This window comes from Diabrotica virgifera, chromosome 9 (assembly GCF_917563875.1).
Source record: "Diabrotica virgifera virgifera chromosome 9, PGI_DIABVI_V3a".
Lineage (NCBI taxonomy): Eukaryota > Metazoa > Arthropoda > Insecta > Coleoptera > Chrysomelidae > Diabrotica > Diabrotica virgifera.
The window spans coordinates 190,168,938-190,313,116 of NC_065451.1; the positions used below are offsets into that span (position 1 = coordinate 190,168,938).

The window sequence follows — 144,179 nt, forward strand, 5'->3', positions numbered from 1 at the left end:
AGTTCGTTCTGAACAGAATTATTACTATTTTTTTTTTAATTTCTAAACAGCAATACAAGAAGAATCAAAATTTGATAGAACATTTTTTATACCAATATAATTATTTGCAAGAAATATGGCACTTACAGTCATCGGATGAACAGCTTAAAACTCCAATAATTAAATTCGAGATTTCGATTCGAGATTCGTCAGTAGCCTCGTCGATAGATATCCACAGATATTCATCTCTTCTTTTAATATCTTTCATAACGTCTTTGTAACATATTTCTTGCGAAGAAAAAAATATGTGAATTACAGAAAGCACTTTCATTGTCGATAATCTTCATTCCAATGTTATCACCAATCCAGCTCCATAAAAGACTTGATTTTTGTTTCGCTATTTCGGAATATTTTTAAGAAAGAAATTATTTTTATTTTATACGCAAAATATTCACAAATTGTGCTTTGTTGCTTTGCTAACTGGTAAAGAGTATTTAAAAACGAATTTACTGTTACGTTTTGTAAGTGCTGTATTACCAGCGCCGGTTTAACCAGGGGTCTTTTCGGGGCTGTGGCTGTAGCACCGGGCGGTTGAAGATTCCGGTGCGGTACGCGCGAAGCGGTTTTCAAATGTCAAAATTTGATTTTATGTAGCTTTTACTTAGCTACCTCTTGGTCCTATTCTTCTAATAAGTAATTCCAAGAACCTATTATTTAAATGTGTATAGAGAACTATTTTATTAATGTGATATTTCAAATACATCAAAATATGCCGCAATATGATCTTAAGGCCCATCCTTGAATAATGTAACTGTAAAATATCTCTATTTCAAAATTTTCTTTCAATACAAAACAAAATCTATTCATGAAGTAATACTCTTTACGTCAATCTGATGTTTCCTCAACCCCAGTTCAAAAATTCTATTATACAATACACCCCCTGGAGTGAAAGGTTCGGACCTAGACAATGAAGGATTAACGTGATTATGTGTAAATTTTTAAATAAAACAAATTTAACAAAATAACGTATAGCGATATATTTTGAGATCATTTATCTTATCCTATTTTAGTATTTGCATATAGGTATATAAGTAGTGTGTATTTATCTTACTGTAAAAATCCATACGTTAAATACCTGAATAGCATATGCATTGTAATATGAACATGCATTTTGCATATAATCCAGACTCTAGTTATTATCTATAGCAGATTACTTTGATTTCTTACGTGATCGTTTTGATCATTACGAGGCCTTATAGGAATGTTGTTAACAAGGAACGAAAATTATGCTAAGAAGATTATCAAAAAAAATTGCAATTAGGAGAGAAGAATTCGGAATGCTAACACAATGTTATGTTTTTATAATAGACAATCTTAAGTCGGAGATTATTCGCCGATCTGATAGTTATAAATCTTGTTCAAGAGCATTTCAATTTTTGTTTAACCTAAAAACTACGGAAGATGAAGATATTTTCAGATCGGCAACCGAATTACAGCAAAAATACAAGAGGATTTGGACGAGTATTTTTCCCAAGAATGTGTTCATTTAAAGCATTTGTTAACATCTCTTCCCCAATTAAAAATAGACACTCCTTTAGAATTGGTACAGTACAGGATTTATACGAAAATAAATTAATATCTTCATTTCCAAACGTTAATATTTGCTTGCGTATTTTTTTCTTAAAGACCTACTTAAATTTCCCAAGAAAATTTGAACTCCTTAGCAGTTAACCAATTAACAGTTAATCAATTAACGAGGACCTGCTAAATGAATTAAATGTAAATAATATCATCAAAAACTTCGCTTCAGTAAAAGCAAGAAAACAAGCTTTTCAATATAGATGTGGATCCCGCGTATGAAAAGAAAGTTGATTAATAGCAAACTGAAAATTTGTTAATATCTAAAGTGTGTCTAGTCGGACAAACTTTGATATATGGGAACACTGGAACAGGGGAAGTTTTAATTGTGGAACAGGTTAAAAATTTGGAACGGTCAGACCACGAAAACGGCACATGTATTTTGTCCGACAGAACAGACTTAAACTCTCCGAACAGAGATTAAACTCTCATGCAAAAATCGGACTGCTATTTATCACCAAATGGACGTTTTAATGAGTGGAACATGTAGAATATGGCAATGACAGGAATTATGACAGTTGATAAATAGCAGTCTGATTTTTGCATGAGAGTTTAATCTATGTTAGGAGAGTTTAAGTCTATTCTGTCGGACAAAATAAATGTGCCGTTTTCGTGGTCTGACCGTTGCAAATTTTTTACCTGTTCCAAAATTAAAACTGCCCCTGTTCCAGTGTTCCCATATATCAAAGTTTTCCCGACTAGACACCCTTATAACAAATTTTCAGCTTGCTATTAATCAACTTTTTTTTCATACGCGGGATCCAGACCTAACAGTAAAGGTATTTGATTACTTACCTCATGTTATACCTGTTTGAATTTTATTATAGTTACATTTTTTTATTTTACTTTTTGAAGTTTACCCTTAAATTTTTTCTTGTATTTTGTTAGTATTCATTTAAGCTTGAAACAAAAAAAATTGTAATTGTTTTCCTTATTCTAATTAATAAACTTGTATTCAAAATATGTTTTGTTGAATTGAAATAAAGTTAAGAAATATTTTTGAGCCTGGGCGCGGCATCCGTATCAGCACCGGGAGGTAGACTGTGGGAAACCGGCACTGCTCATTACATGACCAAAATAATTTAATATTCTTTTCTGGATGGTAAATATTAATTAACTTTAGTAATTTATTTTAATTTTAAATACTTTCAAGATGCGGATCATAAGACTTATTTTTCTGTATTCAGAGCCGTTTACGGCCTGAATAAAATGTATGTAATTGTAACCGCGTGTAATTGTTATCAAAACGCGTGTTAAGCGCTTGTCGTGTGAACTTATGGCCTGTTTAATTTTTAATAGCATATTAGATTTCTCTCGTGATATCAGGCCCTTGAGGGCTATTCTCGTTCTCTCTCTATTGTCTCCTCTCTTCTCTTAGCGCTCTTGCGTTTCTTAGCCAAAAGTGAAAGATGGCTGGATTGGCCGGATTAGCGCATCCCCTTCTATTTTATTACTTCTAAATTTCCTCTACTTTTTTTCATTTCTCTCTATTTCTTTCTCTATGCTTGCCTCTCCCCAGCTCAGACCAATTCTTTCATGATTTTTTGTTGCACTTCTTCTGCAGCTATTATCCGGTTTTCCCCGGAGAAGGTATTCGGCAGTGGCGTACCGATAGATGATAGATCAGCGGGTCCTGGTTCCAGTTGAGATGCGGGCCTGCACACACATTGTATATCAAAAGTTTTTAATAAACATGAAATATAAATCATCATATATCATAAAATATATCATATACATATTTATAAAAACTCAAGCTAATTTATAGTTCATTTACTCAATGCTTTTGCTGTAATTTTTAAAAAACCGCTTGAATTAATATGAAATTTTGCATACACATAGCTAATATGTTAAAAAAAGTGATATTGTGCCGATTTGTGCTTTTGCCCTGGGGGTGAGCTTCACCCCTTCTCGGGGTGAAAAAAGATACGTTCAAGATAAGTCCGGAATTGAATAAACTGAGTAATACTAAGCAACTTTAGTTCTATAGCGTTTTTTCACTAAGTCAATACTTTTCGAGTTATTTGCGAGGGAATATGTTCATTTTTCCAACAAAAAACCACGTTTTTAGACTGTTTTTCTCAAATAATTCAAAAAGTAAGCATTTTATCGAAAAAAAATTTCTTAGTAGAAATATGGCTTATAAAAAAGTCAAAAAGGGTGTATATGTTATAGTCAAAGTCCGAATTTCAGGCACTCCTAGGTTTGACTAGGCAATCCTCAGGTCTGACTGATGGTCTTAGTCAAAGCCCGAAATAAATTACAGTTTCGGCCTGTGACTAGTCAAACCTAGGAGAGACTAAGTTGGTCAGGCCAAGGTCGAAATTTAATTTTATGAAATCGGGGTTTGACTAGTCAAACCCCGATCAGCTATTAAAATGTCGAAATTTGTTATATTAGGTTTAATAAAACGTCATTCTTTAATTTTAATGTTTATTATTTTTATATTGTTGTACTTAAAATAAAAAAATAGTGTTTATTCTCACATGTGAAGGCATTATGGTATTTAGATTTGCACAGTACGTTAGACCTTTTAAACTTATATAATTTTGAAGAGCATTTCTTATTGCAGTAGCATTTTATAAAGCCTTGTCCTCCAAATTTAGAATCTTTTGTACTAATTTCTCTTAGAGACAGCTTAACGTCTGGAACATCTTCGAAATTAAGCAAATTCTCTTTGCATTCTCTTATTTGATTTCTTGAAAAAAGTGTGTTTATTTTTCCTTATTTCGTACCAACTCTATATAAACCGTCAATTGTTTTATCGTCAACTGTGAAAGAAGATATTACAATCGGAGAAAAAACTAAGAATCACCATAATACTAACGAAGCCCCTGGATCGTCGTCACTAGGAGAGGAAAAAAAAGAATGTGTGTGTACTTTGTACGCACGTAAGAAGATATTCTTCTATTATATAGGTAATTTCAACAAAGTAAATATACTTAACAGGTTATTTGTATTTTATTTAAAAATTAAATTAACTTTCCTATCTACCACTTTCAAAAAATTTTTATTAAAACAACCAAAAATAAAAAAAAATGAATTGAAAAAATGAAAAAAAATGAAAAATGAAAAAATGGATTTGAACCCGCGTCATTCCAATCACGGAGCTAACGCCCTACCAACTACACCAGCGAGGTCCTTCTAATTGACATGTAAGTTTCGGATATAATTACACAACACGGCGACAAGTAGTGTAAAAATGTTATGTAGTGTAAAATAATTATTTTACTACAGAGAAACACAAATCCAAAAACACAAGAATTATAATAAATAATACATTTACTAAAAACACTAATATATTCTTTTAATGACTTATTTGCACGGATACAGATACATAAATACCTATCTTTAAAGATTAGCAAGGAACTACATACTGTCTGTTTGCGCAGGCGCGCAAATCTTTGTACAATTTTACCCTCAATCCGCGCCTAAAGAAGAATATCTTCAAAAATTGTCAAACAATTCAGATTACTTCTTCAGATGTGGTTTGTTGTATTTGCCAAAAAGAGAGCTCTGACGCACATACGTGCATAATTTGTAGTCAGGTGGTACATGTTGTATACGCTGACAGCACAGTTGGTGCATACTATGAAGGTTTTGAACGAAAACTTACATAGATACGTTGTGCACACACAGAAAAGATTAAAATAAATAAAGGAAAGGCGACTGAAGGTCTTTATGCCCAGGCTATAATGCTATGGAACAATTAAGTGAAAAAAAAATTCCTCCAATTTCGATCGGAAAAACTGTAACAATAGCTTTGATACAGCCAAAGGAGATGCTCGAAATAATTTGGGTATTATACAAGATAAAATAATTGACGGTTTATATAGAGTTGGTACGAAATACGGAACAATAATCACACTTTTTTCAAGAAATCAAATAATAGAATGCAAAAGGAATTTTCTTAATTTCGAAGATGTTTCAGACGTTAAGCTGTCTTTAAGACAAATTAGTACAAAATATTCTAAATTTGGATTACAAGGCTTTATAAAATGCTACTGCAATAAGAAATGCTCTTCAAAATTATGCAAGTGAAAAGATCTAACGTATTGTGCAACTCTAAATGCCATAATGTCTCAACATGTGAGAATAAACACTAAATTTTTTATTTTAATTACGACAACATAAAAAAAATAATGTGTGTGTACTTTGTACGCACGTAAGAAGTTATACTTCTATTATATGATTTCAACGAAATTAATATATTTAAACAGTTTATTTATATTTTATTTAAATATTAAACTAATTTTAAAATACTTACTACTTCTCAATTTTTTTTATTAAAACAGTGCCAAAAATTAAAATAATAAAAGAATAAAACACACACAAACAAGCACATTGAAAAATGCCACAAATGATTTCTGAACAATGTAGGAAAAAAGTTTAACTAAATACGTATTTTCTGAAAAAAAAATATATAATAAATAAACTTACAATCATAAAATGTATAAAAAAAATAAAAAAATAAAAGTTTACATTGGGTTTCGAACCCGCTTATCAGCGCAGTTAGTATTGAAATTCATTCACCTTAAACTTTTACCCACGGAGACCATGTGTCATCATGTGCGAAGATCAACTAACTAAACGGATTAAACTTTTGACGGTTCTGAATTTAACCAAATTATTTTGATTTTGAATTGAAATTATTTAGAATTGAAAGAAATATTAAAATACAACAAAACATAGAGTAAGGAAACAATATATTAGGTGAATATTAATAGAAATTTTGATGGTAATCAAATTATGTAAATCAAAGCATTACATACTATTTTGGTAGGTTCTTTTTAAATTTTCCAAATAGGTAGGTACCTATGAAATTTTTTATTAGGATATTGAAACATTTACAATTATTACGTACCTGTCGCTTTTAAAAACTATTTAAAAAGTCACTACAATATTATAAACTTACTTTTTTCTCTGCCATCACAACAATAAAAACTAATATACACAACATTAATTTGTTTATCCAAAATCTCCATATTGAACAATTATTGACAGATGATTTTAACACCCAATCAGATCCCGTATAACGTTTATACCATACTGTCGGTGTGCGCATGCGCCCAGTAAAACAAAAAATTTACCCTCGTGCCTAAAGAAGTATAACTTCAATAATAAACATTAAAATTAAAAAATGACGTTTTATTAAACCTAATCTAATAGATTACGACATTTTAAGCTAGATCGGGTTTGACTAGTCAAAGCCCGATTTCATAAAATTAAATTTCGACCTTTGCCTGACCAACTTAGTCTCTCCTAGGTTTGACTAGTCAAAGGCCGAAAGTGTAATTTATTTCGGGCTTTGACTAAGACCGTCAGTCAGACCTGAGGATTGCCTAGTCAAACCTAGGAGTGTCTGAAATTCGGGCTTTGACTATAACATATATACGAAGTCTGTAGACCCAGTAGAAGCAGAATTGTAGGTAATAAAAAGTAGGTTCTTATTCGTCAAATTTCAAATCGCCTATTTCAACTTGAAATAACCAAAAAATGAAGCACTTTTGGGGAAAAACTCATCACAACTTTTTTAATGTTTAAAAAGCTTTATTTTTGTTTTTTTCTTAAGTTTCTAGCATCAAAATTAAGTATGTAACGCTCAAAATAAAGTTGGTCCCTTTTAAGTCATTGGTGATACCAAAAATCTCAAGTAGTAAAAAAATTTAGGTTTTGCTATTGCGAGTATTTTGGACTTTTTGTTTTCTCGAAGACAAAAATTGGTTCAGATATGGCTGTTCAAAATTTGCATACACTCGTGATTAGTGACTCGTTTAAGCCCATTTAACTTCAGCGCTTTTTTAAAAATAAGCACTTTGAACCAATAAATCTTACAGATCTTATAAACAATAGATAAGTAAAGTAATTTGTGAAGCGGTAACGATTAATTTAATTTCAGATAGCAAAAATAACGCTTTTTTTAAATACTTTAAAAAAGTTGAGTCTTCCCCGAAAAGTGCTTGATTTTTTGGTTGTTTCTCGTTAAAATATTCGATTTGGAATTTTACTAGTAAGAACCCACTTTTCATTAGCTACAACACTGTTTCTACTGGGTCTACAGTCTTTATACATACACCATTTGTTTAACTTTGTTATAAGCTATATTTTTGCTAACACATCTTTTATGATAAAATACTTACTTTTTGAGTTACTTGCGAAAAGCCGCCTGCAACGTGTTTTTTTTCTGTTGAAAAATAAACATTTTCACTCGCAAATAACTCGAAAAGTATTGACTTAGTGAAAAAACGGTACTTGTAGAAAAAAGTTGCTTAGACTTAGTTAATTCATCCAATTCCGGACTTATCCAGTTCCCTGTGTTTCTTAATAGGTTTTGTTTTTAAATTTTTTGATTAATTGGTATTCTTGTTTTTATTTATAAGTACCCACACAAAAATTAAAATTCATTAATCAGTACCTACCATTTCCTAGTGTGTAGTTCAAAATCTCCCCATCAAATTAGAAACAAAAGAAGCAAAACACGCTACAGAGCGGGCCCCTGTGGGGCCCGTGCTCTGGTTTCACGGAACCCGCTGAACCATGCTCAGTAAGTCACTGGTATTCGGGGTGCCCATTGTTCAAAATTGCAAGATGTAGGTCCTCGACGCAGCTGACAATTTTGTACCCAACTGCATCATGTTGTAAAAAAGCTCTATAAGAAAAGTAGTTATGCCCATCCTTAACGCGATTAAACAAAACTCAGAAAGGCAGCACAATAAGTATGCGTTTGTTAAACTTCTGTTTGTTTATTTTTTCTCAAACTTGTTTTGAGAATGATTATTTTTATCTGTAGTCGTTTCTTTGGGGATTTGGGACACTCTCCCAATAAAATGTTAAATTTCATGGTGTTTTATTGGATATTGGAAACAATAACAATTCCTTCATTATACACGGTGTAACAAAAATACAGGTCATAAATTTAATCCCATATTCTGTGACCAAAAATAATTCGATTGAACTTAACTTGCCTTAGTACAAATGTGCACATAAAAAAGGTTACAGCCCTTTTAAGTTACAAAATGAAAATCGATTTTTTCGAATGTATCGAAAACTATTGGAGATTTTTTATTAAAAATGGACATGTGGCATTCTTATGGCAGTAGCATCTTAAGAAAAAATTATAGTGAAATTTGGACACCCCATACAAAATTTTATGGGGGTTTTATTCCTTTAAACCCCCACAATCTTTTGTGTACGTTTCAATTAAATTATTATTGTAGTACCATTAGTTAAAAACAATGTTTTTAAAACTTTTTTGCCTCTTAGTACTTTTTCGAAAAATCAGTTTTTATTGAGATATTTCGAATATTTGTCAAATCCACCACATATTTGTATATGGTTAAGTACGATTATGGAGACTTAGTAATAATATGAACATTTATTTATGATTTACATTTTTAGGGCCATTTTGAACCATATTAAAAAAGAAGTCACATCTCAATAAAAGGTGCCTTTTCGAAAAAATACCAAGAGGCAAAAAAGTTTTAAAAAAACTGTGTTTAACTAATGGTACCGCAGTAATATTTTAATTGGAACGTACACAAACATTTGGGGGGTTTAAACGAACAAAACCCCCATAAAATTTTTATGTAAACATATTGAAAAATAAGCCTCAACTCGATAAAAACTGCCTTATCGAAAAAATACTAAGAGGCAAAAAAGTTTGAATTATACTGAATTTAACTAATGGTACCACAATAATAATTTAATTGAGACGTACGCAAAAGTTTGGGGGGGTTTAAGGGAACAAAATCCCCATAAAATTTTTATGGGGTGCACAAATTTCAATTTTTGTTTAAGATGTTCCTGCCATAAGAATACCACATGTCCATTTTCAATAAAAAATCTCCAATAGTTTTCGATATACAGTAGAACGTCGATAATCCGGACGTCAAAAATCCGGACCGTCAATAATCCGGATTTGTATCTAGCAAAAATATCTGATTCTTTTAAAATAAATTAAGAACTTAGCTGCGAAAAACGAACCTCTACCGCAGTTCAAAAATATTTTACACATTTTTTTAAAAGCCCAAATAGTGTCTGGTGTTTTTACTGTACACAGTACACATGCTGCTATCTATTATAAATTAATTACAGTGTTTAAACATAAAAAAAAGGTTTTGATTAATTTCACCTCTAGACACTTTACTGTACAAGAGAAAACATATGTAAAATTGTAAAACGTTTGTTGAACTTTAATGTGTATACTGGCCTTTTTTTGAGGTAATTTCGATAATCCGGATAATTTGATAATCCGGATGAGGTCTGGTCCCAATTAATCCGGATTATTGATGTTCTACTGTATTCGAAAAAATCGATTTTCATTTTGTAACTTCAAAGGGCTGTAACTTTTTTATGTGCCTATTTGTACTAAGGTAAGTTAGGTTCATTCGAACTATTTTTGGTCTCATAATATGTGATTTCATTTACTTATGACCTGTATTTTTGTTACACCCTGTATTATTGCTGCAATACAATACAACCAATATCCGTCAATATATTTTTCATCAGGATATCTATGAATAACTGGAACAAACAATGAAGCAACTGACGTCTTTGTTCGGAATAATTTAGATCAGACAGGTGCACCAGACGTTAATATACCCACGAGCCAAGGAGCCCAGTCCTAGATGTACCTCAATCGTAGTATCCTTGACCGTTAAAGGTTAACGCCCCCCAAAAACACAGTTAAATCGCAGATATATTAGGTAGGTACACTGTCTTTGTGTCCCTTAAAAATCATATTTGTACTACTGACATCGTTTCTTACACTCAACTTTCAATATTTATAAAATCAATATAGAATACTGTTAAATAATGCTAGAATCAGTATTCACCATTTATTCCAATCAGAAAAGTTTATTTAAGCCAGTGGCGTAGCTAGCCTCACGCGGGCCCCGTAGCAAAGTTTATCACGGGCCCTTTTCCACGACTGATATGGAATACTGCTAAAAAAATGTTCAACAAAAGAAGCAAAAACAATAATTGTATTGAACAAAAGATTAATTAAATATAGTTATAAAGTTCTTAGTTCTTCTTCTTCTTTAGGTGCCATGTCCGTGTTCAGATATTGGCCGTCATCATGTTTACAAGTTTCTGAAACCTTTCTCTATCGGCTGCTAATTCTTCTGCTGTGGAACCACACCAAAGTCTAATATTACGCAACCATGAAAGTTTCTTTTGACCAATCCATCTCCTTCCATCCACTTTTTCTTGTATTATAAGGCGAAGTAGATGGTATTTAGGTCCTCTAATTATAAGGCCAAAGTATTCTGTTTTTCTCCTCTATACACGGGCGCCCATGCCCATAGGCAGGGAGCCGTGGCCCCCTAGCTTTTCGGGTGCTTTAAACTATATACGGATATCCAAAGTATACAAAATATAATGTGCAACATTTTCACGTCTGTCCCCCCCCCCTGAAAATTTTTATATAGGCGCCGGTGCCTCTATATAATATTTAATGTTTATGAGCAGTTATGAAGTATATAATACAAATATAATTACAAACACAAATGCTTCTGTGAGCCAAATGTTACCCAAACAATTAGGCCTGAATCCCACGTACCAAAAAAAGTTTATTAATAGCCGGCTGAAAATTTGTTAATAGCTTAACGGTGTCTAGTCGGACAAACTTTGATGTATGGGAACACTGGAACAGGGAAAGTTTTAATTGTGGAACGTGATTTTAATTGTGCAACGTGTCATCCTATGACAAGTTTATGATTGTGAAAACCAGCAGGTTGTTTTTAAGTTTATTCAATAGCAAACTTTATATATCTAATATATGAAAAAATGCTTATATATTCAGCATTTTAATAAATCCGACACGTAAAAGATGTCAAATGACAGGAATTATTATGTTTGTGGTAAATAGAAATCTGATTTTTGCATGAGAGTTTAATAAAATAGTCCATAGTATTTGGTTTAATGAAAGAGTAACAAATCAATTGGAAGTTCTGTACTGTAAAATACATGGGACGTTTTTGTAGTTTGACGTTTGAAAGCTCTAACCTGTTCCACAATTAAAACTTCCCTTGTTCCAGTGTTCCCGAACATCAAAGTTTGTCCAACTAAACACCATTAAGCTGTTAACAAACTTTCAGCTTGCTATTAATAAACTTTTTTTGGTACGCGGGATCCAGGCCTAAATTTAAAAATGAGCTTATCTCGTCTTTGGTTCGGCAAATTTATTTATTAAAGCGCCCAAAGGCAATGTTTAGTTGTCACATAAACTTTTTTTCTATTTTATGACAGCAGTAAAATGTATTTTTTGAATAAAAGATATGCATCATTCTTTTTTTGTCATTTTATTTAATTCAAAACATTTTTTGCGCTCCGTATAAATAATTATGTTAATGAATAACTAACTCTGACAAACTAATGAACGCTATTATTGAATAGAGAATTGAATAGCCTTTTAAATGAGCTAGCACACGACCCATATTCTCATTTAAAATAGTCATCGATTACGTCATCACGTCCAGATGGATGACGTCACTAGTATGATATATAATACCTATATATGTCAAAAAATCATAATTTACAAATAAAAATCGACCTGTTTCAGAATTTTTCCTTAAATTCGCCGGCTTACGAAACAACGAATTTATTCCTTTTATTTGCACGATACTGTATGTATGTTTTATTCATACTTATAGTTTATTCGCATGAGCTATGCACTAGATGTAAACATTAATTGACAGCGATGTCGTCGTCAGCAACGAACGAGATGACTATTTGGTTCAGATTATGGTTATGGAATATAGGGCTTTTCATTCACAGTCATTTGTTTCGAGCTTCTGTCATGTGTCACATAATATTAATATATCTACGTCATACGTTATTGGTATATACCAATGATACAAACCAAAGACGTATGACGTAGATATATTAATATTATGTGACACATGACAGAAGCTCGAAACAACTGACAATCGATGAAAAGCCCTATTGTTGGATAACAGTTACTTGTATAATCGCGTCAATTATCCATTAATTTATTTTTTCACTATCTATGTATTCAGTGATTACAATAATTTATATAATATACAATAAAAACTAGTAATCGATAAAAGAGAAAAAGTAATAAAGTTATTTTAATAATATACTGACTATGGAACGAGTAGATTTTTAAACACATTTAACAACTAAAATCGTTGTTTACATGCACTGTATGTCTTATTGAAATTTAGTATACATTTAAACACACCAACAAGCCGGACTGGTCAAAAACAATTAAAATACAATAGGTTCTCCGTGAATAGCATATTGCGACCGCTGACAAGTAGTTTATGTTAGAACGTCACTTACAGGGCGAGCACGGCCGGTAAACGGTGCCTGTTCCCGTTGTCGCCCCGTCCCGTTGTACTATGAACCCGATGTCTTCCATATAGGCAACATGATTCTCCAGCGTGTCCCGCAAGACAGTCGTTTCATACACGGCCCGTGTAGCTAACATAAATCAGCCTTTATTTTTTTGTTTCGACATGTCGCATGTCGAGATCCCCTGTATATCGGGGGCCCCTTTTAATTGATACGTCGGTAGCTACGCCTCTGCTCATACCAGACGGAAAAGTTGATTTAAGCGCTCCGTACCTATCTTGTTTAAAAGGTCAGTTAGTTCGTTACATAACCTCTCTACACTTTGTAGGCAGTTTAGTGAAACGCTACAAACCAACTTATTCAATGTTCAATCTGTTCTGTTTAGGAATACTTTCTAATTATGTTTGATAATCTTTTGCGCGGTATTGGCGGTATCGACAGTATGTGATTCATAAGTCAAAATAATTATGTTTATATCCTAAAAATAACATTACTATTATAAACAAAGATTCATTGTTTAGTTTTATTTGTTTGTTGTACGTAACGGTGACGCACAACAAGCGAGATTTGAAGTTTTGGTAAGTTTGCTAATTTTTTCGTGTTGTTTTACTTTTTTGTGTTAAAATTAAACTTAAGATGACATACTTTATTTACAAGTACATATAACATTTACATTTTTATTTCAGTTGGTATTTTAGTTTATTTACATTTTTAAACGATATTATAGTGCATAAGGTCAGAATTTTTATTTTCTGTTTATGATAGGCAGATATAATCTTGAAAGTATTTTATATCCATGTCAGAGTATAAGAGCCCGCTCACATCCTCACATGAGAGGCGCTTATACGCGCCTTTTGATAACGCGTGATTACAACTACATACAGTGGAACTTCGATAAGTCGGATTAATCGGGACCGCGGCTGATCCGGGATATCGAAAATTCGGGTTAGCCGGAGAATATAGTAAAATTTAATAAAATACGGTAAAATATTTACAGATAAACTCCATTATAATTGCACAAACACAAACATGAAATACATATTATGTACAGTACATTTAAATTACGTACAGTTGTATACAGTATTGTCTATTTCATGGTAAGAAACTCAAAGTGAAAAATGTTTGTTTTGTCTGATGAAAATCGGTCCGGGTTAGTCGGACTTCCGGGTTATCGGAGGCCGACTTACTGGGGTTCCACTGTACATACATTTTACTTGAGACCGTTCACATACCAATACGCGTTTTAATGACTTAACCCTTATCCGGGCAACACGTTTTACTTACGTAACCGGCAACTCGGGTCCGTTGGGCCCACCACTATTCGTGAATGTACTATTCATATTTACCCATATATTTCTAATATATTTTTTTTTATTATTTTTTATTAAAGTTAAAATTAAATTGTCTAGATTAAAAAGAAGTTCTACTATAGCATGCTGTCTACCTCAAGGGTGCGATCTACCTGAAGGACTTGCACAAAATAATGAAATGCAAAACTTTTGTAGAAAAAATATCTTTTCATAAGTAATAAACATTTGGTGTCATATAAAGACTTAATTAATAAAAAAGAATGTGTGTGTACTTTGTACGCACGTAAGAAGTTATACTTCTATTACATATTATGTGATTTTAACGAAATTGATATAATGTACTTTAAACAGTTTATTTATATTTTATTTAAATTTTAAACTAATTTTAATACTTACTACTTTCCAAAATTTTTTATTAAGACAATACCAAAAATTTAAAAAAATAAAAGAATAAAACGCACACAAACACATTGAAAAATGCAACAAAGAAAAAATGATTTCTGAACGATAATAATTGTTGGCAAAAATTTTAAATACGCATTTTCTGAAAAAAAAAAATATATAACAAATATACTTACAATCATAAAATGCATAAAAAAATAAAAACTTGCATCGGGATTCGAACCCGCGACTCACTCATCCAAGTACACATTATTTGTCATGTGGAAAAATAGGGCAACTGAACGTTTTACTGTTTGACAGTTGTTCTGAATTTAATCAAATTATGTAGATGTAGAGTTTGATTTTTGTGGAAGAAAATATTAAAATATAACAAAACAGTAAGAAAACAATATATTAGATGAAGATTGGTAGAAGTTTTGTTGGTAATCAAATTAAGTATGTAAATCAAAGCATTACATACCTACTAGATAAATAAATCTACGCCAAAAAATCATAATTTAAAAATAAAAATCGGACCTAATTTGGGATGTCTCTCTAAAATCCCCATTCTTGATAAAATAAATGTATGTATTCCAACCTAATCCAAATGTATAATTACAATATGATTATAATAAAAACTACTTACCAAATTAGAATGAGTTTTCCTTGTCCAAAATAGTCCAAAAGTCCAAAAATATATATGAAAACTATTTAAAAAGGCAGTATAACTATTAACTAACTTTTGTTTGTTGTTTCTTTTCCCACAAATTTTAAAACGCAACAACCATAAATAATCAAACCACAGCTGTGCCACAGCCGCCATATTGAATAATTTTTGACATGTCATTTGAACATCCAATGAGAACAAAGTTATAATGCGACTGCGCCCAGATTGAAGGTTTTAATCATATTAAAATTCACCCTCATATCGCGCCTAAGCAAGTATAACTTCAATAAATAAAAACTTTTGTAAATCTACCAGGCCATTTTATTTGAAAAGAGGGGTTGATGGTTACGCATAGCCTGGAAAAAGATTACGGTGTTGTTGCCTTTCATTATTGTGTGAAAACCCTTCTGAGAAAAGATTATGGTAATTAGCAGCTCATGTATAAAGTACCGACAAAAACAATCTTTACAAAATGAAAAAAAAAACGCATAAATCAGAAGAATATTATTATTTTACTTTTACAAATTATTACTTTGTCATATCAATTTATTATTTTAGTTGGGACTAAGCCACAAGATTAGCTTATTCCCAACTAGAATAAAAAAAAATAAATAGTTAAAAAAAATAATAAAAATAAAAAAACCATAGATTAGTCATTTATTTTTCTTTATTGCAATACTTACAAACTTTACAAACGACTGGTAGCAGATGCATTATTTATTTCAAAATATGTAGATATAGGTACCTACTTAAAAATATTATTGCATTCCAACAATGATTTTCAGTTTTTAAAATTCATTTAGAATATATATAACACCTATTGTAAGCATCTCTTTGATGTTGACATCAAAGAGATGTTTACATTGTTTGTTACACGTTTAGACTTTATTATTGGATTTCCGGAATCATAAAAGTCGTTTAGATAATCCACAAAAATATTACCTGACTGCCAGATTAACTTCTGTAATAAAGATTTAGACTTTAGGTATAAATACAAATAGGGTCCGACGGGCCCGTGTTGCTCCTTTACGTGAAACAATTCTTTCGACGCAATAATTTCAAAAATGATAATGAATATTTTGAATAGCTCATGACTATGTTGAAGGGAACATACTTCTAAACAAATTCAGTGATGCATAAAATTCAATAAATATTTTTTATCAGTTTATGATAAAATAATTGGCGTCTCGGGTCCGTTGGACCCACTTTGCCCAGATAAGCGAAAGGCCACACGGGCGAGAATTTACGGCGCCGTAAGAGCAGTAAACCTGACGAGGCATTGGTTGACTAATTATTTCATCTACAATTGGTTAGTCATCCAATGCCTAGTCAGGTTTACTGCTCTTAAAAATACGACTTTCTTGAAAACAGTTGCTTCTCTAAAAATGAGAACAAAAAAGTTATTGCAAATTAAACCAGAAAGTAAAATTTTTTTAATTGTTTATGATTTAAAATACATTACATATACAATGTGAGTTTCTATGTAATAGTAGGGGAGCCATGGGGACCTATTGGGTTGTAAAGAAAAGGTCCTAAAACCAAGAAATTTAAGTTAAATTTTCCATTTTGGTGAGGATTTTTCATTTTTTAATTGAATTTTCCATTTTCAAAAATTGTTTTTTGCGATTATAGCACCATCTATCCATAATTCGAAAAAATATCTCAAATAAGAGTCAGTTATTTTTACGTAAGGAATCCAAATCTGCAATAAAAAAAATGGAGGTTTCTATTTCAGATTTTAAAGTAAACCCCACCCACTCCCGTGGGGAGTCGTATTTGGTGTCATTCGATAAATTTTTGAAAAATATTGAACACGTATTTTTCAGTTTTTTGATCTGATGTTAATTTCGTGAAATATCGCAGGGTTCCTATTTAAAATTTTAAAGGGATCCCCCACTCCCTTCCGTGTGGGGTCGTGTTTGGTATTATTCGATAGATTTTTGAAAAATATTAAACACGTATTTCATTTTTCGATCTGATGTTCATCTCGCGATATATATTTGCTTTTTCTTTGTGAAACTTTGTGACTCACCCATTTCCTTGGGACCCGCTGTGTAGGTTTTACTTTTCTGAATATATTGGATGTTTTGTTTTTCTGTAAGACAAACATTGGTTAAGATACGGCTGTTCAAATTTAGCATCAACTCGTGATTAGTGACTCGTTCAAGCATTTTCGAATACAGCACTTTGAACCTACGAAACTTACAGATCATATAAACAATACATAAGTAAAGTAACTTGTGAAGTGATAACGATTAATTTCATTTGGGATGCTAATAAGGAAGTGATTTTAACGATTCTTTTTTACCAAAAAAAGGGACCAACTTTATTTTGAACGTAACTTGCTTACTTTTGAGGCTATAAACTTAAAAAAAAACAAAAGTAAAGCCACTTTTTAACACTTTAAAAAAAATGTGATAAGTTTTTCCCCTACTAGGCTTCATTTTTCGGTTATTTCACGTTGAAATGTTCGATTTGTAATTTGTCGAATTAGAACCTACTTTTCACTAGCTACAGCTCTGCTTCTACTATGTATTCTACACAATTTTTTTCACTTTTTTATCGGCTATATTTTTGCTAAGAATATTTTTTTCGATAAAATACTCACTTTTTGAGTTATTTGCGAAAAACCGTCTAAAATGTGATTTAAAATTTAACATATTCACTCGCAAATAACTCGAAGAGTATTGACTTAGTGGAAAAACTCTTTAGAACAAAAGTTGCTTATTAGTCAGTTTATCCACTTCCGGACTTAAGTATTTTGCACGTATGTTTGTTCCGAGAAGGGGTGAAACTCAACCCCAGGGCAAAAACACACATCGGCACCATATCACTTTTTTTCTTTGATAAGTTAGCTGTGTGTATGCCAAACTTTATGTGAATCCAAGCGGTTCTTTAGTCTCAAACCAGACGGGTCACTCTCAGTAGCGGATCCAGGGGTGGGGCACGGGGGCACGTGCGCCACCCCCCCCCCCCAGGCGGATCAAAAATACACTAGATAGAATATATTTTATTGGGGTATATTCCAGACTCCTTGAGTTTGTACCCTACGTGCCCCCCCCTAATCGATTTTTTGGATCCGCCCCTGGTCACTCTGTGGATCCACAAAGCAGCTTCCGATGATTTACCGTGGGTTCTTATGTAGAGTGGCCGTCGCACCCCAGACGAGCGAGTGTAGCCGGCCACAGTTAAGTCGCCGAGCGTCACTACTAGTATGTACATTATTTCACGGTTTTTGCTCTAAATTTTAAAGAACCGCTTGGATTGACATGAAATTTGGCATACGTATAGCTTACATATCAAAGAAAAAAGTGATATTGTGCCGATGTGTGCTTTTTCCCTGGGGGTGACTTTCACCCCCTTTTGGGGGTGAAAAAATATATGTCCAAAATAAGTCCGGAAATGGGTAAACTGACTAATTTTAAGTAACTTTTGTTGTATAGAGCTTTTTCGCCAAGTCAACACTTTTCGAGTTATTTGCGAGTGAATATGTTCATTTTTCAACAAAATAACCACTTTTTGGACGGTTTTTCGCAAATAACTGAAAAAGTAAGTATTTTGTCGAAAAAAAAAACATTCCTATCAAAAATATAGCCTATAAAAAAGTAAAAAAATTGGAGTACGCGTTAGGTCTCTGGATCTCACAGAACCAGAGTTATAGCCAATGAAAAATAGATTCATATTCACCAAATTTCAAATATAATATTTCGACTTGAAATATCCAAAAAATTAAGCACTTTTTCGGGAAAACCCATTATAACTTTTTTAAAGTGTTTAAAAAAACTTTATTTCTGTTTTTACAAAAAGTTTCTAGCATTAAATTTAAGCAAGTTACGCTTAAAATAAAGTTGGTCCCTTTTGTTTTTGGCAAAAAAAATTCGGGAAGGCCACCCCCTAATTAGCAACTTAAATGAAATTAATCGTTACCGCTCCACAAATTATTTTACTTATATTGTATTTATATGATCTGTAAGTTTCATCGATTCAAAGTGCTTATTTTTGAAAAAATTTGGTTTCAAAGTAAAATTTTTAAAAATTTTAACTTTGAAAAATATGGTCTTTTTCAAAATAACTTAAAAATTGTTAGAGATACCAAAAATTTCGAGAAACAAAAAAAGTCAGCATTGCTTTTCTGAATATCATGTATTTTTTTGTTTTTCTGTTAGACAAAAATTGATTAAGATTTGTTGTTTCTAAATTTGCATACATTCGTGATCAGTGACTCGTTCAACCCCTTTTAACTACAGCCCTTTCAATAATAAGGACTTTGAACCGATGAAACTCACAGATCACATAAACAATACATACACGAGTCAAGAAACTTGTGAAGTCGTAACGATTAAGTTCATTTAAGATACTAATTAAGGGGTGATTTTCTCGATTTTTTACCAAAAAAAAAAAGGGACTAACTTTATTTTGAGCGTAACTTGTTTACTTTTGATGCTAGAAATTTTTTTTATAAAACAAAAATGAAGCTTTTTTAAACACTTTAAATAAGTTGTAATGAGTTTTTCCCGAAATGTGCTTAATTTCTGGTTATTTCACGTTAAAATATTCCATCTGGAATTTGACGAATATGAACCTATTTTTCATTAGCTACAACTCTGCTTCTACTAGAATGTTTTTTCGACAAAATACTTACTATTTGAGTTATTTGCGAAAAACCGTCTAAAAGCGTGGTTATTTTGTTGAAAAAATGAACATATTAACTGCCAAATAACTCAAAAAGTATTGACTTAGTGAAAAAACTCTATAGAACAAAAGTTACTTAAAATTAGCCAGTTTATCTATTTCCTGACTTACTTTGGACGAATATTTTTTCACCCCCATGAAAACCACCCCCATGGCTAAAGCACATATCGGCACAATATCGCTTTTTTTCTTTGACTTGTTAGCTATGTGTATGCCAAATTTCATGTTAATCCAAGCGGTTCTTTAAAATTTAGAGGTTTTGCAATATTTTACCGTTAAAGAACGGACTATACTAAGTGGCGTCCACTAGTGGCAAACCCAATTCAGACGGACCACTTTTGTAGCTGCCGCAGATATTTACGAGAGGTTATAGGGTGAGCACTTAAAATGAATTTCGATTCGGAACGGTTTTTGATTGAAGTGCAAAACAGACCGGATATAATATGTGAGGCAAGAACCCGAGAGCATATTTATAGGGCATTAAATGGAAAACCGTGGGACGTCATCTTTGAATTATTTGTTTATGATTTTAAAGAAGGTAGCCCTATCGAAAAGAATAAATCTCATAAGCAATGCTTTCTCTATATATATTTACATTTTATTAAATGAATACATTGGATGCATTTGAACTGACCAAAACAAATACGTACTCACAATCTTGTTTGTTTATTTATGTTAAATAGTGGGGTCCCATTCTAGGTCAAAAAAGGTTTTATTATTTGTTGTTGAAAACAAATCGATAAGATGTCAGTCAAAAGGGGGTTGCAAGCTAACATGTTTTTCACTTTCACTCAGTTGTCAGGTTGTATCAAACTATTTTACGCCTGTAGGGTCCAGATGTACTGGTTGATTTTTATGTGCTTGTTTCTGTGATACAGCTGTTTTCTGGTTCTTCTTAATTCCTTTTATGGAGTTTATTGGTATTTTTTTAAAAGCGTTGAAATTTTGTAAAATATTTTGAAGCACGACAATATAGCTAAACATAATAATATACATAAACTTGACAAAATTCGTGCTACATTAGCACCTCGGTAGCTCAAGTCATCAAGAGATTTAAGGTGTGGGTTCTTACAACAATATTAAGGCCAAAGAAAAGAAATTATTAATTTTTTTTGGGCGCCATTAATAGATCAAAATCTATTGCTATATATCTATATAAAAATTACATAAATGTTACGTAAAATGGTATCCCTTTGAATAGTAATGGTACTTACCCTTGGTGTCTGTGGTCGTCTGTATTTCCTAATACAATAAGGAACATAGATGGATTGTGCGAACAGAAAAAGACGACATAAGTTTAAAACATAGTTATCATTTATTCAGATAGAAAATTGTTAAAAAAAAACTGAGTTGGTTAGAAAAGTAAAAAAAATAAGTCTCTCGCGTTTCATTTTAAAAGTTCGAAAAAAGAAAAAAGGAACGAAACAGTTTATTGCAAAATACCTGGTGATGATCTGTTGTTGATGAGCTGCTGGAATCTGGTTAGCTCGCAAGAGCTGTGGTGGATCTCACTTTCACTTTACAATTTTAGATTTAAAGCACTGTTACATAATTGTTATTATATTATACGAAAAATAAAAATTCCATAGTTTTTTTGTTTTATGAAAAGAAAATAACTGCGTTCATGATTATTAGTGATACTTCTCACTGACTTGATAATAAAACATACTTTATTTAGACCATTGTCTTTAAAAAAAAAAACGGAACCGCGTTCCACGAAGATTGAATTAAGTTCGGTCTGCACGAGACATATTAAACGGAAATCTTATCCGCAAAAGTTGAATTAAGTTCTGTTTGCACGAAACATATTACAAGCCGTACTAGGAAAAACTATTCCTTTATTGTACCGGACACAACACAGAGAATATACCGGTATGGTATTTAAGACAACATATCGCACTTGCGATTTTCACGACAGAATCTTTAAGATCCCATTTTGCCTATTTAGGCACAGACAAGAAAAAATGCATGTCTTCACTGCATGGCCGCTAGAACTTAATTAAATTCTTCTTGTCCTAATCTCGGACAAGATTCCTCTCTTCTCTAAATTCACCTCCCTTTTTCACAGCTATCACCTAATTTGACCAATAATCATCATTCCGAACATTTTCCTACCAATCACATAGTTGGAAAATAATACTTAGGCCATCCTTATTATGGTCATACGTTTCTTTTTCGGCCAATCACCATCGCTGTCCTGTTTGTAACCATTTAAGGATTTCCACGAAAGTTACTGCGTTGCAATTTTGTGGAGTTCTTAGATTTCTATCATTCAAACACTTAGCAATATTTCCTATTCTTATTTTTATGAGACTTATCCTGTTTCAAAGTAAATAACTCCTAGGAATTCTGTCTCCGAGCCCTAAAATCTCTTTGCAGTTTTACTGACTGCAATAGCTAAATTACCCACTTAGGCGTCTAGCATTTCTTAGAATGTTAATCATTCCGCTTTCACGGGTGATCTATGAGAAACGCCTCGGGTGCTATTTTACGTCAAATTTTCTATCGATACGACAGAGTCGGACTTTGCGATATTTAGGCTGTGGTTTTCAGCATGTTTCAATTTAAAACTATGGACATTACAAACACTGACTTTGACGAACACACTTTTTTAAAAGATTATTAGCCGGCAAGCTTTTAATAATTTCAACAAGCTTACTTTTTTTTCTCACTCATTACATTAAACGCCGCATCCTTCCAAACGACCCACTTAGCAGCGTAGTCGCCGGCGCTAGAAAATCGCCTGTTTCAGTCACTCTATGGATCCACAGAGTAGCGCTGCAGAGTGGCCCGTCTGGTTTGGACCTTAAAATCCGGAGGTTTTGCAATATTTTACCGTGAGTGAATGGACTATTCTTCAAACTAGAAATTGAAAAAAGGAATTTGTCGGGGTTTAAAAAGAACAAAAAGCCCGTTGTCCAACCATCACACAGACATTTACCCCTACTTTTCCACATATCTCATCAATAGAGGGCGAGTTTCAAAGGGCCCTTTATGCTCGCTACTTTTTCATCTTTTTGTATTATACAGACTGCGGGCTGTGTTGGAATGTGGTTGTTATATTTTTCGGTTAAAAATCTGTCCGGTCAAGGTGATATTAAGGGTAAGTTTAAAATGTCGTTAGTATTTCTGTAACATTGTATTCTAATAAGTGTTAAGAAATATATATGTATTTGTTGATTGCAGTATCTTTGTTTCTGTTTTATCTTTGACTGGTTTATCACAATTTTCTTAAATGTAGACTTATTTGGTGCTTTTCTTCTTCCTCTTTATAAGCCATTCTGCTACTTCCGCCAATTTGGTGATTAAATCAAAATAAATTTTATCTCTTGCTATAGTTGCTATTTTGACCACATGTGTCTCCCCCGTTCTGCTTATGTGGTTATTCCATTAATTTTTTCTATCGAGTGTCTATTCGTTCATAAACTGTACATTATATTTTCTTTTGTCTTGACTCCTCTTTCAATATCCCAGCGTATTTCCTGTAATTATTCTTATCAATACTCTCCTCTCTACCGTTTCCAGAAGTCCTCGTGTTATGTATGTATCAGATCTTGATTCCGAATAACATGTCATTATTGCTTTTACACTGGCTTTATAAATTCTTGACTTCATCGCACTATTAATATGTACATTTCCCCTTATATGATATTAAGGCATCCTGCCAGTCTATTTGTTTTTTGTACCTCTCACTTCACCTAGGGATTTGTGTCCAGGTCCCTCTACTATAGTCGAGTCCCTGAATCTTTGTACCCCAGGCTGTGGGTGAAAAAACGTGATATAATTCAGGAATTTTTGAAACCTACCAGGTGTTGTAAAGGACGATGCCAGGAATAACTTCTACTAAAATGTAACCAAAAATATTGTGCGCTTTTTTTATATTGCGATTTTCATTTGTTAAATTTGCAATTTTTAAAGATTTTTAATTTTGTAGCTTAGGATATTGATTTTAGAGAAAAACTTTTTAATAGAAAGTTGTAGTAAATTAAAAAACCTACAATTTGAGCTATAGTAAGTTTAATTTCGTTAATTGGTTATTGCAAAACAGCCTGCGAAAGGTCCAAAATGGCCGCTTATTACAATTGCATTATTTATTGTACAAATATTTTTTTTTATTTTTTAAAGCTTTAAAATGAAGATCTGTCAATTCCAAACATAAGAAAAAAATTGTAAAGCCAGATTAACGAATTTGTTGCTTAGATATTACAAATTGTTTATCCCAAGAGGTCAAATGTCGAAAGCTATAACTTTTTGAAAAAAAAAATCGTAGAGAGTTGGTGAAACATCCAATCTCCTTCTAAAGAGTTATATTTTCATATTATGATGTAAATAAATGCGTAAAACATTTTTAAACCTCTAATTTTTGGGTTTGAAAATAAGGGGGCAAATTTCATTATAAACATTTAGAGCTGAAGCGGCCCTGTACATTCTATGAGTTTTTAACTTACAGATTATTGTTGCTGAAGATGAAACGAAGATTTATAAAAAAATAAAAAATTTCTACGACCAATTGAAGCCGAGATAATTTTTGGGTTTGAAAATAAGGGGGCAAATTTCGTTATAAACATTTAGAGCTGAAGCGGCCCTGTATATCCTATGAGTTTCTAACTTACAGATTATTGTTGCTGAAGACGAAACGAAGATTTATAAAAAAACTAAAATTTTCTATAACCAACTGAAGCCGAGATAATTGTTTTTTTTTCTTAAATTTATAACAATTAAGAAATTATTTTACAGTCATTGACTAAAAAAGGACTTATATTATCTTAAAACAAAAATTATTATAAAATATAATTACATTTAATTATCAAAAATTATTTTTAAAATCGGTGCTTTTGCGAGCGGCCGAATTTTGCAAATCGCCCGGCTCGCTTCAAATCCGCGCGCTCGGAAAATATTTACGTAACTTGTATTAAATTTTGACAGAAAACAATTATAAATATTACCATTATAATATACAGTCTATTTACCACTGTATTTGTTTTTCTTGATAAACTTTTATAGGTGAAATCCAAAAAGAATAGTCACTACAAGAAGAAAAAGTTTTATATTGTATATTATAGTAAGAAGTAACATTATTATTATTATATTTATATAACAATGAAAAAATTAAAAATATAGTTATATATTTCATATATATATATGTATCATTTTTGTAATATTATTTCTTCAGAAATAAAATTTCACATATAAAAGTTTATCAAGAAAAACAAATACAGGTAAATAGACTGTATATTATAATGGTAATATTATTAAATTGTTTTCTGTCAAAATTTAATACAAGTTACGTAAAAATTTTCCGACGGCGCGGATTTGAAGCGAGCCGGGCGATTTGCAAAATTTGGCCGCTCGCAAAAGCACCGATTTTAAAAATAATTTTTAATAATTAAATGTAATTATATTTTATAATAATTTTTATTTTAAGATAATATAAGTCTTTCTTTAGTCAATGACTGTAAAATAATTTCTTAATTGTTATAAATAAAGGCACTACGACTTAAGAAAAAAAAAACAATTATCTCGGCTTCAGTTGGTTGTAGAAAATTTTTATTTTTTTATAAATCTTCGTTTTGTCTTCAGCAACAATAATATGTAAGTTAGAAACTCATAGGATGTACAGGGCCGCTTCAGCTCTAAATGTTTATAACGAAATTTGCCCCCTTATTTTCAAACCCAAAAATTATCTCGGCTTCAGTTGGTCGTAGAAATTTTTTATTTTTTTATAAATCTTCTTTTTATCTTCAGCAACAATAATCTGTAAGTTAAAACTCACAGGATATACAGGGCCGCTTCAGCTCTATATGTTTATAACGAAATTTGCCCCCTTATTTTCAAACCCAAAAATTAGAGGTTTAAACATGTTTATTTACATTTATTTACATTTATTTACATCAGAATATGAAAATATAACTCTTTAGAAGGAGATTAGATGTTTCACCAACTCTCTACGATTTTTTTTTTTTTCAAAAAGTTATAGCCTTCGACATTTGACCTCTTGAGAAAAACAATTTATAATATCTAAGCAACAAATTCGTTAATCTGGCTTTACAATTTTTTTTATGTTTGGAATTGAAAGATCTTCATTTTAAAGCTTTAAAAAATAAAAAAAATAATTTGTACAATAAATAATGCAATTGTAAAAAACGGCCATTTTGGACTTTTCGCAGGCTGTTTTGCAATAACCAATTAACCAAATTAAATTTACCGTACCTCAAATTGTAGGTTTTTTAATTTACTACAACTTTCTATTAAAAAGTTTTTCTCTAAAATCAATATCCGAAGCTGCAAAATTAAAAATCATTAAAAATTGCAAATTTAACAAATGAAAATCGCAATAAAAAAAAGCGCACAATATTTTTGGTTACATTTTAGTAGAAGTTATTCCTGCCATCGTCGTTTACAACACCTGATAGGTTTCAAAAATTCCTGAATTATATCCTGAAATCGACCTATTTTTCACCCACAGCCTGGGGTATTACCCGTGCGTCATCATTTAAAGCATACAAAATAAGTCGATGATAAGTCTGAAATTGAAATTTACTAAACGCAACAACAAGTGACAGTAAGTGACTTGCTCATAATGATGGATTACATCTTTGAGTCTTAGGGCCGGTACTTTATGTCCCGATTAAACCCCGGTTAGCTAATATTGTTATGTAATGCTAATGTTATAGGTACATTAACTACAGGGTGTAACAAAAATACAGGTCATAAATTCAATCACATATTCTGGGACCAAAAATAGTTCCAATTAACCTAACTTACCTTAGTACCAGGGGCGTGCAGTCCATGGAAGCAAGGGAAGCAATGTTTCCCTTGGTTTCCGTAGTAATGCCGTACCAACTGAGTAACTGAGATAATTTAAAAAAAAATTGAACAAACACATAATAAGCAGGATACTAAGTTGCATACGAGAATATTTAATCATGTAGTACAAGCAGCAAGTACCTACCTAATAAGAAAAGAAACGTACTATTTTACTCTATTTTTGTCATACAGTAAATAACAAAGCAATGAAATAGGTACTCATACCGTATAAGCAGCGCTGCATGCAGCATCCTTCCGTACTCGGACCATGATCGTATTTCTACGGTGGTATTCGGAGTTATATCGGCATAATAATCTGATTTTTAAGTTGCTTCTCTCCAGCGACTCCAGCCTATGTAAAAATCATCGGGGTTACACGGTGAGCGGTGAGTTCAAATTTGGGGTATATCTTTAGCTTATAAGCAGTTTTGTCAGTTGCATACGAAGATGTTTTTGGTGAATTTAAATGGGATTTACCAGCATTTGACAATGACGGGCTTCGTTGACTGATTTTTTGAAAGTATGAAGATGGATTTTATTGAATTATTTATATAAATAAATACATAGAATTATTTATATTATAAATACCAAATATAAATATTATTTATATAAATAAATTATAAAATATGTATTAGTGTTTTGGAAAATGGTGAAAATGTGAAAAGTGGGATACAGAAACCATAAATAGCTCGAGAGGATTTTTGGATGGTTTAGATTATTTGAATTTGAATTTTATTTTATAACTTAGCTTTTTTCAGAAATATTTCTATTCTCAGATAATTTATTTAATGTATTGCAATGCAAGATAAACGAGATTGGTTTCTGTGTAAAAAAATTAGCGTATTTAAAGATATTATTAACAAAAAGAGATGACTTTGAAAAATGCTCAAATAATATGATGGCAAGAAGTTTTGAGCCTAAAAGGAAACGACTAGGTACGCACTGATAATGTTTGAGATGTCGAATCGTGCTACCGCCGACTATACTATTTACCAGATTTTAGATCAAATATGCCAACGAATGGAAAATAGGTTTTAAGAATTTTGATGACCGAGACTTTCTTTAGCTGTGCAATTTTAATACATTAAGAAAAACATATTTTCTGAAAAACAAACAAAATCTTTGATGCGTCTTTATGGACAATATTTTGACTTGATTTCATTACCTTTAGAACTAACAGCTTTATATGAGACTGAGGATATTGAGTATTGACACAAAAAATATTGCCAGTGAGTTACTAATATTTTTTTCCACCTACCTCTACCGAAAGTATACATTTCCTGAACTGATTGTAGGGAGGAAAGTCTTACCTACTTTTCGTTCCTAGGGAGACAAAGTACTTTTACTCCCTAGGGAGAATACAGTATACCTAGTAGTATGTATACCTTTTATAAAGGATTTTTCTTGTTTTCTTTTTCAATTAAATATAATCTGATTAAAGAAATGTCACAATATCCACGTCTGTACAAGGAAGTTATAGACAAGTTTTCGAAAAATGGTAGGAGAATTGAATTACATTATAAATAGATGTTTTTACAATTTTTTTATAAATTGCTTTCCCCTGTTTCAAATTTCACCGCACGCCCCTGCTTAGTACAAATATGCACAGAAAAAAAGTTATAGCCCTTTGAAGTTACAAAATAAAAATCGATTTTTTCGAATATATCGAAAACTATTACAGATTTTTTATCGAAAATGGATATGTGGCATTCTTATGACAGGAGCATCTTAAAGAAAAATTATAGTGCAATTTGTGCTCCCCATAAAAATTTTATGGGGGTTTTGTTCCCTTAAACCCCCCCAAACTTTTCTGTACGTTCCATTTAAATTATTACTGTGATACCATTAGTAAAATTCAATATTTTTAAAACTTTTTTGGCTCTTAGTATTTTTTCGATAAGGCAGTTTTTATCGAGTTGCAGCTTCTTTTTTAATATGTTTACATAAAAATTTTATGGGGGTTTTGTTCCTTTAAACCCCCCAAATGTTTGTGTACGCTCCAATTAAACTTTCACTTCGATACCATTAGTTAAACAAAATGTTTTTAAAACTTTTTTGCCTCTTTGTATTTTTTCGAGAAGGCACCTTTTATCGAGATATGGCTTCTTTTTTAATACGGTTCAAAATATACCTAAAAATGTAAATCATACATAAATTTTCATATTATTATCAAGTCTCCATAATCGTACTTAACCATATACAAATATGTGGTGGATTTGACAAATATTCAAAATATCTCGATAAAAACTGACTTTTCGAAAAAGTACTAAGAGCCAAAATAGTTTTAGAAATATTGTGTTTAAGTAATGGTACTACAATAATAATTTAATTGGAACGTACACAAAAGTTTGGGGGGGTTTAAAGGAACTAAACCCCCATAAAATTTTTATAGGGTGTCCAAATTTCCCTATAATTTTTTCTTAAGATGCTACTGTCATAAGAATGTTATATGTCCATTTTCAATAAAAAAACTTTAATAGTTTTCGATATATTGAAAAAAATCGATTTTTGTTTTGTAACTTCAAAGGGTTGTAACTTTTTTTATATGCACATTTGTACTAAGGTAAGTTAGGTTCAATCAAACTATTTTTGGTCCCAGAATATGTGGTTAAATTTATGACCTGTATTTTCGTTACACCCTGTATAATATATTTAATAATAAACAGCAATAAAATATTTGAAAATATTACTTATTTATATATTTTTTAATATTCTATTGAATTCCTGACCTTAATCCCATGAAAAATATTTGGGAACTTTTAAAATGAGAACTTTCCAGTAAAAAGGTCACCAACAAATTTGTTTTGTTTAAAAAATTAATAATCATTGGAACCACAACGACAAATTGAAGCAGAATGAATTTAACTGCATTCAAAGTATGCTAAGACGGGTACTAGCAGTATTTAATCTTAGTGTTAAAGGGGACTCAACAAAATATTTAAAAAAAACTATAAAAATGTGATCTAAATGTTTTATTGCTGTTTATTATTAAATATATTATATATAGCAATAAAACATTTGAAAATATCTCATATTTATATATTTTTTAATATTTTGTTGAGTCCCCTTTAACTTTGATTACTGCTAGTACCCGTCTGGCATACTTTGAATGCAGTTAAATTCACTTTGCTTGAATTTGTCATTGTGCTTCCAATGATATACATTAGTTCTTCAATCAAAACAATTTTGTTTGTGACCTTTTCATTGGAAATTTCTGGTTTTAAAAGCTCCCAAATATTTTCTATGTGATTAAGGTCAGGAATTCAACAAAATATTAAAAAATATACAGGGTGTCCAGAAACTCTACCGACAAACGAAGACAGGAGATTCCTCAGATAATTTTAAGATAATTTAACCCAATTCACCTAGTCCGAAAATGCTTCCTAAGGGAGCTAGAGCTCTTTGAAGATGGCGTCATGTAATTAGTTTTTCTTAAATACCTCCAGAACGCTTCTATTTAGAAAAACGAAAATTGGTATACATATTTATTTTCCAGAAATGAATCGATTCCATCCATTGCTAATTTCTAGTACAGGTCATAGGCGTCCGTTTTGGGTAGGGCAACGGTTATTTTATCGCCTAACTTTTTTGTCTTTAATTTTTAAGAATTTTTAACTCTGAATTATTTAATTGTGAGTTATTATAGTACTAAAAGGTACTCTTAGTTTAAGTCGATAGGACACACCGTTTTCTAGAAAAATCGATTTGAAAATTTTTCGTTCCTTGAATTAAAAAAAAAAAGATTAAAAAAAAACTATTTAGAAAGATGAAAACTGGTACATTTATTTATATTCCAGAGATTAATCGATTTCATTAATGTCTAGTACCGGTCATAGGCGTCCGTTTTGGGTAGGTCAACAGTTATTTTATAGCATACCTTTATTGTCTTTAATTTTTAAGTATTTTTGACACGAGATTATTCAATTATGAGATATTCGAGTACTAAAAGTTACTCTTGCTTTAAGTTGGTAAAATACATCGGTTTTTTTTTTTAATTTTTTTAAACTTTTTTTTTCAAATTCCCAAAACTAAAAATTTTCAAATAGATTTTTCTAGAAAACGGTGTATCCTATCAACTTAAAGTAAGAGTACCTTTTAGTACTAGAATACCTTACAATTTAATAATCCAGTATCAAAAATGCTTAAAAGTTGAAGACAAAAAAGTTATGCAATAAAATAACCGTTGCCCTACCCAAAACGACGCCTATGACCGGTACTAGAAATTCGCAATAGATGGAATCGATTCATTTCAGGAAAGTAAATAAATATACCAATTTTCGTTTTTCTAAATTGAAGCGTTCTGGAGGTATTTAAGAAAAACTAATTACATGGCGCCATCTTCAAAGAGCTCTAGCTCCCTTAGGAAGCATTTTCGGACTAGGTGAATTGGGTTAAATTGTCACAAAATTATCTGAGGAATCTCCTGTCTTCGTTTGTCGGTAGAGTTTCTGGACACCCTGTATAAATAAGTAATATTTTCAAATATTTTATTGCTGTTTATTATATAGTTAATGTATAACAAACATTACATAACAATATTAAATTTAAAAATAATTTTTAAACAAAATGTACTTAGTGGAATAGTTGATTTTTATAAAAATTCATAGGTGGTCATAACAATACAGGGTGAGGCAGATAAAGGGCCTATTAGAAATATCTCGAGAACTAAAGGTAAGAAAATCATGAAAATTGGAATACAGGGGTTTTGAGGTGTGAACTATTTAATGAAAATATTTTGGTCTCTTTGCCACTTCCGGTTATACCGGAAGTTGATTGTAACTTCGTTTTTTTAAATGGGACACCCTATATATTTTTATATTTTTAGATTTTTATCGATTTCTTCTTTCTTTAAATATAAGGCTTTGTAATATTATACAGGGTAGGTTAAAAGATCATTACGTTTTCTTATTAATTTCGTAGCAACATTCACACCCTGTAGGATTGTAGTAGTTTGACATAATAAACTCTATTTATGTTCAAATGATTTTTAATATAGTCTACTATTGTTAGGAATTATTGGTATAGTTAAATTTTTCATTTTAGTATACAGGGTTGGTCGAAACTCGGAATGAGTATTTTCTGAGCTTTCTTAAATGGAACACCCTGTATTTTAGTATTGTAATGAAATGTTATTTTATGGTACTTTTTAATTTCTTAAGCATTCCCTATACCTAACTGTTTAAATTTGTGAGTTATTGGTGATTCAAGCCAAACATTAATTGCAACACAAAATATGTGAAATTGTATTAGGTTGGCCGTGAAAATATTCAATCACAAAAATTTTTTTTTAAGTAAATACATATTAATCTAGAATGATACTTAAAATTGCCAATAATGGTTGAGCTATCAAAATACCATCGTAGTTAAGATTGTTGGTGCGATTAACAATTAAGCACAAATTAAAGCAGTTAGCTATAGGGAAGGCTTAAGAAATAAAAAAGTACCGTGAAATATCATTTCATTACAATACTAAAATATAGGGTGTTCCATTTAAGAAAACTCAGAAAATACTCATTCCGAGTTTCGACCCACCCTGTATATTAAAATTAAAGTTTAGCTATACCAATAATTGTTAACAATAGTAGACTATATTAAAAATAATTTGAACATAAATAGAGTTTATTATGTCAAACTACTACAATCCTACAGGGTGTGAATATTGCTATGAAATTAATAAGAAAACGTAATTATCTTTTAACCTACCCTGTATATTGTTACAAAACCTTATATTTTAAGAAAGAAGAAATCGAGGAAAATCAAAAAATGTAAAAATATACAGGGTGTCCCATTTAAAAAAACGAAGTTATAAGCAACTTCCGGTATAACCGGAAGTACCAAGTAGATAAAAATATTTAATTAAATAGATCAGTCTTCAAAACCCCTTTGTTCCAATTTTCATAATTCAGTTGCCTTTAGTTCTAGAGATATTTCTAATAGGCCCTTTATCTGCCTCACCCTATATAGCCAGGGACTGTAGGTAGGTACATGATGTAGGTCATTCTTCAGTTTTGCGTGTATTACAGAATAATTGAAATACACCCTGGAAAATCTAGTTGTTACAAGAATTAAATGAACATCACTACACTACTATACGACCGCACATTACAGTTTAGTGGGAGATGATGAATAAAATTGTAACTGGCGAGGACTTCGTTAACAAGGTATATTTTTCCTACGAAACAATATTTATCTACACTGTGTTGGAATGTTAATCGCTAAAATATAAGGTATTGGAGTGAGTAAAATCCACACTAACTAGATATGAGAAAACCATATTCAAAGACCACAAAAAGTAAATGTATGGTCGGATATAGTGGGCACTCAGGTAATTAGGCCGTTTTTATAGAAAAAAAAATTTAACAAGAACTAATTATGATATGCTACTTAGAAATGAAATATGGTTTCAGTAAAATGGAGCTCCAGCTCATTTTGGTGTAAATGTTCGTCGTTATTTAGATCAGACATTTCCCCTACGATGGATTGGTAGATTAGATAGTATTGAATGACCTCCTCGTTCACCCGATTTGAATCCTAAGGATTATTTTTATTGGGGATACTTGAGAATGTATAAAACTAAACTAACAAGTGTTGCAGAGCTAAGACAAAGAATTGTCGATGAATCCTAATTAATTTCTATGTTTTTGTATGAATCGGATCATCCGTTTAAGAGATAATTGGGCATTTCCAGAATTTTGGTCTACTATGTATTTCTACTGTGTCTATTAATAAGTAACGCTTTCCATTTACCAACATAACTTTGGATCGCTATGCATCATGCATCATCAAATACTTTTATAATATATGTACTAACAATATCCTTATTTTACTGCATGGTTGACTCACCCTGTATATGCGAAGCGGGACCCGTTTCGTTCATTATCTGCCTATTTATAACCCTGTTGGCTCCTTTGACAGTATTTCTACATTTGTAAGGAACATACGACGTCGTCGTTTAAGTTTCTAATTTTAATTTCAGGGTGTGCAACAAAGTTTCGAAGCCACGGTAATCCGGAAATCACATATATCGAAGAACTTACGAAATTTGGCAACTATTACAACAGACAATTTGTTATTTCAAGTATAATGCAACATCGGAATCATTAATTTGTTGCTGTTCGTTTAGTAGTTTTTTATAAAAATGGTAAGATTACAAACGTCGCTTTTAGCTGTGGTTATTTTTTTAAGCCTTATGTATTTGTTTTAGGGTTTGGGAAGAAGAAATGGTAGTAGCTGTTGTAGAAAATGGCTTATAGGAACTTGTTTGTATATGTAAGTATACTGTTTGATCTTTTTTTACGTTTACTGTCCTAACAAAGTTTGACCCCCCTTCGCAATTATTTCTTTTTTTGATTTGAACCCATTAACCCCCAAACTGCTTTTTTTAGTTTCAAAATTTTACTTATACATAATTATCAGTATCATAATATTGTTCTTAATAAGGAAATATTCATAAAATTGTTTTAAATATTTGCATTTTTTAATTTTAACCCGTCCTATAAATAGGTCAATGAATTTAAAACAGTTAAGGGAATTAACTTTTTTATTTGTACCTATCTAATAAAAGTAAGTTTATGTTTTATGATATTCTGTGTTATGATGTTCCTGTTGCTCATCCAGCTACAGTATTTCATAATTATACAATACGATACTAAATACTAAAGGTGTGGTCTGTTTTCTCTAAACACGCAGTCACCAAAAAGATTTGTTTGTATTTGGTTTTGCATAATTCGGTAAGTGCTTTAACAAACTGTAATTAACTGTATTAATCTTTTAAGATGATCCAACTTCCACCAAATTTAGACCTCAAGCTTTCCTTGGAAAACCTCATCGTACCATTGAAACAACCTAAAATTCTGATTTGTAAGTAAGTCATTTTTTGCCAGATCCTTCATCACGGGAATATTAGATCCCACAGATTTGACAAAATATTGAAGTAATGATTCATCCGTCATTCAGATCTTATTTGGCACCTTTACTTTTTTTATTTCTAACCCAACCATCAAAAATTAAACTTCTGCGTCAAAATCTCTTGGTGTTACGTGAAAGAATGGCTGATACACCCAAAACCGATAATTCTGAATTACTCCGTTCAAAGTGGAAAAAGTGCAAGGGTTGGTTTAAATACATGTAAGAATAAATGAACTGCATGCAAAATATTTAGAAAAAAATAAATTATTTTGTAGGTATTTTTTGATAATTATTTGACTTTACTTGCGTTGCTCACAATATAGACCAGAACACACTATCCCGATAATATTTTTAACACTTCTGAAGATTTTAATATATTAGGGTCATCAAAAAATCTGGATTCACCTTGTGTTGAATCAAGGACCTTGAGAGAAGATAATATGTACAGAAGATTGGAAGCATTTGAGATGTGGCTATATAAGATAATACTTAAGATCCTGTGGACCGACCGACTCACAAATGAGGAGGTCCTCAGAAAAATGAATGAGTACCGCAAAGTACTGAATACCATCAAGTCTCTAAAATTACAATACTGCGGACACATTATGGGAAATTAATCTAGATATTCCCTACCACCACCCATCCTGCAAGGAAAATATTTGGAAAACGAGGTCCGTGAAGCAGAAGAACATCCTGATTAAAAAACCTTAGAACATTTTTCAACGCAACATCTGTGCAGCTTTTCCGGGCTGATACAGATAGGATAAAGATTGCCATGATGATCACCAATATTCGCCAAAGTAGGGACCTCAAAAAGAATTTCTTATCATAAAATTTGAAGTAAAATATTCTTTCTAACTTTCTAACGATATCTTTTCTAAGAAATATATCGATGAAACGAACTTACATGTGACTCTTTTCTGTAGAAGATTAACATCTGACCACCTCATCGGAGCGATCCAGTGGCGCACCCGGGGGGGGTTGGGGTTAAAACCCTTCCCATGACATATTATAAAGAATGATAGGAAAATGTAACTTGTCTTTATAATAAACTATACAAAAAAATTGATGGATTCGACCGTTACTTGATGGAAGTTCATTTTATCTACCATTTTATCTAGAAAACAAACGTTTTCAGTGTTTTATTGTTAGATATACAAAAAAAATTCTGTGCCCAAACCAAAGCCCCCGACGAAAATTCTAGGCGCGCCACTGGAGCGATCTAGTATACCTACACCTTTGTGGTTACCTAAATAAGGTTACGTTCACTACGGAGACCATCGCATGGTATCCTAGCCTAGAGCATAGAATCCTACTCTTAATATTCGTGAATTCGGACATTCAAAATATTGCATTTATTTTACATAGCGATCGATAATATTGTTTCGATCGCCAGGTAAAATAAATACATTATTTTATATGCGAGAATTCACGAATATGAAGAGTAACTCTAGGCTCTATGCTCTAGGCTAGGATACCATGCGATGGTCTCCATAGTGAACGTAACCTAAGAACTCTATGCTTTTATAATAAAACATTATTTATATATTTATATATTTTCTTTCTTTATTTACACGTACCACTTACACAGTGTTACTTTGTTTCAGATTTGTTTTATTACTATTAATATTTTTAATAGTATTTGTTGTAGTCCCAGTCGTTTTTAAATATAGTGTTGGAATCCAAAGAAGTATAATATTTCCGTCATGTAAGTACAAGTACATAGTTTATAAAAATAAATGTTATAGTGCGGCCGATATGTGAAACAATTGCACATTTAATGATACAAGCATATAATTTGGACCACATAAACTACACATATAAAGGTTCAAATTTAGATATGAGGCCATCTCAGATTTTGCCTTTTACAAAAATGGCGGCTATACATATGTGTTTAGTAGTACCATAACTTTTGAACGTAAAGTCCGATTTCAACCAAATTTGGTATATAGGTTCTTTTTTTGATTTACAAGATGGATGTGGTGAACCAGAAGAATCGGTTTATTAGAAGATGTGTTTTTACTGCTTGTTTATGGAAAAATATGTTTTTTTTTCCAATTTTTTCACTCTGTATATATTAATTTTTCAAAAAGATAATACCGCAAATGAAAAGAGCGTAAAAATATTTTGTAGAAAATATTTTGAACTTTTTAATGATATTAATTACCATTTAATAAATGCATAACGTATCTTGACATATACCTATGTGTGGCAGATTCGTGGAAATATTATGAGACTTATTGTGCATTTAATGGTAGAAGCATATAATTTGGACCACATATACTACACACATTAAGGTCCAAATTTAGATATAAGGCCATCTTAGATTTTACCTTTTACAAAAATGGCGGGCATTCAAAATGGCGACTATACATATGTGACTAATAGCACTATAACTTTTGAACGAAAAGTCCGATTTCAACCAAATTTGGTATATAGGTTCATTTTTTGATGTGTAAGACCAAGGTCTTGAACCGGAAGAATTTATTTACCAGAAGTTGTGTTTTTCCTGATTTTTATGTACAAACATGTTGTTTTTTACCAATTCTTTCACCCTGTATATATTAATTTTTCATAAAGTTAATACCGGTGTTGAAAAGAGCGTAAGAATATTTTTCAGGAAATATTTTGAACTCTTTAGTTATGTTAATTACCAATTAATAAATGCATAATATATCTTCACATGTACCTATGAAACTATGTGCGGCAGATTCGTGAAAATAATATAAGAATTATTGTGCATTTAATGGTAAAAGCATATAATTTGGACCACACACACTACACATACAAAGATTCAAATTTAGATATGAGGCCATCTCAGATTTTGTCTTTTACAAAAATGGCGGGATTCAAAATGAATCTGTCGCACATAGGTACATGTGAAGATACGTTGCATTTATTAAACGGTTATTAGCATAACTAAAAAGTTGAAAGTCTTTTCTAAAAAATATTTTTACACTCTTTTCAATGGCGGTATTATTTTTTTGAAAAATTAATATATACAGGGTGAAAGAATTGAAAAAAAAAACAACATATTTTTACATAAAAAACAGCAAAAACACAACTTCTGGTATACCGACTCTTCCGGTTCAAGACCTCGATCTTATTCATCAAAAAATAACATTGATGCCAAATTTGGCTGAAATTGGACTTTTCGTTCAAAAGTTATCGTACTATTAGTCACATATGTATAGCCGCCATTTTGAATGCTCGCCATTTTTGTAAAAGACAAAATCTGAGATGACCTCATATCTAAATTTGAACGTCTGTATGTGTAGAATATGTGGTCCAAATTATATGCTTCTACTGTTAAATGCACAATAATTCTTATAATATTTGCACGAATCTGTCACACATAGGTACATGTGAAGATACGTTATGCATTTATTAAATGGTAATTAACATAACTAAAAAGTTCAAAATATTCCTAAAACATATTCTTACGCTCTTTTTAATGGTGGTATTACCATTTTTAAAAATTACTACATACAGGGTGAAAAAATTTAAAATAAATTATTTACATAATATAAAACAGTTTTACATAAAAAACCAGGAAAAACACAACTTCTGGTAAACCGATTCTTCCAGTTCAGGACATCGATCTTGTAAATCGCAAAAAGAACCTATGTACCAAATTTGGTTGAAATCGGACTTTTCGTTCAAAAGATATCGTGCTATTAGTCACATATGTATAGTGGCCCATTTTGAATGACCGCCATTTTTGTAAAAGGCAAAATCTGAGATGGCCTCATATCTAAATTTGAACCTTTATATTTGCAGTATATGTGGACCAAATTATATGCTTGTATCAGTAAATGTGCAATTCTTTCAATATTTGCACGAATCTGCCGCACTATTAATAATAATCAAAAATGAATAACCATTTTCAATTTCGTTGCAAAACGAAAATACAGCCGCACCATATTCTAGTCCAATCAGAGAGTGCAGCAAGCACCTCTACCGGTTTCGAAACTTATTAGTCTCTCATCAGGAGGCGCATATGCTGCTCTCCCTGATCCAACCATAACAAACCCCGGGCGGCCTGCAGTCACGGATTGTTTTGGTTGGATCAGGGAGAGCAGCATATGTGCCTCCTGATGAGAGACTAATAAATTTCGAAACCGGTAGAGGTGCTTGCTGCACTCTCTGATTGGACTAGAATATGGTGCGGCTGTATTTTCGTTTTGCAACTAAACTGAAAATGGTTATTCATTTTTGATTTACATGTTTACTCTGATTGGAGTACGAAGGAAACCATTCTCGTTGGAACTTTACCGCACTGAGCAGATCGGACGTGAATTATAAATTGTAAAATTTCCTCATCTTCCTTAGTCTCAGCATCCGTGATGGCTTACAAATTGTAGAAGCCTCGGAGGTGTAACCAGAGAAGGTTCCCATTGTTTTCAGTCTGGTGGGATGTGGAGTAACATTATGTTGGTTTATATGCCAGTAGATTGAAAACTTAGTCTGTAAATAATATTTTTAGGATTGATAACACCGTAATCTTCTATAATTGGTTTGAAGTGGTGTTTGGTGTTTTTCATTTAATTTTTGGAGTTGTAACTGTGAGTTACCCATTGCAGAAATATCTTTCCATTCTGTACCATAAGTTACAGTTGGTCTTATGACGATTTTTTTTATATTTTTCTCCATATCGCAAACTGAAAGAACTTCTGACCCTACATCTCTAATTATCAGTTTCTCTCGTTGTAACATTATTTTTAGGTTTTTGCCTCTCCAAGGAATGTAATCAGAAGAATGTGATTATGTAATTATTTGATGTATTGAAAGATTTTCCCGTTGTAGTTAAGTCTAGGTTCAGTGTTGAAAATAGGTGTGTTTGAGGGTTTCTTTTTGTTGGAATCACGTGTTTGCCTTTGGCATTTTTCAGAGATAGGAAAATAGCAAAGGTTTGGGGGTAGAATTTACTATTTTTTTTATTAGGGGGAAGGTTTTCAGGCGTTTTTTGTAAATTATATTATTGTCGGAAACTGTTGTTTTTGTCTAACATACTCAGCTCCTTAATGGTGTATTCATTGGTAGGGACATTGATCGGTGAATCAGTGTTCAGTAGAAGAAATAGGATTATTGAGTATATTCCGGATCTGCATGACCTAGAGTGAATTTTTAATGTTTCGTTCATTTTTTTTATAGGAGACGATTTGATTGTTTATTAGAGGTTTTTATTAGAGGAATTAAGACTTTAAATTTATTCCAGATCCTTTATTTTAAACATTGACTCAGATTAGGTCTGTCGAAACTTTTTATGATGTTATGTTGTCTTTTTTTAGTAATGTATGTTTTTTGGAAAATCGTCTTAATATTGTGGAATTTAGCATAGGTATTTTACATCATTTTATTAAATTTATGAGTAATACACTAATAAAATTCGAAATAAATTAATATAAAAAATTATTTGAATTCCAATAATAAATATCTCTAAAATGAAACTATGTAGCTGTAAAAGGTTTACATCAATAACACATCCAATAATAAACAAGCAATATAATGTTTTAATAATAAAATTGTTGTATTGTATAATAGTTATTTGTGTAACAATTGAAAAAAGTAATGTTTATTGCAGGCGAAAGTAAATTATTGTTGGTTGCTGTCAGGCATAGTTGGCAATATGTTTATATTTAAATGTTAATATGTATGTAAAAAAAGACAAAAAAAGTTTTATTTTTATGGCACTATTGTAGGAAAATAAAACGCATAATTTAATAGCAAATATTTAATAATTCACTAGTACTATCGATTGGCATCGAGAATGGTAGAAACTAAAATGTCGCTTGATGTCTCGTCCTTGAAAAAGTGTGTTTTCATTGACTGGAAAGCGGTCAGGTTGTGGTGTCAGGAAATTCTGAATCATTGCAACGTAACGCTCAGTATTAACGGTAACGCATTTTTCAGCCTCATCCTCAAAAACATAATTATGATCAGCCCGTTTTAAGTCCACTGCAGGACATAGGCATCCCCTGTTTGTATCCAGAGCACGGACTTGTGCAATATGGATCCAATTTTTTGTCATCTTTTGAAGATCATCTTGCTTTCTGTAGGTAGTCTTCCTCTCTTTCGTTTAGCTGTTCTTGGTCTCCCATCTACAAGCTTTCTCCACATCATCCGTAACTCTGGTTCTGTTTCGTAGGTCTTCGTTTTTGATCTTGTCTTCTATTGTTGTTACTCCTTTCATTGAACGCTCCATTCGTCTTTGTGCTATTCTTAGTTTTGAAGCATTGTTTTTTGTAAAGGGACTGTGTTTCTGCACCGTAGGTCATTACTGACAGAACACACTAATAGAAGACTTTCAGCTTTAGATTAATCGGCATGTTCTTCTTCTTCTTCTTCCATTTTATAATCAATTCTGCTTGTCCATTGGCGCATTCATACCTCTATGGAAGGTGTTCATTCCAAGTGAGGATCCGGGACCGATTTTCGGGAGGGGCCAAGAACTTTTTTTGGGGGTACTGGAGGGTCTGGGGGTAATTTTTAAAAATTAGGGTTACAATGGTGAGTTTTAAGACACTTTTCACAACTTTTGATTACCATAAAGTCATTCGAAACTTATCATTATTAAAGTATTATTAAAGTCAATACCGATTCCTACACATTTCTTCAGATCCAAGTGCAGTTCTTTCAACAAGTTTAATACTATTTTTCCCTATGTTTCTCCCGTCAGGCCTTGTTCTTCCCCTCTTTCTTGTTTTTTACTAATTATTTTTATGTTCTCATAAGCGTCAATGGACTTTGACTTTGACAAATCTTCACGAATGTTGTTATTGTGTACCTATATATCTCAAATTTAGAGAAATCTGTTTCATGTAAGATACGTCGGTTGTTTCGTCAAATATGACGTAATAATTTGCACTTTGAACCTGATTCATTATTTGTTCAATTATTTCTTCACCACAACATGTTACCAATTCATTTTGACTGGTGTTACTAGTGTATGTTGCTCGGGAAGATGCTGTTGATAGGTATTGTTTAAGAGTCTTATCTCTTGATGCGATTTTAAACCTTCAAAATTCCCATCATTGCTAGATCCGGCATCTTCGTCCAGAAGTAGAAGGCCATTCTACACGATGGCCTCCTAGAGGGATATTTTGTCGGTCTATTCTTTATTCTAAGTGCTGGTGACCCAGGTAACGCTTCATTTCTTTTTTATTCTTTGTGTGTACAGAGTATAGAAACTGATACGATTTTGATGGTCGTCAAGGTCGTTTTAACCATGGCACTTTGTAAAAATATCAACATTTTGATTTACACAACATCCTATGTCATTCTTGAAGCTTCCGTTACTGCTTTTGTTGAATTCTAGTCCAGAAGAAATATTTATCCCCTTTTTATACATATATATGTGTTTGAAACTAAAAACATTTGAACTGCAAATATTTAAATTCATATTTTTTTTATTCTCAGAGGGGGCCATCCGCCCTTGTGTCACTCCATCTTTTGCGCGGTCGTCCGATACTTCTTCTACCGATTGGTGATTTGTCTCTTGCTATTTTGACCACCCGTGTCTTCCCCATTCTGGTTATGTGGTTATTCCATGGAATCGGTATGTTGCCGTCTTTAAATACGTTTTTAAGAGCTCCATATGCTGCCCATCCATGTACTATGCTTCCTGATATCCTTACCTGTTTGGTTATCTTTGCCGATTCTAATTTCGTATTCAAGGTTCGTAATGTATTTTGTTTTGGGGACGTTTATTTTTAACATGATTTCTCTGCAGGCTTTTTGCAGTTCTTCTAACATGGGGTTTATGTTGCCTAGGTCATTTCTAATCAAAACTATTTAATCAGTATAACTGAGGTGGTGCAGTCTTTCCTCGTCGACATTTACCCCTTTATGATCCCATCAAGGGTTTTAAAAGCTAGTTCTATGACAGTTATAAAAAGCTTTGATGATAGTATGTCACCCTCTCTAACACCTCTTTGAATTTTTATTTCGTTACTGTTTTCGTGTAACATTATTACATTTGTCGTATTTCTATAAAAATACTATATTATACTAATTTAGATTAACGGCTATCAATGAGACTATCATTTAATGTTTCAATTAGACTATCTAGTTCTGTGTGTCAAACGCTTTGTAGAAACCTATAAACAAGGCCGGCGATAACTGGCCTGCAAAGGATGCACTGCGGGCGGGCGCCCCTGTTTGAGGGGCGCCAAAATGAGCCCTTTTTGTGCTGGTGTTAAACAAAATATACTAATTTAATAAAACCGAAGGGCGCCTGTGCTAGTTTTGCAGGCGGGCACCTTATACCCTAGCACCGGTAGGTACTCTATAAACACTAATACCAGGGTTCTGTTGTATTCTATGGATTTCTCAATGAGTTGTTCTATTGTTTGCAGATGGTCGTTGGTGCCAAACTTTGATCGAAAGCCTGCTTGCTCTCTAGTTTGGTACAAGTCTAGTTTTTTTATCCAACCTCGTTGTTATGATTATTTTGAACAGTTTGTACATATTAGACCAGTAAGGATCAATTTTTAGGTGGATGTGAGAGGTGGCATTCAGATTTTTACGGATAAAGTTAGGTGATAGCTTCGTTAATAATAATTGAATTAAGCTCCTTCTCAAATATGCAAAAAAAAATATTTAAAAATTTCAAAAAATTTCGTTTTTTTTCTACTTTTTTTGCTTATAACGTAAATCTATTCATTTTAGAACAAAGTCCTATAGGAATTAAACAAAGATAATTAAATTTTCTATCAGATGCGATTGGTTAAAAATGTCTTAATTTATCACCCCTGCTTCAAAATAGCAATAAATATAAAATAAGGGGGCAAAACAAGCCTGTCCTTATTCAATGATTTTCCATCACTTAGGTTACACTTGGAACCTTCCTAATTCGCTTAGAAAATTTTTGTAATGTGCTAAAACCGTACACCAAATTTCATTAAAATTGACTTACTAGATTTTGCATAATAATTTTGCAATCTAAACTTTTTTTAAAAAATTAAAATTTTTTAAAATCTTGCACAACAAAAACTAGAACATACCAAGATTTGTCAATTTTTTTACATATAAAGAAGTACTCCACCTATCTAATGCACTTTACAGAATTGAAATCGGATTATTTAAGCAGCCTCAGCAATGTTTTAAAGTTATAAACAATTTTTTGGCTTATAAACAAATTAGTGCTGTGGCCAGGAGGTGGTGCTACGGGCTCCTTTATTTAGATGGACCCAAGTTTTTTTATGTATTTTGACCCGTAGAACACGAATTTTTTGGGTAACAGTTGATCGGGATGTCGATAAGATTGTTATAAACAAAGAACTTGAGGAATTACGTAACATCGATTTCTCGCAAAATAAAACATTTTTTTGGATTTCTTGGGTAATTCTAAGCAAAAAATGTTCTTACAAGTTTCTTCGTAGGATGCATAGTTTTCGAGATAAACGCGGTGGAACTTTCAAAAAATCGAGAAATTGCAATTTTTGAACGCGAATAACGTTTGATTAAAAAATAAAATAGCAATTCTGCTGACAGCATTTGAAAGTTTAAGTCAAATTATACTGGTTTTAATTATTTGCATTGCTAAAATAATTTTTTTATTATTAAACAAAGCTGTTTTTTATAAGCCAAAAAACTGTTTATAAATTTAAAACATTGCTGGGGCCCCCTAAATAATCCGATTTTAATTCTGTAAAGTGTATTAGATAGGTAGAGCACCTCTTTATATGTAAAAAAATTAGCCAACTTCTAAATGGTCTACTTTTTGTTCAGAAAGATTTTAAAAAATTTGAACTTTTTTAAAAACATTTAGATTGCAAATTTATTATGCAAAATTTATTACGTCGATTTTAATGAAATTTGGTACACGATTTAAGTATGTTATAAAGAATTTTCTAAGCGAATTACTAAGGTTCTAACTGCCACCAAAGTGGTTAAAAAATATTGAATAACAACAGACTTATTTTGTCCCCTTATTTTGTATTTATTGCTATATTGCAGAAAAGGTAATACCTTGAGACATTTTTTACCAGTCGTATATCATACAAAATTCAATTATCGTTATTTTATTTCTGTACGACTTTGTTCCAAGACGAATCGTTTTAAAGTTATAAGCAAAGAAAGCAGAAAAAAATCGATGTTTTTCGAAATTTTTAAATATTTTAATTTTTTTATTAATGTTCCGGGCATATTTGAGAAGGAACATAAGTCAATTATTATTATTATAGTTGTCACCTAACTTTATCTGCAAAAATCCGAATGCCACCTCTCACATCCAAAAATAGACGTTTTTTCGCAGATCCTTACTGGTCTAATATGGGTTAATAAGCTAATGGGCAGATAATTTTGTAGGTCAGTTATATCTCCTGTTTTATGTAGCAGAATTGTTTGTTGCAGCCGTATTCTTATCGACTTTTCTCATGTCATAAGCATAAATTAAAATGCTCTTGTACCTATTTTGAGAATCAGAGTCTTGCCCTGTTCTTGAGGGATTTGATAACTAGTCCATCATCTTCCGGTGATTTATTGTCTTTCATCTTATTAATTGCTTGCCTAATTTCATTAAGCTTTGTCTCGCATTAATTCAGAACTTTGATTTAATATGGTTTTTTCAGTTACCTTTTTTATCTTTATTTCTATGTCCCATGTACCTACTCCTTACTTCTTGAGCGAAAATCTCCACGTTTTACCTTATAAACCCTAGAGGATGGAATTTTTTTTTAATTTTCCATCCTCTAAGTTATAAACCCTAATCCTAACCCTAACGCCTTTCAAGTTACCAAGGAAAACAGGTAATAAGCGCTGCTAACCTCACTCTAAGAGCCCGGACATATGACAGTGCTTAACACCACGTTTTACCTGAACAAAAATGGTATCGTACACGACATGCGTTATACAGAGTTGTTTTATTTTTTATACAAAGTAAAGATATCTTACTTGTTTTCTATTCTCTATTTTCTATTCTATTTTAGTACATTTTTCTTTTTTTGTATGTACTTAATTTCTTAACTTTGTATTTTTTAGGGGTAATCGACCCGAAAAACTATTCAAACATCGACCAATTTGGGATCAAAGGGGTGAAAAACTTCTACGTGAACTTGCAAGAAGATGACAACTCGACGCTGAATAACGCTGAAAACATTACCTTGGGCGTGTGGCAAATTTTACCTCATGAAATGCTAAGTGAACTCATAGACAACAACGACTACAATTATGATGGTGTTTTAAGTAATGGAAACTACAGTGTTCTGTTGTACATGCACGGAAATGGACAAGACAGAACTGATTCAGTCGGAACGTATGAGGTGTTGAGGAAATTTTTCCATATTTTTTCAGTGGATTACAGAAGTAAGAATGAGTCTCCTATTTTTCTTGTGTATATGTTTGTATGATATTTTAGTGACATAATTCTTAAAAATGGCAGACGGGCGCAGTTTTATAAAATTTATTTTAAAAAAAGAGAGCAAATGCTACTCGCGAGCTGCTTGATGATAATAAGTGCATTCGCGGATACCCTGGACAATTTGTCGCCGACAACTCCTAACCTCACCTAATATAAATAATACCGTTAATAGATAGATATACAAGTTATATGTACTTTTAACTAATATTAGTAACAAAGTATTAAATTATTATACTAGGTAAATATACTCTTGTATATTTATCTATTAACGATATTATTTTTATTATTTTAAAGTGCGCATGCGATTTGCTGACAATTTGTCGCCGACTAGTCGCCGACAGGCACCCGCGAACGCACCTAATATCAAATGTAGAAAGATGGCCTATTTTGGACACGTAGTAAGGGGAGACCGATATAATATTCTTCGACGCAGAGGACGCAGGGTAATTGGTAGAAAACAGGCCTCTTGGTTAAAGAATATCAGAGAGTGGATATGCATAAAGAAAGCAGAGCAACTATTTAGAATAGCTCGAGACAGAGACAGGAGACAGTTAATCGCCAACGTCAAGAGGACTACTTGATAGGGCACTTTAAGAATAAGAAGTTCAAAATGTACCATCCTTCTCAATAAACTTCAAATAACGTTTTTCGGTGGAATCAATAATGCGAGCTAGCATTGAGAGATCTTCATTGATGATATCTAACTCGATTGTTATCCGATGTTTGAGATCTTCGACTTTTTCGATCTTCGCACAAAACCTCTGGTTTTAAGCATACCACAGATTCATAAATCCAAAGGAGTAATGTCTGGCGACCTTGGAGGCCACGGTTCGTTTCCACGTCTTTCTCTTCTGACTTATGTCCACCCCTCTACCCTGTACCTTTCATAAAATGTATGAAAAGCTGTTTAAATGCTTGGTGTTGCTACCAAGCAACAACATGCTACATGCTACATATTCATTGTTATTTTAGGTTATGGAGATTCAACAAAAGGTGAGCTAACCGAAGCTAACGTAGTCGATGATATGGTAAAATTCTACAAATGGCTGCAGTTGCGGACCAACTCAAAAATATACGTCTGGGGGCACTCTCTCGGTACGGGAGTCGGTACCCATTTATTAGCAAATTTGAAGAACGAAAATATAAGCACCACGAAGGGACTGGTCCTGGAAACGCCCTTCACTTCAGTGACGGATGTAATGTTGACTCATCCTATCATAAAGGTAAAATCATGTTATTTTTGTATAATGAATAGAAATGTTCTGACTTTCATTTTTCCTTTTTTATTTGTCCTTTTTGAAGTGAATAATTCTTATCGCTCCGTATGGAATTTTTACGGGACTAAAATCGTATTGGGCGTCATCCAAAAATCGTGACGCGAGTGGTAACTTCGCGGTATACCGTACCTAATATACAGGGTGTCCCGAAAAGATTGGTCATAAATTATACCACAGATTCTGGGGTCAAAAATAGGTTGATTGAACCTCACTTACCTATATACAATAGTGCACAAAAAAAAGTTACAGCCCTTTGAAGTTACAAACTGAAAATCGATTTTTTTTATATGTATATCGAAAACTCTTAGAGATTTTTTATTGAAAATGGACATGTGACATTCTTATAGTAGCAATATCTTAAAAAAAAATTAAAGTGAAATTTGTGCACCCCATAAAAATTTTATGGAGGTTTTGTTCCCTTAAACCCCCCAAACAATTAAATTATTATTGTTACAGTATTAGGTAAACACAATATTTTTAAAACTTTTTTGCCTCATAGTACTTTTTCGATAAGCCAGTGTTTATCGAGATATCTTGAATATATTGCATATTGTATATGGTTACGTACGATTATTTATAGAGAGCTGTTAATAATCTGAAAATTTATTTATAATTTACATTATTAGGTATATTTTGAAAACGAAGCCACATCTCGGTAAAAGGTGACTTATCAAAAAAAAAGACTACGAGGCAAAAATTTTACTGTGTTTACCTAATGGTATCACAATAATAGTTTAATTGGAACGTACACAAACATTTGGGGGGTTTAAAGGAACAAAACCGCCATTAAATTTTTATGTAAACATATTAAAAAAGAAGCCGCATCCCGATAAAAACTGGCTTATCTAAAAAATACTAAAAACACGTAAAATTTTTAGAAACGTTGTGTTTAACTCATGGTACCACAATAATGAATTAATTGGAACGTACACAACAGTTGGGGGGGGGGTTAAGGGAAAAAACCCTCATAAAACTTTTATGGGGTGGACAAATTTCACTATAATTTTGTTTTAAGATGTTCCTGCCATAAGAATGCCCCATGGCCATTGTCAATAAAAAATCTGTAATAGTTTTCGATATATTAAAAAAAATCGATTTTCATTTTGTAACTTCAAAGGGCTGTAACTTTTTTTATGAGCACATTTTTACAATGGTAAGTTAGGTTCAATCAAACTATTTTTGACCCCAGAATGTGTGGTATAATTTATGACCAATCTTTTCGGGACACCCTGTATAATAAATGTAAACAAATATATTTATTATAAAAGGATTTTTTTATTTTAAATCAGAAATTACTTGTTTTATATTTTCCTTAGTAGAGCAATTTACTTTCGTACGCCTTATGCCGTACCTATAGCAGAGTGGACCTCTGGCTGTTGAGTGTCTAGCGATAATCCAAAAGAGAGGCAAATTCGTGAAATACAGTATAGTTGATTTATTTTAAAAAAACGGAAATATTAATCATAATCATTAGGTATTATTCTAACTTTATAATAATTTTGTAAAACATTGTGTGAATGGGAAAATATATTAGGTACCAAGTATATCAGGAATGTAATGTTTATAATAGTGTTAATAATTGTTAATCCGGATACTATTAACAAAGTTGCCGACCTTGTTATAAATATCTGATTGAAGTTCATTCTGACGTAAACAGTGAAACTGTTTACTGTCTTTTCTCACACAGTATTATACGGATTTCCCTTTCCCGTGCATAAAAAGCAAATACCAGACCAAAATAATAGAACGTCTAATGAATTAAACACGGTTATCTCCAAAATAAACAATAACCGAACCGAATCTTAAAGTTACATTTATGATAAAGCAAATAAAGACATCCCCATCCCTCCTCTGGTCAGAGCGTTTTTGCGTCAATAACTACATGCGAAAAAGTAGAGGAAAGTCGCCAATTATGGAATACCATTTTGTTTTGGGGATATAAAATAATACCTTTATAGAAATGAAAACAATTTACTGTTATGACACATCAGTCATACATTTTATATAATAATTAAAAGCCTTCTATTAAATATCTTAATTAACAAAAAAAATTCGAACAAAAAAACCAAATCCCAAATGAATAACCAAATATGGAATAGGTACCCATATATGGAATATAGGCATATAAACCAACATCAGTAACAAAAATAGACATAAACATGTGAGATCAAATAAATTTAAATAAGAAAATTGTGAAAAATGAAAAAAGTAGCTTAATTCACTTGCAGACATCACAGATCCATGTATGAAACTCTGGACCAGCACAATCATAATGAGCCCACTTACACTTAATCCACTATTCCATAATTAAGCAAAAACGACTGTCCATATTTGGATTTGTACATTAGTTCAAACAAGTATCAATATTTTTTCAAGTCGTAATGTTTTAATTACAGAAGGTCATAAAATATCAAAATAAAGGTACTATTGATATAGGTAATAGCATAACAAGTCTGTATTCATGCATAATAAACAATAATACTCGTTGAATATATTTACCTTTGAAATTTTCTGCGAGACGATAAAACAAAACGCGCCTGTCAGACACGTATCGTTCGCGCATCTGACACAGAGGTGTGAATACGATAATAAAGAGAGCGACTGAAATAGAGGATGGTCTTGTAGTGCGCTTCCAACTTATGTTTTCGGAGAAATCAAGGAATTCCATATTTGGGCACTATTCCATATTTGGTTACTTTCCTCTACCTCTCGTGTTAAAGTGTCTCCCGTTTTCTTTTCATTCCTGTAACTAAAAACCGATAAATATTGGTGAAACTGGTACAAATAAAGCTGGGAATGAATTATTTAGATGAAAATAAAAGAGCGACGTACTCATAATCATTTATTGTATTACTCCGACGATCGGTTTCGCTGTCTATAATTTGGTCAGCATCATCAGGTCCCGATGCATGCTGTGCAAATTATAGACAGCGAAACCGGTCGTCGAAGAATACAATAAATGCATTGTGAGTACGTATCTCTTTTATTTTCATTCATTATGAACTCATATAATATGCAACCTATTCAACATTTGCATTGTTTAAAGTTAAAAATCTCAACAATTGAAGTGCAGAATGTCTCAATGTTATTAACATTGTGAGTTAAATAAATAGTACCTACATAGCTAGTAAATACAGGATGTTTGGTAAATATTTTAAAAACGGTGCCAACGAATCGTTTTCGGCCATTTTTCAATATTAAAATGTGAAAATCTTGAATTGTCTGGTCCATGTCCGTATATCCATCCGTAAACACAACTCATCCGTTATTAAACCAGATAGAATGATTAATAAGGTGTCGAATGAAAGCTTATAACTAGAGTTCGGATTTAAAAGCTTAAAGAAACGCAAAAAAGAGCATAACAATTTTACGAAAAAAAGCATTTTATTATACAAAAAAGCATAAAAATAAGCATATAAATTTTGACAAACCATTTTTTTAAGAAAATATATATAATTATCTCTAGGCTTAGCTTAAGAACTAGTACAGACCTATTATAAATTTAATAATAAAATAGAATAAACAAAAAAATAGATAACTGAAACAAAAATGCTTTAACCTAATTTTTATCGACACGTTTTAGATGAAAATATATCATTTTTGTTTAAAGCATGAAATAACTAATTACTCATTTAAATGTTCCATCGTAAAGTTTCGGCACCTATCAATCAAAACATTTTTGTATATCTAAAAGCTTCTTTCAACGTCCACATAGTTATACTTTGCCACTACTGCCGGATCCATGTTTATATCTTCAACGTGTGTTCTCAATTTAAAACTGAAAATATTTTCTTCGTCTTTTGAAATCCTTAGTTTTTTGTTAATACATCTTTGAATTTTGTTAATACTATCTGACCAATTTTTCCAGGGATACCTTCCATCTTTTTTTTTCAAAACTGTTTATTTTTTGGATCGACTAAACTAATGACATTTGCTGTTTCTCCAAATATTTTATTGTTTCACTCACAGAACAAAAGTTGCTATTTTATCGATTTGCTAGCAGTCTCTTTAAGTTCCAATACGAAGTTTTTAAAATTTTCCATTTACCCCACCGAGTTAACACTGGTTCCGGTGGTAATGGAATGTTAGGAAATCTGTCTCTAAAAAGTTGCACCCTTAAAGGAGCTTTATTGATTTTTTTTCCATTTTTTATCAATTCATTAACAAGTGGAAATTGCAGCCGTATTCGCAAAATTAAATTCCAACAGAGGGCGCTCAAAATTTCAAAGATGGACGACAACGCTAGGAAAACAATTCATTTTGTCATTTGAATTTACAGTTCTAAAACGTTAAATTAAAATCATTTACAGGAGTGTTTTGCCAAAGTAACCACTAAGTTTTGCAACTAAGACATCTTATAACTTAAAGACGACTCAAAATTATATTTAATCTGTATGCATTCATTAAAATTTGATGCTAACTACTGATTTGTTTTTACCTTTTTTTCATAAAAGAATCTGGCCCCCGATAATCACACAGCGTTCTAAAAATTATTAATCTATCTTAGGTTTTCTAATTTTGTTTTTAATTTAATTAATAGGTGCACTACAGCAAGGGCGGATCCAGGACCGATTTTCGGGAGGGGCCATGAACTTTTTTTTGGAGAGGGGTACCGGAGGGTCTTGGGATAATTTTTTAAAAAATTTGGGTTTCAATGGTGAGTTTTAAGGCACTTTTCACACACTTTTGAGTGCCATAAATACATTCAAAACTTATGGTTATTAAAGTATTATTAAAGTCAGTAAAAATTCCTACATATTTCTTCGGATCCAAGTGCAGTTCTTTCAACAAGTTTAATACTATTTTTCCCAATGCTTCTCCTGTCAGGCCTTGTTCTTTCCCTTTTTCTGTTTTTCAGTAATTACTTTTATGTTCTCATAAGCGTCAATGACCTTAACAAAGTCTTCACGAATGTTGTTATTGTGTATGTATGTATCTTAAATTTAGAGAAAGCTGTTCCACGTGGGATACGTCGGTTATTTCGTCAAAAATGACAGAGTAATAATTTGCACTTTGAACCTGATTCATTATTTGTGCAATTATGTCTTCATCACAACATGTTATCAATTGATTTTGACTGGTGCTACTAATGTATGTTGCTCGGGAAGATGCTGTGGATAGGTGTTGTTTAAGAGTCTTATCTCCTGATGCGATTTTAAACCTTAACAATTCCCCTCATTGTTAGGTCCAGCATCTTCGTCCAGAAGCAGAAGGCTATCATCACGATGGCCTCTTAGAGGGTATTTTGTCGACTTAAGAACACTATAGGTTTTACTATTATGGGTCATTCCACGAATATACGACTCTCTTGGATTATCGCGACAACGAATATTTTAGTGTACAACATAGGAAGTACGAAAGTAAATGGCTCTAATAATTAATTCCAATAAACAGCAATGTAATTTTCAATTTACTTTCATTCTTCTTATTTTACACAGCAAAATATTCGTTGTCGAGATAATCCAAGAGGGTCGTATATTCGTGGAATAGGTTATAGTCGTAGTCTTTCTCTATTTTCTTGTATCTATTTAGACCTCTAAGAGTCTATCTGGTTAATGACTTACTTTTGCGGGTTGCTATAACTTTGTAGAAAATTCAGTCCAACCTGAACGCACTCCTTGTGGTATGATGTTTTTTCATGGGTTTGTATGGCTTTGTCTTTGACCATGACTTTGGCGAAAGATGTTAAATGTTTCGTGACAAGACTTTGGACTATCATCCCTTTATTGTGATCATATTTTTCGTTAGAAAAATAAAACGCAATACTTGATAAACAATCCCTTTTGACTGTACGAAAGCACCAAGCAACTCCTCTGTTCTAAGTGCTGGTGACCCAAGTAATGCTTCATTTCTTTTCTATTCTTTGTGTGTACACAATATGGAAATTGCTACGATTTTGATGGCTGACAAGGTCGTTCTAAAAATTGGCACTTTGTAAAATTATTAACGTTTTGATTTGCAAAACATCATATGTGATTCTTCAAGAATTTTGTTAATGCTTTTGTTCGATTCTAGTCTAGACAACATATTTACCTCCTGTTTTGTACAAATACATGTGAAACTAACAACATTTGAACTGCAAATACTTATTTAAATTTATATTTTTTTAAATTCTCGGAGGGGGCCATGGCCCCCATGGCCCCCTCCCTGGATCCGTCCTTGCACTACAGTTTATTTTACACCGACAGATAACAATTTTTAATTAAATAGAAACTGGAAACTAAGTAGGTGAATTTATTTTATAATAATTGTGTTCTGGAAATTACAAAGTGGTCGGGATATTTTTCATAACAATGTACATTCTATGTACAGAATATATACTACATTTTATTCATTTATTTAATTTTGCAGTCGCTTAAACATTAAAAAATACTACGTTTAATACAAACGTTAAATTAACAAAATGTGTGATTTGGCATTGGTTAATTTAGGTCATTACGTAGAGTATAATAGGAATGAATACTGAGGAACACTGCAATAGTTTTTTTAAGTCGAAATTATTGTTAATTACAACATAAACTGACCGCAAATATGTACACAAGTTAATGGCAAAGTCAATATTTTCCTTGAGTTGATGCTTTTCAATTTCGCCACCAGGCGTCGCCCACTTTGCGGTTCCTCGCCAATAGTCTCAGCAACGCGATTCAGGCCGTGTGCTAGACACGTACAGTGATTTAGATTTGGATAAAACACTTTAAGATTTAATGCCGTTTTGATCATATTGATATTTGATGCGTCGAAAAGCATTAATACTATTTTGTTGGTGGGCACAGCCTCGGGAAGATAAAAATTTGCTAAAGCGTCATTTACGAATATTGGAACTGTATTGTTATTTATTGCTTCTAGTTCTTTTGAGCACACTAAATAACCCTTTGTCAAGATTTCTTCGTGAAGTACGCCTATGAAGTAATTAGCGACGTATCTTCCACAAATATATGTAGCCTCGTCCACAGTAAACCAGATGTAATTGTTTCCCACTAGTGTTTTTACTTTTTTTTTGGTTTTATTTTAAATGTAATTAACATATTTTTTCGCAGAGTATTTTCATCCGGCACATGTCTTCAATAGTAGGCACTTTTCCAAAAATGATTTAAAACTTTCATTTTGCAATTTATTTAAAGGGAGATCAGAGTCCAAAATTGCACTACATAGATCAAAATTAAATTTCTTCTGTTCGCAAATGCAAAAAATGATAATAGTATATAAAAAAGCACCAAATAAGCACAAAAATTCAAAAAAAGCATAATATGTAATTAAAAAAAAAGCATAAAAAAGGGCTGTCAAAATGACTTAATTTTGCGTATTTCGTTCGTATTTAAAAAGAAAATAGTCTGCTTGTATTATTTACCATAAGCATTATGCTTAGAAATCCGGACTCTACTTATAACCCAAAGATGGTAGTAAAGATCAGAACATTTGAGGTAGAACCTACAGTTCCTAGTTCCAGAATTGCAACCGGAAGTATTGTTTTAAAGTCCGTATTAAGTGCCGTAGCAATACGAGAAAAAATATATTCTTTCGGTATTATATCACTTCTGGTTGAAAAGTTGTAGCCGGAAGTGCCACAATAAGGTCGCGTCATATTATAATGCACGTCGCGTTTTCGGCACGTAGCGTTTCGTTTGCGAAAAATATAATTTAATGGTTTTTAAATTGAACAATTCATATTGTGCGTATAAGACACGTAACGTAGCGTATAAGACACGTTACGTCTGCGTTCGGTTCATTCGAAAACAATATTTTTCGGATGTTGACAGATACGGGTCGTTTACCCCTTGTTATTTATGTAGGTATTTCTTTGAATTTGATACCGAGTATTTAGACCGGTCAGTATCGTCGCCCTCGCTAGCGATATTATTCCGATTCGATTTTTTGCACAAATTTACTCAAAGAGAGGTTCTTATAACATATCCACAGGGTGCCAGGCGGTGCCGTGGTCGAAAAATTGTTTAAACAATCTTTTTTAAACAAATTCACAAAAATATTTTTTCATTCGAGCAATATTTTTTTTAGATAATTTGGGTAATTCTGAGCAAAAAGGTTTCTTGTCATTTTTCTCTAAAATTGCGAAAAATCAAGGCTTAATAACTCGATTAAAAATTATTATTATGAATTTCAATAAGTGACCAAATCAAGTTTCAAACAACTTCTTCAAGGTCCTGAAGAGATTTTTGTCATTATTTTATTACAAAGCTGTTATTTTTAACTATTAACTATTACCGCTATAGTCCAACTGTATCGTCGCCCCCGTTAGCGAAATTAGATTTTTTGCACAAACTTACTCAAAAAGAGGTCCTTATAACACATCAACAGGGTTCCGGGCGGTGCCGTGGTCTAAAAATTGTTTAAACAATTTTTGTTAAACAAATTCACAAAAAGAATTTTTTATTAATAATTTAATTAAACCCAAATTAATAATAATTTGAGTTATTCTGGGCAAAAAAGGTCTCTTGTGATTTTTCTCTAAAATTGATTGTTGTCGAGTTATATGGCCATTTCCGCATTTTTGCAAGATATGTTTTTTGCTAAGAATAACCCAAATTATCTAAAAAAAAATCGTTCGTAATGAAAAAATTATTTTTGTGAATTTGTTTAATAAGAATTGTTAAAACAATTTTTTGACAACGGCACCGCCCGGCACCCTGTGGAGGTGTTTGTTATAAGGACTCTTTTTGAGTAAGTTTGTGCAAAAAATCTAATCGAAATAGTTTCGCTAACGGGGGCGACGATACAGTTGGACTATAGCGCTAATTGTTAATAACTAAAAATAACAGCTTTGTAGTAAAATAATGACAAAAATCTCTTTGGGACCTTGAAGAAGGGGTTTGAAACTTGATTTGGTCACTTATTGAAATTCATAATAATACTTTTAATCGAGTTATTAAGCCTTGAAAATGGCCTTTTCACATTTTTCAAATTTTTAATCGCATGTAACTTGACAACAATCAATTTTAGAGAAAAATGACAAGAGACCTTTTTTGCCCAGAATGACCCAGTTTATCTAAAAAAATATTGCTCGAAATGAAAAAAATATTTTTGTGAATTTGTTTAAAAAAAATGTTTAAACAATTTTTCGACCACGGTACCGCCCGGCACCCTGTGGATATGTTATAAGGACTTCTTTTTGAGTAAGTTTGTTTAAAAATATCGAATCGGAATAATTTCGCTAGCCGGGGCGACGATACTGCCCGGTCTAATTTAAAAAGTAGTTTTCGAGGCAATTTGTCATGTAAGCATGTGTTGTGACAATAAACACATCTGCACCGCACCAAACTGAAACCAACGGAAACGTTCTATGTATGAAAATGTGAATGGGCAGTCCGATTGCCGGTCTGCAAACGCTACGTGCCGAAAACGCGACGTGCATTATAATATGACGCGACCTTTATAGTCGCAGAAATAGTAGGTACATGTGATATATCAATCGACGCGTATTGAAAGGTCGAGCTCGAATATCTAATTCAGGTTTTGATATCATTTCCGACTAAAAAGTTGTGGCCGAAAGTTTGTCAAAAATGATTCAGAATTAGTTAAATTTATCAGTCGACGAAAAGTTACTCGAAATCGAAAAGTTCAAATATCGACTTCTGGTTCTAATTCCAGTCCCGCTGACTAAAAACCTAGGACTTGCGAAGTCCAATTATTATTGCTCGTTTTATAATTCATGAGTATATTTTATAGCCCTTTTTAAATACACAGTAGAACCCCGCAAATCCGACGCCACTAATCCGAACGTTCGGTAAATCCGAACCAACTAACACTTAAAAAGATTTTTATTATAGAGAGTAAAACCAGAAAATTGAACAACGTAGGATTAATAGGACTTTGCCATTTTAAAATTTCTTAAAAATGAATACATACTTTCTATATGTATTGCTTATGTAAGTTAAACATAAACTTATGTACTTCGATTCTCTTGTAGTTAACTTGAATCCAAAAATATTGTCCACACTCTTGCGAGAACGTTTTGCAACTCAAAATCAACAACAATGATTGCTTTGAATTATTAGTTAGGCTAATTTTCGGATAATCCGAACTTTTCGGAATCCGAACAGGCTGTCCCCCCAATTAGTTCGGATTTGCGGGGTTCTACTGTAGTTTAGAGGCATATATACTGTACTATTTACTAAAATATGTTGGTTTTCAGATGTTCTCGTGGCTGCCTTGGTTCAGATCAACTTTGATACAACCTATGATAGACAACGATTTTAATTTCGATTCAGCAAAACATATTTTGGATGTAGACTGTCCCATTATGATTGTCCACGCCAAAGACGATGACATTATTCCGTATTCATTCGCTACGGAGGTAATAATTATGATTAGTACTTAATTCATTTTATCTTCTATGTTTATGTATCGTCCTCTGCTTCTTGTGCCCTCTGGGACCACGAAGAAGATGGATTGATGATGTGGAAGAAGACCTAAAGATTATAAGGGTCAGAAGATGGGGGGAAGTTGTCAGGAATCGACAGGAGTGGCGACTTCTTTGTGAGCAGGCCAAGATCCACAACGGATTTTAATACAATATAATAGGTATTAAATACCAATGTGTACTTCCAATCAGGCGCGGATAAAGGGGGGTCAACAGGTCCATGGACGCCCTATTGTATTTAGTCTATAAGTATTTTTTTATTATTTTTTTCTGTTAACTCTAAACTTTAAGCCATCAGTACAGCACTAAATTACACGACAACCGCTTCCAAAGAATTGAAAGAAGCCATAAAATTTAATAGAACACCCTTCTCTGAAAAATAATCTGCAGGCGCATTTGTTTGGATACCGGTGGAACCATAAACAACGGAAATATTTTTCTCAATTCAAAGAATAACAAAAATGATATTTTAAAATGCAAATACATTACACTGGGTATAAACCTTATCTCATGAAAAGTCACGATTCAAATTTGCGATACAATAAAGATATAAAAATTTGTATTTGACTAGATAATCCATGCTTACCTACCCATTGATGGTAGAAAGGTTCATCTTTATGGTAAAGAACGACCAGTGAGATTAATAGTCGTGAATTGTCTATCAATCCTATTGATACCGTAGGTATCTGGGATTATATAGTGTAGTTTATCCTTAAAGTAAGTGTAAGTCGTATAGCTAAATCTGGAATTGAGGTAAGTCTGGCCCCCCTATTATAAATTTCTAGATCCGCGCCTGCTTCCAGTTACCAGTATGACTAGATAGTCCACAGCAACTAAACTCAGAGTGGTCCAAAGAAGAATAGAACTTGGGCCATTGACTCTCAAAGACAGGGTTAGAAACGAAGAAATCAGAAAAAAGAACAGGCATCATAGTTCATAGATGTCATAGAGCGAATAGCATGGAATTGGACGGGCCATTTGGCTAGAATGAATGACGACCCAACAAATTACAGTGTGGGAACCACGAGGAGACAGAAGAAGCAGATGTATACCACCTACACGATGGACTGACGACTTCAAAAGGTTCGTTGAAATTTGGCTGCAGGAAGCTTAAGACCGACAGAACTGGAAGAAATTAGGAGAGGCCTTTGTTCAACTTTGGATACAGAAGGCATGATAATGATTTAGCCATACGGCTCACACTCCCTCTAAGGGGAAAATTGACTCATCCCAGATACCTACGGTATCAAAAGGATTGAGCTCTGGTGGGACTCTTTCCGTGTTATCGAGCCCTAGGTGACTTGGAATGCAGGTGTATCTCCCAAAAATTTTCGTACACTTCTGGCCGTCGCGAGTAGTACAGCTTTCTGCATGGTCTTATAAAGATGTTCATTCAGACCCAGCTTTTTTATGCTTTCGAGGAGGGTCTTCGGAATGACTCCAGTAGTAGACATGATAATCGGTATCGTCTGGGTACTTTGCATTCTCCATTGCCTTCGTATTTGAATTTCCAGATCTCTGTACTTGGCGATCTTTTCAGTAAATTTACTACGGATATTATTGTTGTTAGGTATCGCCACATCAATTAGTGTTGTTTGTTTTGTTAATTTATTAACTAGTATGAGATCTGGTCTATTATGTGCCACTGTTTGGTCTGTGAGCACAGTGCGGTCCCAGTATAGCTTGTAGTTGCCATCCTCAAGCATACTCTCAGGGACGTATTGATAATACGGGAGATGATCCGTTTGGAGAAGTCCCAGCTTGATAGCTATCTCCTGATGAAGGATTTTTCCCACTGCGTCATGCCGTTCCTTGTATTCAGTTGCAGCAAATGCCTGGCAGCCCCCTGTAATATGTTGGATGGTTTCTTGGGCTTGACATCCATATCGGCATCTGTCGTTTTGAACCTGAGGGTCTTTGACGATATATTTCAGGTAATTTCTGGTTGGTATAACCTGATCCTGAATGGCCAGTATTGATCCCTCCGTTTCAGGGAACATCTTTCCTGATGTCAACCAATAGTTCGACGCTGTATTGTCGACATAATCTTGGCTGACCTCATTGGGATGTCGCCCGTGTAGAGGTTTACCCATCCAGGTGCGCAGTTTTTCGTCTTTAGTGAGGTGGATTATGCGCATTTCTGGTTCCCTCAGTTTAATCGGTGTTGTGTCATCTACTGCGCAGATAGCGCGATGTAGAGTAGATGTCTCAGCCTGCATCTGAAAATAAGTTCTTAAGTTCGCAATTTGTTTGTCTAATTGCTCACCTATATCCATAAGTCCTCTTCCTCCTAAATTCCGTGGTAATGTCGTTCTTTCCACTGCACTTTTGGGATGGTGTTTTTGTGCCTTTGTAAGGTGCGTTCGTACTTTTCGCTGAAGATTTTCTATGTCCGTTTTTGTCCACTTAACAATGCCAAATGAGTAGCTAAGCGCGGAACATGCGTAGGTGTTTAGTGCCTTAAACAAATTTCTACTGTTAAGGTGTGAGCGAAGCAGCTGTTTTACCCTTCGTATAAACTCTGTAGTTATCTCTGTTTTCATTTGTTTATGGTCAATTTTCCGCGCTTGCTTTACTCCAAGATATTTATACATATCGTTTTCACCCATGGCCTCGATGTTCTGGCCATTTTGCATATCGAATCCTCCGGGCTGTACTTTTCCTCTGACTATATTTAAAATACGGCACTTGTCTAGCCCGAAGTGCATACTAATATCATTAGAAAAAGTTTCTACAGTTTTTAGCATCTCATCGAGTTGGTTGCGAGTGGAAGCCATTAATTTCAAATCATCCATGTACAATAAATGATTAAGCTTCGCCACCACATTGTTGTTATTTTTGATGCTAAAACCTGCGTCTGTGGAGTTTAATAGCTGAGATAGTGGGTTCATAGCTAGACAGAACCACAGAGGACTCAACGAATCTCCTTGAAACAGGCCCCGGCTGATTGCGATATTTTCAGTTTCGATGTTAATTTCACCAGGTATTTGAAGGTGAATTCTAGTTTTCCACTCTGTCATTATATGCTCTAAAAAGGTCACTATATTATCATCGACTTTATATATTCTCAATATATCTATAAGCCATTCATGCGGCACTGAATCAAAGGCCTTCTTGTAATCAATGAAGGCAGTAAAAAGATTCCTCTTTTTGGAATACGCCTGGTTAGAAATGACTGAGTCGATGATGAGTTGTTCTTTGCAACCCATGGAACCCTTAGCGCATCCTTTCTGTTGAGGCTCTATGATATTGTTCAGAGCACAGTGTTGGTAGATACGCCGGGCTACACAGGATGTGACCAATTTATACAAAGTTGGAAGACAAGTAATTGGGCGGTATTTGGCTGGATCTTGGGTGTTATTTTGATCCTTCGGTATTAAATAAGTGGTACCCTGAGTTAGGAATGCTGGTATATCCTGCGGATTAGAAATAACATGATTAATTAGTGTTGATAAGCACTCATGAACACTCCAAAACTTCTTGAGCCAAAAGTTTTGAACTCCATCTGGTCCAGGAGATTTCCAGTTATGAAGCTCTTTGATGATATTTGAGACTTCTTCAGTAGTGAAGGGTTCGTAAAGGGTAGTAATGTAGTGTTGGCAGTTCTGTGTCGTATCTTCTATCCACCCAGCATTGTTGTTAAGAGCAGCTGGTGTGGAAAGTTGATTTCCCCAAAACTCATGAATTTCTTCTTGGCTTGGGTAAGTCTTATCGACACGTTCTACAGTGGAATTGAGTTTTCGATAGAACGCCTTCTCAGAACTCTCAAAAAGAGCATTGTCGCTTTTGCGGTTGTTACTAACTTTGTACCTCCTTAGTCGCCCTGAATAAACGGAGAGTTTTTGTTTTAATGTATCCAGACACTGATGGGCTGTGTTGTTTTCTGGAGCATATCTTGAGTGTCTTGCGGTACTCAGCATTATTTCTTCAGCTCTCCTGATGACTTTTCTACTTGTTACACCTCGTATGTATTCTGTGACTATACCAATATCCTTACGTAGTAATTCAATCTTTCCGAGCAGTCTTTTTTCCCAGGGTGCAATTCTGTTACCAGTTCTTTCGTTATTAGTACCCCGTCGTGTTCTGATCTTAACGCCCATTACATTAGCAATTGCTGTTGCTGCACAGTAGATTACCATGTGCAAATATTCTAATGTGTGGGCTTCTACGATATAATTGGGTAGGACTTCAGTGTTCACAATTTGTAACAGCGCCCCTAGTTTTTTACAAGAGTTTATTCGTGGTAGCGGTGGTCTGCTAAGTGGGATTGTTCCATTAAACTCCTGTACCGCACGTGCCATTTCGCTTACTAGGTTATCACGTAACTCGTTGTTTTCCTGCTCTGTATTGCCAGGTTGCCTGTATTGCCATGATAATGATATTATTATTATTATTATTACATAACAAGTAAGGGCAGAGGAGCAAGCTCCTATTATGCCCAAAAACAAAGAAAAATAACAATGTAAAATAACTACTGACAGTTACATAAAATAAGAGATATTAGTAAAATATCCATAGAAAATTTAACATCGTGCAATTTTTATGTATGAAATATTGTCGTATCCAGTCTGTTTTTAAACGTATTCACTGTAGTTGCTGATATGGTGTCTCGATCTAAATTATTCCAAATATTAAATATCCTGTTAGGCAAGAAGTTTACTCTGGACCGTGCTATTGCCTGCTCCTTCTTTAATTTGTATTGGTGGCCTCTTAATCTATCATCTCGGTTTATGGTAAACATGGTATTTAGGTTTCCAAAGTTGTATTTCAGAATTCGGAAGCACAAAATTAGATCACCTCGAAGACGTCGACGCTCGAAAGTCGTTAGATGAGCCATGGTGAGTCTATCTTCATAACAAGGTCTTACGCAGCCGAATGCGAGTCTTGTAGCTTTACGCTGCACATTTTCGATTAATACCTTGTCACGAGCGAGATCTGGATTCCAAACCGGTCCTGCAAACTCAAGAGTAGGTCTGACGTATATTGAATAAAGTCTGCACATGGAATTTAAAGAAATACGTGTAAAACACTTACGTATCAGAAATAGTTTCGAGTTTGCACGTTTACACACCGACACAGTATGCTCCGACCAATTTAAGTCACTGTTAATTATCACTCCGAGGTCGTTGTGGGAGGTTACCGAGCTTAAGGGATGTCCATTTATAAAGTACGGTAGTGACGGGTTGTTCTTGCCAATGTGTAGTACAACGCATTTCTCAAGGTTTAGAGGAAGTAACCATTCCAAGGACCACTTCAATATTATATCGAGATCATGTTGAAGAACATGTTGGTTAACAATAGGATTAACGTACAACTTGGTATCATCAGCGTAAATGGAAACCTTACTAGATATAATGAGTGGAAGATCGCTTGTATAGACACAGAAGAGAAGTGGTCCAAGTACCGATCCTTGTGGAACTCCGCTCTTGACAGGTTTATCTGATGAATATGCTTCCCCAACACGAACTCGGAAATACCTATCAGATAAGAAATTCTGAATCCAAAGGTTTAACTTTCCGCGGATACCAAAGTGATCCAATTTAGCTAGTAGTCGACGCTTGGGAACACGGTCGAAAGCTTTGGAGAAGTCTAAGTAGACTACGTCAACAGGATGCCGATCGTTTAAAGATGACGACCAATCGTTAACACAATGGAGTAAATTCGTGATTGCTGAACGACCTTTAATAAAACCATGTTGTTGGTGAGGAATCACATTTTCGTGAAGGAGAAACTCAGACATAGCTTCGGAAATAATGGCTTCCATGATCTTGCTGACAATAGGTACTAGGCTGATTGGGCGATAATTATTGCAATCAAGTTTATTGCCTTTCTTAAAAATAGGAGTAACCGAAGCCAATTTCCACGATGAAGGGAGATAACCCTGATTAAAGGAAGTATTCATCATAAGGGATAGAGGGATTGCTACAGAATCTGCGCATTGTTTTAGGAAAAAGGAGGTTAGTCCGTCCAAACCAGGCGATGAATTGTTGCGTAGTTTCCGTAAATGTTGTTTAATTACCTCCGGTGTGAAAGAGATGTCATTAAGAGTTGCATGCAAACGTGGACACATTATTTGAGGAACGGCATCATTAGGTTCATCTGTAAAAACCTGAGTGAAAAACAGCGATAAAGCATCAGAGGATTCTTTATTCGAGGAACATAAAGACCCGTCGGCTTTTTGAAGCAATGGTATGGAGACTTTAGATGATAAAGATGTGCGAATGTACCGGAAAATTTTCTTACTATTATCACTTGCAATGATAGATTCTTCAAAATCTTTCCTTAGGTTTAGCAAAGATTGTTTACTCTATTGGAAAATCTACGGTGAACAAGAAAATCATCAAGGGAACCTGTGCGTTTATAAGATTGCCAAAGCTTCCGTTTATGTCGAATTAAGCGTGTAGCGGCAAGGTTGATCCAAGGTTTTAATTGATTTCTAAACAGCTGACGTTCAGTTGTATGAACTGAAATAGTTCTAGTTGTAGTGTCCAGAAAAGTGTCCCACATTGACGAGGGATCGATTAAGTTATGAAAAAGGTTATTCCAATTAAGTTGATGTAAAGCGGAATTAACTTTAAAGAAATCTGTAACTGTTATAGTCTTTGTATACATTTTGTTAAGACTTTTCGATAAGTTAAACTGAATGTGGAAAGTTATCACTGCGTGATCGGATTTTCCAATTGGAGAAGATATGTCTATCGTTGAAATTAATTGTTCTTCGTTTGTAATTACCAGGTCGACCGTTGATGGTTGATTATTAAGTCTAAATCTAGTAGGTTTGGTGATAAGTTGCGACAGGTTGGAATTTATAATAAAATTTTTAAATAAATTATGAGAGCTAACACCGTCAGATAACGAAATAGCTGGCCATGAGATATCGGTAAAGTTAAAGTCACCTACGATAACAAGATTGTCAAGAAGTGATATTTCCTCAAGTAATTCAATAAAAAGATTATCAGTTCCTGGTTGGGTATCAGGGGGACGATACAAGCAAATTAGATTCATGGTAAATGAATTTCTGGTGATAGTCAGGTGAAGAATATCTAATCTGGCAGTCTGAATATCTTTAGCACAAATAGAAAAGTTATTAGTAATTAACTCCGAAAGATAAATACAGACCCCACCTCCTACGCGATTTTGTCGGTCTTTACGATAAATAGTGTAACTAGGTATGGCAATTAAAGAGTCAGGAATATTATTATTCAACCAACTTTCAGCTATACAGATAATATGAGGTGTTATTAATTGAATATTACATACAAATTCAGTAAATTTAGCATTAAGTGAAGCAATGTTTGTATAAAGAAGTAGCCAATCGTTGAACATAGAGGAGTTTGGGTCAATGGCGAAATGTAGTAATTTTAGGAATGCCTTGGATGTACTTAATTGTCAAGTCCCGTTCACCATTGTTTTTTCTAGTTTCCAGTTCGCTTCGAAGGTCTTTAAACGTTGTTGTTGAATTGGAGTTTTGTCGTCAATTATGGAGAAGGATTCAGTGTCTTTATCTTCTAGAAGCTTGGATTTGTTGCGTAGAATTTGTTTAGCAAAATAGTCGGAAGACATAACCACTTTTAACATACGAGGGAAACGTTGATTAGGTTTGCCAACCCTGTAAAAACTCAGCGGAGTTTCTTGACACCCAACAGAACTCAATACCGATGTAATAACATTATTGTCATGATCTTTTTTAGCCTGAGATGTAGAACCCACTTCGGGGACGCCTCTGATTAACACATTTTTGGCTCTTGTAATACGATCAACAGCTTCGTTAGCTATATTATCCGCAAATTCTACTGATTTAAGAGAGTCAATCTGCTTTAATTTTTCATTTAATTCGGCCAGTTTATTATCAAATGCATCCATTTTACTGTTAATATCTAATTTGAGATCAGATAAAAGATCCTTAATTTGAGAAATGTTAGCAACGTTTGTGTTACAAGAGTTGCACAGAATACAAATACCACGAACTTTCTGTCTGGTTACCCGATCGTCAAGTGAAACCTCTGTGCAGCCCATGTGAATTTGTCGTTTACATCCATCGCACTGAAGTTTTCGATTATTGGCAGGTATCGGTTTTAAACAATTCCCACAATTAGGTGACGTAGGCATTGTAAAGTTTTTACTGTGAATATGCTGATAAGGTTTACGAATATGATAAAATGTACTCACAAAAACTGTTCCAAAAGGCACTTTAGATTGCAAATTTTACACTAACTAATTAGCACTTTTTGTAGAGTTTATTGCACTTAATAGGATAGTTTATGTCTAATGAATTAATAATTAGTATATTATACAAAATCAAACGATTTGTTCGGAGCTACGAAATACGTGGCGATTGACTTACCAGTGATGTTGATGATAATGACCCAGGCAACCAAATATCGTTTACAAAACGTTGAAAAAACGTCATAATTATTACCAAACCACGTCAGTTTGTCACGTTTTTTCGACGTCGAAAGTCACGTGAATATGTCCCGCCATAATTGACGTCATTTGTATTACGTTTTAAATACGTGATATAAAAAACGTAGTTATTATGTTGTTTTTTTAGATTATTTTTCATTTTATGGTTTTAAGAATACAGAATAATAATTATTCGTATGGGCAGTGTTGGTATTGCAATTTTTCATTTAACTTTTTTAAATTTAGCTTATAGGCTAAAAGTAAAACCAAATGGGAAACTATAAAATGCATAGAATTACAATAGGTACCCTCAATGCAACATTATAGAGTTTTCACTTTTTATATAGGTATACTTACTGTGTCAAAACTGAAACAACATATAAACTAATAAATAATTTGTTAACAAATTAATTTCTTTTATTTGTGAACACGTTTCTTCAACTAAATATCTAAATGAAAAGTCTTATTTTTATCACACAAAGCACGTAAACAATAAATGAAAAATTTCTTATGACAATTCAAGCTTGCAAACGTCAATATACAATACATTATAAGCATTAACTCGTTAAGCTCCTCCCATTTTTGTGACGTCAGATTTGGGCTGTCTGAAATGAAAACGTGTTTTTAAACGTATTTTAACGTCATTAATCTTACGTATTTAAAATCACATACAAAAGACGTTTATACGACGTAATGTTCAAACACGTGTATATATTGAACCAAAAGCTGACGTTTCCTCGACGTTATTGACGTCACTTAGTTGCCTGGGGATGATGATGATGATGATGGTGATGATGATTAAATATCAAAAGAATTTATATCTGACAAGCGTCTTGAGTGAAATTTATTTTAACAATCCACCTTTGTCGACTTTAAACAGGGGTGGGCAAAAGTCAGCTGACAAATTTTCAAAAAATAATTATATATTTACAATACGTATTCAAAGAGTTAACCATTCATCTCAATACGAATTAGTAATGCGACCAAACATCTCGAAATCTTCATTTATGATAACACTCAATTGTTATCTAATGTTTAAGATCTTCGACATTTTCGATCTTCGCGAAAGAACTCTGTTCCTAAGCATGCCCCAGATTAAGAAATCCATATGAGTAATGTCTGGTGAGTTTGGAGGCCACAAAAAACCAATATGCGTTCGTTTCGAGATCGACTAGCATACTGAGTTATGCCCAGCCGGACGTGTTGCTGGATAATGCACGCTGACCGCGGGAGAAAGCTGTGGAATTCACTCATGCGTCGTTTCCGAGGACTGATTTATGCCCACCCCTGTATTTTTGCATTTTTTTAAACGTAGTGTTTTTTAATTGAAATAATTTGTATTTTCAGCTTTACAACATTGCCATAAATAACAGAGATTATTCATATCAAGGAAATGTCACATACCATCTTCTTGAGGCACATGGCTATAGGCACATGTGGATTTATAAGTCACCAGATCTACCAATCTATACAGGGTAAGTATATTTTTAAAAGTTTATACTTAATTCCAACGTAAAATAATGCCTATAACACGAACTGCATTTGAAGAAGAAGAGCAAACTCTGTATGCACACCAACCATGGAAATGTTTATATGAGTATGTCTTTTAACATACACGCCTAAACCCTTCACAACGTCATTTTGCAGCAGTTCTTAACAATGTATTAAGACTGAAGGATCAAATTACCCTTATCATTTAAACCGTATTTCCTTAAGATTTTTTTGGAACATTTATATAGCAGTGTTTGATATGTTTGGTTTAATCTTAATGTTCTGAATTTTACTTTTACTTATAGATACTTTTATGTTTTAGGAACTTTATAGACGAATGTGAAGATTTCGATAACAAATTAGATTAAACACAATATTTATGATCGCATAGCGACAAGAACTCGAATGATGTGATAATTATGGGAGCAACTTTTCTAATTTTAAATTAAAGAAATAAAATCGAAAATTTTAGTACTTACTTTTGTGTTTTTTTACCTCGATGTTCAGTAAAATCAAATACAAATCCTATCAATTTTTCTTGAATTCTTCTTCCATAATACAGTCGAATCCGCTTATTAGAATCCCTGTTATATGAATATCTCGGTTTATGGAATATGAATTCGAGATCCCGAAACCTTTCCATTTACTCCTTAATAAATTTATCCGTTTATTGGAATATGTTCAAATTAAATAATACCGCTTATTAGAATATTTTTCAGGTCAGCGAATAAATTTTTTGTACAATTTACTAAAAAATTAAATTATGTTTGGTATTATGGTTTGTAGTCAAGGGCCTATAACATTTGTATTGCTGGTTTACATATTATTAGGGTTTCATAATAAGTAGATAATATATATTTATTACTTTTTTACGAGTACCAATTCGATCTTAAGCCGATAAATGCATAAGTCATAAAGTAATTTTTATTTGTCTACAAAGTTCTATACATATTGCCACCCACTTAGTTGCCTGTTATAAAATTTTTAGAAGCAGTTTACATATTTAGAATTTACCCAGAGAGTACCTACTTGTTTGCAAGAAGTGAATCATGGCTTGGTTAAATTTGAAAAGAAAAGATCTTTAACCAGACGTGAGGTTGAATAATGTAACAATCCATGTCTTGCCGAAAATACAACTTTGATTCAACCAATGGATTAAGGATGACCACGAGGATTAACAACAAAAAAGATATAATTACCGATGATTTCTCAAGAAAAAATAAGTAATTTTGTTATATATGCATTTTAATAAGAAAATATTTACATATCTATATGTATATTTAGTGTGACCAACTAGCCCGAAAAATCCGGGACATGGCTCGAATTACAAAGTTGTGTCCCGGCGTCCCGGACAAGGCTTGCGGGCCGCATATTTACAGATGCTTGCGTGTGTAGACACCAGGGTGTTGAAATCAGTTAGGGTTTGGAAAAACAGTACATTTACACATGCTAGCGCGTTTTGACACCACGGTGTTGAAATCAGTTAGGGTTTGGAAAAACAGTACGTTTACAGACGCTAGCGTGTGTTGACACTAGGGTGTTGAAATCAGTTAGGGTTTGGAAAAATAGTACAGTTACAAATACTAGCAGATTTGGACACCAGAGTGTTGAATCCAGCTAGCTTTTTTAGTAATTAATATACATGCATAAATGCTAACGGCTATTGACTTTGATTTTATATACCTACTGCTGTGGAAAAATATTTAAGTGATTTAGGTATTAGTAAATAATTAAACGTTGTTGGGATATAAACAATAATATATTAACACAAAATAACAACATAAAAAGTAATGTTGCTCTCAAGCTATTTGCTTGTGGAATTTTTATAATTAACTATTTAGATGGGAAATAAGCCACAATTAAATTGAAAAAAATAATTTTATTAACGTTTTGATGCCCAAATCCGGTGTCGTTGTCAAAATAAAAAATACTACTACAGGGTGTTTGGTAAAGAATTGGCCATAGCTTAACCTCAGGTTTCTGAGGTTAAAATAGGCCGATTTAAGCTAACTTATCTTAGTACAAAGTTTATAATAACCGAGATACAGGGTGTCAAAGTTAAACTTTTTTTTATTTATTATTGAATATTTCCTGACAGGCATGAGATATCAACACGAAATTTGGTATGTGGGGGTTTTTCGGGACGGGAAAACTAAATTCCCTACCAAAAGTTATGTGTTGCCCAGAGAGCGCCACATACGCCTTTCAGCACTCATTTAATACGTTCATTTTTTTTTTATCCGTCACTCCGTATAATTTTGACATTAAAATTTGTATTCCCCTATTAGTTTTAGTTAAAAAAGGTATACATACCTCTTTCATCTCCCTAAACTCAACCGTTTACGAGATAAAGCATTTTAAATCTGCGGTGCAACATAATTTTTAGCATAATATCATTGTAGTTACATCAGAAAAATAACTTAAAACCATAAAATTATCCAAAAATGTATCGCAAATTTCTTCAAATGGAATTTGCGATGCAATGCCATAAATTTGAGAACTGGCACAATTATTATGGTTTTAAGTTATTTTTCGGGTGTAACTACAATGATATTATGCTAAAAATGATGGTGTATCGCAGATTTAAAATGCGTTTATCTCGAAAACGGTTGAGTTTAGAGAGATGAAAGAAGTATAGCTTTTTTAAGTAAAACTAATAGGAGAATAAAAATTTTAATATCAAAATTATACAGAGTGAGGGATAAAAAAAATTTAACGTAATAAATAAGTGCTGAAAGGCGTATGTGGCGCCCTCTGGGCAATACATAATTTTTGGTAGAGAATTTAGTTTTCTCGACCCAAAAAAACACCACATACCAAATTTCATGTTGTTATCTCATATCTGTCAGGAAATATTCAATAATAAATAAATAAAAAGTTTAACTTTGACACCCTGTATCTTGGTTATTATAAACTTTGTACTAAGTTAAGTTAGCTTAAACCGGCCTATTTTAACCTCAGGAACCTGAGGTTAAGCTATGGCCCATTCTTTACCAAACACCCTGTATATTAAACAAAAATGTTGCTTAGTAAAAAATTCTACTAATAATTTTTTTAATCTGACTCATTTATATTGGCAATTCATACATATATTATACATTTTAAAGTATTTTTTACTAAACAACAACATTTTTGTTTAATTTAGTAGTACGTATTTTGTATTTTGACAACGACACCCGATTTGGGCGTCGAACCGTTAATAAAATTATTTTTTTTAAATTTAATTGTGGCTTATTTTCCATCTAAATAGGTAATTATAAAAATGCCACAAGCACATAGCTTCAGAACAACATTATTTTTTATGTTGTTTTTTGTGTTAATATATTATTGTTTATATCCCAACAACGTTTAATTATTTATTAATATCTAAATCACTTAAATATTTTTCCACAACAGTAGGTATATAAAATCAAAGTCAATAGCCGTTAGCATCTATGCGTGTATAACCACTAAAAAAGCTAGCTGGTTTCAACACTCTGGTGTCCAAATCTGTTAGTATTTGTAAGTGTACTGTTTTTACAAACCCTAACTGATTTCAACACCCTAGTGTCAACACACGCTAGCGTCTGTAAACGTACTGTTTTTCCAAACCCTAACTGGTTTCAACACCGTGGTGTCATCACGCGCTAGCATCTGTAAATGTACCGTTTCTCCAAACCCTAACTGATTTCAACACCTTGGTGTCTACACACGCAAGCATCTGTAAATATGCTTCCGGGCCATCCGAATTTTCAACTTTTTGGTAAAAATCTATATTTTCGTTTTTATTCTAAGAATTTACATCAAATTAAATTGTTGAGACGAAAACAAAATTTTTATCCTGGTATAAATTTTAATAGTTCTATGAAAGAAAACGAAAACTGTGGATTTTTTTTTATTTGTGTGTTTTAATTATCGTCTTCCGAAAAGACCCTTCAAAAACAATAATAATTCATGTCACAATGAATCATGCCTAGGCACGCATGCCGCATCGAACGATGTAATGTAATGATTGCTGATGCATCTTTTTTTTCGGTTTTGTCAACCACTTTAAGTAGATAAACCTCTTGAGTTCGTTCGCGAAATATGATTAATTTCCAAACCGTTGCATGCTTTGAGCCAAATTCAAATCTGCTGCGTTGCAATATGATTTTTTTATCTAAACATTTATTTTATTGTCAGTACAGTAATCAGAATCAGTTTGAATCCGAAAATCGATTAGTGACCATCTCGGAATTATTGTTTTTGACCTGACTTTTTCATTCCAATATATTATTATTGTTAATATGAATATGGAACCAACACAAGAAAGTAAAAACAGGAAACGATATTGCACTTTCAATAAAATATTGTAAGAAGAATTTCTATTTTTGAAAAAAAAGTAACTCTAACAGTGACATGAAGTTGTGGATCGGAATTTTCGATCGCCCACAGTGGTAGAGCGGATATACTAAGTCATCAAAAGTGAAAAACACCGAAGAGGTATCTGCTCCGCGTCCAGCAGCAAAAAATTGACTCAATTTTTCAAGCCAACAGCTTCATCGAGCATTGATTTAGAGACAGCAGCTCGGGAAGGTGTTTGGGCGTATCATTTGATTAAGCCCATCAAAAATATCATTGTCAACATAAAAATGTTAAATAACCAATAAAATGATGATATTAGAGTCCTATATTTTAAAAAATAATAAATGGCCCGATTTTCATTCAAAAGTCCCGGATTTTAGGTATTTTTTTCAGCATTGTCCCGGATTCGACTGAATTGGAGTTGGTCACACTATGTATATTGCATACATTTCATATTAATTATTTTTCATATTAATTACTGTATTCATTCACATACATATAATGTAATTTGGTATTTAATACATAGATAAGTAGTAGTTACACTACTCTATTAAAGACGTAAAACCATATACATTATACATATTGGCATAGTATATAAATACTATTATTACGTATATTCGGTACACTTATTTCGGCTAGCCACCAATGATCGGTTATTAGAATATCCCGGTTATAAGAATAATTTTGCCTGGCACGAAGGCTATTCCAATAAGCGGGTTCGACTGTATCCGCCTTCTTTCGTCCTTATCCTATTTAGTTATCCTTCAGGGATATACAAATACATATAGGTAACAAATACACAAGATAAGTAAGACAAAAATGGAATCACTATGAGCGACAAAATCCCGATAGAATAATATTGTTGAAGATTACTATAACGAATTATACCCATCTAGCGAACAAAACCAGAAAACCACGATGGGGAACGAAGAATACTAAATGACGGATCTCAAACACTACCGAAATTACTAACAAAGAGTTAAAAATGTCTTAAAACAGATAAAATATGAAAAGGCCCCTGGACATAGGCGTAACCAGGTTATAACCCCCAAACCCCCCATTGGGATGTACTTTGAGCTCTATACGCTTAACACCATACCCCCCAGAGACCTTGCAGTAGATGTAACCCCCCCCCCCCTTTAGGATCACCCTGGTTACGCCGTTGCCCCTGGAGTAGTAATGTTGAAAAAGTATCTATTCGTTACAAAGTACTCGTTACTTACGAATACCGAAAGTAACGATTACTATACAGAGAGGCAAGTCGTTACTTTGATTGATTACTTCGTATCAGAGCGAGTACCTATATGAGTATTGTACCGGTATCATGGACCGGTATTCCACGAGTGTTCGGTATCACTACAGTTACAGTTAACTAAAATTTTATCTATGAAGGGCGAAGGCTATGAAGAGTTTTACAGGATTACAGGGCGCTGAGAAGTAGCTGAAACAGAGAGAGGTACATATATCATTTAACAAAGCATGTACCCAGAAACAGATGTCCATACGATTTGTCGAGGTAAGCGGGCTACTCACATGCCTGCCCTCAGGGGCAACCTAGAACGCACGGCTCAGCCCTTGTTTTTTATAATTTTTAACGTAATAGATTACATATCATTTAATTTCTATCCATTAAGTAGATCGGTAAAGGTCGTTGTTATATCGGATCTTACACTTATACGAAATACTGAGATATGCGATTCTCGATATGATTACCGGTACTCAAATACAAAAGTAATCAAAGTAACGAATACTGTAAATGATTACTTTATACAAAAGTAACGATTTGTAACGAATACTCGAAAGTAACTATAACCGACATCACTATCCTGGAGACGACGGAATAACAAAAGAGATGATTACAGTAGGAAGTAAAACTACAAGTACAAAGTGGGGGGAGTTAAAATCTTAATGAAAAAGTGCCTCCTGGAGGTTCTATTCCAGATGAAGGTTCTATTGGCAAAATGCTTAGGTACTTTTACTATTCAAGAAAGAAGACAAGCACAAATTCGAAAATTACAAACCAATAAGCCTATACGACACCCATACAAACTGCTTATAAAAGTAATTACCAAGAGACTATCAAGTAAGTTCGATAGTTACCAACCTGTTGAAAAGCGGGATTTCGCAAACGTTATACCATACCATAAAACACCTACAGACACGTATTGAAAAGTATAACGAATACAATGAAACTTTTCATTTGGCATTTGTGGATTACAAAGGAGAAAGTACTTCGACAGCTTATTAAATGAAGAATTTGACAGACAGCTTGTAGAGTCAACGGAGACAGTAGCAGCAATGGTCACCAAAATAACAAACGGGGAAGTGGCTCAAACGCTTCAAAAAATAAAGAAAGGAAAAGCGGTAGGACCAAATGATATTCCTGGGAAAGTATGGAGAGCATTGGGAGAGACAGGAACAAGGTGGCTAGCAGGTCTATTTAATAGAATTATGGAAGTTGGACAAATGCCAGACGAATGGAGAAGCAGTATACTGGTACCTGTTTACAAAAACAAGGGAGATATACAGCAATATACAAACTACAGGGCTATAAAACTGCTTAGCCACAACATGAAAATATGGGAAAGAGTAATTGATAGACGGATACATGAAGAGACCGAAATATCCGAGAACCAATTTGGCTTTATGCAGGGTAGGTCAACAAGAGATGCAATTTTCATTATAAGGCAGTTGATGGAAAAATACAGGAGTAAATAAACAAACGCTCATTTGGTATTCATTGATCTTGAGAAAGCATATGATAGATTTCCTCGAGAGATTCTGTGGTGGGCACTCAATAAGAAAGGAGTCCCTGGTGAATATGTAAAGATTGTGAAGGATATGTATGAGGGAGTAACGACTAGTGTTCGGCCAGGTGTGGGAGAGACTGATAAATTTCATGTGAAAGTAGGATTGAACCAAGGCTTTGTGCTTAGTCCGTATTTATTCTCATTAGTTTTGGACCAGATAACAGCGAACCTACAGGGTAACATTTCATGGTGCTTAATGTATGCTGATGATGTCGTGTTAGTAGGAAATAGTGAAAGAGACTTGAACAAAAACTGGAACAGTGGAGACAAGCTCTGGAGGAAAAAGGTTTAAAACTTAGTAGGACAATGTGGAATGTTCATTTAAAGATGGAGTTACTACAAATAAAATGGTATCTTTGGATGGTGAAATGATTGTGAAAACCATTAGTTTTAAGTACCTAGAATCGGTATTACAGAGTAATGGAGAAATAGATGTAGATGCATGCAGTAGAATTGGGGCTGGATGGATGAAGTGGAAAGAAGCGAGTGGTGTGTTGTGTGACAGAAAAATTCCAATGAAGCTGAAGGGAAAATTCTATAAAACAGCCATATGACCGGCTATGATGTACGGAACTGAATGTTGGGCAGTGAAAAAGAAAGAGGAACAACGAATGCATGTGGCGGAAATGAGAATGCTTAGATGGATGAGTGAAGTGACAAAGAAGGATAAAATTAGAAATGAGTATATTGGGGGAAGTCTAGGTGTGGCATCAATTGATGCCAAAATGAGAGAGCATAGGTTGAGATGGTTTGGTCATGTTCAACGTCGAGACGTTAATCACCCAATACGAAGAATAGCTGAAGTGCAGATTCCTGGAAGGAGTAGGAGAGGAAGACCAAAGAAGACCTGGGAGGAGACGATAAGGCAGGGCATGTTGGTAAAGGGGATTAACATTGATATGACCCAAGATAGAATTGTGTGGAAAAATGCAATTAGGGAAGTGAACCCCGCATAGGGATAAGGCAAAGAGAATGATGAATGAGGTATTCGATTCCATAGAAGTCTGGGGCGTATTCGAAGGAAATAATAAAGCAAGGATTGATTCCAGATACAGAATACTCCTAAAATACGTATACGACAATGCAACTAAGCAAATAAACGTATAGAATGTCTAGCAACAAGCAAAATAAGAACGGAAAGAGGAGTTAGGCAGGGAGACAATAGCTCCCGAAAATTGCGTACGCTTACTCTTGCATTAGAAGATATGTTCAAGAAGTTAAGTTGGAAACAATGTGGAATTAAAATTGATTTCAGATTTTTAAGTAATCTAAGATTTGCAGATGACATTATGTATTACTTACTTACCCATAAGCAACAATGTAGACGAACTACTCAGTACTCTAGATGCAGGAACGTAAACAAGAATCTGCGAAAATCGGTTTAAAAATGAATTTAAATAAAACAAAAGTGATGATAAATCAAAATATCACCATAGACGAATGGAAGTAAGATCTAAAGTGTCGAAAAGTATATATAGGTACCTAGATCACACAATCATAATAGGCAAACAGAATCAAACGACAGATATAACTAGAAGAATCCGAATGACTTGGGCGAGAGTAGAAGACGCAGTGTTGTGTTGAAAAACAAAAAAATATTACCAATAAATCTAAAGAAAATGGTATTCTACCAGTTGTGGCCTGTGGAATGTAAACCGTGATACTTCAGAGTTATCAGCCAATAGATTATACAAAACAATACAGAAGACCATCGAACGAGATGTTAGGAGTTTCTCGTTTCTCTAAAGTCATAATATACGAAATGATTTCGTGCGAAGCAGGACAAAAGTGGAAGATATAATTGGATGAATTGCCCAAATGAAACGGAGCGGTGTAGTGTGTAGGACATGTGGCATGACAAGACAACGAAAAACGGAAGAGAAACATTGTACATTGGAGACCACGCGAACATAGTCGCAGTAGAGGAAGACCACAAAAACGGTGGCTAGACGACATCAAAGCAAAAGAGAGGAGAAGAGAAGAAGCAAACAGGCTGAATAAATGGAAGAAGCTTGATTTGGAATATCATAATCTATACCTATACTATAATATTAATTTAAGTCAAACAGAACATTTTCTAATAAATTGCTGAATCATTTTAACTTAACTGTGTATTCATAGTTGCCTATCCCTGGATACCTACATTTAAAAAAGTCATTGTCTAATCGATTCCTATTTGTCATTTAGTCACCAGCTGACATTAACAGGTCAGTATTGGCCCCAATGAGAAAGAAAAAATAGTTTTGTGATTAAGTACAAAAGCGTTAAGAAGGGGGAAAATATGAAAAATTCAATACAAAATTGACTTCAAAAATCAACATAAATAATTGATTAGGTATGATTTTATTTTATATCTACATACCTACAGTTGATCTTAAACTGCATGAGTCTTTCTCTTCTTGTACCTTTCTTTTACCACTAGTAGTTTGCTAGATGGTTAGAAATTATTATTTCTAACATGGTCAACATTTCTAACATCACTTCAACTTCAAAATCTTCCTCAGAATCGATATGTGACATAAAATAGCTGTCTTCTATGAAAAAAATTAAAGTATCCATATTTTTAAGATTAATTTGAAAAAAAAATTAATAATTATTTAAACGAAAATCAAGATTTACAGGTATTAATAGCGTGGATAGTGGATTATTCGTTTTGGATTATTCGGATTTCGATTACAGTTGATTGAGTTCGCGAAATTGAATCAACAGCTGATCTCATATAGCAGTGACCAGTAAAAATGAAAACAACCTAACTGCGCAAGACAGTATAAATAATTTCTGCTTGAAGGCATGTATCAAAAGGACCGTTCAGTTACCGATTTCGAAACGGTACATGGATCGGTTGGAACAACACAGTGTACGATACAAATCATCGTTCATATTCGCTTGGAACGTATTTTTATAAGGCGCATGACGAGGGCAGTACGAAGGACGGTTTTCATGTCACTTGGAACGTGCCTTATGTTTCCCATCATAGCAAACATGTATAAAACTTTTAAATTTAAAGGGTTATTAAATGTCAACACCATTTCCTTTCAGAGCTTTGGTTACTAGCATAGCTATTTATATTTGAGGCCTCTCATTGCATGTCCGAAATACTCCGGCTTTCTGTTCTTAATGGTTTTTATAATCTCGGTGGTCTTGCTTAGACTTTCTATTATTGTGTAGCATTGAATTTTAGATTACTTTTATTCACGTTTCAAAACTGAACACCACACAGAAAGATCGATAACACATAGCATATCGAACTAGGTGGATCCGCAAGGAAAATTTTAGGTCTGTGCTACATAATACCTTGGACATCCTTCTGAAAGCTACTCTAGCCTGCTCAATTCTGGCTCCAAATACGGATGGTTCTATAATCAGCACAGGCCTGTGCTGATATCTTTTAGGTAGAGCTATGGACAATGAACTATGACCAAGAATACGGTCGAACAATGAACATCGAGAAGACAACATTTATGAGAATATCTTCTTTTTCTCGAAACTCCTTATGCCCCTCAGGGGCGTCGTAGGTTTTATTCATCCTCTATCCATATCTTCCATTTCTTGCGGTCCTTTGCTAACTCTTTCATTTGTTGATGTGTTTTTCCTTTTTCCTGTCCAATTTCTATAATCTAATCGATCCATCTCTTCCTTGGCCTCCCTTTCTTTCTTTTACCATATCTTTGTGATTCCATCACCTGCTTTGGTAGTCTTCCCTGGTCCATTCTGTTAATGTGTCCATACCATTTTAATTTTCTTTTTTGTATCTTGGTTATTGTTATTATCCATTCCTGTTTCAGTTTTTGTCTAATGAAAATATGAGAATATCTAAAACGCAAATAACGAGAATCTCCACATAAACGGAACCAATGTCAAACGAGTAGACCAATATGCATATCTTGGAACAATGATCAACTCCACAGGTGATTACTTACTTCCAGGAAATCAAAATCAGAATAGAAAAGGCTGGAGCAAGTTTAAAGAAAATGAGAAAAGTGCTTTGCACAAGAAATCTGAAGTTAGGGCTAAAAGTAAGGTTGGCTAGGTGCTGCGTTTTTTTTTACTTTGTTTTACGGAATGGAAACTTGGACCTTGAATGCGGCATCAATGGGAAAACTGGAATCACTCAAATTGTGGGTGTATAAGAGGCGGCTCTAGCCCATGTAGCGCCCGTGTGCAGTCGATGCCCTGGCGCCCTTTGGTGGACGCGCAGTCAAACAAGAATAGTCGAATAAGTACCTACCTAGTACTAGTACATGGGGTATTAGGTACGCTTATTAGACAAGGCGAAAGCGGCGGGTTCGTTGGAAAAAATATTCCCATGAGATTTTTTGCATAATCACATTCGTGAGACATCCCAGAATAAGGTTCAAGAAGTCGCCCACGTAAAAAGTGGTCCAAATCTTTTTTAACAATTTTTTTAATCTAATTTCAAAAATCAATATTTTTGGCGCGAACAAATTTTTTTAAGGTTTTTTGTACCATTCTGGACAAAAAAGGTCTCTTATAATTTTTATCTAGAGTTGATCGTTTTCGAGTTATACGCAATTTAAAATTGAAAAAAACGAAAAATGGCGATTTTCAAACCTTAATAACTCGGTTAAAAGTTATTAATATGAAAGTTAGAAAGTGACTAAATCACAGTTTAAAGTCTCCCCTACAAGATCCTGAAGAAATTTTTGTCATTATTTTATTACTAAGCTGTTATTTTTAAGTAATAATAATGAGCGCCATGCACGTATTAGGTGGCCGTCAAAGGTGAGTGCGAGAGAGATGCCATTCCGGCAGTCAATGGTGCCATCTTACTCGCACTCACATTTACAGCCGCGTCAGTACGATGTTACCGCTTATTATTAATAATTAAAAATAACAGCTTAGTAATAAATTAATGACACAAATTTCTCTAGGATCACGTAGGGGTAGCTTTAAACTTTGATTTATTCACTTTCTGACTTTCATAATAATAATTTTTAACTGAATTATTACGTCTTAAAAATGGCAATATTCGCGTTTTTCAAATTTTAAATTGCTTATAACTCGAAAACGATCAACTTTAGAGAAAAATTACAAGAGACCTTTTTGTCCAGAATGGTCCAAAAAACCTAAAAAAAATTGACGACCAAAAATATTGATTTTTGCAATTTGATTAAAAAAAATTGTTAAAAAAAATTTGGACCACTTTTCACGTGGGCTTCTTGAACCTTATTCTGGGATGTCTCACGAATGTGATTATGCAAATATCTCATGGAAATATTTTTTTCAATGAACCCACCGCTTTCGCCTTGTCTAATCAGCGTACCTAATACCCCATGTACTAGTACTAGGTAGGTACCTATTCGACTACTCCTGTTTGACTGCGCGTCCACCAAAGAGCGCCAGGGCATCGACTGGAATATTTTTTCCAACGAACCCGCCGTTTTCGCCTTGTCTATATAATGTAAACAAAAATCCAGATGCAAATATAGCAATATTAAATGATGCCGGGAGCCAATAGTTATTCACGGCGTCAGAATAACCTACCCAAATCTGTTAAAAATATTTAATTAAAAATTAACTTTTTTATCTACAAGGTAAAGTTAAAAATTGGTTGAGGAAATTTGACAGGTTTGAGTATACGAGTAAATAGTACTTTTAGGAAGGAATTGGTTAGATGAATAAAAAAGAAGAACGTTGTGATTATTTAAAAAAATAATAATTTATTAACAAATTATCACTTTTCGTGCATTGGCATTAGCAAAATCTTGAATAATATCACTTACTTCAATTTTAATTTCATGTTCAATACTTACTAGTAATTTCAATCGACTTTGAGACAATGTGACGTTAGATAATTTTTAATTCTTCTTCTTCTTCTTCTTCAGTTTATTGGCCTATTTTTAATTCTTTTTATGTAATTTAGAAAATGATTTTTCACTGTGCACTACTGTCACTGGCAATGTGAGGTAAATTCTAAGAGCAGTGAACAAATTTGGAAACAATGAAAGTAATTTATTTATATTCAAGTAATTTAAAATATCCAAAGGTGTAGTAGAATTCAATGTACTTTCTCATTAATCGTTTTAAAGCATATTTTTTGTTGAAAAACAAAGTAAATGATCCTCTCTTTGGCGCTCGGCGCCCCCAACATCCCGGCGCCCGTGTGCACCGTACACCCTGCACAATAGGTAAAGCCGCCCCTGTGTATAGAAGAATTCTGAAAATATCATGGACAGAACACGTCACAAACAAAGAGGTTCTGAGAAAGATGAATAAAGAAATGGAAGTCTTAAAAATACAATCAAAACCAGAAAATTGGAATATCTCGGACATAGTACACGTGGAGTAAGATACAACTTGCTCTAACTCATTATACAGAGAAAGATTCAAGGAACAAGAAGCGTAGGGAGACGCAGAATATCGTGGCTGCGCAACTTGAGAGAATGGTAAGGATGTACATCAAATGAACCTTTCAGAGTAGCCCTATCTTAAGTCCGAATAGCTATGATGATTGCCGACCTCTATCGCGGAGATGGCACTTACTATTCAAATACTCTCTCATCAAACGGCACATATACATATGTAGCTGGTTGCGGAGAAAGCCCTTTCGGCCTATATGCTGGTCGGTTTAAAGTCATCAAAAATGATCGCCTTCCACTCCTTCGGTCACATAAACGGTCATTTCGTTTTTAAAAATCTTTTCGTGATCTTTTTGAGAATCAGCTTTTTTTGTTATAAAAGTTTTCTTTCACTCGTTTCAGTTCAATCTCAAGCTAGTCCTTCTTCTACTTCCATCATGTCCTGTTGGATTGCAATGTTTCCACAATCACTTGTTTCTTTATAGGACTGAACAAATTTTTCATCTCTTGTTGCCTTGCATTCTTTTTCGGCATGGAGAAATAACCAGGAAATGGCAAGTTGCCGCCTCACGGCTTTGAATAAAGACATGAGATAACTTATTTCGAATTTGACACGTTTGATTTGATCCTCAAACGTGTCAAATTCGAAATAAGTTACCTCATGTCTTTATTGACATGAGCTGATCCAGCACAGTTTGCTGGATCCAGTATGTAAAAAAAGGCTGCATCCAGCTGGGTCCAGCAATTGCAATCTCTAGCGGAGATATTTTAAATTGAGGGGGTTAGATGCTAAGGGGTACAAGTGACAAAATATTGTAAACTGAGTTAAGTGCACAAAATAATACTAGACAGTACTAAAAATTTAGTGGCAAAGACAGGGCCCCCGCTACCATATGTGCAAAGTTTGCAATGCACACGGGCGCCATCCTTTAGGGGCGCCAAAACCCGGGGTCCAAAATTGCAAAATAATTTGAAAAAAAAACAAACAAAAAAAAACAAAAGTTAATTTTAAAATAAAAGTTGAGAAATTAAATAGCATTAGGTATAAATAGGAGAAAAAGAGGAGAAAATCAGAATACTTCGGACATATAATTAGAGGAACTAAATACCATCTAATTCGCCTTTAATACAAGGATATATGGAGGGAAAGAGATGGATTGGTCGAAAGAAACTTTCATGGTTGGGGAATATTAGACAAAAGTGTGTGGAACCACATTAGAAAAATTATTTCGCGCAGAAGCCGATAGAGAAAGGTTCTGAAGTCTCGTATTTTCTAAACATGTCGTCCGATTTTAGTGATTTTTTTTAGTATGTCATAGCTTTATTCTTCAAGAATATCGCTGTAATAATATTGTTGCTAAACAGGTAAGTGTCATTGTATACCGCGTGTAACAATGATAGTGTGTTTGTTCCTCAAAGTTCGGAACACCCTGTGGAATATTCTAGCGTATATAAAATATTGAAATTAAAACTAAACTGTAGCCTAAGGCTTTCTTAACATTTTGCTTTTTGATTCATTCGCTTATGTTGCGCAATAAAAAAGTTAGGTACTTTAACAACTAGTAACGTTCTTCATCAATACAGGGTGTTTCTAGATAAGTGCGACAAACTTTAAGGGGTAATTCTGCATAAAAAATAATGACCGTTTGATTTATAAACATATGTCAGCAAATGCTTCGTTTCCGAGATACGGGATGTTGCATTTTTTCTTACAAACTGACAAAAAAAATTTACCTGTTTAGCAACAATATAATTGCAGCGATATTCTTGAAGAATAAAGCTATGGCATACTAAAAGAATCACTAAAATCGGACGACATACATATGTTTAAAAAATACGAGACTTCAAAAATATCCCATTTTTAAGGTGATGCGATACTTTTTTGGCGGAGTGAATATCATCCAGTTACTACTGATTTCTATGTAAAACAACATATCAGAAGTCAGGCATTTTAATTTATCTTATTATGATTTTATTCTGTTTGTATCATTTTGATAGTTTAGTGTACAAAATAATAATCCATTTACTCACGGTTTTTGTTGTGAATGTTAAAGAACCGTTTATTGTAACCGAGTATCGACGTGAAATTTGGCATAGGTACACATAGCTAATATGCCAAAGAAAAAAGCGATCTTCTGACCATAACTTTTGTCATGGGGGTGAGTTTTACCCCTTCTCCGGGGGTGAAAAAACATACGTTCAAAATAAGTCCGGAATTGGATAAATTGACTAATTCTAAATAGATTTTTTTAACTAAGTCAATACTTTTTGAGTCATTTGCGAGTGAATATGTTCATTTCTTAACAAAAAAACACGTTTTCCGCGAATAACTCAAAAAGTATGTATTTTATCGAAAAAAAAATCTTAGCAAAAATATAGCTTACAAAAAAGTGAAAAAATGGTGTGTATTTATGAAGTCTGTAAACCCAGTAGAAGTAAATTTGCAGCTAATGAAAAGTAGGTTTTTATTCGTCAAATTCCAAATTAAATATTTCAACGTGAAATAATAAAAAATTAAGCACTTTTCGGGTAAAACTCATTAAAACTTTTTAAAAGTGTTTAGGTTTATTTTTGCTTTTTAAAAATGTTTCTAGCATCAAAAGTAAGTAAGTTACGGTCAAAATAAAGTTGTTCCCCTATTTTTTTGGTAAAAAAAATCGTAAAAATCACCCCTAATTAGCATCCCAAATGAAATTAATCAGCAACAAAAATTCCTGATTTTTTTGAACTTATGTTTTTTTATCCCCGAGAAGGGGTGAAACTCACATCCAGGACAAATCACATATCAGCACGATACCACTTTTTTATTTGACATGTTAGCTATGGTATGCCAAATATGTCAATCCAAGCGGTTCTTTAAAATTCGGAGGATTTGCAATATTTGACCGTGGGTGAATGGACTACGAATATGACTTCTAAAGTTCAGTTTTTTGCTTTATTTCAAGCACCTACCTACCTACTGTCAAAAAAAATAAATAAAAAACATTATTCAAAATGCCTTAAGGGGCGCCAAAATCTTTTTTGCACACAGGCGCCAAAATCTTTTTTGCACACAGGCGCCAGAAACGCTTACGGGGCCCCTGGGCAAAGAGATACGGGTGAATTAACCTACCGGTGGCGACATATCGCAGGTTGTAATTTGATTACTTACGAAATATTTAAAAAAAAGTTTGCGGCAAACAGGTGTAACTTCACTTGTATCCCTTTGCCTGTAAGGTGTTGGATATTATTTTTGGTGAATCGTTTAGTATCATTGCAAATCAACCCCTTAAAAAAGTATTCAAAATAAGTGAAATAATAACACAAAATATACCAAGTAATTTTTCATAAATAAAAACGTTTAATTTTTAAGCAATTTTACTTTTATTTTAGTTTAAGAATTTAAGAAATTCATAAGGTACTTGTTACTTAAGTGGCAAAGAGAAACAAGTGCAACATTTGAAGCAGAGGGGTACAAGTGCAACGTTTTTTTTTTTCAAATTTCAAATATTTTGAATGAAAATAAATACTAACTTTACAAAAGCTTTTACAATTTAGATAAATCAAAGGTATAAAATTAATTCAGAATAAGTCCATAAGCGATTAATTCGCTATAGAATTTACTATGTAAACTTTGACTTCGTTTTTCTCAATTAAACCATTTTATCACTTGTATGGTTCAAGTGGAAATCGGTGGGACTGCGCATTTTATCAATGAAATTAGATATGTGTCAGACACTCCAGAAGCCGCTAACGATAAAATGTTTTAACATCGCATTCAGTGGCGTGCTGCAACTTTTCAAGCGGCCCGGTGTTTTTATAGAAAAGCGGCCTCCCATTATCATTTTACCTTCTATTTTCAGAATTTTTTGTCCGTTATTTATCAAAAAATATACCTATATAAATTATTTTTAAATTAAACATAAAATTTTGAATTTTTAAATTGACTATGTCCTTTTATTTAAGAATAAGCAATCTTACAAATAATAATAATAGATAAATATCATCACATGAATTTCCTGAACAAATATATGAATTTAATGTAATTAAAAAAATAAAATTTTGAGAATTTTTCAATTATCTAAAGTTGAATATTAGTAAATCAATTATACAAGAGAGTACATATTCAAGTACAGTATAAATACTTTAATTTAACAGTATTTAAATATTAATACAACGCAATAATCTAAACATTCTTTTGCAATTATTTTATAAAATAATTAACTCTTGATCAATAATTTTCGCATTAAAGCAAATTTTTGAGCCAATTAGTCGATTATTTCATCATTTTTAAGCTCATACAAAGCTTCTTTTTCTATAATAGCCATTAACATAAACGTTTCCAAGTAATCTTGTGTTAAAGTACTTCTTAACCAATTTGTGTTTCAACGTTGAATAGCTTCTTTCACAAGATACTTGTGTCACCAAAAGAGTTAATAAATGCTTATATACTATATTTAAATTTGGATAAGCACACTGATATAAGTTGTACTTATGCAAAACAGCGTAACAGCAAACTATACAACTATACAACCTTTACAATTTTTAGTACCACACGGAGCTAAAGTTTTCGCGGTATCAACAACATTATCATTTGTTACTTGCACAATCCTATGTTTTAATACGATTTATCATTAAAATTGACAAAAAGTCATAGCCTGTGATCTGTCTTTAAAAAGACAACCACATGCTATGAATTTTTTGTAATGGCTATTCTTGAGTTGATTTCATGTAATCGAATGAACTATCTCTCAATAAAATCGTCCCAGGAACGCAACTCATAAATATTGCCAATATCTTTTTGAAGTCTTCTACTTTAAAATAAGTATAATATATGTCTGAATTTCCGATAGAAATGAATCAGATTAAATTAAAATGTTAGAAGAATTTTTTTACTAAGCAACAACATTTTTGTTTAATTTATTAATATTTTGTATTTTGACAACGACGTCCGATCTGGTCATCGAAACGTTAATAAAATCAGTTTTTTTGTTAAATTGTGGCTTATTTCCCATTTATAATAGTTAATTACAAACATGCCACAAATAAACAGCTTCAAACCAACATCATTCGATTAGAAATTAAAATAAAATATTACATCTAAAATTTTTTGTAAAAAAGACTTATTTATTTGACCGGCCTCAAGAGGCCGCGGCCTCTCGGTGATTGCACCGATTCATTTATAGGGCCAGCACGCCACTGATCGCATTAATCATTGTAAATTATTCGACGGATATTAGTACAGTGAAAATAATAAGACGAGAACTGGACAATAATGATAATAAAGAATAAATTTAAAGTTTTTTCTACTTTAATGACAAAAAACAAGCTTATTAACAGAAACCAATTCAAAATTATTTTGCACATCATATTTGAAACATTATTTGGTTGAAAAATCTCATTTTTGCTGGCACAAAAATATATTACTTTGTCTGGACTAAATTACAGTTCTGTTTATCTTAAAAGGGATAATTAAATGTTACTATCAACATTCACACAGTGTTGCCAAACTGAATTTTGTTATTTTGGGTGTACATTTTTTCCACCGATCTCCGAGGGTACAATACCCCTTAGCATCTAATCCCTTCAATTATCCTTTAACAAAATTAAGTTAAGTACGGTCCCCGTTTGGAATACCCTATTTAAAGAGTTATCATGAAGCACTTATTATATTTGATAAGACGAATTGTTTCCTTCCTTACACCCCCACATACACAACAAACACTCAAAAGACGAATTTTATTACAAACAACCGCATTTTTTTTATTAAATCAAGGAAATGCAAATTACCTCAAGGTAAACCTACTTCTTCAGCGCATTTGAATTTGGCGCTTTCAAGCTTCTCTTGTGGTTGGTAGATGTTCGGGCTGGTCGAAAGTTAACATGGCGAATATTTCGAAGTGGCGATAATTTGTCATGGGATGTTTCGGACCTATTTTGTAAATGAAGTCATTAAAATTTAATAAAGCAAACAATACCGGAAGTGTGTTGTGTTGTGTTATAGTGTTTGCGAAGTTTTAAATAGGTGTTTAGATGTATTTTCATTGAAAAACAACAAAATGAGGTAAGTGATCGGCTTTTGTGGTCAATTTTTTATGTGTTTTCTGATAAAATTACCATTGTTTTAACACTCTACAATGCTAATTTGCATATTTTACCTATTCAAGACCATATATCATCTGTTTTTAAATTTTTATTAGTTTAAGTGAGCAGTTTGTTATATTTTTTAAATAACAACATAAACTGACAGTATTTTCGTGTATTTGTTTATGTTCTGGCAATATATTTGATCATGTTTTTGTTAACAATGGTCGTATTTTCGAGATATTTTGATATATTTTTATCGATTCGGAAACATTGGGTGTGTTGAACCCATTTGTGATGACGGGTGACATTCTGTTCCCACCCCTATGTATATTTCCTATAAGGCCAATTTTCATGATTTTAATGCTAAAATATAACATTCTGCAGTCCTCTGCGATATATTCTTGATCTAAACATACAACCATATGGTATTTTTAACCCTTTGCCTCGATTACAGTTTTTTTCTATTTTAAAAGCACAGATGTTTTTGTGTTTATGTTTAGACCAGTGTAATTTCGATTCACCAAAAGATATCTTGTTTCAGTTGTGTATAGAAAGATAAGCGAATTTATAAACAAATATTACAACTTTGTGAACAAGATTATTCATACACTTTTGTAGACATAAACTTTTTATCAGAACTACTTACAAATGTGTCATACAAGTTTTGTGGAAAAACATTGCAATTGTGCAATGAAACAAAAGATCTGGTGGGGATTTAGATGAAATAATATAAATTTGTTATTAATTTAAGTGATGGATTCAACATTCGACCATTACTTGACGGAAATTCATTTTTATCTAAGGATAAAACACTTACAAATACTTCCACAAAATTTATTACAAATTAATATCACTACCCACTATCCCTGTTTCGGCTGAGTAGGTAACTTTTATTATTGTTGAAAGCTCTTTTGTGTTCTGGTATACATTAGTTAAAGGTCCTACCAGTTTGACCAATGTAAGTTTTTAGGCAGTCACTACACTACATATAAGTTTGTGTACCCCACTGTGTAAGAGCTTTTCTTTTGGATCTTTTTCTTAATATATTTGCTTAAGTTGTTGTTTGTTCTGAAAGTTGTAATTATTTCTTTCTTTTTTATGTATTTGTCTGTTTTTACTCTGGTGGTGGAAAGACTATTCAGGGCTTTATTAGGCAGTTTTGGTTTAAAATTTTGTTTATTGTTTGTTCATTGTACTCATTGTTTACTGCTAAGTGTTTCAGACTCAGATTGTTTCAATAACATACCTATTTCATTCTGTTCTTCGGCTGTTTTATCATCTTTGTACTCTATGTAAATTTCTTCAAAATTAGGGTGATCTTTAACGTTTGGCTTGGCATGTCCTTAATATAAGTGGTTTTGTCATTAATGCTTCTTCATCATTCGGTTCATTCGCACTTTGTGTCACTTTCAAATTGTTTATTTTTTCTTCTAAAACACTGTACCTATTTTATGCATATGTTTTTGTAAAAGTGAAAGAGAGATAAGTCTTGATTGTCACTGTTCCATTCTGGACATGTTCTGAAAAGAGCTACTTTTTCTTTATAAATCTGTTTCTTCCTATAAAGTTTTCGCCTTTTATCATTTCCTGTAGTTCCGACTCTTTCTTTAAAATGTACATTTTCTCAATGTGAAACATAATATCACCAACGTTCCAGGGAACTAAGCCACATTTTCTGAAACCATTCTTTAAAATTGATGGCACTATTCTTTCTTGTAGTAGATTTTTTTAAAGAAGACAGAAGTGAATTTTTCTTAAAACTGGAAAAACATTTGTAATCAACTTGAAAAAGGTAGCTCCTGTCATCCATCCACTTTCTGACCTATCAATACCCCATTCTTCAACAAACAGTAAGTGGCAGTTATTTTGGAATTCTCTCATATTTGAATATGGTCATTGGTGGTGCTAGTTTACCAGAAGCATGACCTATTATAAGGACTGTTGGGTATTCTTTTTCATCAGGATTAATTTGTTAGTAAACAATTTTGTCACCTTTTCTTGCCAATAGTTAACTTTGGGGTTAAAGGACCATGCAGTGTTAAGTGATATTATTTTCGTGTATTTGTAATATGAAATGCTAAGACTGATAATGATAATACAGGAAAGGTAAGAGAAGGAACAGTATAGGAAGAACAAGTGTCCTGGTTGAAGAATTTAATGGACTGATTTAAATGCAGTTCCATAGAACTCTTCAGAGCAGCAGTAGATAGAGTAAAGATAGTGATGATGATATCCAACCTCCGATTGGGAAACAACACTTAAAGAAGAAGTTGCTTGATGATATTCTGCTATGATTCTCCTATTATTCCTCCTACATAATCTTTTGCTCTACGAAAAAAACCTTTCAGGTCATAATATTACTTACAAATCCAATCAATATATCTAAAATCTTACATGTAACATCTGTTTTTAAATTTTTATTAGTTAGTTAAACAGGCAGTTTTATATAATTTTTAAATAACAATATAAAGTGACTATTTTCGTGTATTTGTTTATGTTTGGGCAGTAGATTTGATAATGTTTTTCTTAACAATTTTGATATATTTTTATTGATTCGGAAACATTGGGTGTGTTGAACCCATTTGTGATGACGGGTGACATTCTGTTCCCACCCCTATGTATATTTCCTATAAGGCCAATTTTCATGATTTTAATGCTAAAATATAACATTCTGCAGTCCTCTGATCAACAATGCGATATATTCTTGATCTAAACATACAACCATATGGTATTTTTAACCCTTTGCCTGGATTACAGTTTTTTTCTATTTTAAAAGCACAGATGTTTTTGTGTTTATGTTTAGACCAGTGTAATTTCGATTCACCAAAAGATATCTTGTTTCAGTTGTGTATAGAAAGATAAGCGAATTTATAAACAAATGTTACAACTTTGTGAACAAGATGATTCATACACTTTTGTAGACATAAACTTTTTATCAGAACTACTTACAAATGTGTCATACAAGTTTTGTGGAAAAACATTGCAATTGTGCAATGAAACAAAAGATCTGGTGGGGATTTAGATGAAATAATATAAATTTGTTATTAATTTAAGTGATGGATTCAACATTCGACCATTACCTGATGGAAATTCATTTTTTCTAACAATAAAACACTTACAAATACTTCCACAAAATTTATTACAAATTTATCACTACCCACTATCCCTGTTTCGGCTGAGTAACTTTTATTATTATGGAAAGCCCTTTTGTGTTCTGCTATAGGTTTGTTAAAGGGCCTACCAGTTTGACCAATGTAAGTTTTTGGGCAGTCACTACATTAAGTTTTGTGTACCCTACTCTGTAAGTGCTTTTTCTTTTGACTCTTGTTCTTAATATATTTTCTTAAGTTATTGTTTGTTCTGAAAGTTATAGATATTTCTTTCTTTTTTATATGTTTGTCTATTTTTACTCTGGTGGTGGAAAGGCTATTCAGGGCTTTCTGATGCAGTTTTTGGTTTAAAATTTTGTTCATTGTACTCATTGTTTACAGCTGTTTTATCATCTGTACTCTATGTCAGTTTCTTCAAAATTAGGGTGGTCTTTAACATTTGGCAGTGGCATGCCCTATAATTGGTGTTCATTAATGCTTTCTTCATCATTCTATTCATTCGCACCTTGTGTCACTTTCAAAAGTTTTTGCCTTGTTTCATTTCCTGTAGTTCCGGCTCTTTCTTTAAAATGCATATTTTCTCAATGTGAAGCATAATACGAGTAGCACCTACGTTCTAGGGAACTAAGCCACATTTTTTGAAACTGTTCTCTAAAATTGATGGCACTATTCTTTCTTGTAGTAGTTTTTTTAAAGAGGACAGAAGTGAATTTTCCTTAAAACTGGAAAAACATTTGTAATCAACTTGAAAAGGTAGCTCCCGTCATCCATCCACTTTCTGACCTACCAATACCCCATTCTTCAATAAATACTAAGTGCCAGTTATTTTGGAATTCTCATATTTGAATATGGCCATTGATGGTGCTAGTTTACCAGAAGCATTACCTATTATAAGGACTGTTGGGTGTTCTTTTTCATCAGGATTAATTTGTTAGTAAACAATTTTGCCACCTTTTCTTGCCAATAGTTAACTTTGGGGTTAACTGACCATGCAGTGTTAAGTGATAGTATTTTCGTGTATTTGTTTATGTTCGGGCAGCAGATTTGATAATTTTTTGTTAACAATGGTTGTATTTTCGAGATTATTTTGATATATTTTTATCGATTCGGAAACATTGGGTGTGTTTGAACCAATTTGTGATGACAGGTCCGTGAACCTGGCCCCCCGAAATGCGAATATTCGTGTGAAAATTTGCGCATCGTTTGCCCATCGTTTGACCATGTTTGCCCACTAATTACTTTTTTTTGCCCACCTTTACAATAAGAGATACATACATGACATAAAAAACATAAGACCCAAATTTGCTCCGAATTGAAAAAAAAGATATGCTCTCGTTTGACCATCGTTTGACCACGTTTGCCCACCTTTTAATTTTTTTTAGATATTTATTATTTCTCGAGATATGACATAATTGACATAAATGACATGAAATAAAATTTTTTCGAAAATCAAACTCGCGCGTTCCTTTGTCCATCGTTTGACCATGTTTGCCCACTAATTACTTTTTTTTGCCCACCTTTACAATAAGAGATACATACATGACATAAAAAACATAAGACCCAAATTTGCTCCGAATTGAAAAAAAAGATATGCTCTCGTTTGACCATCGTTTGACCACGTTTGCCCACCTTTTAATTTTTTTAGATATTTATTATTTCTCGAGATATGACATAATTGACATAAATGACATGAAATAAATTTTTTTCGAAAATCAAACTCGCGCGTTCTTTTGTCCGTCGTTTGACCATGATGTCCCACTAATTACTTTTTTTTGACCACCTTTACAATAAGAGATACATACATGACATAAAAAACATAAGACCCAAATTTGCTCAGAATTGAAAAAAAAGATATGCTCTCGTTTGACCATCGTTTGACCACGTTTGCCCACCTTTTAATTTTTTTAGATATTTATTATTTCTCGAGATATGACATAATTGACATAAATGACATGAAATAAAATTTTTTCGAAAATCAAACTCGAGCGTTCGTTTGTCCATCGTTTGACCATGTTAGCCCACTAATTACTTTTTTTTGCCCACCTTTACAATAAGAGATACATACATGACATAAAAAACATAAGACCCAAATTTGCTCCGAATTGAAAAGAAAGATATGCTCTCGTTTGACCATCGTTTGACCACGTTTGCCCACCTTTTAATTTTTTTAGATATTTATTATTTCTCGAGATATGACATAATTGACATAAATGACATGAAATAAAATGTTTTCGAAAATCAAACTCGCGCGTTCGTTTGTCCATCGTTTGACCATGTTTGCCCACTAATTACTTTTTTTTTCCCACCTTTACAATAAGAGATACATACATGACATAAAAAACATAAGACCCAAATTTGCTCCGAATTGAAAAAAAAGATATGCTCTCGTTTGACCACGTTTGCCAACCTTTTAATTTTTGTAGATATTTATTATTTCTCGAGATATGACATAATTGACATAAATGACTTGAAATAAAATTTTTTCGAAAATCAAACTCGCGCGTTCGTTTGTCCATCGTTTGACCACGTTTGCCCACCTTTTAATTTTTTCAGATATTTATTGTTTCTCGAGATATGACATGATTGACATAAATGACATTAAATATAATTTTTCGAAAATCGAACACGCGCGTTCGTTTGTCCGTTGTTTGACCACGTTTTTCAACTTTTTCGTTTTTCGATACACCCATTATTTTCCGAGATACGACGTACACGACATAAATCACAAAAAACCTATAAAATAAATTTTTTTTCGAAAATCGAACTCGCGCGTTCGTTTGTCCATCGTTTGACCACGTTTGCCCACCTTTTAATTTTTTTAAATATTTATTATTTCTCGAGATATGACATAATTGACATAAATAACATGAAATAAATTTTTTTCGAAAATCAAACTCGCGCGTTCGTTTGTCCACTGTTTGACCACGTTTGCCCACCTTTTTTTTAATTTTTTCAAATATTTATTGTTTCTCGAGATATGACATGATTGACATAAATGACATAAAATATAATTTTTCGAATATCTTTCGAAATTTCATATCTCGAGAAACAATAAATATCTGAAAAAATTAAAAGGTGGGCAAACGTGGTCAAACGATGGACAAACGAACGCGCGAGTTTGATTTTCGAAAAAATTTTATTTCATGTCATTTATGTCAATTATGTCATATCTCGAGAAATTATAAATATCTAAAAAAATTAAAAGGTGGGCAAACGTGGTCAAACGATGGTCAAACGAGAGCATATCTTTTTTTTCAATTCGGAGCAAATTTGGGTCTTATGTTTTTTATGTCATGTATGTATCTCTTATTGTAAAGGTGGGCAAAAAAAAGTAATTAGTGGGCAAACATGGTCAAACGATGGGCAAACGATGCGCAAATTTTCACACGAATATTCGCATTTCGGGGGGCCAGGTTCACGGACCTTGTGATGACGGGTGACATTCTGTTCCCACCCTTATGTATATTTTCTATAAGATTAATTTTCATGATTTTAATGCTAAAATATAACATTCTGCAGTCCTCTGATCAACAATGCAATATTTTTGATCTAAACATACGACCATATGGTATTTTTAACCCTTTGCTTTGATTACAGTTTTTTTCCTATTTTAAAAGCACAGATGTTTTTGTGTTTATGTTTAGACCAGTGTAATTTCGATTCACCAAAAGATATCTTGTTTCAGTTGCATATAGAAAGATAAGCGAATTTATAAACAATTATTACAAGTTTTATTACAAGACATAAACTTTTTATCAGAATTACAAATGTGTCATACCAGTTTTATGGAAAACATTGCAATTGTGCAATGAAACTAAAGATTTAGTGGGGATTTACATAAATCAATTATAAATATGGCTTAATTTAAGAGATGGATTCTGGATTCCACTGTTACTTGATGGAAGTTCATTTTATCTAACAACAAACACTGTATACTTTTCGACATATCCACAAAATGTATTACAAATCAATGCCACTATAGTTGTTTCAGCAGAGTGCCTTTCTCAAGTATACCTTATATTATGTGGTGACTGCTCAAAACCTTACATTGGTCAAACTAGTAGGATCTTTAACAAATGTATACCAACACAAAAATGCTTTCCAATAATAAAAAGACAGATTCTATGTATGCACTTCACCTTCTAGATCATAATCATTCTTTTAATAACCAATAAAAATAAAATAAAAGCTTGCAGTAAGGCATATTTATTAGAATCAATGTAATTGTAGATGTTTATAGTAAGAAGTATCAATTGCATCACTTGAGAAAGGCACTCTGCTGAAACTGCTGAAGTGATATTAATTTGTGATAAATTTTGTGGAACTATTGAAAACAAAAGTTTAGGGTGTTTTATTGTTAGATTAATTTAGTTGTAAAACCTAAAGAAAGCAACGAAGTATACATATAAGTATTTAATTTCATCAATTAAAGTTGGTTTTTGATAAATAATACAATCAACTAAAATAATAGTCCATCGATCAAAATATTTTCTAGCTTTTGGCTGTATGTTCTTTCTTGTTTTCTTTTAATACTTGTGAAGTCCCTTTTCAGGGCTTGTCTGTACAGGAAATGAGGATACTTATTTGTTTTGGTCCTTTGCTATGTTTCTGGTGGTGTTATTACTTTTGTGTAGGACAATGCTTGTGGTCGTTTTCTTGTGCTTGTATAGCCGAAAGAATAAAATATATACCACTGGTTGTTATTTTTAGTTTTCTTAATGTTTTTTCAAGTTGTTTATTGGAAAATCTATTATTGTTGTCTCCAGGTTGGAGAGTAGTGATGGACTCGAGGCGAGCCGAGCCGAGCTCGAGATAGAAGCTCGGCTTGAACTTCGAGCTACGCATGAGCTTCGAGCTTCGAATAGTTTGAGCCGAGCCTAGCTCAAAAACATTTCAAACCGTTTTTAGTTTGGGAAATATCCAATTGATTCCATACTTTACGGACACACAATATATTGAAAATACATATTTGTAGTCTTGTAGCAGTCCCATAAAGCTCCGGATAAGAATGCTTCGTTGTTATATTTTCTCCACCCTTTTGTATGGGGTTGAGGCATGGACACTAAAACAATCCAACATTAAAAACCTGGAAGCATTCGAAATGTGGTGTTATAGACGTATTCTGAAAATATCATGGACAGATCGTAAAACAAACGCACAAGTGCTCGAACAACTAGGAAAACAATGCGAAGTTTTAAATTCCATAAAAATCAGGAAGTTGGAATACTTGGGGCACATCATGAGAGGTGAAAAATACGAACTATTAAGGAATACAATGCAGGGCAAAATCAAAGGCAGAAGAAGCGTAGGAAGACGTAAAATCTCGTGGCTACGTAATCTCCGTGAATGGTTTGGATGCAGCTCAATTGAACTATTCCGGCGCGTAACCAACAAAATTATAATTGCCAGAATGATTTCCAATCTCCGATAGGAGCGGAACTTTAAGAAGAAGAAGAAGCAGTCCCACGAATGGGCGCTATTTTGTGACACTAGCGAATGGGCACCAGGGCGCCATTTGTATAACAGCCCCACGAATGGAAGCCATTAGTATAACACCATTATTATTAACACGTTAAATGCCAAATTAAACAAAATATAAAAATATACTTGGTGCTACTTAACTTTTTGATGTACCTCGGTAGCTCTAAGTCTTCAGAGACCTAGGGTATGGATTCTTAATATATGTTAAATAAAATTGAAACAAATGCTCGGGGGGCGCCATAATAAAAAAAAAGAAAAATATATGCTTACTTATAAAAAAAATAAAACTAAAAATGCCGGTTATTTGAAATATCTGTACTTACCGTAGGCTACTTTCATGCGTGATTACTTTATAAGAAGGATAGAGATTGGTAAAGAAAATCTAATAATTAAACACTCTTACTTTATTGAAACAAATAAAAATTTAGCAAAGTTGTAAAAAAAAGTCTTTAATCATTTTACTAATTGGCGAGAAAACGTAAGAGTTTAACAATTAAAAATAGCGCAAGTACCTTGTTGTGTTTTTTATCCGTGGGTGATCCATAGTCCATCCATGCGGCAGTTAAGGTGTTAAACATTGTCCTGATGTTACGGCGCATTTGTTGTCACGGTACATAACGACACTCATTTTGACAGATAAAGTACAGCTATTAATTATATTAGAGATGAAATTCCATGGTTCGTGTATTGTATGCAACACTTGGATACTATTATTATTATTATTATTATTATTGTTATTAATTAAACTTAATTGGAAGAAACAAAGAACTTCTCGACAAAAGAAAACCAATGGATCAGTTTAATCCATCACTAGAAACACAAAATACGGTCGAGAATTTACACTCTACGACCACAGCAGCCACTTAAGGCTTACTTCGGCTCTGGAACAAAAACTGAACTGAACTAAATACAAACAACTATCTCCATTGAACTATTATCAACAATTTTCTCCGTCAGCAAGGCAAAGAGCCTGCTGACGGAAAGGCACCAGCTTCTTACTGTAGATTCTTCAGAACTGATCTCGAATCTCTCCAGAACTCTCTCACAACCCCAAAACTCATTCCATCTCCTCACCCTTCTATCCTACTCAACCATGTTCGGTTTTACCAATAAAAAAATTAGCCAATTTCCACTCTTCATTTCAAAACGAATAGAAAAGATTTAAGCAAATTTCAACTACGCCCTCAAAGGCAGTACTTAACCTTTCCTTTCGCAAATAGGATTAAACCAAACGAAATTCTGATAGCTATATCTCAGTTCAATATTCTCCCATGCTTTTCGCAACGTTTGCAAAATTGCACGTGCGAAATTGTTATTTTACATAAACAACTCAGAGCCACTTCATCTCTATAAGATAAACATTTTCCAGTTTCACAGTCGCCAAAACTACATTAGTAAAAGATTTACGAGTCCGATTCTTTTGGCGGTACGAAACATATCGAGGTCCCTCAGATAAAAGAGATATGAATATCCATGAGAACACAAGATCAATCTAACACTGTGAGAAACGAATTACGTAATACACTGAAACACAAACATGAATTTAACGGACTGAGTATACAGTTAGGAGTATAACAATTAAAAAAGAAATACGAAGAGACAAGGAGACATGGATGCAAGAAAAATGTAAATTAATCGAGGAGCTCCAAGTGAAACACGATCATATAAATATTCACCGAAAGATTCGAGAAGCCACTGGTCAATACATGAGGAGAAGCACACACCTCCTCATAAACAAAGACGGGAACCTGGCGACGACAGTTAAGGAGAAGCTGGTGACCTGGAAAATGTACGTCGAAGAACTCTTCTGGGACTACCGAGGCAACCTTCCAGAAATAAATTGCATGACAGGGCCGTCAATACTAGAAAGCGAGGTGAAAGCGGCTTTAAAACAGTCTAAGGACTTGTGCGTAGTCGGTTCAGTTCGGCTATTCCCATTCCGTTCCGCGGAACCTTAAGTTCATTTTACTGCTACTGCTAGCGTCAATTTCTCGCCCGTGGAGCCGTAGGCTAAGAATGGTAAAGCCACAGGTCCGGACGAAATACCCGTCGAACTTATTAAGGTGATGAGTGAAGTAAGCACGAAGGAGTTAACTGAACTGTTCAACGCCATATACGATTCAGGTAATATCCCAGAGGAATGGCTATTGTCAACGTTTGTAACAATACCAAAAAAACAATCTGCGAAAACGTGCGAAGATTTCCGGACTATCAGCCTTATGAGTCATGCACTTAAGATTTTTCTTAAAATCATACATGCCAGAATTTACAAGAAATGCGAGGAACATGTCGGTGAAATGCAATTTGGATTCCGCGATTCCATGGGTACACGTGAAGCACTTTTCACCTTACAAGTTCTACTTCAGAGATGCCGCGATGTTAGTTGTGATGTCTATGCTTGCTTTATTGACTACGCCAAGGCATTTGACCGTTGCCAGCACCAGAAGATGGTCACCACCCTACAAAGAGTAGGATTAGATGAGAAGAACATTCGGATCATCATGAATTTATACTGGAACCAGCGTGCTCAAGTCAAGGTCGAAGACCAGTTGACCGACCAAGTGAAGATCATGCGAGGAGTAAGGCAGGGCTGTGTGCTCTCGCCGACTCTTTTCAATATATACTCTGAGGAAATTTTTACTGAAGCCCTCACAAACCTAGAGATAGGAATCCGAGTGAACCATGAATACATCAATAATATCCGCTACGCCGATGACACTGTATTACTAGCAACCAGCCTAAATGATCTACAGGCCTTACTAGACCGTGTGAGAACTGCTAGCGTAACATACGGACTGAACCTTAATATTTAGAAAACTAAATTTATGGTTGTCAGCCGTGTAAATTTAGATCCCGGGGCACTAATGGCAGATAGCGAAGAGATCCAGAGAGTCGACAGATTCACTTACCTCGGAACTACCCTCAACCCACAATGGGACCACGCTCAAGAGATTAGATCCAGAATTGAAATGGCACGGTCTACATTTATCAAGCTGAGATCCTTGCTATGCTGCAGTGATCTCAGTTTGGGAACCAAGATGCGGATAGTGAGGTGCTACGTTCTTCCAGTGCTACTGTATGGAGTTGAAGCCTGGACATTGACGCAAGCCACTGAAAAGCGGATTGAAGCCTTCGAGATGTGGATCTACAGGAGGATACTAAAAATATCTTATGTGAACCATGTCACCAACATTGAGGTCCTACAGCGCATGACAAAAGAAAAAGAAGTGCTTAATTTAGTAAAACAACGTAAGCTTGAATACCTTGGCCACGTGATGCGGAACGAAGAAAAATATCGAGTTCTTCAACTCGTCATGCAGGGTAAAGTATTTGGCAGGAGAGGACCGGGACGCCGTCGCATCTCGTGGTTGAAAAACCTCCGACAATGGTTTGGGATAATCTCCGCGGAGCTGTTTCGCAGAGCAGTCAACAAAACAATGATAGCCTTGACGATCGCCAACATCCGGACCGGATAAGGCACAGAAGAAGAAGAAGAAGAAGAAGAATAAGAGTATACAGGGTAAAGCGACAATATTAGGGATTCGAAAACGCCAGTGACTTTCGTACCGTTACAGTCTGAATTACTTATTCTCAAATAAAAGTATTAGTCGTAGCAGAAATCAATGAATTAGAAAAAGTATAAGAGTTTTAGCTAAAATATTGAAAAGATCGTTAAGGAAAGCTCGGCTCGTTTCGAATACAGCTCTGCTCGACTCGAAAAAAAAAAATGATTCAGCTCGAAGCTTGGCTCGTCATAAACACTCCGGCTCGAGCTCGAAGCTCGAGTTTGTGATCATCCCTATTGGAGAGAAAAATTGCTCAAAGTAAACTCTGAATTTTGGGCAGATTATCCGTAGCGTCCCAGACCATACTATTACTTCCTAGTAAGTGTGTCCTCAACTAAAATAACAATATTATAATTGTTCTTATTTATTATTTATTTCTTCTTCTTCTTACTTCTTGTATGTAGGCTTTAAAGCCTGTTTCTTCTTCAATATCGGCCTCCTAAATTGTTTAAGTTATCGCACCATCTTTTTCTTGGTCTGCCAATACTTCTTCGTCCATTTGATGACTTATCTCGTGCTATTCATACTATCCTATTCTCTGCCATTCTACTAATGTGTTCGTTCCACTCCTGTTTCCGTTTTGTCACCCATCCATTTATGTCTTCTACATTGCATGGTCTTCTAATGTTTTCGCTCCTCTCCTTATCCAACAGACTTTTCCCTGATATTCGTCGGAGTATTTTCATCTATGTTGTTTCTAGTAGTCGTCTCGTTTTAGATGTGTCAGGTCTTGCCTCCGCCGTATATGTCAATATAGGTCTAATTGCTGCTTTATAGATTCTTGCTTTTGTGTCTTGTCTTAGGTGTTTGTTCTTCCAGATTGTGTCATTAAGAGATCCCGCCGCTTTACTTGCTTTTAAGCTTTCTTGTCTTACTTCCTCTTCAACATCTCCGTTACTGGTTATATATATTCCCAGATATCTAAACCTTTCTCATTCGACTTCGAGCGCCCGGAGAGTGAGGTCGATGCTCGTTCAATAAATAAAAGTATAACAAAAACATAAGTAATTATCTTATAGTATCGCTGTTAATTACTGGGCAATTAAGCAGTGTTAAAAAGTGTGCAAATGAATACCAGTTCTTCAATCGATTTACTTGCTACAAATAGGTGAGAAATGAGTAACGATCATCTAATTTATGGAAACAGTGGCGTCCCGTCAGCAAATGGTACTAATATGCAGGTGAGTAATATGCTTAATTACTCACAGCCTACAGCAGCTTATCCACCACAACCTCAATGGTATATACCAACACAACATATGCAAATGCAACCGCAGATGCAATATATGCAGCCACAGCAAGCACACACAAGCCATATGCAACCTCAGCAAACAATACAGCCAATTATATATTCAACACCTGCGGAACCAACTACTAGTGCAAGTTATTATTACCAACAACCACAATGCTCTATGGCTACAAATTATCAAAATATTCAAACAAATAGCTACTCGTCCGAGATCAGCGAGTCTGAACAAAAATCACTTAGGAATAAATACCAAAAGGACCATGAAAACTATTCTGAAGCTTCACAGCAATCTGACATCCAGCAAGAAGTGATTCTAGCGGAAAACGAGTTCCAAGAAGTTAAATCTAGAAAAAAAAGAAAAATGACAAGCCCACAAAAACAACCAGATACGATAAGACAAAAAACAGGAGACAATAGTTATGCTTCTAAAAACCAATACGAAGTATTAGCCAACATTCCCGAAGAACCTACTGCTACAAATAAAGCAAATAAAGATAATGCGAAAATTCCACCATTTATCCTTTATGGCGTTACAAAAAAAGTGCAAGAACTTCTTACACTTATCAAAAAACACGCTCCAAAATTTTCCTACAAAATTCTGCAAGATGACAAAATGAGGGTGCAACTAACAACCGTCGAGGAGTACAGAAACTTAAAAAAAGTTTTCGAAACAAATAAAATTGTCTACCATACATTTGTTCTTTCTGAAGAAAAACACTTCAGAGTTGTACTAAGAAGCATACACCACTCTACCCCAATCTCAGAAATAACCAATGCACTTAAGGGTCAGGGTCATCAAGTTATTAAAATTATGAATATCTACAACAGCGAAAACAAACAACCTAAAAATTTGTTTTTCGTTGACCTACAAAGACAAGAGAACAATAAGGAGATCTATAACATAACAAGACTACTAAATGCGATTGTTCGTTTTGAAACACCCAACAAGAAAACAACCATAGTTCAGTGCAAGAGATGCCAAAATTATGGACATACCAGGAACCAATGTACGTTACCTTATCGATGCGTTAAGTGTGCGGGTAATCATGATTATCGTACATGCACAAAGAAAAAAGAAGACGGAAAACCAGCTACATGCACTTTATGTGGTGGTGAGCACCCGGCTAATTATAAAAAATGTCAGGTTTACATAGAAATACTAAACAAGAGATATCCTCAGAAAAATGGAATTGCTTACCAACAAAGCAATAATCTATTAACACAGATAACAGCACCTACCCAACAAGCATTTCAATTAAGTAACGATGGGGCAACAAGGGGAAGACCTACCTACGCCCAAATCACCGGAAATCAACAAAATGTACAAAATCTGTCAAACAATAACAACGAGTCCAACAACAGCTATCCCGAAGACAATGCCCACAAATCATTAGAACTGAAATACTAGAAAAGCGGAGGCTTAGAAAAAGGTGGCAAATAACGAGACACCCAGATGACAAAACCAACTACAATCGAAAATGTCGACAACTAAAAGAATTAATACAAAATCTTAAAAATGAATATTTTCAAAGTTATATGCAGAATTTAACACCAACTGCGGATTCCGACTATTCTTTATGGAAGGCCACAAAAAATTTGAAAAATCCAAAACAACAAATCCCGCCTATCAGGCATGATAACAAATGGTTACGAACAAACCAGGAAAAGGCAAAAGCATTTGCAAACTATTTAGAAGAAGTATTTCAGCCTTTACCTGCAGATGAGAATAATATTGATGAAAGAATACATGAATTTTTAGGTAGTATATATCAAATGTCTCCACCTCCCAAACTAACAACACCCAAAGAAGTAGCACAAATTATTAAATACGAAATTCGTACCAAAAAAGCACCTGGACACGATCTCCTTACTGGCGAGATAATCAAACAACTACCAAAAAAAGGGATTACAATGATAACACAACTAATAAATGCGACTATAAGGCTAGGATATTTTCCAGTACAATGGAAGTTAGCAGACATTATACTAATACAAAAACCAGGAAAACCTGCTAAAGAGATAAAATCATACAGACCAATAAGCTTGTTACCTGTTATGTCTAAAATTGCAGAGAAAATTATAAAAAAACGATTATTAATAGAAATAGATGAACACAAACTAGTCCCATCACATCAATTTGGATTTCGCCTTAAACACTCGACCATTGAACAAGTGCACAGAGTCGTTGATATGATACAAACTACATTTCAGGAAAAGAGCTACTGCAATGCTGTATTTCTGGATATAAGTCAAGCTTTCGACAAGGTTTGGCACCCCGGATTGCTTTATAAACTAAAGAAAAACCTATCTCATCCACTCTACATCTTGAAGAAAGGCACTTCCAAATAAGATATGATGACTTTATAACAGACATTCATCCTATAAAAGCTGGTGTGCCCCAAGGAAGTATACTTGGTCCCATACTTTACAGTTTGTTTACAGCTGACTTTCCAACCGATGACCATCACCTAACAGCTACATTTGCAGATGACACTGCAATTATGGTGAAAGACAAAAATCCCGAAATTGCGACTCGCACATTACAAGCAAGATTACACAAAACACATAAGTGGGCTTGTAGATGGAGAATAAAAATAAACGACGAAAAATCAGCCAATGTAACTTTTACAAAATGCCACGGTGACACACCATCAATATATTACAACAACCAACTAATACCAAAAAAGATAGTGCCAAGTACTTGGGATTACATCTAGACACAAGGCTAACTTGGAAAACACATATCTGGAATAAACGTAAACAACTAGGAATTGTACTTAAAAAACACTACTGGCTACTTGGAAGTAACTCACCTCTATCATTAAAAAATAAACTCCTGATCTACAGTTCCATCATAAAGCCTATTTGGACATACGGCGTACAACTCTGGGGTACATCATCTGACAGCAACATAGCGATCCTAGAACGATTCCAGTCAAAGACTTTAAGAACTATAGCGACTGCCCCTTGGTTTATCTCAAACCAGGTCATCTACAGTGATCTAAAAATTCCTACAGTGAAACAAGTGATCGCGCAGTGTAGTGATAAATATCTAAAGCGTCTTGAAGTGCACTCCAACAATCTTGTAATCGGTCTCCTTGACAACAGTGTACAAAACAACAGACTAAATATTCGTAGTCCACTGGATTTACCCTATAGACAATAGACAACAAGTAAAAGTTTAGAATAAGTTTAGATTAAGTAGTGATGTAAATAGATATAAGTCATACCAATGTATATCCAGAAACATTCAACCAATAGAGTTATAGCCACTGGGCGATCACTCTTAATGTTTCAAATTCTGTTCAACAAAAATGCTTAGTGTTTATAGTTTGAAATAAACAGATGGCGTTTGTAACAATAAAAAAAATAAATAAAAAAAAATCTAAACCTTGCTTCCTGCTTTATTATTTTTCCATCAATTTCGATTTTACATCGTAGTGGGTATTTAGATGTTATCATACATTTGGTTTGCTGATATTATCATATTGTATTTCTTGGCTGTTGTATAGAAGATGTGTGTTAATCTTTGGAGATCGTCTTCTGTCTCGGCGATTAATGCGGCGTCGTCTGCATAACATAATATTTGGATTTCTTTGTTCCCCATTCTGTAACCATGACCTTTACGTACTGCTTCTATTATTTCGTCCATTATTATATTAAAGAGCAGTGGGCTTAACGAGTCACCTTGTCTGACCCCGCTTTGTACTGGTATAAACTGCGTTAGTTTTCCATTTATCTTTGCCTGTATTCGATTATGAAAGTAGATGTTTCGATGGTTTGTATAATGGTATGTTTCTTCTATACAGTAAATGTAAGACGTCTTCGACTTATATGCGATCGAAAGCCTTTGTCAGGTCTATAAAACATAGACATGCTGGTTTATTGTACTCAATGGCCTTTTCTGTGATTTGTCTGAGTACAAATACGGCGTCTACCGTCTACGCAGGATCTTCCGGATCTGAATCCTTGTTGTTCCTCTATTAAAGTTGTTAGTTTATTGATTTTGTTGGTTAGGACTTTTGTGGTTAGTTTAAGTGCGGTGTTCAGAACATTTATACCTCTATAATTGTTGGGGTCTTCTTTGTCTCCTTTTTTAAACATTGGTATCATTATGCTGTTTCTCAGTTTCTCCATGCGTCTGGTATCTTGCAGTGCAATATTAGGTTTTGTATAAGTTTTGTCCTCTCTAGGGTTATACTTTCTCATCCGTATATTAGAAGCTCGTTGGTTATTCCGTCTGGTCCTGGTGACTTTCTGTTTTTGAGTGAATTTATGGCTATCTCTACTTCCTGAAAACTGATTTCTATTTTGTGTCTTATTCAGGTAGGTTATTGTTTTGATTATTATTTTCCTTTCCTTTAAACAGTTCCGTCAAGTATCTTTCCCATTCGTTTGCTGGTATGTTAATATTGTATTCCTTCAATTCTGCCATTTCTTTCCGTTGGTTTCTTATGAATCTCCATATTTGTTTTTGTGTTCCGTAGAAGTCACTTTCCATCCTTTTTGTAAACTGTTCCCAGTGTTTATTTTTTGTTCTTCTTACCAATTGCTTTGTTTCATTTCGTATTCTTCTATAGGTGTCTCTGGATTCTGGAGTGGTTGATGTTTTATAGATCTTGTAGGCCTCTCGCTTCTCTTTACATTTCTCTTTTATTTATTCACCCACTTATTATTTAATTATTTCACCCACTATGCGAATAAATTTGCGACAAAGCGACAAAGACGTCACAGAGGGAAACCGTGTTAGATTCTTCCTAATGAAGCGATACTCAAGGTTTGGAGAGTATCGATCATAAACTTTTTTGCCAACGGGCACTCTAACCAATAGTGGACTCGTCAATTAGAACTATTCAGAACAGCTGGAAATAAATTAATGTGGGTCAGAACGATCGAAACCCTCTAATAGTACATTCTTTTACGGTTTTTGCTCTAAATTTTAAAGAACCGCTTGTATTTACATGAAATTTGGCATACGTATAGCTTACATGTCAAAAAAAGTGATATTGTGCCGATGTGTGCTTTTGCCCTGAGGGTGACTTTCACCCTCTCTTGGGGGTGAAAAAATATATGTCCAAAATAAGTCCGGAAATGGGTAAACTGACTAATTTTAAGTAACTTTTGTTCTATAGAGCTTTTTCGCCAAGTCAACACTTTTCGAGTTATTTGCGAGTGAATATGTTCATTTTTCAACAAAATATCCACATTTTTAGACGGTTTTTCGCAAATAACTCAAAAAGTAAGTATTTTATCGAAAAAAACGTTCTTAGCAAAAATATATCCCATAAAAAAGTAAAAAAAAATGGTGTACGCATCAGGTCTCTGGATCTGGTAGAACCAGAGTTATAGCCAATGAAAAATATATTCACATTCACCAAATTTCAAATAGTATATTTCGACGTGAAATATCCAAAAAATTAAGCACTTTTTGGGGAAAACCCGTTATAACTTTTTTAAAGTGTTTAAAAAAAGCTTTATTTCTGGCTTTACAAAAAGTTTCTAGTTGGTCCCCTTTGTTTTGGCAAAAAACAAATCGGGAAGACCACCCCCTAATTAGCAACTTAAATGAAATTAATCGTTACCGCTCCACAAATTATTTTACTTATGTTGTGTTTATATGATCTGTAAGTTTCATCGATTCAAAGTGCTTATTTTTGAAAAATTTGGTTTCAAAGTAAAATTTTTAAAAATTTTAATTTTGAAAAATATGCTTTTTTTCAAAATAACTTAAAAATTGTAACCAAAAATCTCGAAAAACAAAAAAAGTCAGCATTGCTTTTCTGAATATCATGTATTTTTTTGTTTTTCTGTTAGACAAAAATTGATTAAGATTTGGTGTTTCTAAATTTGCATACATTCGTGATCAGTGACTCGTTCAACCCCTTTTAACTACAGCCCTTTCAATAATAAGGACTTTAAACCGATGAAACTCACAGATCACATAAACAATACATACACGAGTCAAGAAACTTGTGAAGTCGTAACAATTCAGTTCATTTAAGATACTAATTAGGGGGTGATTTTCTCAATTTTTTTACCAAAACAAAAAGGGAATAACTTTATTTTGAGCGTAACTTGTTTACTTTTAATGCTAGAAATTTTTTTTATAAAACAAAAATGAAGCTTTTTTTTAAACACTTTAAATAAGTTGTAATGGGTTTTCCCCGAAATGTGCTTCATTTTTTGTTATTTCACGTTAAAGTATTCCATTTGGAATTTGACGAAAATGAACCTATTTTTCATTAGCTATAACTCTGCTTCTACTAGGTATAGAGACGTCATATATACACCATTTTTTTAAAAATTTTACCGGCTATATTTTTGCTAAGAATATTTTTTCGACAAAATACTTACTATTTGAGTTATTTGCGAAAAACCGTCTAAAAGTGTGGTTATTTTGTTGAAAAAATGAACATATTCACTGCCAAATAACTCGAAAAGTATTGACTTAGTGAAAAAACTCTATAGAACAAAAGTTACTTAAAATTAGCCAGTTTATCCATTTCCTGACTTACTTTGGACGAATATTTTTTCACTCGCAAGAGGGGGTGAAAAGCACCCCCAGGGCAAAAGCACATATCGGCACAATATCACTTTTTTTCTTTGACTTGTTAGCTATGTGTATGCCAAATTTCATGTCAATCCAAGCGGTTCTTTAAAATTTAGAGGTTTTGCAAGATTTTACCGTTAAAGAACGGACTATAACAAGAATTGGATACTTTAAGAAAATTGTTTTTAATGACCTAACTTGGGTTTAACTTTATTCTGTTATAGATTTCAAACTCATCGTCGGCTTGCTACCAAAACAAGCTAACTCCAGTTTTTAAACTTTTGAGAAATCTACGTTTTAAGCTTTAAAATGAAATGAAAAATGGTTTGAATTTAAAAATGATTTAATGGTTGCAAATTATTAAAGTAAATAACATTGCAAACGAAAAACTTTCAAAAATATTGTTAAGCTTAAGTGAAAATTAAAAAAACAATGTATGAAAAACATTTTTTGTGGCACTTGTGTCGTTTTGGCTGTCCAAAGTTGCTCATATTCCAGGTTACTTTGAACATAACTGTCCTCATAGTCTGGGCAGATTATCGGAGAATAGGCCGTTTTTGGGAAAAGTTATTTACCACCAAATTTATTGCTGGAATCGAATCTTATGATTGTATATATTAATAATATAGGTATGCAAAGTCCGCAGATAGTGTGCTATTTTTTTTATAAACAAAATTTCGCCCGAAAATCGTGTTTTTTTCAATTTTTGCTTTATAACTTCAAAGATTTTAACTTTACACCAAAAACACCCAAATAAAAATTCACCGTTATTAAATTCTGCATAGAGACGTGTTTTTCCCGATTTACTTCGACGAAAATTTTCCCCGGAAAATGCGGGTTTTTCCAACAAAATCTTTAATTTTCAACTAAAATTTTAGATAAGTAATTGTTTATCAATAATTAAATAACTTGGTAATATAAAAGCTCTTTTCGTATAGATTATAATTCCAGAAGCCGATGGAAATGGAATGAACAGTTTAGCAACAATTGAATTGTTAATTAAAAATTTACGGTCGCTATAATAACCACAATAATTATGATACATAAGACTAACTATGATTTTTGTATAAAAAGACACTGTACCTATCTAATGTACTTTACAGAATTGAAATTGGACTATTTAAGCGACCTCAGGAATATTTTAAAATTATAAACAATTTTTTGGCTTATAAACAAGGAGAATATCTCGGGAAATATTAAATTAGATTAAATCATGAAAACTGTGTTGGAAAAAAAGCGGCAGGGCGCTTCTTTTAAAAGAAGAAACGTTTAATTGTGATGAGTGGTTCCTGAGATACAACCGGTCAAAGTTGACCAGCATTTACGATAAAAGATATAAACAATAGGATGATAATTTTCGAACCATCACCTTTTTATTTTTGCCCTCTTTCTCCACACCAATTTTCATATCTAACATCTACACCATTTGTAATTGCTTTTTCTTTTGGCCCTTATTGTTCTTGGTGTATTTTCCTAAGTTGTTGTTAGTTCCGCAAGCTGGGTGTTATTCCTTTCTCTTTTATGTGTTTGGTTATTTTTGGTGATATTTTGCCTGTATATGTGATCTTCCTCTATATTAAACTGAAGGTTAAGGAATGAATAAAGAAATTGGAATAAAATAATTCTTTAAATATAAATTAATAAAGATGTGACATTTACGTTACAAAGAGTTTTCAGTTACAACTGATTCGTTACCTACTGTTCAAGAACAAAAAAAAATGTATGTACTATCAAAATCGTCTGAGAAGCTCTAGAGGTGTTGCAAAAGAAACTTGGTCCATAATAAACGATATTCGAAATAAAACTCACACAGCTCAAACATTTTCACTTCCAGACCCAGAAAATCTAAATGAATACTTTGTTAATGTGAGTAAAAATTTAACATCAACTATTGTGTCACAACAAGATCCCATTTCCTATTTCCCTAATTCAGGAAAGGTCTCGAATTCATTCTTAATAAGATCGGTTGATAAATCTGAACTGATCCAAACAATCAATAGTATCAAAAGCAAATCTTCCTGTAGTACCGATGGACTATCCATAAAAAATTTCTCAAATCTCCAGACAGTGTGTTGGGAGTCCTCATCTCTCCAATTAATGATTCTTTTGAGAAAGGTAAATTTCTATTGCATTACCACCGGTACTCTCCAAAATTATTGAGAGGCTCATAAAAGCCCGACTTTGTCCTTTCTCGTTGATAACAATATTTTATCACAAAATCAGTTCTGCTTTTTAAATAATAAATGTACCACAGATGCCATGTTTTCTGTACTACATGAGGTTTATCAAGCATTAAACAATAATCTGCACATTGCCACTGTTTTTTGTGATTATGCCAAAGCTTTTGATTGTGTAAATCACGACATTTTGATAAAAAAACTAGATTTCTATGGAATTCGAGGTATTTCTTTGAACTGGTTTAAATCTTACTTGGATAATAGGAAACTACTGGTTAGAGTAAATGATACAGACTCTAGTCTCAAAAATGTTGTATGTGGGGTACCACAAGGTTCAGTATTGGGTAGTCTACTTTTCCTTATCTTTATTAATGACATCACTAGCTTAAAAATCTAGGGAAAAGTTTTTCTTTTTGCTGATAATACCAGTATCACTTGGAGCAACTCAAATATCGCAACTCTTCATGCTACTATAACCTCTTCCAAAATAACATATTTTTCTTTGTTCGAGTCCCATCTTCGATATGGTCTCTCTTTTTGGGGTTTTGGTACGGCTGCCCAATCCGATGTTATTTTTAAATTACAAAAAAGAGCAGTAAGATATCTGTTTGGCCTCAGAAGAACAACACATTGCAGAAGCTACTTCAAAGATCACAGGATTCTAACTACCTTCTTTATATATTTTAGAAACTGTTTGCTTAATTCGTAAACATCTACATGTCTTTCCAGCAAGACCTAGACATGACTATTCCACCAGAAATTCTACCTTTGAGATCTATTTACCGATCCCGTCCAGTGAGTTAGTAAAGAAATCTATATTATATTCTGCAAAAAAACTTTACAACCATGTCCCTCTACAACTTAAATCTGCAACATCTTTCCCCAAGTTCCGTAAAATGACTAATAGGGGAGTGCAATTAGAACGAAAAGATACAATGTTTCGGAAAAAATCAAACAAGGTTATATTTTTCTAAAACTTTTTTTGTTAGTTTATAAATATGTTAAAGTAAAAAGTTCTCACAAATTTCGCCGCTAATTGTTTATTAATTGTTTAAACAATAACAATTGTTTTGTATAAATAATGTTAAGAATATGGGTGAATTCAACATTTTATTTTGATAAAAAATGTTTTTATTTTAGTTTTGATTATGCTGAACCCGAATCTGACATTACAGTTTGCAAATTCAAAATGGCGGATTTTTTCCTAAAAATCTTTAAAAAGTAGTTGTAAAATCCGAATTTTTTTATTAAACGTGTTTGTTTGCATATATGTGGATATTTTTGAGAGGTTGCTGAACCTGAATCAAATTTTGATAATTTAAATTATAAAATGGCAGATCCAAAATGGCGGATAACTTAAAAAATAGTTGTAAAATCATAATTTCTTTACAAAATGTATTTATTTCTACATATATTTATGTTTGAGTGCTTTGATAAACCTAACTTAAATGTTAACATTATAAACTATAAAATGGCGGATCCAAAATGCGGATTTTCTAAAAAGAACATAAAATAGAACATTTTTCTAAAACATTTATTGTCTATATTTTTAACAAGTTGTTGAATCTGAATTAAAGATTAAAAATTTAAATTTCAAAATGGCGGATCCAAAATGGCGGATATTTAAATGAAAAACAAGTAGAATCCAATCAAACAAATATGGAATTTCATTCTTAAAAAAAAAGATAAACAAATAATTTTCACAATAATATTAAAAATTAAAATGTATTAGAAAGAATTTTTATAAAAAAAAACAAATTTTCGATTAGAAGGATATAATTACATATTGGAACATAGTTTTTAATTCCAAACAACTTTTCTTTATAAAAATTTTTGATATTGTGAAATATAAAGGTACTTTACTCTTGAGTGAAATTTATATTTTTTGACATACCTCGTACAAAATTAACAAAATTTGATATTTGATGGTTGCATCTTATGTTATATACGATGCAGAGTATTTTTTAAAGAATAACTTTTTTTTCGTAAAACTGATATTAAAAAAGTTATCAATAGGTTCCAAGTTACGCAGACATACTGTATAAGAGCTAAAAAAAATTTTTTTGTTGAACATTTATTATTGTTGAAGCTTATTATTAAATGTATTTTAGGTAAGTTTTACAGAAAAAAGTTTTGATCACTCCGTATATACATTTTTTCAGCTGGTAATTTTCGGTTTTTGTATTACATTTTTGTTATCTTTCTTAGTTTTCTCAAAAATAAATTGTTTATTTCATTTTTAAACTAAAATAATTCAGTGTTTTTTAAAGATTACATCCCAAGCTTTAAAAAATAGCAAAAAAAAATGTATTAGATTTATTCAAACTTGAGTAATACCGTCTTAAAGTGGTGGGAATTCTGTAAAACTAAGAAGTTTTCAAAAATTACATTTTTTAAGACATCGTATTATTTGAATTAAATTTTTGAGATTTTTTTTTTTTTTAATAAAACATCGTTTAGTAAGATGATTGAGAGTTAAGTTGTGCAAATTTGAGAGTTTTATAAGTAAAATTGTATTAGTTCCACATTTTTAAATCATTTTTAAACAAAATTCATGTAAGGCTCACTTTCCGCCCACACCGTACTTATGTCCATACATTTTATTTCTTTTTATTACAACCATAAGATAGCTTATTTCATCTTCTTTCATGTTCAATTTGTAAAATTTCTTTTGATCCATTAATTAAAGAATTACATTAAAAAACTCAACCGTGCACTTCCTCCAACACTAGTTTACAGTGCGCCAATGTGTGTGAGAAAGGTGAGAAGCATTATAAATAAAAAATTACAGAAGCTAGAGATTTAATTTTAGAAAAATCTCTATATAAGGTTTTTTTTGTAAAATTTTCTGAATTTTTCAATGGCCAAGTCAGTTTTTTTCTAAAAATTACATTTTCGGAGTTATTTAAAAAAACATCTAACTTCGCTGTTCATTTGTTTAATAAAAAATGAAGCACCCACTTCTCGAGTAGAACTTTTTGATATGTTGTTTATTAAACATTTCTTAATGAAATTACAAAAAGTTTTATCTTGTTTGATTTTTTCCGAAGTGAAAATCTAAATGCACTGCCCTATAAAGCCTATTTATCTGAAAGACCATATTATTCAATAGCAGAGTTTCTTAACCAATAACTACGAAAGTACAGTATTCTTATTTATAAGTAGAATCTCAATCTATATTTGAGTGTCATATGCAGCAGCTTAACTTAACTTATTAAATTTCTTAAGGTAGATTATGCAATTTGCAAATTTTTTTAAATTCTGCAATAGATTGTTACTGTGTTTGTTTCACTTCATTATATTTTATTTATATTGACGATTTATATCATTTTAGTAAATTGTATTTGTTATTTTTGTTACTGTTCTTATTTATGATTCTTGTAAGCTTTGTCTATAAAATTGTTAAATTTTTCATGACAATAAAGCATATTTCTATTCTATTCTATTCTATTCTATTCTATTCTATTCTATAACCCTTGACATTTGTTGTTTTCTGTTCTTATACGCGTGTAGAAGTGATTTTTTGACGCTTCTCGAGCCCCTCTCGGGAACTTTCTATCACTTCCTAGTAGAGTGTCCTCAACTAAAACAACAAGCTTATAATTGGCCTTATATTCTTCCACCCACTATGCAAATCATGGCTGTATGTTGTGCCGAGTCCTACGAGTTTATTAACCCAGTTGAGATGAGTGGGTTAACAAAGATTTACAGCCGGCAATACCGTGATAGGTTGCAGTTAAGTTCTTGTTAATCCATTTTATATTCGCAACAACTATTGGGTTCGATACAAAGTGTAACAGGGCGGCTGTTGCTATATGCGAGGGGCGCACCCCCAAAAGGATGCATAAAACACCAAATATCCCCCCAGTAAAAGACTACTGATCCGCACCAAGTAACATCGATTCTTTATATCATTTGAAACAATAATTCTAAATAATTTTTTTGTACGAATGGCAGATAATTTGTTATTAACCAGTTATTGCAAAATAAAAAAATCTCTTGAAAATGATTACTTCCAGGAGATCAAAATCAGACAAGAAAAGGGCTAGAGTAATTTTCAACAAAATGAGAAGAGTGCTGTGTGTACACGAGATTTAAAGTTGGAGCTAAGAGTTAGGTTGGCGAGGTGCTAGGTTTTCTCAACTTTATTTTATGGAATGGAAGCTTGGACATTTAATGCGACATCAGTGAAAAAATTGGAATCACTCTAGTCGTGGGTGCGTAGAAAAATTCTGAAAATGTCATGGACAGAATACGGCACAAACAACGAGGTTCTTAGATTCAAAACAAGAAAATTGGAGTATGTCTGACATATTACACGTGGCCAGAAAACCAGTATCTAATTAACAGAAAAAACTGAAGTTAAAAGGAATGTGAGCAAGAAAATTAAAAAATTGATACTTTTTTCGAAAATAATGAATTGACTAAAAAATGAGATGTTTCATGGAGAGAAAATGTTACTTATGTTACGAGAAATACAAACTTGCACCAAAAAGATATGCATGAATTAGATGAAGTAACTTAACTGGAAAGTCGACAATTTTTTTATAATTTATCTTCTTCTTCACGTGCCATATCAGAATTATCCGACGTTGGCCATCACCATTGCGAAGGCTTCTCGATCTTCTGTAATATGGAATAACTCTGTCCTGCATTTGATATCTGAGTCCATTCCCGAATGTTTTTTAACCAAGAAACTTGTTTTCTTCCTACACCTCTACGGCCCTCTATTTTGCCTTTAAGGATCAGTTGTAATAATTTATATCGACTTCCCCTCACTACATGTCCCATATAAGACATTTTTCGATGTCTAACAGTCTTTAGCAGTTCTCTATCTTTGTTGACCCTCCTTCTTCATTAGTTTTTCTTGCTGTCCACGGTATCTTGAGCATTCGTCTATGAATCCACATTTCCAATGCTTCAATTCTGTTCATGATCGATACTTTTAGCGTTCACACTTCTGCACTATGCAAAAGTACGGTTATAATTTATATGCAAATTAAAATCAATCTCAATTTCAGACTACAAATAATAATGGAAAGAAAACATTGGTATACATTTCATGGGACATACTCGTATTTATATATCGATGAGGAAATTATCCCATTAAAGGAAATCCTGAATATTAAACAGTATGTTAAAAATAGGCCCACACTATGGAGCATACAACTTTTATGTTTACGTGACAGTAGTGGTGTTATGTATGCTTTCATAATTTATCAAGGATCCTCTATAAAATTACCATAAGAGCATTTAGATGTGGCATGGCTTGGGAGCATCCGTCGGAAGAAAACTGGTTGAAAGAAACTAAAAGGGTTCATGTTTATATCACTGAATACTGAATACATAGTTGAATTACATTTCAAAGGAGCTAGCACTCGACCTCTATAAAAATCATCGACTTCGTCAGCACGCTCAGGGGCCTGATTCTAATTCATTTCGATGTCGCAATTTAATTTCGACTTCGCCATGACAGATGCAATTTATAGCGATTCTTATTCATTTCGATATTAGTTCCAACTGGGGATATTAACGTTATCATTTTGACACTGCTCAGAATTTGGGTTGGTCCTCCTGTTTATTGGATTTATTGGCTATGCAACCAACGCAACGTTTGCTGATAGTCTGGGCAAATTATCGAAAAAATGTCATTTTGGGAAAAGTTATTTACCAGCTATTTAATTGCTAAAATCGAATCTTAAGATTGCATATTAGTAATATGGAGTATGACAAGTCCGCAGAAAGTGTGTTATTTTATTTATAAACAAATTAGCACTCATAAATCTTTTTTTTTTCAATTACTGGTCTGTAACTCCTATGATTTTTCCTTTAAACCAAAAACACTCAAATAAAAATTCACCGCAATTTAGTTCTGCGCAAAGTTATTTTTTTTCCGATTTCCGACAAAAATTTTACTCGGAAAATCCGAGTTATCCCAAAAAAATCTGCAATTTTCAATTAAAATTTTAGGAAAGTAATTATTTATCAATAATTATATAAATTGGTGACATGAAAGATTTTTTATAGTAGATTATATAATATCAGGAGGCCGGCGACAATCTAACCAATAGTTTAGCACTAATTAAAATGTTAATTAAAAAATTTCAGTCGAAATAATAACCAGAAAGATCATGATGCACCAGAATAACTCTGATTTTCGTATAAAAAAGCACTGCATATACCTATTCAACGTACTTTACAGAATTTAAATTGGACTATTTGAGCGGTCTCAGGAATGTTATAAAGAAACAATTTTTTGGCTTATAAACAAATGGAACCCCTCAGAAAATATCAGATTAAATTAAATTAAGTTAACGCTGTTGAAAAGGACACGGCTTCTTCAAAGAAAAAAAAATCGAATTGAGTGGTTCCAGGTATAACCGGTCAAATTTGACCGGCATTTGCGACAGAGTTATAAACAACAGGACTTCAATCTTTGAACCATTACCTTTTTATTCCGGTCCTCTTTGTACATACAAATTTTCATATCTTCAAGACACTCATAACAAAAAAGATTTATGTCACCAAGTTATTTAATTATTGATAAATAATTACTTTCCTAAAATTTTAGTTGAAAATTAAAGATTTTGTTTGGAGACCCCGAATTTTCAGAGGAAAATTTTCGCCGAAGGAAATGGAAAAAAAAATATCTATGTGCAGAATTAAATTACAGTGAATTTTTATGTGTGTTTTTGGTTTAACGTTAAAATCTTTTGAGTTACAGAGCAATAATGTAAAAAAATATTTCGGAGCGCTAATTTGTTTATAAACCAAATAGCACACTTTCTGTGGACTTTGTGTAGCTATATTACTAATATATGAAATCTTAAGACTTGATTCCAGCATGTCCAGCAATAAAATAGCTGGTACATAATTTTCCTTGTTTTATACTAATTTTCCCAGATTATTACCTTACATCTTTCATTAAGTTGATAATTCACGTTGTGAACATTCTCAATTATTATATTTCTAATTTAATACTATCTTATTCCTCCAAAGCCAGCTAATTTCCATAAAACGCACCCATATTAATACTTTTTGCTTTAGTTTTCCTTGCAAGAAACAAACAAAACACATCTCCTAAACTAAACCTAACCTCGCTTTCGGCCATTCATTCATGTCCGTGTCACAGTAATTTCGACTCGAAATTATAATATCAACCAATTTTTTGGAGTCGCAATTAATTTCGATAAGTCGCTATTTTATGACATCATTTCGTTAGTTCAACTAAAATCCACAAGGCTCGCACACTCGCATTTCAACGTCGCCATATTGATTGCGACTTGTTTTGAGTCGAAATTTGAATTAGAATCAGGGCCCAGATGGATAACTTCATTATCTAATATAATATAATGGGCGTCTAAAGATTTACAAAAGATTTGAATTTAACAAAAAACAGTTTTTCTTTAGATTTAATTATTTTATTGAATCATAAAGTACATAGGTTAGCATACATGTAGCACGGGATAGCATGGAATAGCACATCAAGCAAATGGCCTCCACAGCTTTGCTGGCACACACGCAATCTTTTGTCGAAATTTTCGAATATTTTGCATAAATGTGGCTAAATTTCTGTGAAGCGTTGAATTTCATCCTTCAATGCACTGGTGGTTGCAAGCTTTTGGTATAGACTTTTGAGTTCAAATAACCCTTTAAAAAGAAATCAAATGGTGATAAATCACACGATCTACATTAGGCTACAGTTTTTGTGTCAATCGAACTTATAAGCATAGAGATGCAGATCTTCAGTAAGTATACGCTGCAGAGAGCTCCTTGAAATTTGTCATTTTTGTTCACGACACGTCTAAAATGATGTTCCTGTACTTTCACCTACACTCTCACGCTCTTCTTCGTATTGACATTTTAGTGGCTTGATTTTGAATGACCAGTGTATTTAGCGTCAACAATTGATCCAGCCTTCTTGAATTTTTTAATTACTCTCTTCACAGTTACCGAAGTTAAATCAATATTTCAACCATATTTTGTACGAAATTCATTAAAATTCATTTTGTAAAGCTTCATTTTTACGAATGCTAAATTATCAGCTGTCAAACTCTTTTTGTTTTGTTGTTGTTAACATTTTACTGCACAAAAAGCGGCAAATTCAAATATTTAGTGAATTTTGGGACACCTTTTATTTGCCAAAAAAAATCACACGTAAAAGTAGTCAAATACCTAAGTCAGGAAATAAAATTCGAAGTTTTTGAGCTTTTTAAGTTGGAAAAAATAAAGCATAACAGAGTGGCCAAATACTCGAGGGAAATCTTAAATTGCATTTCACGCCCTGCCATTCACCGTGAAAATAATTTTAGCGAATTATTTCCCTTGATATCCACAAAAGTGAATAAAGTAGGTATAAGCTAAAAGAAAAGAAAAGATGGTTCAGATTTGATTACAGTACAGAGCCTCTACTATGTGCTTATATGTATTTCGGAATAACCGTTTCCTCATCGAAGCACCTGGGTAGAGGCTCTGTACTGTAATCAAATCTGAACCATCTTTTCTTTTATTTTAGCTTATACCTACTTTATTCACTTTTGTGGATATTAAGGGAAATAATTCGCTAAAATTATTTTCACGGTGAATGACAGGACGTGAAATGCAATTTTAGATTTCCCTCGAGTATTTGGCCACTCTGTTATGCTTTATTTTTTCCAACTTAAAAAGCTCAAAGGATAAATAGTTTCGAATTTTATTTTCTGAATTATTTGACTTTCGATTCATAGATGGTGCTAGTAGCATCTTTGGTAATTATTTTGATAATTACCCCAAAAGGATGAAAGGATTTGATTGCAGTTCAGTGCCTCTACCCAGGTGCTCTGATGAGGAAACGGTTATTCCGAAATACGTATAAGTACATAGTAGAGGCTCTGTACTGTAATCAAATCTGAACCATCTTTTCTTTTCTTTTAAAAATCGAACTGTTTCAGGATTTGTCTCCAAAGTCGCCAATTCTCAAAAAAATAGATTAATTACATAATTTTGCTCCCCAATATAAACCAATATAACTTCGAAATAACAAAATGTAGACTAAATGTAACAAAAAACCCAATATAACAAAATGTAGACTAAAATATAATAATATGTACAGCATTTTAGTGATCCACTATGTATATTATATCCCTTGAAAGCGCCAACCCTTATGGGACTGACTCAAACGTATTTATTGACCATACTTAGTTTACATGTAAACAATCAGCTCGCCCTTCCCACACATAACCTACTTTTCAACTCGATATTTTGAATAATTTCTGTACTAAATAGAAAAGTGTTCACTTGCTCCGCAAAGTCTCATTCGAAGTGCGTGCAAAAGGTCTCTCGATTTCGAATCGTTTCTAATATCTAAGGACGTTATTGGGGTATAGTAATATCGAAAAAGTGTAATTTGTTCGAAGATATCGTTTGTTTTATCTATGTATTTGTGAATATTGTTCGATTAAGTATTGACTAGTGACGTCAGGAAAAGTGAACAATGTACGCTACCATCAGAAAGTCCCGTAGGTAAGGATCGATGTTAAAGGGTGGAATTTTGTATTGTTTCGGGATTTTATACAGAGGTGGACATGAGGCAGCTGACAAATTTGCAAAAAATAATAATTACGTATTTATAATAAGTGTTCAAAATGTTCACAATTCATCTCAGTACACTTCAAATAACGACTTTGGATCTAATTCATAATGCGAGCAAGCGTAGCGAGATCTTCATTGATGATACCTAACTTGATAGTTTTCCAATGTTTGAGATCTTTGAGGATTTCGGTCTTCGCGCGAAAACTCTATTTTTAAGCATCCCCAGTTTGATAAATCCTTAGGAGTAATGTCTGGCAATCTAGGAGGCCACGGTTCGTTTCCACGTCTACCGGTCCATCTTTGTGGATGGAACTATGTATATTATTGTTCTTTTTTTCAAGTGATTGATGTAGGCCAGGGTAATAAGACAAAAATATACCCTGTTCGTGACACTTCAGCAGCCAGGGTACTGAAGCATTTTTTCGACAGGTAATACATATAGGAACAAATTGTAACTATTTCCTGCGTAGGATCTGGCGGACATTTTTATTTATAAACAATGAACTGTCAAAAAATGGCATTTCCCCCTTTTTTTTTTCAAATCAACGGAAAGCAGTGAAACTTATGATTTTTTTAGTACAAATATCTTCCGAGATTATGGAAAAAGCTTTAAAATGACATATTGCAAAGTTTGATATACTCATTTATTGTTAATATAATTGAGAAAAAAGGTCGGAATTGCAAAAAAAATTATTTTCGCAATAACTGCTGTAAAAATTAGTGTACAGGTTTGAAATTTTTGTCAAGTGAGGGTTCTTTGGTGCTTAATATGTGATAAAAATTTCAAAGCGATTCATTTAATTGTTTAAATTTTATTCGAATTGTTTATCTCAGAGAGCATTTTTTTTGCAATAACATAAGTCAGAAAAAAATGACGTTAGGACCATTCCACAGGTGTCAAATGGAAGAGCATGAGCTATGTTTTCAACTTGGTTTAGAGAAAGCGAATAAAAAATGCATTTATTAGTAATAAATAATTATGCAAAAGTATGTAAATCTTCCCTTATAAACTTTTTGAATAACTTTTTCCAAAAAAAATAACTTTTTTTACCCTGTTTTAAGTGCACAACTACCAAGTAATGTTATTTATATCATAATTGATAAAAAATTGTAATAAATATATATAATTTCTTATATAACAAAATAAAAAGTTTATGAGGAAAGATTTACGATACTTTTGCATAATTATTTATTACTAATAAATGCATTTTGTATTCGCTTTTTTTAGACCAAGTTGTAAATATAGCTCATGCTCTTTCATTTGACACCTGTGGAATGGTTCTAACGTCATTTTTTTTTACTTATGTTATTGCAAAAAAAAATGCTCTCTGGGATAAACAATTTGAATAAAATTTAAACAATTAAATGAATCGCTTTGACATTTTTATCACATATTAAGCACCAAAGAACCCTTATTTGACAAAAATTTCAGAGCTGTACACTAATTTTTACAACAGTTATTGCGAAAATATTTTTTTTGCAATTCCGACCTTTTTTCGCAATTATATTAACAATAAATGAGTATATCAAACTTTGTAATACGTCATTTTAAAGCTTTTTCCATAATCTCGAAGATATTTGTACTAAAACAAACCATAAGTTTCCCTGTTTTCCATTGGTTTGAAAAAAAAATGAAAAATGTCATTTTGTGACACTTAATTGTTTATAAAAAAAAATGGCCGCCAGATCCTACGCAGGAAATAGTTACAATTTGCTCTTATAGGTATTACCTGTCGAAAAAACGCTTCAGTACTCTGGCTGTTCAAGTGTCATGGAAAAAACCTTATTACCCTGGACTAATGCACAATGTTTGGATTGCCAGGTATCACAACATCTGGGCTAATTTTACTGTTCTTAACATTTCCCACGAGCTCTGCTGTATCACATACACTAAAAGCAGGGATACTTAATTTTGTATATCCACGTTTCTGTCCAAGGAGGAAGCAGATTATTTTAAGGTCGATACAAATGATCCCTTGATGCATGTGGTATTTTTCTTGCCTTGAGCTATCGATAAATAGTCGCCTGTCAGTTGCATTATAGGCTGAAATTACTAACTCTTCCATTAAACCACGTACATTATGGTAATACACAATTCCATAATTTAGAAAGTGTTATAGAAACGCAGAGCAGCCTTCTCCAAAGTCCAAATAGCTATGATGATTGCCGACCTCCGTAGCGGAGATGGCACTTGAAGAAGATAGAAACGCACTTTCTCGTGATCGATATATCTTGGCTCGATTATAATATATCGATATATCGAATTAGTACATCTTTGCTCTCTTAGTATATCTATCTTAGGGCCCGGATAGTTCAGGTGGTAACATGTCTAACTTCCATGCAGGTAGGCTGGGTTTCGAAACCCAGCTCCGGCGAGAACATCTAGACATTTTTAAAGTGTCTATAGGCCCCAGGTCAACTCAGCCTGAATAAAAATGAGTACCTTGGGTAAAACCAGGGGTAATAATAGGCGGTTGAAGCGTAGCACTGGCCCCGTTACCTTCCTTTTACCGTAGGCGTAGGCCCTAGATATAGCAGACTACCCTGCTATAATAACAAAGCCGCGTTAGCGGTATAAAACGGGAGACCATTATTAGCTCTCTTTTCAAGCAAATCCCTCTCACGCAGTTTTGATGTACCTAGGTCCCTAAGACCTCTTATCAAGAGGTACTAAATCATCAACTCTTTGTAATCAATTACCATATTTATATGGAGAAGGTTAGTGTCACCCAATAGGAGGGCAATAGTTTTTCCTATGATCCATGCTAGATTGTGGGATAGAGAAAAACCTTGACGTGCTAGATAAAAAATAATTAGAGCTTTGAAACCCATCAAACTTATAAATACCTACAAAACAGCTCAACTCCAGAATTTGGTACATTCCATGTCAAATCACTCAGGCAAAAAGTTTTGGATCTCCGATTTGTCTGAAAATTGGTATATAGCTTCTGCGGCGCGTAAAAATAAGATATTTAACCCTCCGTTAGTCGCTATCGGTGTCACACACCGACGACAGAATTATTCATTCGGGATTTACAAAATAACTGTTTTTTTCTATCGCCACTTTCTGTACCTCTTCCTATCAACTAACCTCGTGTTAGTGTATATTCTTACCTACTTGGGTACAGTTGTGCGACTTTTATAGCTATTTTCGGTGCAAGACTCCGTAGCGACTAACGGTGTGGTTATTACTTTATTGGCATAACTTGCAGTTCAGGTAAAGATTTAGCATCTTATTATTGCATTTTATCGGTAAGTTTTGTCAAGTCTTATTTATAGATGTCCTTTGAAGCCGAACAAAAACGTTGGAATGGAATTATGGGAAATGGTTCCTAGCGACGATGAAAATTATTTTGACGATGAGGGAAGTGAAAATGAAAGCGGTTTTTCATTTTATATCTGTTGTTTTTCAATAAAACATTTTCAAAAATATTTTTCAGTCATTCCTATACACAATATAAAATATTTGTACGAATTTTATAGCAATAACTATTTTTTTTTAAATTGTCGGTCTCTGACACCGTAGCGACTCTTGATGCTCCGTTTATCCTAGCGACTAACGGAGGGTTAAGGTCAAAAAATATTCTTCTTTTTTTCTCAAAATGTTATTTTATGCGATTTTACAGTGATTTGGTGTTTATTTAAACAAATTTGCATTTTCTGTCGTAAAGTATCAATGGAAAACATAATATTTTAATAGAAGGGACTCAAAAATGTCATTATATGGCATTATAACAAATTATTTTGATTCAAAACAAGTTTTCTATCAAATTTTATAGTGTAGAAAACGTTAAAATACCGTTTTTTACGTTTTCCTCCATTCCCAAAATACATCACCATCGATTTGGCTGAAAATTTGCCCACAGATAGCCAAAACATAGGACTTTAAGTGGTTAGAAGGATTTGAATTATATTACAATACCAACAAAGTTACATGCAATAATATCAGACTCAAAAGTATATAGTCCAGTCGGGATAGCATTTAACCTTGCATGTCGAGCTGCCCAAAATTTTATTTTTCTAATCTTTAGTGGAATCAACAGTAGCCTAAATTTAAAATCACGAATGAATTCCTCCGTTACGTTAGCCGCCATCTTCAATTTAAAGGAGAACATATTTTGCTCAATATCTCGGCCATTTTTAACTTTTCGACAAAAATGATAGGAACTGAAATTGCTGCAAATAAATCGTATTTACAATTATTACAATCTCTTTTTAACAATTTTTGTCGTGAGGTTGATATTTTCGAGTTAATTGTACTTACATTAGACGCCTATATTTTTGACTATGCTATCGCATGTAACTTTTTTGGTATTGTAATATAATTCAAATCCTTCTCACCACTTAAAGTCCTATGTTTTGGCTATTTGTGGGCAAATTTTCAGCCAAATCGATTATGATGTATTTTGGGAATGGAGAAAAACGTAAAAAACGGTATTTTAACGTTTTCTACACTATAAAATTTCATCAAAAACTTGTTTTGAATCAAAGTAACTTGTTATAATGCCATATGACATTGTTGAGTTCCTTCTATTAAAATATTATGTTTTCCATTGATACTTTACGACAGAAAATGCAAATTTGTTTAAATAAATACCAAATCACTGTAAAATCGCAAAAAATAACATTTTGGGAAAAAAAAAGATTTTTTGACTTTAAAAATCTTATTTTTACGTCCCGCAGAAGCTATATACCAATTTTCAGACAAATCGGAGATCCAAAATTTTTTTTGCTCCAAAATTGAGTGATTTAAAATGGAATCACCCATTTTTTTTTTTCAAATTGTTCCCCAGTGTTACAATATTCAGTGTCATGCAGTCTTTTGCAGGTCGTTTTATTTACTTGATCACACCAACAGCATTTGTAGCTCCGTTATTATGGGCATTTTTGTAAATTTCAGCGGATACCGAGGGCATTTATTTTTCATTGCTCTGTTGTTTTGAAAAACATTTAATTTGATGGTAATTTACTGACTTTCCCTACACATGTACACATTTCTGTTTAAATCAGAGAAAAAATGGCCAAAATAAGACAACAATACACTTTTTGCATAATTTGACAACTTTGTTTAATAATATAATCAACTGTAAATAGGTTTATGCTTTTAGTTTAGATTATTATCCATTCTTGTCTATTTGTATGTTAATTAAAACCTTTTTTCAGTATTGCTGAAATGAGTTCATCACAAGAAGTTAGACGAAGGTACTTTTTGTTTAGAGCTATTTTTATATTTTAGCTGTTACCCTTTTTAATTTTTATTTTTGATCGTGTACTACCCCAGCCTCTGTTTATAGTTTAAAATAATGTTTACAAATTTAAATTTGTGAATGTGGATAGCAAATTAATGTAGATTAGTATTTTAATGTGGAGTAACGACACCACGATTGAAGGATAACATTGGTATAGTATATAGGTGGCACTATTACAAGTCAATACTTTTTTTTTAATCGGCACATTTGGTACAAAATTAAAGACCAGACCTCAAATAAATCAGACAAACACTTCATTTTATATTTACCCTTTCTCTCATCACAAACCCTAGGATATCATTGATTACAATAATTTCTAATCAGTGTACATTTACGAGAATCATGCCATGGCAATCAGACATGGCATGGCAGACACAATTGGCTAGTGATTTTAGTAAGTAATTTTGCCAGTTTGGTAAAATTGGCAAAAAAAAAATTACTAAATAGTTAATAATTACTAAATAGTTAGTAATTTTGCCAATTTTGGCAAGTACTGGACTGGTTTGGAGTACTGACTGGTTCCTTGCATCTTCATATCGGATGCTTTTAGGATGTCTGAATAAAATGAATTATGTTTTGGTGGAGTTGAGAGTAACTCTCCAGTTATTGCACCACTCCACGATTTTGTTTACTTGATTTTGAGCTCTATCGAATACAGATGAGTGTCTCAACGTCCCGTGAGATTGCATGCTGAGAAGAGTGCGTCTTCTTCTTCTTTAGGTGCCGTGTCTGTATTCAGACGTTGGCCGTCATCATGTTTACAATTTCTTGAAATCTCTCTCTATCGGCTGCTGCGCGAAATAATTCTTCTACTGTGCAGCCACACCATTGTCTAATATTACGCAGCCATGAAAGTTTCTTTCGACCAATCCATCTCTTTCCCTCCACTTTTCCTTGTATTATAAGGCGAAGCAGATGGTATTTAGGTCTTCTAATTATATGGCAGAAGTATTCTGTTTTTCTCCTCTTTATGATGCTTATGAGCAGACGTTCTGAATTCAGCATCTGAAGAACGTCTTCATTGGAAGTGTGCGAAACCCACGATATCTTTAGGATTCGTCGATAGCACCACAATTCGAATGCTTCTATTTTGTTTAGCATTGTGGTTTTTAAAGTCCATGTCTCACAACCATACAATAGGATAGACCACACATAACATTTCAGCACCTTCTTTCGAATATTCATCGACAGGTTTCTGTTACATAAAACTGGTTTCCAGGTCATAAAAGCCTTCCGTGATATTTCGATCCTAGTTATTATCTCTTCATCAGAGTCACAATTTACATTTAACCAGCTGCCAAGGTACTTGAAATGATTTACCCGTTCTAACTCCTCTCCATCAAGAGAAAGCTGACCTTGATCTATATTAATAATCTTTCCAACTGCCATCCACTTTGTCTTTGAAATGTCGATTTTAAGGCCTCTCCGATAACTTGCTTCACTGACTAGATTTAGTAGTGTCTGAAGATCTTGTAAATTTTCAGCAAGAATAGCTGTATCGTCAGCGTATCTAATACTGTTGATTACTTCTCCGCCTAGCCTTACTCCCTCTTGTCTGTCATCCAAAGCCTCCCTAGAGATTTCTTCAGAGTACAGATTAAAAAGGGTGGGTGATAAAACACAACCTTGTCGTACTCCACGTTTTATCGGCAGTGTTTCAGTACGACTGTCTGCAATTTGGATAGAGGCTACCTGATTGTAATATAAGTATTTCAGCAGTCTTATATCGTAGTGGTCAAGTCCCGCTGCCTGCAGGCAATTGAAAAGTGTATCATGTTGTACTCGGTCGAATGCCTTCTCGAAGTCGATGAAACAGACATAAACGTTCTTTCGGAATTCACAACTTTTTTGTAATAGAACTCACATACAAAATAGTGCTTCTCTAGTTCCTAGACCATTTCTAAATCCAAATTGCTTATTACCCATTCTAGTTTCGCACAGAAGGAATACTCGGTTTTGTATAATACGTAAAAGTATCTTAAGTGTGTGACTCATCAAACTGATTAGTCTAAAATCGCTGCATTTGGTGAGCCTGCTTTTCTTTGGTAATCTTATAAACAGTGACTCCAACCAATCATCTGGTATTTTTCCTTCGTTGTAAATTTTGTTAAAGAAAGTAGTCAAGTAGGTAATGTTTTCCTCATCTAAAAGTTTAAGTAGCTCAACAGGGATTTGATCTGGTCCAGGTACTTTATTGTTTTTGGCTTGTTGTATTGCTTTTATGACTTCTGACTTCAGTATACTGGGACCTCTGTCTAATTGGTTGTCACAGGGAGTATTTGGGGTATTTTCTCGAGAAGCATCGTCAAAAAGGTCACTGATGTGTCTCTCCCATTCTTTGCACTGTTGTTCGTGATCACAAATTTTTCCGTCTGCGGTTTTAAGTACGTGAGCATTTTTCTGTTTTCTAATTCCGGAGGTATATTTAAGTTTCTTGTGGAGGTTGAAAGTGTCATGCTTTTTTTGGAGGTCTTCTATTTCTTTACATGAATTCTCGAGCCTGTTTAATTTTTCTTTTTATGAGTTTGTTGATTTCACGGTATTTGATAATATATCTATTTTTGTATTTTCGTCGAACTTCCATCAGGTCTAGAATTTCTTGGTTCATCCAGTCATTTTTTGCCAACATTGTAGGTGTTTTTAAAGATTCCCTTACGTCCTCTAATATCGAGTTTTGAATATCGTACCAACATTCGTTAATAGTTCTGTTTTCGTTTGATATATTTGATATTCTGTGCATTTTACTATTTATCTGCTGTGATTTTGAGAAGAGTGCAATATCGTCAAAATCAGGATTTACTCGAACCTTATGAGGTGGGAGAAGTCGCTGTTGCAAACAGTGTATAAAATTGTAGCTAAAATTGAGCACTGGTGGTCTCCAGTTTGTGTAATGAATGGTGTCGAGAATCGATTGGCGACTTTGATGCGAATTGTAATTGTTCGATCAAAGAGATACGGGTGTACAGTAAGGGAAAAACCCTTACTGTATTATATAATGTGTCTAAAAAATGTATATAATTTAAGCATAATTAGGTCGTTACAGAAGATGTTGTTTCTACAATCACAAACAAAGCCAAGTTTGATTGACGGAGTTTGTTTGGGTAACCTCGCGTACCGGTGGATACTCACGTACCGTTTACTTTCAAAGTCCAAATTATAGGAAGATATAAAAAGCCCGCAGAGGGGTAAAATAGAGACATTAATATTTATATTAAGATTAAGATCGTTACTATGCTAGTTAGCAGTCGTGCTAGGTGGGTGTCTGAAAGACTACCCCGCAACACAACATCTTCGTAACCTTACGTTTATGGATGTTGTAAACTTTAAATAAAGTTATAAGTTAGTCATTGTTTTCCTAAGATCCGATAGTTGGCTCCCCTTCCGTCCTATGGATCCAACACGACAACTCGACATGGCAACCCTGTAACTCGACATGGCGACCCTGCCAGGATATTATACAGTATATTATAGAGTATATCATACAGTAAGTCTCTTTTCCCTTACTGTACAGGAGTGTATAATTTTTATGAAGGTAGTGGGCAGTCCAGCAAGGTGAAGTTTTTCGAACAGACGTGCGTGCCAGACCTGATATCAAACGCATATTCAGTAATTTCCTTGGTATCTTCTTCTTCTTCTACGGCACTACAGCCCAAATTGAGCCTTGGCCTCCTTTATTTTTTGCCTCCACCCTTGCCTGTCTGTGGCTGCTCTTCTCCATACACGGACTCCTAAAAGGGCTTGTGCGTCGCTGTTTACTGTGTCTTCCTAGCGCTTTCGTGGCTTCCCAACCGGTCTCTTTCCTTGCATTCTAGCATTCAGTGCTCGTTTTGGTAGCCTATCCTCTCCCATTCTTATCACATGTCCGGCCCATTGCAATCTTTGTAATCTAATGAAGTCTGACAGGGGCGTTTCCTTATAAAGTTGATAAAGATCGTTGTTGTATCGACTTCTGAAGATTCCGTTTTCCCTCACAGGTCCTAGTATTCTCCTAAGTACTTTCCTTTCGAATGTGTCGAGTTTGTTTTTGGATGTTTCTTTCAGCACCCAGACTTCACTGCCATAGCATGTTATTGGTCGAATTAAGGTTTTATAGATTCTCATCTTTGTATTTCGGTGGACACTTTTTGACCGAAATATATGGGAGAGGGCAAAATAAGCTCTGTTTGCCTGCGTTATTCTCTTCCTTATTTCTCCATCTTCTGATCCGTCGGCATATATTTCTACTCCCAGGTATGTAAACTTTTCAACCGTTTCAATGTCATCTTCATGTATAATGTTTTCTGGGACTATATTTCTTCTCGTCTGAGTCATTATTTTTGTTTTTTCTGTTAATTTCCAGACCTAGCATTTTTGTTTGTGTTTTTAACTCTGCATATGTTTCCTGTGCTCCTGTTGATGTTCTACTCATAATATTAATATCATCAGCATAAGCGGCCAGTTGAACCGTTCGGTTGGTCAGTAGATTTCCTCGTCCAGTTTGCATTTGCCTAACCGCATACTCCAGTGCCAGGTTAAACAATGTTGGGGCCAGCCCATCTCCCTGTTTTAGTCCCTGCGAAATGTTAAAAAAGTCTGTCCGGTGGTTTTGTATTCGTATACATGCCTGAGTTTCATCCATTGTGGCTTTAATGAGTCTTATTAACTTGTGTGGTATTGCCAATTCAGCCAATATATAGTATAGTTTGTTCCTTTTGACTGAGTCGTATGCCTGTTTGAAGTCTACAAACACGTTGTGAACATCAATATCGTGTTCCCATGCTTTGCTCAAGATCTGTTTTACTGTGAATATTTGATCCAGTGTCGATCTTCCCCGTCGGAAGCCCGTCTGATACTCTCCAATAATATTTTCTGCTAGTGGTTGGAGCCGCTGATTTATAATATACGTGAGGACTTTATATGCTGTACATAGTAGAGAGATTCCACGGTAGTTTTTGCACTGGAGTTTGTCTCCTTTTTTATAGATCGGGCATACTATACTTTTCTTCCAGTCGTCGGGTATTTTCTCTTCTTGCCATACGTCTCTGATGAGCGCGTGGATGTGACTTGCTAGGTGGTCGCCACCTACCTTATATAGTTCTGCTGGTATTTCATCAACTCCCGGAGCTTTATTGTTTTTCTGGGCCTTAATGGCTTCGAAAACTTCCTCTATGGTTGGAGCTTCTACTCCATTCTCTTCTACGTAGATCATACCCATTTCATCTTCCATGTCTACTTGAGTTCCAAGTAGTGTCTGAAAATAATGCTTCCAGGTTTCTGTGACTTTCTGTTGGTCACTGATTATTTGCCCACTTTCATCTTTACATAGACTTGTTTGAGGTTTATACCCACTTTTTATCTTTTTTAGGTATTCGTAAGCCCCTCTAATTTCGTTGTTTTTGAAATGTTCTTCCATTTTTTCTATTTGTCCATTTTCATAGGCTCTCTTTTTATTTCTACATGTCTTGTCTGCTTTCCGTCTTGCGACTTCAAATAATGTTCGTCTTTCCCGTGTTCTTCTTGTTATGTACATTTTGTGTGCTTCATTTCTTTCCTCGATTGCTTGTCTGCACTCGTCATCAAACCATGCTGCTCTTCTCTCCTTTTTCTTGTTTCCCAGGGTGGACGCTGCTGCTGTCAGTACTGCTGTTTTGATATTAGTCCATTTGCCCTCTATGGAGTGCAGTTCTAGCGTCCTTAATTCATTTGCTACTTCTTGTTCGAACTTCTCTTTACATTCCTGAATCTTCAGTTTTTCCAGGTCCAGTTTGTTTGTTCTTTGTTGTCTTTCGTTTCTTTTGCTGTTAACTCTGCATCTAAATTTGGTTTGTACTAAAAGATGGTCTGATCCACAGCATGCTCCTCGTCGTGTTCTCACATCGGAGATACTACTGGCTGCCCTTTTGTCTATCAGCACATGGTCAATTTGATTGGTTGTGGTTCCATCTGGTGAAATCCATGTCATTTTGTGTATGCCTTTATGTGGGAAGCATGTGGAACTTATAACCATGTTTTTACTGGTGGCAAAATTTATCAAAAACTCCCCATTCTCGCTTGTTTCATTGTGCAGAGAGTGTTTTCCTATTGTGCCATAGAACTGCGGTTCCTTGCCTATTTTAGCATTCCTTGGTATAAAAATGTTAATTTACTCTTTTTACTGGGAATACGCCACAATTTTACTTTAAAATAAAAAGTTTACTTGACGTTATACATACAACACGTCGAATCCCAAGCAGTGCACCGTATTTTAAAACTCATAATCAAGTATATTCAAATGGGAAATAAGCCACAATTTTACCTAAAAATGATTTTATTAACGTTTCGACGCCCAAGTCGGGTGTCGTTGTCAAAATACAAAATAATATTAAATAAACAAAAATGTTGTTGCTTAGTAAAAAATTCTTCTAATAATTTATTTAATCTGACTCATTTATATCGGCAATTCAGACACGTATTATACATTTTAAAGTAGACGACTTTAAAAATGATATTGCCAATATTGATGAGTTGCATTCCTGGGACGACTTTACTAAAAGATAGTTCATTCAATTACATGAAATCAATCCCAACTCAAGAATAGCCGCCACAAAAAATCATAGCATGTGATCTGTCTTTAAAAAGACAACCAAATGCAACGGTGGTACTGAAATTCTCGCGTTAGAGATTCCATAGTAAATCACGAGGGAAAACCAGGAAAAACCTCGTGATACTATCCCGACATCGCAAGTATTTGGGTTTACATTTAGTTTACTCTCAAATCTAATACCAAATTCTGACTTGATATTTTAAATTTTAAATAATACTAAAATACTAAATATGTACTAACTCGATATGTTATATAACACCGTTGCATTTGGTTGTCTTTTTAAAGACAGATCACATGCTATGATTTTTTGTGGCGGCTATTCTTGAGTTGGGATTGATTTCATGTAATCGAATGAACTATCTTTTAGTAAAGTCGTCCCAGGAACGCAACTCAACTTAAAATGTATAATACGTGTCTGAATTGCCGATATAAATGAGTCAGATTAAATAAATTATTAGAAGAATTTTTTACTAAGCAACAACATTTTTGTTTATTTAATATTATTTTGTATTTTGACAACGACACCCGACTTGGGCGTCGAAACGTTAATAAAATCATTTTTAGGTAAAATTGTGGCTTATTTCCCATTTGAATATATTTGATTATAAAAATGCCACAAGAAAATAGCTTCAGAACAACATTTAAAACTCATTTTTCCAAATTTCTTTTTAATACCGACTGCAACTACCTTGCATGACCTTAATAATTACATAACCTATTTACTCCTCTATATGTTCATTAGTTATGTTAAAAAGCGACCGTATATTTCTTTCGTTCTTTCGCTAATTAACGCAATTTGTGATGTGCTGCATTTAAATATAATTTCATTTTAATTGCGCATGACTCGTTCACAATATACCATTTTGCATGTGTTAATGGATGTGTCGTTCGCACGCTAAATAATTTTATCTCTATTACTTTTTTTTTGTCTCTGGAGGTAGGTACACGGTGAGCAAGGTGTAAGTATCTTACATACAAAGAAAAAAATTAATAATGTATGTTACCGACCAAACCCGATTTCGGCGTTAGGATAAACTAGTTTGGACTAGGCCAAACTAGTTTAGGCTTCAAGGCTTAGGCTTCAACATCATCCTTCCTGTCAAAAAATACTGTCTTTAACACTGTATTTCTCTTCCTCACAAATGACGATGTCTGACGATAACGATTTGTATGTCTGACGATGTTTTCAGTAGGTACCACGCAGAGTCACCAATTCAACATTATGCCGCCTTCTCCACTCTATTGTCAATTCATCTCTTTGATGCCTAAATATCATTCTGAGAACCTTCCTTTCAAATACAAGCAGCTTATTTATCTCCCGCTGATGTAGTGTCTATGTTTCACTTACATATTATTATGTAACAACTGGACGAATAATTATTGTCATGTAGTCTTAATTTAGAATTTCTTTTTAACAGCTTAGATCTTAATGAAGATGATAGGGAGTATAATGCTCTATATTTCCCTCAGCTATCCTTGCTGAGACCTCTTTTTCTATGTGGTTGTCATCTGTGATTACTGCCCCCAGTTGTGGCTATTAATAGTAACGTTCTGCGTAACTCTTGGTCTTGGATTTTTGGTTAATAGCATGTATTTCGTCTTCTCTTCATTTATTCGAAGGCCCAGACTACCTGTTTCTTCCTTGATTTCTGAAAACACCTCTCTTACGTCTCTTGTAGAATGAGCGACTGCATCTAGATCATCAGCAAAGGCCAGCGATATTTTTGATCCTCGATTCGCAGATCCTCAGATGATATTTTACTTATTGCATGTTCTAAGGCCAAATTAAATAGGAGCGTTGATAAGTCTCCTTGTCTAAGTCCTGATGTTACACTAAATGGTGTCGATGTTCTGTTTCCTATTTTTATCTGTGCATACGAGTCTGTGCATATCATCATTCTCTTTGCCTTATCCCTATGCGGGGTCGGCTTCCCTAATTGCATTTCTCCACACAATTCTATCTTGGGTCATATCAATGTTAATCCCCTTTACCAACATGTCGTGCCTTATGGTCTCCCCCAGGTCTTCTTTGGTCTTCCTCTCCTACTCCTTCCAGGAATCTGCACTTCAGCTATTCTTCGTATTGGGTGATTAACGTCTCGACGTTGAACATGACCATACCATCTTAACCTATGCTCTCTCATTTTGGCATCAATTGGTGCCACACCTAGACTTCCCCTAATATACTCATTTCTAATTTTATCCTTCTTTGTCACTCCACTCATCCATCATCTAAGCATTCTCATTTCCGCCACATGCATTCGTTGTTCCTCTTTCTTTTTCACTGCCCAACATTCAGTTCCGTACATCATAGCCGGTCTTATGGCTGCTTTATAGAATTTTCCCTTCAGCTTCATTGGAATTTTTCTGTCACACAACACACCACTCGCTTCTTTCCACTTCATCCATTCAGCCGTAATTCTACTGCATGCATCTCCATCTGTTTCTCCATTACTCTGTAATACCGAGCCCAGGTACTTAAAACTATTGCTTTTCACAATCATTTCACCATCCAAAGATACCATTTTATTTGTAGTAACTCCATCTTTAAATGAACATTCCAAATACTCTGTTTTTGACCTACTAAGTTTTAAACCTTTTTCCTCCAGAGCTTGTCTCCACTGTTCCAGTTTTTGTTCTGTTCTAAGTCTCTTTCACTATTTCCTATTAACACTACATCATCAGCATACATTAGGCACCATGGAATGCTACCCTGTAGTTTCGCTTTTATCTGGTCCAAAACTAATGAGAATAAATAAGGACTAAGCACCGAGCCTTGGTGCAATCCTACTTTCACTTGAAATCAGTCTCTCCCATACCTGTCCTAACACTAGTCGTTACTCCTTCATACATATCTCTCATATATATATATATATATTGTTGTGATCTTGATTATTGATATGAGATAATAATTTTATATGTCATTTAATTTAATCAATGCTTTAATAATAATCTAATTAATTTACCAGATCACATATCAATATGTTTTCAATCTCAGGGCTTTTTTATAAAATTAATTACTTACATACGTGGCTTCTAAGTATTTCTTAATGGTTCCTAATCGGGATAGGAAAGAAAAGAGTAGAATAATAACACATATGGGTTACAATTGTAATCAAAATATTGTTTATTTTATTTAAATGGCAATCACTGCTTAATATTTGCTATATCTTATTATTCTTAAACATAACATTTATACATGGGAATCTTATTTCCTTTTGATTTCCAATTGAAAGTTTTTATTAACATTTAACTATTATGATTTATCAGCAACAATTCTATTTAAGTTTGATGAAGCTTTTCTGATATTATTGATTATGTTTTTTCAATTTTAAATGTGGTATTTACTACGAAAAACCCATACATTCATGTCCAAACAAATGAGACTGACCTTTTTCTGGTGCACTGAGAATGTCTTCACACAAGACCCGTTTCCTGCTATCCTTGGCTGCAATCAAAACCTCGTCCTGGCTTCCAGTAATGTTCTCCTCCGAAACTAGCTCGTATAGCTCTCGTTTCCTGCTTCTGTCGTGATGCTGTGTTCTACCTTTTTCGAAACTGCAATCAGCTACCGGGAACTCTTGGCTCAAGGAGGTTCTTTTACTCTCAACTTGGCCTACCTCTCGTTCTACGATAGATACTCCACACTCACGGAACTACACCTGCTTTCTCACTCTCCGTACACTACCGTCTACGACTCGACTTCACTTCTCGACAGTTCAAAACATTCTGCTCTCTATTTGTCATTCATTCCCCTACTTTCTAAATATCCCTTCCAGATTCACAAATCAAAATTCCACCACCAACTCTCATTCGCAGTATTCCTCAAAACCAATTTTTAAACTTTCTAAATATGCTTAATGGATTTCAAAGAAAATAGTTAATTCCCATTCTAAAATTACTTTCTACTATATACAAATTTTAATGACCTATTCTCTATTTCCACTTAGTCTTATTTAGCATCGGCTAATGATGATAACGAACGACCTTTCGCGAACAACGATAATGACCTATTAACGATTTCACTTGAGTCTTATTTAATCACTTCTTAAAATTAAATATAACAATTTGTTGTATACAGGTTGTTTTAAATTTATATGCCCGTGGTTGAGAAAATTGAAAATATTTTATATTAAAGTGAATTTTGTTTATAATTATCAAATTTTAATTTTTATATCAAATAGAAATATGATTAGAAAATTGAAAGAGGAGTACCAAAAATGGGGTTTGGAAATGAGCATGGAGAAAACTGAATACCTTGTAGTCGGAGGTGATACTGAAGACTTAGAATTAGAAGGGGAATACATAAAAGGATGTGATGAATTTAAATATCTAGGTTCAATTTTTGACAAAAACTCCACATGCGATCAAGATATAGAATATCGAATAAGCCAAGGAAGAAAAGCTATAAAACAGCTAAATGGCATTTGGTGGAGTACAGGACTGCAAAATCAGACAAAGAAAAAAATCTACCAAACTATCGTGGAAGGAATTGTCCTGTACAACTCGGAAGTGTGGGAAGTAAAAGACCGACAAAATAAAAGACTTCAAGCTTTAGAAATGGACGCGCTTAGAAGAAGCTGCAGAATATCTAAACTGCAGCATATCCCAAACGAAGAAATAAAAGAAAGAATGGAAGTAGAAAAGGATATTATAGACAGAATAGAACAAAAAAGATTAATATGGTACGGGCATGTCCAGAGAATGGGACCAACAAGATGGCCCAAGAAAATGATCCAGTATGTACCACCCGAGAGAAGAAAAAGAGGCAGACCGAAGAGAACATGGATACAAGATGTAGAGAAAGCAATGAACAGTAGACAACTCAACGAGGAAGATATTCGTGACCGAAAAGCATGGCGAATAGGATGCGGGAAACGGCGAATGCTGTAGAACACCCGATATATATATATATATAGAAATATAACAAATCCCCGCCTTGTATTCGATAAAATTTATCTGCATTTTTAAATAAATTTTCTCGAGGCAAAAACCAACTCCCTGTATATTTTCTTACTTTAATCTATGTCTTATACCCTAACTTACTATCTACTTCATGTAATTCTGTCTTTTATTCGTGATATTTGTATACATCGTGAATATTATAAATTCCTCGGATCTTTTCCGAGTTCCTGTGCCTCAACTCATAACTATTTATCCCATTTTCATTATTCACGATATACGGGCCTTCGAAAACAGGCATCAACTTTGCGCAAATGCCCCCAGGAAGATTTGATACTCGTAATGCCCTCACGAGTACTTTTTCACCCTTTTGGAAAGTCACTGGTCTTCTTTTTCTATTTTGTTCCTGTCTTTGGATATATTTTTCGTTGCTTCGCCGTAATCTTCTCTGTACGGTTTCAATCACCTGTTGATATTCTTTTGGCTCTTGGTCTTCCCATGGCCTTATCGGCATTACACCCTTCATGATGTATTCTGGGGTCTCCTTTGTTACTGTGCTCGGAATTGTATTTAGATACCTTTCTATTTCCGCCATTTTCCTGTCCCAGTGGCGATGTTGACCATCTATTGCTTGTTTTGTTTCCTCCTGATTTTTATCCATTGTCCTTTTTGCTTCATCCATTGCTTGTTTTGTTTCTCTTTGATTGTCATCCAGCTTTTGTGACTGGAGTTGCATCAGTTGTAATAGTTTATCTATTCCTGATAATTCTTGCTGTTCTGATGCCATGATTGTCGTGTCTAAAATATCTTCTTGGTCTGAATGTTCTTTTTGTTTTTTGTTGTCCTTGCTTTGGCTTCTTGTCACAGACATTTGTTTTCAAGAAGTATTATCCCCGCCAAATATGAAATTTTACTAGTATGTTACCAAGACGACTTTTTTTTTTACCCAAATATTATCAATTGTCAATAAATATATCAAATGTAAATATCGTAAAAATAAAATATTAAATCAGTTATGTAAAATTTGTACCTAAAGAGATCTAAAATTTTATGTTATCAAATGTAAGTATCTCACTTTTTACCACAGGCATATAAATTTTCAAATACCAGCTTTACTCTTTCTATCCTTCAAATTTGCCACTAGAAATACTTTCAAAATTCCCCACGTTGGGCGCCAGTTGTTGTGATCTTGATTATTGATATGAGATAATAATTTTATATGTCATTTAATTTAATCAATGCTTTAATAATAATCTAATTAATTTACCAGATCACATATCAATATGTTTTCAATCTCAGGGCTTTTTTATAAAATTAATTACTTACATACGTGGCTTCTAAGTATTTCTTAATGGTTCCTAATCGGGATAGGAAAGAAAAGAGTAGAATAATAACACATATGGGTTACAATTGTAATCAAAATATTGTTTATTTTATTTAAATGGCAATCACTGCTTAATATTTGCTATATCTTATTATTCTTAAACATAACATTTATACATGGGAATCTTATTTCCTTTTGATTTCCAATTGAAAGTTTTTATTAACATTTAACTATTATGATTTATCAGCAACAATTCTATTTAAGTTTGATGAAGCTTTTCTGATATTATTGATTATGTTTTTTCAATTTTAAATGTGGTATTTACTACGAAAAACCCATACATTCATGTCCAAACAAATGAGACTGACCTTTTTCTGGTGCACTGAGAATGTCTTCACACAAGACCCGTTTCCTGCTATCCTTGGCTGCAATCAAAACCTCGTCCTGGCTTCCAGTAATGTTCTCCTCCGAAACTAGCTCGTATAGCTCTCGTTTCCTGCTTCTGTCGTGATGCTGTGTTCTACCTTTTTCGAAACTGCAATCAGCTACCGGGAACTCTTGGCTCAAGGAGGTTCTTTTACTCTCAACTTGGCCTACCTCTCGTTCTACGATAGATACTCCACACTCACGGAACTACACCTGCTTTCTCACTCTCCGTACACTACCGTCTACGACTCGACTTCACTTCTCGACAGTTCAAAACATTCTGCTCTCTATTTGTCATTCATTCCCCTACTTTCTAAATATCCCTTCCAGATTCACAAATCAAAATTCCACCACCAACTCTCATTCGCAGTATTCCTCAAAACCAATTTTTAAACTTTCTAAATATGCTTAATGGATTTCAAAGAAAATAGTTAATTCCCATTCTAAAATTACTTTCTACTATATACAAATTTTAATGACCTATTCTCTATTTCCACTTAGTCTTATTTAGCATCGGCTAATGATGATAACGAACGACCTTTCGCGAACAACGATAATGACCTATTAACGATTTCACTTGAGTCTTATTTAATCACTTCTTAAAATTAAATATAACAATTTGTTGTATACAGGTTGTTTTAAATTTATATGCCCGTGGTTGAGAAAATTGAAAATATTTTATATTAAAGTGAATTTTGTTTATAATTATCAAATTTTAATTTTTATATCAAATAGAAATATAACAATATATATATATATATATATATATATATATATATATATATATATATATATTTTGTTATATTTCTATTTGATATGAAAATTAAAATTTGATAATTATAGACAAAATTCAATTTAATATAAAATATTTTCAATTTTCTCAACCACGGGCATATAAATTTAGAACAACCTGTATACAACAAATTGTTATATTTAATTTTAAGAAGTGATTAAATAAGACTCAAGTGAAATCGTTAATAGGTCATTATCGTTGTTCGCGGAAGGATCGGTCATTAGCCGATGCTAATTAAGACTAAGTGGAAATAGAGAATAGGTCATTAAAATTTGTATATAGTAGAAAGTAATTTTAGAATGGGAATTAACTATTTTCTTTGAAATCCATTAAGCATATTTAGAAAGTTTAAAAATTGGTGTTGAGGAATACTGCGAATGAGAGTTGGTGGTGGAAGTTTGATTTGTGAATCTGGAAGGGATATTTAGAAAGTAGGGGAATGAATGACAAAGTGAGATCAGAATGTTTTGAGCTGTCGAGAAGTGAAGTCGAGTAGTAGACGGTAGTGTACGGAGAGTGAGAAAGCCTGTGTAGTTCCGTGAGTGTGGAGTATCTATCGTAGAACGAGAGGTAGGCCAGGTTGAGAGTAAAAGAACCTCCTTGAGCCAAGAGTTCCCGGTAGCTGATTGCAGTTTCGAAAAAGGTAGAAGACAGCATCACGACAGAAGCAGGAAACGAGAGCTATACGAGCTAGTTTCAGAGGAGAACATTACTGGAAGCCAGGACGAGGTTTTGATTGCAGCCAAGGATAGCAGGAAACGGGTCTTGTGTGAAGACTTTCTCAGTGCACCAGAAAAAGGTCAGTCTCATTTTTTTGGACATGAATGTATGGGTTTTTCGTAGTAAATACCACATTTAAAATTGAAGAAACATAATCAATAATATCAGAAAAGCTTCATCAAACTTAAATAGAATTGTTGCTAATAAATTATAATAGTTAAATGTTAATAAAAACTTTCAATTGGAAATCAAAAGAAAATAAGATTCCCATGTGTAAATGTTATGTTTAAGAATAATAAGATATAGCAAATATTAAGCAGTGATTGCCATTTGAATAAAATAAACAATATTTTGATTACAATTGTAACCCATATGTGTTATTATTTTACTCTTTTCTTTCCTATCCCGATTAGGAACCATTAAGAAATACTTAGAAGCCACGTATGTAAGTAATTAATTTTATAAAAAGCCCTGAGATTGAAAACATATTGATATGTGATCTGGTAAATTAATTAGATTATTAGTAATGCATTGATTAAATTAAATGACATATAAAATTATCATCTCATATCAATAATCAAGATCACAACAACTGGCGCCCAACGTGGGGCATTATAAAGTATTTCTAGTGGCAAATTTGAAGGATAGAAAGAGTAAAGCCGGTATTTGAAAATTTATATGCCTGTGGTAAAAAGTGAGATACTTACATTTGATAACATAAAATTTTAGATCTCTTTAGGTACAAATTTTACATAACTGATTTAATATTTTATTTTTACGATATTTACATTTGATATATTTATTGACAATTTATAATATTTGGGTGAGAAAAAGTCGTCTTGGTAACATACTAGTAAAATTTCATATTTGGCGGGGACAGTACTTCTTGAAAACAAATGTCTGTGACAAGAAGCCAAAGCAAGGACAACAAAAAACAAAAAGAACATTCAAATCAAGAGAATAATTCAGACCAAGAAGATATTTTAGACACTACAATCATGGCATCAGGACAGCAAGAATTATCAGGAATAGATAAATTATTGCAAATGATGCAACTCCAGTCACAAAGAATAGAACAAAAACTGGATGACAATCAAAGAGAAACAAAACAAGCAATGGATGAAGCAAAAAGGACGATGGATAAAAATCAGGAAGAAACATCAAAGAAAATGGATAAAGTGGATCAAAAAATGGAGGAAACACAACGAAAAATGGATGAAACACAACAAAAATTGGATCAAAAAATGGATGAAACAAAAAGAATAATGCAAGAAAATCAGAAGGAAACAAAACAAGCCATAGAAGAGAACAACAAGAAAATGGAGGAACGCATAGAAAAGTATGAAATGAAAATTCAAGATAAAATAAAGGAGTTAACGAATGGCCAGAAAAAGAAACTACGAAAATTTGATCAATGAGGAAAACAGAGTGGCTAAAAAGTACGAACATTCATTTGAGGTGAAAAACTTGGGAAATTTTCGATCAAAGACTTACCCGATTCCATACAAGTATCGACAAGAGGTGAAAGAAGAAATAAATAAAATGTTGGAAGATCAAATCATCGAAAGATGTGATTCACCGTATGTTAACCCGATTGTGATAGTAAAGAAAAGCAGTGGAGAATTGAGATTATGTTTAGATGCCAGGAATATCAACCAGCACACTGTATCACAATATGAATCACCTCTAAACATCGAGGCCATTTTTGGAAGAATCACGGGGTCACACATATTTTCGAAAATTGACTTAAAACACAGTTTTTGGTTGATACCGTTAGCTGAAAAGTGTAGAAACTACACCGCTTTTTCTATTGATGGTATTGTCTACCGGTTTAAGGTAGTGCCGTTTGGATTGCAGAGTGCTTGTGCTGCACTCGTCCGAGCTCTACATACCATTTTGAATCGCCACGAAGATTTCATAGTTCATTATATCGATGATTTATTAATTTTTTCACAAGATACTCAGAGTCATCTGAAACACATAGAAATAATTCTGGAAGAATTGGACACAGCGGGATTGAAATTAAACATTGAAAAATGTCAATTTTTTCAAAAAGAAGTCATTTATTTGGGTTTTCAATTGGACACCAAAACAGTAAGATTAGCCGAAGACAGAGTCAAGCTCATAGATGAATACCCAAGACCAACGAATTTGAAAACATTGAGAGGTTTTCTTGGCACGATTAATTATTTTAAAAAACTGATTCCCGATTTGAGCCAAAAGGAAATCCCTCTGATAAAGTTGCTTAAAAAAGGAATAAAATGGAATTGGAAAGAAGAACAGGAGGAAGCTTTCGAAACATTAAAACGAGAATTCGCAAAAGGAACGAAAATATACCACCCCATTTACAATTTACCTTTTATACTCCGAACTGATGCGTCCATACAAAAATTTGCAGGAGTTCTGTCTCAAATACAAAACGACCAAGAAGTGCCGATATGTTTTATATCGCGAGTGACTAAAACACATGAGAGAAAATATAGTGTTACAGAATTGGAGTTTGCCAGTGTACTATATTGCGTAAACAAATTGAGGTTTTACTTATTGGGAGCAAAATTCACAATCGAAACAGACCATGCAGCTTTAGTACATATCATGAAGAATAGATTAGTAAATAATAGAATACATAGAGGCATTCTATTATTACAGGAGTATGATTTTGAGTTCCGATATATAAAAGGAAAAGACAACATAATAGCCGACGCTCTAACACGGGATGAGGACACGGGAAAAAAGGAAACAATTACTCTACAGGTGGGACTAAATAGATTAATACAAGAAGAAGGGATATATTCGTTAAATGAGATAAGGTCAAACCAAGAAGACCTAGAGGAAAGAGAGAAAAGAAGAGCGGAAGTAGAAAATGACATATATTTTAAGAGAATAGACGGAAAGGAACTATATTTAGTGACACAGACATTGGCCGAAAAGATAATAAAGAAATTACATGAGGACAATGGGCATATCGGTAGCAGAAAAGTTTGGCTCGTTTTTAGGGAAAATTACATCAGCCGACAGGATTACCGCATTGCAAAGGAAATTACCCAGAAGTGCGATGTATGTCAAAAATATAAGAGTCGGAATTTCAAAAACGAAAATGTTGCCAAAAATATTGAAGCCCGAAACAAACTAGACATTGTAGCAATAGATATGTTAAGCGATCTAATTATGACCACTAAAAGGAACAAACATATTCTGGTAATGGTGGATGTGTTTTCAAAATACGTAAAATTATATAGTTGCCGCACCACAAAGGGGGAGGAAATATTAAGAAAAATCGACAATTTTATAGCCATAGTAGGAACACCAAAAAAGATTCTACTGGACAATGCAACGTATTTCCGAAATGATCGTTTCAAGGGACAACTTCGAGAACGAGGAATAGAGACAAATTTTGTCAGCATCAGGCATCCACAGAGTAATCCTTCGGAACGATTCATACAGGAAGTGACGAAATTTCTTCGCATTGCAACAGATGGTCAACATCGCCACTGGGACAGGAAAATGGCGGAAATAGAAAGGTATCTAAATACAATTCCGAGCACAGTAACAAAAGAGACCCCAGAATACATCATGAAGGGTGTATTGCCGATAAGGCCATGGGAAGACCAAGAGCCAAAAGAATATCAACAGGTGATTGAAACCGTACAGAGAAGATTACGGCGAAGCAACGAAAAATATATCCAAAGACAGGAACAAAATAGAAAAAGAAGACCAGTGACTTTCCAAAAGGGTGAAAAAGTACTCGTGAGGGCATTACGAGTATCAAATCTTCCTGGGGGCATTTGCGCAAAGTTGATGCCTGTTTTCGAAGGCCCGTATATCGTGAATAATGAAAATGGGATAAATAGTTATGAGTTGAGGCACAGGAACTCGGAAAAGATCCGAGGAATTTATAATATTCACGATGTATACAAATATCACGAATAAAAGACAGAATTACATGAAGTAGATAGTAAGTTAAGGTATAAGACATAGATTAAAGTAATGAAATATACAGGGAGTTGGTTTTGCCTCGAGAAAATTTATTTAAAAATGCAGATAAATTTTATCGAATACAAGGCGGGGATTTGTTATATTTCTATTTGATATGAAAATTAAAATTTGATAATTATAGACAAAATTCAATTTAATATAAAATATTTTCAATTTTCTCAACCACGGGCATATAAATTTAGAACAACCTGTATACAACAAATTGTTATATTTAATTTTAAGAAGTGATTAAATAAGACTCAAGTGAAATCGTTAATAGGTCATTATCGTTGTTCGCGGAAGGATCGGTCATTAGCCGATGCTAATTAAGACTAAGTGGAAATAGAGAATAGGTCATTAAAATTTGTATATAGTAGAAAGTAATTTTAGAATGGGAATTAACTATTTTCTTTGAAATCCATTAAGCATATTTAGAAAGTTTAAAAATTGGTGTTGAGGAATACTGCGAATGAGAGTTGGTGGTGGAAGTTTGATTTGTGAATCTGGAAGGGATATTTAGAAAGTAGGGGAATGAATGACAAAGTGAGATCAGAATGTTTTGAGCTGTCGAGAAGTGAAGTCGAGTAGTAGACGGTAGTGTACGGAGAGTGAGAAAGCCTGTGTAGTTCCGTGAGTGTGGAGTATCTATCGTAGAACGAGAGGTAGGCCAGGTTGAGAGTAAAAGAACCTCCTTGAGCCAAGAGTTCCCGGTAGCTGATTGCAGTTTCGAAAAAGGTAGAAGACAGCATCACGACAGAAGCAGGAAACGAGAGCTATACGAGCTAGTTTCAGAGGAGAACATTACTGGAAGCCAGGACGAGGTTTTGATTGCAGCCAAGGATAGCAGGAAACGGGTCTTGTGTGAAGACTTTCTCAGTGCACCAGAAAAAGGTCAGTCTCATTTTTTTGGACATGAATGTATGGGTTTTTCGTAGTAAATACCACATTTAAAATTGAAGAAACATAATCAATAATATCAGAAAAGCTTCATCAAACTTAAATAGAATTGTTGCTAATAAATTATAATAGTTAAATGTTAATAAAAACTTTCAATTGGAAATCAAAAGAAAATAAGATTCCCATGTGTAAATGTTATGTTTAAGAATAATAAGATATAGCAAATATTAAGCAGTGATTGCCATTTGAATAAAATAAACAATATTTTGATTACAATTGTAACCCATATGTGTTATTATTTTACTCTTTTCTTTCCTATCCCGATTAGGAACCATTAAGAAATACTTAGAAGCCACGTATGTAAGTAATTAATTTTATAAAAAGCCCTGAGATTGAAAACATATTGATATGTGATCTGGTAAATTAATTAGATTATTAGTAATGCATTGATTAAATTAAATGACATATAAAATTATCATCTCATATCAATAATCAAGATCACA

At 33.4% G+C, this 144,179-nt stretch overlaps 1 protein-coding gene across 2 annotated transcripts; it reads left to right on the forward strand.

Moving 5' to 3' along the window:
• Positions 1-13,247: 13,247 nt before the first annotated feature.
• On the forward strand, positions 13,248-68,084 carry LOC114328997 (lysophosphatidylserine lipase ABHD12). Of its 2 annotated transcripts, XM_028278003.2 has the most exons (9): positions 13,248-13,511; positions 33,767-33,931; positions 33,995-34,059; positions 36,306-36,406; positions 45,682-46,005; positions 47,033-47,283; positions 57,485-57,646; positions 67,463-67,590; positions 67,929-68,084. In XM_028278003.2, exons 2-9 carry the CDS (start codon positions 33,929-33,931, stop codon positions 67,972-67,974), a joined length of 1,080 nt encoding a protein of 359 aa, XP_028133804.2. In that variant the 5' UTR covers positions 13,248-13,511; positions 33,767-33,928; the 3' UTR covers positions 67,975-68,084. The 2 variants fall into 2 exon arrangements, with proteins under 2 accessions (XP_028133804.2, XP_028133803.2); XM_028278002.2 differs by lacking the exons at positions 13,248-13,511; positions 33,767-33,931; positions 33,995-34,059 and adding an exon at positions 34,823-34,917.
• The last annotated feature ends 76,095 nt before the right edge of the window (positions 68,085-144,179 follow it).

Excerpts from the sequence above, each read along its gene's own strand:
- LOC114328997 (XM_028278002.2), top strand. The coding sequence starts at position 34,838 with ATGGCTGATACACCCAAAACCGATAATTCTGAATTACTCCGTTCAAAG. Across the intron at positions 36,407-45,681 it reads AAGTATAATATTTCCGTCAT|GGGTAATCGACCCGAAAAAC; the intron begins GTAAGTACAAGT and ends TGTATTTTTTAG. Across the intron at positions 47,284-57,484 it reads TGACTCATCCTATCATAAAG|ATGTTCTCGTGGCTGCCTTG; the intron begins GTAAAATCATGT and ends GTTGGTTTTCAG.